This window comes from Caretta caretta, chromosome 1, assembly GCF_965140235.1.
Source record: "Caretta caretta isolate rCarCar2 chromosome 1, rCarCar1.hap1, whole genome shotgun sequence".
In the NCBI taxonomy this organism is placed as follows: domain Eukaryota; kingdom Metazoa; phylum Chordata; order Testudines; family Cheloniidae; genus Caretta; species Caretta caretta.
Window position 1 is genome coordinate 318,312,694 of NC_134206.1, and position 122,242 is coordinate 318,434,935.

Sequence of the window (122,242 nt, forward strand, 5' to 3'; positions counted from 1 at the left end):
GCAGCTGCACACAGTGGACCACTGTTCTGGGCCCAAGAAACAAGCACTGCCTGGTAGGATCGTATCATTATGCAGATATGGGATGACAAACAGCGGCTCCAGAACTTTCAGATGCGGAAGGCAACGTTCCCCCAACCCTCTGGTGCAGTGACACCACATTGAGAGCTGCACTCACAGTGGAGAAGCAAATGGCAATCGTTGTGGGGAATCCTGCAACACCAAATTGCTACTGATCAGTTAGGAATCAATTTGGAGTTGGAAAATCCTCCGCAGGGATTGCTGTGATGCAAGTGTGCAGGGCTATTAATCACGTCCTTCTATGAAGGACTGTGACTCTGGGCAATGAGTGGGAAATAATGGATGGTTTTGCAGCAAGGGGGTTCCCTAACTGTAGCGGGATGGTAGATGGCATGCATATCCCTATTTTGGCACTAGACCACCTTGCTACGGAGTACAACAACAGAAAGGGCTACTTTTCTACGGTATTTCAATCGCTGGGGGATCACTGGGGTTGTTTCACCAACATCAACGCAGGCTGGTCAGGGAAGATACATGACGCGTGCATCTTTAAGAACACAGGCCTGTTCATAAAGCTGCAAGCAGGAACCTTTTTTCCAGACAAAAGGATTACCATTGGGGATACTGAAATGCCAATAGTGACCTTGGGAGACCTAGCCTACCCCTTACTCCCAGGGCTCATGAAGCCGTACACTGGCCACCTCCACAGCAGCAAATAGAGCTTTAATAACAGGCTCAGCAGGTGCAGAATGACAGTTGAATGTGCCTTGGGCCATTAGCAAGGCCATTGGCACTGTCTAGTCATGAGATCAGACCTCAGTGAAAAAAAATCCCCATGATCATTGTTGCCTGCTGTGCACTTCAGAATATCTGTGAAGCAAAGAAAGGGGCGAGGTTTCCTTAGGGATGGAGCATGGAGGTGGAACAGCTGTCTGCTGAGTTTGAGCAGCCAGATACCAGGCTATAAGAAGAGCTCAATGGAGGCGGTAGGGGGCTATATGGTTCAGGGAGAGTTTAAAGGACCATTTTAACCATGAGCCACAGTAATGTGTGTTGCTGTAGTGTGCTGTGCCTGGATTTTTTTTTTTTTTTTTTGTGGCACAGTGGTATGAACCTGTTAATGAGTGCTGTGTGCATGGTAATGTAACATTGCAAATGCACCTGTTGCTATTATCTGTGAATGATGTCAACTCCAGATACCATCGCTTGTGAACTAATAAAGATGAATTAAGTTTCCATAAATAGACTTTTTTTTCCTAACCTATGCAGACAGACACGTTTAAAACTGAACAAAACTCTATAAATACAAGGGAAAGAACTCTTGAAGGGGAACAAACAGTCATTTCCATTTCACAAACACATATACCAACTGTCTCTCTCACAGGTCAATGTATGTGCACCTGTGATTGTCCGTACTCTCCCCCGGTGTGGAGTGATAGAGGTATTGCACTGGCCACAGACACCACATGGTATGGCGTGGGGGGAAGGCACCAGAATGCAGTTCTCTATGGGCTGCAGAGGGAGGTGAGCACGGATCTGTTGATCCAGAAGGTCAGAAACCACAGCATGTCTGTTTGCTCCCTCAGAAGCACTACTATCTCTTGCTGCCCATTTCCCCGTCCTCACTATCCCTGTCAATTCTGTCCTCAGGCGTCATCCTCCAAGCCTTCTTCTCAGTATCCAGAGCACCAGAGGCTTACCGGATCTCCTGGAACATGTTTTCCCTTTTCCTCTTCTTTCTCTTTCGTATCTGGCTGATCTGCTCTGCCCATGTGGATGGAGAGACACTCAAGGCCACATTTGAAGCTGCAAAAAAAAAAAAAAACAATGGACAGAGGTACTATTGTGAGCGCATTCACTCCCCTTCTGTAAGATAGAGATAATAGAACTTGCCTAGCTCACAGGGGCATAGTGAGGCCAAATATGCTAATGATTGTGATATGCTCAGATACTACAGTAATGGAGGACATATATGTACCATAGATGGTTGTAAAGAGCATAACACACTCTTAGGCTGTCAGAAAATGGTAAATAATAATACCTGATAGTTGTAAGCAGTGTTTTAGTAGCCAAGTTAGTCCCAGAATATTAGAGAGACAAGGTGGGTGAGGTTGGCCCAATAAAAGATATTACTTCATCACCTTTCCTTTCTCTAATACCTAATAGTGACTGTTATGGTGAAGACTACAAACCAGTTTCAGTTATAGCTCCCTGATTTTGCATATTCGTAACAAACTGAAAATAAAGATCACCTCTTAGACTGACATTTTTAAGCTCAGCTTCTGTACATTGGTGAGGTTTTGTGGGGAAATATTAAATAAAAGTGCTCCATCTATTTTTGAGCTCTGTGAAGGGCTGGGAGGAGAATATACTTTTCCCATTTTAAAGAATGATCACAATTTATCCACACAGATCAATCAGAATCATCTGTGAAGAAGAGGGTAAATGTCTCATAGAAACACTCAAAGCAAAATAAAAACACACACACACATACACACACACTGCTTTATTCATACATTTTACCTTGCACCCAAGAAAGCTATTCTTCAAATAAAGGGCTTTATTCTATAAAAATGATGACATCTGATGTTATAAACTAAACAATAAAGGCAAAATCATGACATCAAATGTGCCTAAGAAAGTGTTAAAACAAGCGTGAAGTATTCTTTCAGCAATATGTTTGGTACAACCTGCTGTATTCTTTCAGCAATGTTTGGTATGACCTGATGATAGCATGAAGCATTGCTATGATCTGGCTATTCCCAGATGGCAGATCTCTTGATCCACGGAGTCTTGATGAGTGTTTATGTGTGAAAGGGGAGTATGTCAGTGGAAAAAATAGGCATGCTTCCAAAAAAGGTTCTCATCAGACCTAAGGACTTGAACCACCATCCTTCAAACAATGCAATAGAAATGGAAATCACAAGTTAATAAACATTTCAAAGTGTCTCCCATACACAATGTGCTTAAGTATTTCCATTAGAATTTTTTAAGAGATTCAAAATAAGTGCAATGGACATTCAATAGCAACAGAGGACAGAAATAGTCTTAATTCGCAGACAGATAAACCTAGTCACGGTATGTCGGCATCTAGGCACCGCCAAGGAAATTGAAAATCATCAAGGTCATCATATACAGCTGGTACCCACAGGCTTGCATCTGTATGGCTTTGGGATATAAAGGGTCTCATAGCACTCCCTTCTTACTTGAGACATCATGGCATTTATGTGGAATCATATGCTTCCAGAGCACATGTCCATCTGTCACTTAGGCCTATTCCAGGACCACATGCTGGCCTAGACCATTAGAGTTTTGAAGGGGAGCATGGATAGGCAGCACATAAAAATCCACAGCAGCCTCTTTAAGAACTATTGCTTATATTTGACCATATGACCAGATCATGCAGATAGAGATCACAGTCAGGACTGGGGTCCCTTAATGGTAGGTGCTGTACAAACTATAGGAATAGACAGTGCCTTCCCTGAAAATCTGACAATGTAAATTAAGGTAAAATGAAACAGTGTGTAGCAAAATGGAACAAACTGCTCAAAGAAGCCAGGTAATCTATGCACCAAATTTCAAGCTGCACAGCAATAGCCCCTGCACCTGGCAACCCACCTTTGCCTCCTCTGCTCCCTGGTGTAGACCTACTGTTCAGTGTAATTTCCTGCCTCACAAAAACCCATCATGGCTGCCTATCTCTGGGCCATACAGGCTTTATTATTCAAGCTATCCAGACTTTATGAAGCATGTCAAATGCCATTAGTAGCTACATCTATTCCTCCTGTGCTCACACCCACCAAACCTAAGAAGCAGTCCCACTTTGCATCAAGACTAGAAGACCATTCCAATTTTGAATTTCTAAGGCAAACTTTGCTTATTTTGGTTATGCAAAATATCGGTGGGCTGATCCATGAGGCTGTGGAGTAGGCATTCTGCTGGAAAGATCAGGATCACAGTTAATTCACCCTGCAAGTCTCTTACTCATATTAATCTTGCTTGGTAGAGGGCATTCCCCTTAACCATCTCCAAGACAAGAATAGCTGTTCTCATTCCCAGGAGGGAATTTCAAACTTCATCTTTCCGACACAAACTGACATTTACTGACCAAACTCGCAGCTCAAGGAGACTTTGCATTATGGCTGGATGAACTGTTCCATTAAATCAATAAAACAGCCTCCGGGACAGACCATGTCAACATTTCCAGCTCTCAGTTTAGAACCAGAGAAGCTTACAGTGAGTGATGATAGCTTATTATGTGTGATAATGTTGAGCACCATTCTGGCGACCATTTCCAAAGCAATATTTTTTAATTTCCAAATAGTCATAGGACTCTTTTTCCCCTCAAGCTTTCTAGAAAACAACTTTCATTCCTTCATTCTTTTAAAGTGTATGAATCAAAGATGCCCCCCAAAAGCACTTGAAACCACCCTCCTTCCCAAAGCACTTGGAAATGAGTGGCATATCTTTATTACTGTCTTCAATGAACCATTGGTACATTATTTGGTTATCAGTACAGATATACTGGCTGAGATTTTCAAAGCTGTCTAAGGGATTTAGATACATGTTTTCCATTAAAATTTATGAAAGATCTGTATCTAAATGCCCTGGACAGCTTTGAAAATCTCAACCATTATGCCTTAGAAAATACATTCCAATGTAATATTAACTACTGACCCTTTACTGCAAGAGTCTCCTCTCTTGCTTCACACCAATTTACTTAGGCTACATCTACACTACAACTGGGATCTGTGCTCTGAGATCAATCTACTGGTGGTCGATTTAGCGGGTCTAGTGAAGACCCGCCAAATCGACAGCAGATCGCTCTCCAGTCAACCCCTGTACTCTGCCCCCAACAGGAGGGCAAGTTGAGTTTCTCCCGTCAACCCCTCATGGTGTAGACCCCACGATAACTCGACCTAAGATACATCAGCTCCAGCTATGTTATTCACATAGCTGGAGTTGAGTAGTGTAGGTCAACTTACTATGGTAGTGTAGACATAGCCTCAGTTTCTTACAATGAGGAATCAGTCACAACGAACCAAATCCTACTCTCCTTATTGACGGACATAGTCCCTCTGAAATCAGTGCTTTGTAAGTAAATAAGGGAAACAGGATTTTGTCCAATATTTAATTTATTTGGATTGGATAGCATCAAATCCCATATCCCTGCTGCTTTAGAAAATTAAAACAACAGCATCCAATGCACAAATGCTAACCATGCTATTCAGTTAATACAATCATTAGTTCTCCTGATCATGGAGCATAGCGTGCATTCTTCAAATCACCTTCTTCCAGAGCCTGGTCTCCTGCCAGCGTTGCAGCCTGTTCTATATAAAGGCTGAGGCAGGTGAGGTTGGAAGCCACGATATCCTTCCAACATGTGCAAGGGCATCCATGAAGTCTCCTCCATCCAGATTTTGTTGGATCAAACATAAAACTGGCAGGCTGGCATGGCCTCCAGCATATGGAGCAGATGAACAAGCCACCTGAGATGGTGTTGAGTCACTTGGGAAGACATTGGAGTCTGGTTGTCCAATGCCTGAGACCCTTGTTCATAACATGATGAAGGTGGTGCAGGTCTGGCTAACTGGCACACCCAAATCACCTGCTGCTGATGGGGGACAAGCAAAGGCTTTTTTGTTGCTATGACCTGCACACAAAACATTAATTGAACTGAAACCTGGGACAGACCCCCTCATCGAACAATGGATTAATGATTTTTGGACCTTCATACACAACGTAGATTTGCTGTTTGGAACATATTGACCCTGAAAATCATTGCCACTCCTACCCTCTTGTCATGTGAATTGAGCCAATCCTATTCATCACACAAAATTTATTAATAGGACTGCCACACAAAACTCTCACATTGAGCCCTGCATATAGCTTTTCTACCCATTAATCCAGTCCCTTCTCAACTGCCCATGACAAAAATTGTGGGGGAGGTTGTATTGTTCCTGGAAGCTTAGTAAATCTGGACTCTGTTTCCTGTAGAAATTTTACACACCTCACTCCGAAAGTTTTGGTCTTTGGTCCCTCCCAGGGCTTGAGCTTTTAAATCATCCTGAGTCCTCCTCACCTCTTCGTTTTTCCACAGAAGCCTTTCTGCCTGCAGGCTGGCCTTTTCTCACATCAACTGTCTTGTTCTCCCCTGCTAACCTCTCTCATCAGGCCAGGGTCTGAACTCCCTCCTGAAGAGCCTCTGTTCTCTACTATCCAGAGAGGGACTACAAGGTTCTTCCCTTCTCTCCCTGCAGCCCACTTCTACTCTGGTCTTCTTCCCTTTATAGAAACCACTCAGTTCCTCCCCTAGCTGAGACTAATTTTTAACTAGGCCTGGCCAACCCTCCAAACTCAATCCAGGTGCGTTAATTGGCCTCTCACACCCACATTAACCATTTAATCACTTGTGTGAGGTAGACGAGTCATCAAAGGAATGCTTATGGAGAATGTTTGAATGATAAAGTAGATTCAGGGAAGAGTATAAAAATATTGCTCGGGCATGTAGGAATGTTATCAGGAGGGCCAAATCGCACCTGGAGCTGCAGCTAGCCAGAGATGTCAAGAGTAACAAGAAGGGTTTCTTCAGGTATGTTGGCAACAAGAAGAAAGCCAAGGAATGTGTGGGCCCCTTACTGAATGAGGGAGGCAAACTAGTGACAGAGGATGTGGAAAAAGCTAATGTACTCAATGCTTTTTTTGCCTCTGTTTTCACTAACAAGGTCAGCTCCCAGACTGCTACGCTGGGCATCACAAAATGGGGAAGAGATGGCCAGCCCTCTGTGGAGATAGAGGTGGTTAGGGACTATTTAGAAAAGCTGGACGTGCACAAGTCCATGGGGCTGGACGAGTTGCATCCGAGAGTGCTGAAGGAATTGGCGGCTGTGATTGCAGAGCCATTGGCCATTATCTTTGAAAACTCGTGGCGAACCGGGGAAGTCCCGGATGACTGGAAAAAGGCTAATGTAGTGCCAATCTTTAAAAAAGGGAAGAAGGAGGATCCTGGGAACTACAAGCCAGTCAGCCTCACTTCAGTCCCTGGAAAAATCATGGAGCAGGTCCTCAAAGAATCAATTCTGAAGCACTTGCATGAGAGGAAAGTGATCAGGAACAGCCAGCATGGATTCACCAAGGGAAGGTCATGCCTGACTAATCTAATCGCCTTTTATGATGAGATTACTGGTTCTGTGGATGAAGGGAAAGCAGTGGATGTATTGTTTCTTGACTTTAGCAAAGCTTTTGACACGGTCTCCCACAGTATTCTTGTCAGCAAGTTAAGGAAGTATGGGCTGGATGAATGCACTATAAGGTGGGTAGAAAGCTGGCTAGATTGTCGGGCTCAACGGGTAGTGATCAATGACTCCATGTCTAGTTGGCAGCCGGTATCAAGTGGAGTGCCCCAGGGGTCGGTCCTGGGGCCGGTTTTGTTCAATATCTTCATAAATGATCTGGAGGATGGTGTGGATTGCACTCTCAGCAAATTTGCGGATGATACTAAACTGGGAGGAGTGGTAGATACGCTGGAGGGCAGGGATAGGATACAGAGGGACCTAGACAAATTGGAGGATTGGGCCAAAAGAAATCTGATGAGGTTCAATAAGGATAAGTGCAGGGTCCTGCACTTAGGACGGAAGAACCCAATGCACAGCTACAGACTAGGGACCGAATGGCTAGGCAGCAGTTCTGCGGAAAAGGACCTAGGGGTGACAGTGGACGAGAAGCTGGATATGAGTCAGCAATGTGCCCTTGTTGCCAAGAAGGCCAATGGCATTTTGGGATGTATAAGTAGGGGCATAGCGAGCAGATCGAGGGACGTGATCGTTCCCCTCTATTCGACATTGGTGAGGCCTCATCTGGCGTACTGTGTCCAGTTTTGGGCCCCACACTTCAAGAAGGATGTGGATAAATTGGAGAGAGTCCAGCGAAGGGCAACAAAAATGATTAGGGGACTAGAACACATGAGTTATGAGGAGAGGCTGAGGGAGCTGGGATTGTTTAGCCTGCAGAAGAGAAGAATGAGGGGGGATTTGATAGCTGCTTTCAACTACCTGAAAGGGGGTTCCAAAGAGGATGGCTCTAGACTGTTCTCAATGGTAGCAGATGACAGAACGAGGAGTAATGGTCTCAAGTTGCAGTGGGGGAGGTTTAGATTGGATATTAGGAAAAACTTTTTCACTAAGAGGGTGGTGAAACACTGGAATGCGTTACCTAGGGAGGTGGTAGAATCTCCTTCCTTAGAGGTTTTTAAGGTCAGGCTTGACAAAGCCCTGGCTGGGATGATTTAACTGGGAATTGGTCCTGCTTCGAGCAGGGGGTTGGACTAGATGACCTTCAGGGGTCCCTTCCAACCCTGATATTCTATGATTCTATGATTCCTCATTGTAGCTGTCTTCCCTCCCCTCCCTGCTTCTTCCCCAGCCTCCCTAGTTCTCAGTCCCAATCTCTCTGCCTAGACAGTGCAGGTCTCCCTCTGTTCCTCAACCAATCTTAATCTCCTCCTCATCTACTAGTTCCGAATCCCCCCCCGGCTCCTTTTCCCTTCCCAGCATCCAATCCAAGGCTTCTTGCCCAACCAGTCCTAGTCTCCCCCCAAGTCCCAGTTTCCCTTTCGCCCCTCTAGCTTCCAATCCCACACTCCCTATCCCCTAGGCTCCTTTCCCAACCTACTCCCCCACCCCTTGTCCCCTCTGCATTTGAATCAGGCAGCTTCCTCCTCCCTGCTGCCTGGGCAGAGCGGTGTCATTGAGAGCACAGGGACGACAGACTCCTTGCTCTTATTTCAGATGCCCAGACCTGGGCTCAACACAGCCCTCTGCGGCCCAGAGCTGAAACTGCAGGGAAAATCCTGCTCAGCCCTGGGCTGCAGCATTCTCAGTGAAGACAGGTTTCAGAGTAACAGCCGTGTTAGTCTGTATTCGCAAAAAGAAAAGGAGTACTTGTAGCACCTTAGAGACTAACCAATTTATTTGAGCATGAGCTTTCGTGAGCTACAGCTAGCTGTAGCTCACGAAAGCTCATGCTCAAATAAATTGGTTAGTCTCTAAGGTGCTACAAGTACTCCTTTTCTTTCAGTGAAGACAGAATCTTCAGGGAATGTAGCTGCCCAAATCTAAGAAGGTTCTACTAAGCATGTGCAAACTGTAATTTCTCAAAAGCTTATAATTTGGCTAAAGTTCACCCACTTTTTGGGAACAGCAAAAGGCACATCTCTGACACAAAGGTCAACCCCTGCCCCCACCCTGACCTCCCACCCCCCCCAAACACACACCTCAAGCCTCTGCTCCAAAGCATGGGGGTGCCAGAGTTTTTTAAAGAATAGGTATCCTGAATTTTGCAACATCAGCAAAACAACACGTTTTTCCCAAGTCTGTTTTCTGAAACAGCTGAACCATTTTCATTGAAATTAATTAGAAGCCCGAGGCAGACATCTGGCATGGAAAATTTTAGCTCAAACTGTTACAATTTGGCGAAGTTATAAGCCACTGAAAACAGGTTCATATAATGGAAAGGGTCAGGCAACCTTAAGAAGGCCTGGTCTACACTAGAAAATTAGGTTGGTTTAACTACTTTGGTCAGGGTTGTGAAAAATCCACACCCCTGAACAATATTGTTAAACTGACCCAAATCCCCACATAGACAGCACGGGGTCAATGGCAGAATTATTCCATTGACCTAGCTACCACCTGTCTCAGGAAGATGGATTACGCACGCCGACAGGAGGGGTTCTCCCATCGGCGTAGTTAGCGTCTACACTGAAGCACTGCAGCAGCGTATCTGTGCAGTTGTAGCATTTTAAGAATAGACAAGCCCTAATACATCTCACTCACACAATCACTTGTGTAGGAAAGAAATAGCCTTTGAAATGTGTAATGACACTTCAGTGGCCATCGTTGTGAGGTCTTCTCACTGCTGGAAAAGCTGCTGACAGCCCATGCTCAAATAGATTGGTTAGTCTCTAAGGTGCCACAAGTCCTCCTTTTCTTTTTGCGAATACAGACTAACACGGCTGCTACTCTGAAATAGGCACTAGTACATTTGAGCACCAATCTCCTTTAGTGCTATTAGCATCTGAATTTGAAGAAATATGTAACATAAAATACCTTTCTGCCAAGCACAGCAAACAATGCTGGGGCAGGCACAAGGAAGAAAATGGTCACTTGCATTTCATTGAAAATGGAAGAATTTGTAACAAGTTACTCTACATTTTTGTCTATGCTGTAAATGCGGCTGAGGTGTTCTCATACTCTCTTCTGTATAGAACAGGTGATATTGGGGTGATTCCCCATTTTATGTTGGTTACTTTGGAAGGAGAATTAATTCTATTAACTCCTTTTTCCTATATTGCCACACCAGCTATTCTGTTTGGCTCTTAATTGAGCTGATTGTTTGCAGTACTTTCAAAAGAGAGCTCCTTCCTGAGGAATTTGCAATATTTCAGTCAAACTTCCTATACAGACCCCAAGCAAAGCCTTCTCCTATAAGGAGGGAGAAGAAGCCACCATGAGGTCCAGTAGTGCCCTTGCTATCCCCATCTCATTTACTCAGGAAGCACGTGGGTACTACAAGGATGAGTTCAACCTACTGTGGAATTGTGGAAGAATGAGTCACTTTTTGCGGATCAAAAGGTCTGGGAACTGTCTATGTTTACAAGAGATGTGTATTCAAGATCTAAGCTGAAAACACATGAGATCAAAGCAAGAACATCAAATATATCTGACCCAGCTGTAATATGACCTCAAGTGCTTTACACTTTTCTCATGTCATGCCAAGCCAAATTTCCATTTAAAAACAAATAACACCTTACTTGAATGGGATGTGACTTCATAAACAAGTTTAAGTTTCACCATTTTGCTTTGTTAAAGTTACAGATGTAGTGTTTAGTGTTTCATTTCTTTATCCAGGTGCCTGAATAAATTACATCTGTTGCTTGTATCCCTAATTCCCACATGATATACTGCCAAGCTTTTGAAGATAGAAGTTTTGCAGATGCCATGTCCTCCTTGTTCAAACATATCATGTCACTATTGTTCCTAAACTGCATTGTCCCCTCAGGAAAAAAGTTGGATAGATCCTGAAAGAACTACCAAATGGATACACTCGGCATAGGTGCATTGGCTAACAACATTCATGATTCACTTTTCTAATACTAGAAGATTAAAGGGAAATCATTGGGAAATTAAATCAAACAAAATTATTTCATCATCTAACACAACAAGGTCCTGAATCTTTTACTTCAAGGCCAGTGCTGCATTAATGAAGCAGGGTGGGTAACATGGCTTTCGAACAGACAGCAAAACCAAGTTTACTGCTTAGCCTTGCATGCTGTGGAGTAAGTGTTGAGAACAGAACTGTCCTCCTACCTGAACTAGGACAGGATTCTACAATTGCATCTGAAGGGAAGATCAAAAAGTGAAAGTGTGTAATAGACACAATGTTTCCTTAATGATTAACCACTGCTTTGTTTAATGATCAATTAGCAGCAATTTCATGGCAAATCATTACATGCAAACTGCTGTCCATCTGGAGCCTCTGAGACAGAATTTATCTCGATTAGAGTCTGAAGAATTCATATTAGGCCAAATCCTCAGCTGGGTAACTCAGTGTAACTCCACAGAAGTCAATGGAGATGAGCCACTTTACAACAGCCGAGGATCTGAACCATGATGATTATAGTTGCGGGGGAGAAGAGGGTATTTTCATTAGGTTTAACCAACTAACTAAAAAAAAAAAAAGAACCAGAAAAGTTAGATTTCAATTAAATCATGATTTTTCCAAAACGATATTTAACATTGAAAATACAATCTAACAGTTCAGATAACAAATTAGAAGTTAACTGTAGAGTATAAAGCAAATTAAAATACAATTCAACTAATGCTATTCACAAAGTAAAACAAAGCAACACCCAGGCATTTCCAAAGAATGAACATTTGGATTGTCTCAGTAAGGGAATTGATGACAATGAGTGCTAGCTATTCAATACCTGTAATAGTTTGCTATTGCATTTTTGGGGGGTGGGGGAGAGGAGAAAAGGAACATTTAAAACCATTCTGCCAACTCTCCAGCGATCCAGGTCAGTAAGGTAAAAGTTACAGCATAATGTGGTATTAAGAGGCCAATATTACAATTTACTCCATGAGTGGTGCAACTGAAGTCAATATGAATCAATGGACCACTAATGTAATTAAGTGCTATTCAGTGTGAAACATCAAGAAACATCAAGATTCTGATATCCTAGGTTATTAGCAAAGGATACAGTGCTATGGCAGTTATTGCAATTTTAGCTTTCACTATTTCCTTCCCAGGAACAATGACTGGAGCTATTTCATGTTCTTCAATAGGGATATGTAAAACTTCTGTCATTAGACTCAAAACCAGACAAAGTTCACTTAATTTACTGTTTGGGACAAACCTGAGTGTCAGGCCAAGTTCAAAGCTGACAATCCTGGGCCAAGTTGCTAGTCAAGCTGGCAAATTCTGTGTTCTTGGGGACTGAAACTATGCAAAACTCAGTGGATGCAAACACCCGAACGAACCTTAGAAAAAGTCGGGATACACAACCCTCCTGTGAAGTAAGTTTTCAACAACTCTATTCTGCAGTGAATTACTTACATGAATAATAGATTGTAAAACACTGAGCACCATTTTTAAATGCATTGTCTCCGCTAAGATGCCTATTATACAGGAAGCAGTAGCAGGTGGTTTCAGTTATCTTTGTGAGTTTATTTAACAAGTTGGTAAACTCACTACACAAGATTGTCTTCTGGAAGCTGTTTTTTCTTATGAACTCTCAGCAAGCACTGGATTAGATTAACACTGAGAGCAATCTTCCAGTGTAGGTTAATTACTCTGAAGTCTAAAAATGCCGTGAGTCTGCTTCTCTCTTTGCATATTTTCACCAAATTCTTTTCTCATGAACGGGATTATTTCATATAGTTTCACTTAGTAGTAAGTGCAGGAGAAAGAGGAGCATAACCACGGCAGAAAGTAATTTCCTGTTCTGATTAGTCATAACTTGTGTGTCACTAATGCATCACACGTGTTTCTCATTTACTTGAGCTATTCCTAAACTGTAAAAACAAATAAATCCAACCTAGAATACATAGGCCTATTTCTGACCTCAGATGCATCCACATGGCTCATATTGGCTTCTATGTGTAATGGCCTCTTAAGAAGTTTGACTGACATGTACGGAATGAGAAGACTTGTGATGAAAGCTCCAACAAATCATAGAGTCCTAGAAATGTAGGACTGGAAGGGACCTCAAGAGGTCATCTAATCCAACCCGCTGTACAGAGGCAGGACCAAGTATACCTAATCCATCCCTGACAGTGTTTATCTTACTTGTGCTTAAAATCCTCCAAGGAAGGGACACAGCAGCCCCCATTGGCCTGGAATGGCGAACCGTGGCCAGTGGGAGCTGCAATCAGCAGAACCTATGGACACTGCAGGTAAACAAACCATCCAGACCCTCCAGCGGATTTCCCTGATGGGCCCCATGCCAAAGGTTGCCAATCTCTGCTTTAGATCAAGTTGATTACTTGTTGTCCTGCCTTCAGTGGACATGGACATGAGCAAAGGACTACAAATCCTATTCCAGTGCATCCGATGAAGTGAGCTGTAGCTCACAAAAGCTTATGCTCAAATAAATTGGTTAGTCTCTAAGGTGCCACAAGTCCTCCTTTTCTTTTTGCGAATACAGACTAACACGGCTGCTACTCTGAAACCTATTCCAACATAGTGAGTTTGAGACAAGGGGACACTTCACAGCTCCCCTGACCTTCAACCCAATGGCTGTAATTTAGAGCAGCGTAAGAGCTGCTCTGAGCTACCCAAGCTAATGCTACTACCTAGGGATTGCACTACTGGACCAAGAGAATCCCTGGCTACCCTGCTGGGGTAACTCTAGATCCTTTTTGCATCACTGGAGCAGTACAAAGGGGATGGAGTTGGGAACCATGATCTTACCCTGGTTGTTGAGTAAGGAAGTTTTCTAACTCTAATTTGTGGGTCTTAAATCATATTTGTTCTTGAATGCAATTCTAACCATTTGGATAAGAATTTCCCTAACTGAGACTGTGTGCACATCCTTACAAATGGAACCCCACATGTGTATCTGAGGACAGTATGTGGCACTATATACTTCAGAATTAATTTTGTAGCATTTCAATGACTGAAACCCTTTGGGGGTGGCTCAACAGTGAGCCTTATGCAGGGTCCTAAAAGCTGCAAGCCTCTCACATCACCATTTATACTTCCACAACAAGGTTTGTGCGTACCAAAGCTGACCACCTACAAAATGCATATTGACTTTTGAAGATTTGGCCTATAGTTTATTGAGGAACATATGCTGTCAGTTACATGACAATATAATGGCAACAATGCAGCTCTGGCACTGGTTTGATAGCTAAAAGGTTTTGATGACCTAGTAAAGTGTATTATGCCTATAGTTCTCCTATAATATGTACTGAATAACTTAATTTCATAAAGAGACACAAATAATTATTACCAACTATTAGTTATTACCAACTATTTCACTTAAAGATAACGGAGAGTCACACTGAATAAGTAGAATTTGGTCTCTTAACAGATATTTACCAAAGTCAAATATAGTATAAAATAGGATCTTACAGTCTGTAATATAATCGTTGCATCAAAGGTCAGACCGTCTGAGAAATAGCATACCATGTATTACTGGTTTAAAGCAGCACTGACACTACTGTACTTATTTGCTTTTGGATTCATTAAATTTCCCCTATCATGTGACGCTTGTGGACATACCAAGTTTTTCTAAACAGATTTGTCTCTGTCAAACTAAGAATGTGAATAAATAGAATTAATAGCATTAAACCTTTGACAAGTGATTAATTGAAGAAGGTTACTAAGCCATTGACTGATTTGACTGAGATTTTATTTTGTAATGTTTGTAATTCATTGTTTTTAACTAAATGTATGAATTGTGGGCTAGATTCTCAGATGGATTAAATCAGGGTATTTCCACTGAAGTCAATGGAGTTTAATCAATTTACATTAGCTGAGAATCTGGACTTATATTTCTGATTGTAATCACAATAAATTAATGTAAACCTCATCACATTGGTCCAGATCACCAAAGGTACTTAAGCATCTAAGTGTAGACACACGCACATCTATATGAGGAGTCTGAATCCTTTCAGAGGTATTCTGAATAGACCAGTGGTTCTCAACCCGTGGGTCACTTGCAGCCCAATCAGCACACAGCTGCTGTCCATGTGACACACTCGGGGCCATCCTGGTAGTATATATATTGTGTGTATGTGGCCCACATAACGCATAGAGAACGGCATATGCAGCCCACAATGGTAAATAGGTTAAGAACAACTGGATTAGACAGACCTCTATGTACTGTATGCTGCTTTTGAAGGACTGCAAATCCCATGATGCAATGGTGGGCACCCTCTGGGACTGAATTGAGCTTTCTGGGTCAGAGATGCTCCACGGGGGGGAGCGGCCTCCAGTTTGTGGAGATGGAGCTGGATAGGGTTGCCACCTTTCTAATTGCTAGTAACTGAACCCCTGAGGCCCTGCCCCCTACTCTGCCTTTTCCCCAAGACTCTGCCCCTGTTGCTCACTGGATCTTCTCCACCTCCCCTGCCCCCACCCAGCTGGGCTCCCTCTGTTCTGCTGCTGGGACAGAAGCCAAAAACACAGTTCCCTTAAAGCAACCCAGCCTTAGGCCTCCACCCAGACACCCGAGTCCAATACAATGATGAGTATGTCCAATACTGAAAATCTTATTCATCATATAAGAAAGTTCTACCAATGCCAAAGGATCAGACACATTACCTACCAGGTTAATGAATATTTCAGATCTTACCCAAACATACGCTTACAGCCAATTCTTATTAACTAAACTAAAATGTATTTTAAAAAAAAAAGAGAGAGCATTGGTTAAAAGATCAGTATACATACAGACATGAGTATAGTTCTAAGATCAGATTCATAGTAAAGATGTACTTGTGGCACCTTAGTCTCTAAGGTGCCACAAGTACTCCTTTTCTTTTTGTGAATACAGACTAACACGGCTGTTACTCTGAAACATAGTAAAGATGGTGAGCTTTGTAGCTGCAAAGAGTTCTTTCAGAATTAGTCCATAGGTTATAGTCCAATGTTCATATTCAGGGCGATCCAGATGGGACTGGAGATCTCAGTCTTATGACTCAATCCTCCCCTGCATAAAACATCAAGCAGATCTGAGATAAAAAGGAAGAGGATCCACGACATCTTTATACAGTTCCAGGCCTTTTCTTGACAGCTCAGAGTCCTTAGGCAAACAATAGGCAATCTTGGCAACTTTGAAGTATATCTGTTTCCTAAGCATCACCAGTAATTAGCTACAGGGATTAACATAAATCAATTGCCTGTTTTCCACCATTTTCAGGTGATTTGCTATACATTTCAGAGAGATGAATGCAGTGATATCACTATATTTACAGTTCATTTAAATGTTAAGATCTCCTTTTGATCCCTGAATTAACACAATACAGCATAGACAGGAACCGTTTGGTTACATTGTTAACCTCTAACAAGACATAAGTACACACATACAATTAGTATCACTTCTAATTTATAACAATACAAGTTTGCATTCCAAAGTTCTAGCCTATCTAACATGGAATGGCCCTAATTACCATTTACATACTTTTCTAACATGTTTCTAAAGGTTGAATATGGGCCATTTATCCTGCAGGATGCTTAACCCTTTCTAGCCATGTGTCACAACCAGTATTAGGTGTCACTACAATCTAGGTTTCAGAGTAACAGCCGTGTTAGTCTGTATTCGCAAAAAGAAAAGGAGTACTTGTGGCACCTTAGAGACTAACCAATTTATTTGAGCATTAGCTTTCGTGAGCTACAGCTCACTTCATCGGATGCATACAATCTAGATAGCCCCCCTTCCAATGCCACCTAACCCAATAGATACCTAAACTTTCAAGGTAAAAGTTCTCTAGGCACCTATATTCCTGCATGTGGACACCTATCTTTCACCTATGCCCCAAGTGATCCACATATCAGGGTAAGTTAGGCACTCACCTGCCTATCTCATCCATGGGGCCTGATCTACTAGGTGTGCGCAGAGGCCATCTACCAAATCAGGTCTCATTCAGAGTGTAGGATCTGGCAGTGATGCCCACCTTATGACTTTTAGCTAAGTGGTTAGAGCACTCTCCAGGAGGTGAGACACCCCAGTTTAAATCCACCTTCAGCTATAGGAGGAGAAAGTATTTGCACCACCCAGGAGAGTTCTCCAACCACTACACTATGGGATATTCTAATATGGGGCTCCCTCAATCTCTTCTGATCCACTGTGGATTACTATTTAAGGAGTCATTGGACCAGGTAGAAAGAGAATGACTCTGTAGCCCTATAGTTAGAGCCTCAACCTGGGAGACTCAAGACTCAGGGTCCACTCCCCCTGTTCCAGGGACTCTTTATTTATAAAAAATGGAACGGCTTCAACAGGAGAGACTGAGGGAGCCCCATATCAGACTATCCCATAGTCTGCAGCTGGAGCACTTGTACAGGAGCAGGAGACTCCATTTGAACCCTAGCAACATCCCAGGTGAGAGTTCTAGGCACTGGGTTAAATTATAAGGTGGGCTCAGTTACCTCCTCCAGCCATTTGTGTGGAGTGAGGCAAGCACTTCACTGATTCTCAACAGAAACAACTTAGGTGCCTAGGCTATCTGACTCCAGAAGAGAGGTTCCCCATTGTGGATCACAACCAGAGATAGGCATCTATGTCTCTGAGAGAGGCAGGGCTTAGGAAACACTCCTCTCATTGGCATCTCCCATTGGTTCAGCAACTAATTCAGGCTTTGTGGATCACATTGTTGTTCCAGTGATTTTTTAGGCACCTAAAAGTTGTGACACTGAGTGTCATAATGCCTAAATCCCTTTGTGGCTCTGGGACTTTGGGCTCAGGGCTGGGGCAGGGATTTGGGGTGCAGGAGTGAGTGAGGGCTCTGGGCAGAGCTTACCTCGGGGGGGGCTCCCTGGAAGCATGACATGTCCCTCGGTTCCTAGGCGGAGGCATGGCCAGGTGGCTCTGTGCACTGTCTCTGCCCACAGGCACCACTCTGCAGCTCCCATTGGCTGTGGTTTCCAGCCAATGGGAGCTGCGGAGCTGGCGCTTGGGGCGGGGGCAGCATGTGGAGCCCCCCCATCCACACCTCTGCCTAGGAGCCCAGGCATATGTTGCCACTTCCGCGGAGCCAGGAAGGGAGTCTGCCGGCCAACACCCCCACCCCCATTCCCAGAGGCAGCAAGGGTCCTGGGCCGCTGCCCACTCCCTACTCCCAGCACCAGTGGGGGTTCTGGGCCACCCACACAGAGCACCAGCACTGCCCCTCCCCCCTCCCCCCACAGTGCACCTGTGGCACCCCTGGGTGGCCTCCTGCTCCAGAGCACCCAAGATTTAATTGGGGTATATAGTACAAGTCATGGACAGGTGTCGGGCAGTGAATTTTTGTTTACTGCCCATGACCTGTCCATGACTTTCACCAAAAATATCTGTGACTAAAGCATAGCCTTACTTATAATCACTTAAAATCGATCTTTCTGTAGTTAATAAATTTGTTTTGTTTTTTTTTACCTAAAACAGTGTGCTGCTTGAAGGGCATGGGAGATCTACTCAGTGAACAAAAACTGGTACATGTCCTCTCCACATTGAGGGATGGGCGGACTAGGAATTAATCTTACACTGGTCAGGTTTTTGACCAGGACAGGACAGTACAGCTCTGGGGTCCTAGGCTATGGAGCTGGTGGGGAGCTGGCTGAAGCCTCTCTATTGTTAGTTCATGAGTGGCTTAGGAGAAGCATTCATGTAACTGCAGCTAGGTGTGTCACTGTCTGTGTAAATGTTTGTGTGAGTGCAGGACCGGGAGCGATCTGCAGCTCGTCACAGCACCACAGTGTGAAAGGGGGCCCAGACTGGTATGCCAGAGGGCTCAGCAGTACCCCAGTTCCAGGTTGCAACCCGGGGAAGTCTGTCACACCCGCCACTGTATCTGCCTGACTTCTCCCTTTCCCAGTGCATCCTGCTTGGCATTGTGTGTTGTCTTTTACTCCTTTACAAAGTGGGTATAAAATGCTATTATAATCAGAATAGCAGCATTTTACACTCACTTGGTACAGCTGTAATGGCTACACATATTGCAAACTGGTGGAGAATCAGCTGAGAGCTGCAAAGCCAGCCTCTGAGATTCAGATGGAAGCGTGTACAATTTGCACACAATACATTATTTTGAAAATTTCTCCCTTGGTCAACTAATATTCTGGAAGTCCTGTATATTTTTAATTACTGATACTGTCTGTTGGAAACTATGGAAATTTCTATAGGAGATTTTGTAAAAATTACAAAATCTATTTATATGAGACCTTACTCCAGTCTTTATCTATTAAAACTCTGCTGACAAAGTGAGAGATAGTACTAGGTTTATATGCAAATTAGGATGGAGTTGTGGAGATGGGAGCAGCTTACCGTATTGCAAAGGAAATTGCCAAAAAATTATCCCCTTTTTTTATGCAGCAATTAAAAAATTGACTGATTTGAAAGCAAAACAAAATAAAATAATAATAATAATAATGTACTCATTTTGATAGTTCCACTTAAAATCTGAGTGAGGTCAAGGGAATCCCATCTATACATTTATCCACTGAAGGCTGTTTTAAGACCCCAGTCACCTTGGTATCTAAACAGTCATGGTAGAATCCAGTTTGTAACATACAACTCAAGAGGTCCTGACCACTTCTAAGTGCATAAAAAATTCCTCTGGGTAGAAGGTGAAAGAAAGATAGGGGCTTAATGAGTGGTTGCCATGCCATGGATCAGTCAGCCAATCCCACTTTCAATTTATTCTGTTCTGTTTAATTTCTGGTTGTCATCGAGCACTTGATGCCAAATGTGGATATGTAGCCCTTTACCGCTGCCAGAGTTGCCAAGTTAGCCTCTGATTTGCCACATTGAAATAATTCATCAAAAATTAAGTGGACAAACAATGCTTAATCATATACAGTAGCAGAGTGTAGTACCATATACTAATCATCACAAGCTGGAATTTACACCTTTATTTTACATGGTCACAAAAATAGGAGAAACTTCTCCCCACTCCATGATCGTCACTGGAAATCTTAGACTTGTGTACAAACACCAAACTCCTTCCCCTACGCTATCCAAAATATTGCTAGTATTTGCAGCGTCCAAAGGACAGAACAGACATTTACTGAGCCACACAAAATATCTGCAGGCTAAGAGAGGATAAACATACAGTAAAAAATTCAGAGTAAGTCACTAATCCTTATCATTCCTTTTTGTAGCAGTATCTCTTTTTCATGCTCAGCTTCTTTGGCTTCTAAGCGGGTTACAAAAGAGGGTTTGGTGTATTTAAAAAGAAGAAAATAAGTCAATAATTAAAACCTTTCCCTCCAGTTCACATGGACATATGAACAGGAATATAAAATGAGGGTGTTATCCACTGCCATACAATGGTTCAGTCTGGCAAAAGAATTATTGCCAAGAGGAAGAAGAGAGACCTGATTTGCTCTTCTTTCAGGGGTGAAACTGCAAAACAGATCTGCTTGGAAAATGTATATTCATGCTTAGATTTCACCTGGTCTGTATCCAGCCCATTTGTACTTTTCCCCTGTCACGGCCTCTATTCAAAAGTGGTGCAGCACACAACTGGCAAGCCTGATTTATGCCATTGCACATCCATTGTGGCATTATTTCTGTTAAGAGTGGAGGCCAATTCAGGCTTTAATATGTATGAGACAAAGGCTTTAAATTATTAAGTTTGGAGCAACTACCATTTTACTTGCTAGGGTCTATTTAGCATGCTCTCTCAGCTTCATCAGTATAGAATATTTGGGCTCCTTTAAGCCATGGTTATACAAAGCTTAAGCAAATCATCATTAAAGTTAAGGATAGCAAAATCAGTATTTTATCCACCAACAGAAAGTAGCCTTCCCATTCAAGAATATTAGCGATGCTTTATATGGCAGACAGTTTAATAGATATTGTTCTCTACTGTTACTTTTTATATAGCTCAGCAGAAAGTACCACTTCTTGGCTAAAATGTTGAAGCCTTTTGTCCATTCAGTTCAATATTACTGAGCACTTCCTTCATCCAAGGATCTCAGCGTGCTTAACATACACTAATGAATTAAGCCTCGCCATACCCTTGTGAAGTAGGCAGTATTGTCCACATACAGCTGAGTGCTCTCAACCCCCATTGCACACAGGGAGCTCAGTACTGTGCAGGCATGTTCAACACCGAGCAGGATCAAGCCCAGAGACCTGGTAGAATGATGTAAAAAACTGTGTCCAGAACATTCATTTGAATTCTAAAATGCTGTTCAGTTTGACCATGTTGGTACCTAGGAAAGGCCAGAAAATAATTCTGGTCACCACAAATGCTGAGATTTTATTTTATTTTTTTATTCTGCAGCAGAATGAAACCAAGCCCTTAAGGGTCTGTCTACACTGCAGCTGGCAACAACCCTCCCTGCCTGGGTAGACAGACTTGAGTTAGGGGGGCTCAAACCAGCACGTTACAAATAGCAGTATGAATGCTGCAGCTGCAGTGTAGACATACCCTGTGGACACTGACCTGCTATGTGGGAGACCCAAGTGCAAAACACTGCTCTGCCTGATTCAGATTTAGGGAAGGGAACTGGAAGTAGGCAGGAGGGGACATTGGGACGGAGCATGGGCAGGGCCATGCAAGGCTGTTTGGGGAGGCACAGCCTTCCCCTGCCTATGCTACCCACTGCCCATGCCTCTCTTTCACATTCCATTCTTATCTTATTCTCTCACACTCATACCACCCAAAACAAAAAAAGAAAAAACCCAAAAGAAGAAAGAGAATTAAATCTCTAGGGGGAAGACAAGGACAGCCAGACCTAGTGGTCAGAGCAGGAGTCAGGCCAAGTCAGGTACCAGGAAGTCAGAGCCCGAAACAGGCCAGAGGGTGAACTGAGACAGGCATCAGGCAGGATCAGGTTACCAGGAGATCAGGGTACAGCACCAGGTTACAGATAGCAATCAAACAGCAAAGTTCAAGACAAACCAGGGTCTATCACCAGTAGAGTCTGTAGCAGAGACAAACAGGAGGTCTGTATTTTTGCTCAGAATGCTCCCCTTTATGGTTTCCTGGTTTATATACTGGTATTGGCCAATCGGGGGCTGTGAGGAGCTGCCACTCTGGAACTGCTGGGCGGTACTTCCTGCCAACCGCAGCCTCACAGGATCCTCCCATGATGCAGTGGCGTCAGCAGCACCTAACCTTCTGCTTCCAGCCCCTGCAGGTTCTAATGCTTGTCATCACAACATTCATCAACGCATGAGATTAAATAAACTTTGTGAAGGTTGGTATTTCTTTACACATCTTCTTAAGATAAAAAATAGACTTTTGCTAAGAAGAAAGGACATTTTGTTCTGCTGCTAATGCCTTTTTCTAACATGCTTTGTTTTTGGGAAAAAGGAAACATGAAGACGTTTCCATTGGGGAGGGGAGAGAAGAGGGGAGTGGACTGTGCATGTTTCTCATGTTGTAGTTTGTCATCTCCGCTGTGGAGCTATTTTATTACTGTTGTGGGAATGCAGCAAATTGTAAATTCCCTTCATATGCTCCAGCTATGAAAATATGATCAGTCCTTGTATAATCAAAAGGAACTATTTCTCCATACCTGCATTTGCTCAAGTTCTTGCCAAAACCCCCAATCACATGTTCTTACAAAATCCACATTACTCCTCAGTTCGGGTTGAACTCATATCAGATCTAGACCCTCATTATATGCATACAATCTGCCAAATTCAGTGCTTATTTCACTCGTCATAGGCATTTCTATGGCATTGCCACTGTTGCATTTGAGCATTCCTCACAAATATTAGTGAATTAAACTTCACTATGACTTAGAAAAAAACTGTTGTCCATGCTTTCACACAAGGGATCCATGGTTCTGGCACAGGGGTACACAGCCCAACCCAGGAGGGGGGTGCCAAGGTGGCTTTAAGGCACCTTTGTGTTCCGCCAGTCCTGGGGCTACAATATTGCTGGTGGGTTCCCCAGTGCAATTAAGAGATACGTGAGGGATGCTCTAAGTTACAGTTGTCAGTTGCCCCACTGGTCATTATGGCAGCTGAGGATTGTCAGAGCAGAAGGCTCCCATTTCCCAGACCATGCCCTCACACCGAGTGGGTAGTATAGGAACCATTTCACTAGCTATCACTGGAACACCCCCTCTATCCTGAGCTGATCCTATCATGGCCAGCTACACCACTGGCCCTTTCCTAATTGGAGAGTTTGGACCAGGGAATCTGAAGCACAGAGAGGTGAAGTGACTAACCCAAAGTCACACAGGAGTTTATGGCAGAGCTAGTAGAATCCAGATCTCTGACTCCCACCCTTGTGGCTCTGCTGCAAGATGATCCTCTTCCCCATGCAGTCCCACTGACTTCAAGGGTCTATGTGTAAATCAGCATGGAGGCTGCACCAGTGTATTGAGTAAACTCTCATAATTCTTGCCTATTCAGAAAGCAACTCCCGTTGAAGAAGAAATACCAGCAAGTGGGAGATGCTGAGAAGACGGGTTTCTTCGAAGCCCCTCCCCACTCATGGAGTTATGCGCCTATCTCTGCTTGTGATCCACAACTGGGAACCCCTCTCCTGGAGTCAGGAGGCTTAGGCACCTAAACTGTGTCTTGTGAGATGGGAGTTAGATGCCTGCCTCACTGCACACAAAATGATGGTGATGGCAGTGGGAGTCAGCACCCATCTTATAACTTTTAGGCCAGTGGTTAGTGCACTTAGCTGGGGTGCAGAAGACCACAGTTCAATTCTCCTCTCTCTGTCTGATGTGTTTGAGTTTAAGTATCAGTAAACACATCTTGATCGACCTTGATTCTGACATGTATAGTATTAAGTCCTAATAGCCAGCCGATAGCTTGACAGAATAAAGCCGGGGTGAGAATGTATCCCTGCCACACACTAAGACCCTTTCCTGCCACTGACCAAGACAATGTTGACAACATGGCCTTGCTTGTGGAGAAGTCAGAGAATATCAGCGCCAGCTCTCCAAGATGCCATCTGCACTATGGAGTTGAATGTCTCATGGCAGAAAACCAAAGTCCAGAATCTTGGATCTGGGCCATCAAAACCCTTGGTGCAGGTGGGGTTGAGTATCATGGAGAACACTGATGAGTTCACCTATCTAGGCTGCATGCAGAGTTCAAACGGTCACAGCAAACTCAATGTTCTTTAACTAATAGGTCTCGCCACCTCCTGCATGTAGTCCATATCTCACTTATGGACAGGAAAATGTCTTTGCACTGGGACCAAGTTCAGGATCTATCAAACCTGTGTACTACCTGCATTGTTATATGAGTCAGAAACCTGGACCTTCTTACAGCAAAATTTGCAGTGGCTGGAGGCATTCCATATGCAATTTCATCACCAAAGCCCTGAGCATAAAGTGGTTTGACCATGTGCAAAATGTCACAATCTTTCAGAGATGTGGCCTCCCTTCAATCGCTCATTATATTCAAAAGTGGCATTACATGTCCAAAAAACACTTCAGCACACCCTGCTCTCAAGTTCTCCATGGATGCACAAAGGGGCACATTCCCTACCCCTAACTGTTGCTGCCCACAGGGCTGCCCCCAAGACTCATGGATTCAGCCAGATGAGGGAACTTCATTACACAACACCTGCTGCAACACTGTCAACTACAGTCACTCTGGCTGGCTGGTGCAACAGTCCTCAGTAGACCATATGTGTTTGATGTTGATGGGAAGAAACTATTTGAACAGAGATCTTCAACCTCTTAGGAGAGTGACTTAACGGTTGAGCTATAGAACAGTCTGATGTAGGTCTCCCTCAGTCTCTCCTGTTGAAGTTCCAGTTTGGATAAATAATTAAAAAGTCACCAGAGTAGGGGGACTGGACCCTGGATCTGCCACATCCCAGGTGGGCACCATAACCCCCAGGCTATAAAATTATTCTCACTCTCTGGTGCAGTGACTATCAAGTATTTATCCAAAGTGTAACAGCTTCAACTGGCGAGATTCGGGGATCTCTTATTAGAATATCTCATTGCCCAGACATTAGGACACTCACTGGGGTGTTGGAATGTTTAAATCTTTTTTCCCCCTCAGGCAGAGAGGGGAATTTAAACCCAGGTCTCCCACATCCCTGGTGAATGCTCTAATCACTGGGCTAAATGTTATAATGGTGGCAAAGCCACCACTCCCTCAACTTCTGCTACCAGATCTTAGATCGGGCCTGATCTGATAAGCATCCTATGAGTATGTGTACCAGATTGGGCCCTGTAGGTAAAATAGGTGGGTGAACACTTATCTTTCCATGGATTATGGTGGGGTTTAGGCAGGAGATAGGCCTCCAGCCACCTACACTGAAGCAGCAATGCGCATGCCCAGATCTAGAAATGTAGGTGCCAATGGAGGTTTTACAATAGACATGTAGGTGCCAAGTGAGTTGAGAAGCCTAGCGGGTGTTTTGGTGGGTCACAGTGGTGCCTCAATCCCTTTGTGAAGCTGGGTCTTTGTGATTACACAGACTCAATGCTGGCCCCTTCTTACTATTGTATTAATGCTGTTTCTCTGCATCACTCAATTTGCTGCTAAGAACTGGAAGACTTTTGAGGTTTTCCCAGGACCTTGGAAACAGCAGCCGAATTGAGTTTCCAACATTGTGCATTCTCTTTCTTTCTACTTGTAAACACAGAGACTAAGAATAAAGTATGGCATTTCCATTTCACCACTGGCCAAGACAGAATATCCCAATCCTCTGATAAATACCTCTCCTTCCCGAGGGAATAGGCAGAGTTTTTCATAGCGTGAGTATTTCCTGGAACCATTTAACTATGTTCAGAAATAAACAAATTTCCCATGGAAGTTTATTCAAGTGCTATTCAAGGAACATTAACTCATGTAATTGAATCTTTCCAATACTGTACTCCTTACTCATCTAAACACTGTGTTCTTATTTTACATTATGTAAAGTCCAAATATTATCACTATAGAGCTGAAGCCAATAGCCAGATTGCCATATGATTGATGATGACTTCCCTGGTAAATATCTATGCTATTTTCAGAGTAAGAGAAGATAACTCTTCAAAAGTAGTCCATTTTTTTGTTTATAGACTGACTACTATGAAACAGGCAGCCTTTTTCATTGCTATTAACAATCACATAAGTTCACGCCTTGTTCTGGATTTGGAGCATGTGCTCTGAGATAGTTGGATTCAATAACAGGGGAACTTTCCCATGGATATGTGTTGTCCTAGATTGAACCACTTCAACCAGCATGCAATGGAGTGTCCCTTTAACATCACTGTGAGAAACCCAACACTGCTGATTGTGACACTGCAGACCATATTCTTCACGGTGATATTATAATATGATTATAGCATAATTATGACGCATTTTATGCAAGATGGGTCATGTGAAGTGTCATTGAAAAGGTTATGATTTGCTGAATATGGTTATCCTATTTGTATGCATATATCATTTTTGTATCTGAAGTTATGGCTATTGACTATGTATCTGTATTTCAAAGGTAATTACACCTGGGTAATGCCCACTAGACAAGATGCTTTCAGTCTAGACAGCTGAGTGGGGAAGGGCCTATTCAGGGCAATGAGTCTGCCAGGGTTCCTTCCCCACTCTGAACTCTAGGGTACAGATGTGGGGACCCTCATGAAAGACCCCCTAAGCTTATTTCTACCAGCTTAGGGTAAAACTTCCCCAAGGCACAAACTCTTTGCCCTTGGAGGGTACGCTGCCACCACCAAGTGATTTAACAAGGAATCAGGGAAAGGACCACTTGGAGTTCCTGTTCCCCCAAAAGATCCCCCAAACCCTTTCATCCCCTTTTGTGGGGAGGCTTGAGCATAATATCCTAACCAATTGGTTACAAAGTGATCACAGATCCAAACCCCTGGGTCTTAGAACCATAGAGAAATCAGTCAGGCTCTTAAAAGAAACTTTATTAGAAAGAAAAAAGGTAAAAGAAGCACCTCTGTAAAATTAGAAGGGAAGCTAATCTCACAGGGCAATCAGATTTAAAACACAGAGGATTTCCCTCTGGGCAAAAACTTTAAAGTTACAAAAATAAAACCAGGAATACACCTCCCTCTCAGCACAGAGAAAGTCACAAACCAAAACAAAAGTAAACTAACGCATTTCCTTGCTAGTATTTACTAATTCTAATGGAGTTGGATTGCTTGCTTTCTTGATCTCTCACTGGCAGGCACACAGAACAGACAGACAAAAGCCTTTCTCCCCCACACCCCTGCAGATTTGAAAGTATCTTGTCCCCTTATCGGTCCTTTTCGTCAGGTGCCAGCCAGGTTACTTGAGCTTCTTAACCCTTTACAGGTAAAAGGATATTGTGCTTCTGGCCAGGAGGGATTTTATAGTACTGTATACAGGAAGGTTGTTACCTTTCCCTTTATATTTATGACTGAGCCATTAGGAAAAACTATAGGCTATAGGAGAAGCTTATCTCCCACCTTAGGATGGTGACTCCATCTTGGGATGTCAGTGTTTTTCCATAGATCGGTCTGAGAACCAAGCTTTGAAACAAAGGGTTCCCACCATATGCAAAAGCTATATAAGGCAGGGAGTGATATCAACTGGTGTTCTTCGCTCCCCACACAAGAAGACTCCTGGAAACACCTGAGGAACAAAGACTGACTGGGGGAAGTGCTAGACCCAGGCTAAAGGGATTTCTAGTCTGTGAACGGAACACCTGGGGATTCCAAGCTGTAAGCAAGTGGAGCTTGCCCCTTAAGAATCTGCAGCCGGCTTGTATCATCTTTTAGGGTGAGAATCTGCTATTTATATTCAACCTATTTAGTATATTAAGTTTAGTTTGGGTTTTTTTGTTTATTTTCTAGCTAACCTGCTTTGATCTGTTTGTTATCACTTAAAATCTATCTCTTGTAGTTAATAAACTTCTTTTTGCTTTATCCAAACCAGTGTGCGGGAATCATAAGTCAGGGACAAAAGGCTGTTGCATATTCCTCTCCACATTGAGGGGGAGAATTTTATGAGCTTACGCTGTACAGTTCCCTGTGCAGTACAAGACGATATAATTTTGGGTTTATACTCCGGAAGGGGTGCATGCCTGCGGAGCCGGGAGCAGCTTTCCCAAACAGGGGCTGGTCAGAGAGCCTGCTTGTAACTGCAGCTTGGTGTGTTCCTACCTGTATGTATGCTGGTGAAAGTGCAGGCTGGAAGGCCTTGTAGTTTGTCACAGCAGTACAGTGTTAGCGGGAGCCCAGGCTGGTGGGTCAGGGGGCTCACTGGTTCCCCAATTCCAGGTGTCATCCTGGAGGGAACCTGTCACACTGGTAATTTAGGTCCTCATATTACAAGCATTTTGACATGTGCTTAACTTTGTTAGTCCCATTGAAGCCACTGAAACTATTCACAGTCTTAAAGTTAAGCATCTGTGTTACTGTTTGCAGAAGGCCATAGCTTGGTACATATGAATACGCAAGCTATTGGCTACTGCAGCTCTGCTATCTGATGCAGCAAAGCACTTAAGCCCATGCTTAAATCACATTAGCTTCTGGGGAATTAGATTGAAGCACGTGCCTAAAATTAATCATGAACATAAGTGCTTTGCTGAACAGGGATAGATGTAAGCATGTTTTTACCTTCTGACAGATAACACACAGGACAGGTGAAGTCAATATAAAAAGAAAGCATAGAGATTTCAAATTTTAAACAATATTTCTCCCCTACGCTGAACTGCATTTGAATGGAGTTTGTCATAATAAATAATAATGATGATACTTTGCATTTCTATAGTATGGTTCAGGGCATCCAGAGAAATGGCACAGGCAAGATTAAGAAATCCTATTATACAGATATGTTTAAAATGAACATGTTTGGAAAATAAAATACCTGCTAAGTAACAAGAGAGTTATCTCACCTTTCCCGTGCAACAAGAATGTTCGCAAAAAGAAAAGGAGTACTTGTGGCACCTTAGAGACTAACCAATTTATTTGAGCATGAGCTTTCGTGAGCTACAGCTCACTGTAGCTCACGAAAGCTCATGCTCAAATAAATTGGTTAGTCTCTAAGGTGCCACAAGTACTCCTTTTCTTTTTGCGAATACAGACTAACACGGCTGTTCCTCTGAAACAAGAACGTTGACAGCCTTGTCTGAATTCCAGCCCCTAATTCCCTGATCTTTTTTAACCATCAGATCCTTATAAACAGGGCACTGAAACGAAATCTGCCACTCACAATGTAACAATAACACTTTTTGTCCCTCCACAGTCTCATCTGTAGAAAGTTTTGAAGGGAGAAAATGGAGAACTAATGAGCTGCAATGTCAAGGCAAGAGCTACAGTAGAAAACAATGTTATTCTGTTCGTAATGAGCCATCAGCGTTCATTATACTACAGCTGGCAGAGGTAGTGTTGGACTGCAAATTGACCATAAAAGTGGCTCCATTAGCCTTAGCACTTTAATCATTCTGGGAGCTCCAGATGTGCCAATAAGAATCATGAATTGGTCCCAGGTGTTGCTTGTTACCTCACCCTTTGCTTCTCTGCCAATTTGTAGAGACGAAACATCTGTGAGCAATAAGAATGGACTTGACGTTGGGTACAATTGGCTGACAGAGGCTGAGACTTGGAAAGGTAGAGGAGCATGGAGGGCAAATAGTTCGTATGTTTAATACAATAACATGTAGTTATACAGACAAGAAGCAGTGTAAAAGTACGAGTGGCATGGAAAAGCATGTGATATATTAAGAACCCATGTTTTATTTACACTTGTGTTGACAAAATGTTACTAAGATAAGTGAACTGTATGTTTTTGGTACTGACTTGAGCTTGTATGAGAATGGAGAGTAAGAGGTATGTAGATTAGGTATACTTAGTCCTGTCTCAGCATAGTGGAGATGGACTTTATGATTTCTTTAGGTCCCTTCTAGCCCTACATTTCTATGAGGTCATGTGGTTTTATCATCTACTGAATTCCATAGACTTAAATCAGTTCGTGTTAAGAACTATATTAGTTAATTGGCAGGAATATAAATGTATAGTAATCTATAGCACCAATCCTGCAAACACTTACGCTCATGCTTCACTTTATACAGATGAATAGTGCTGTATTGACTTTAATGAGACTTCTCACATATGTAAAGTGAAGCATAAGCGTTTGCTGTCCCAGAATCTGCCACCATGGTATCTTATTTGATGACTGAGGTAGACTGTTAGTATTCTGAGTTTAGGAATTTTTTTATATACTAAATGTTAGTTTTACCTTACTGTGAGGGATCTCTCCCATAGATTGGCATTAGAAGTTCAAAATAATCCTTCTCACCCTTCCTCCAGTAATATTGTTTGCATTTCAAACACTGGCTTGTCAGCAGGAATACAACCCCTAATTGTGGTTGTAGCAGTTTAAGAGTACCCTCTACTGGTTTAAAACGAAAGCAGAGAAAGTCTGTTACAGTACAGTCTCCTGCAACAACAAATGCATTATAAGCTTCCCCCCCTACAGTTGGAGCATAGTTGTACATTTCTAGATAGGGAGAAATTCTTATGTAGTCACAGTTATCATCTACAAAGAGCAAGGGAATGCCTACAGCAACATCAGACTATTCCTGCTTCTGCTAGAAGAACAGGATTACCTGTTTCAGAGGAACAGCCGTGTTAGTCTGTATTCGCAAAAAGAAAAGGAGTACTTGTGGCACCTTAGAGACTAACCAATTTATTTGAGCATGAGCTTTCGTGAGCTACAGCTCACCTGTGGCACCTTAGAGACTAACAAATTTATTTGAGCATAAGCTTTCGTGAGCTAGAGCTCGCTTCATCGGATGCATGCAGTGGAAAATACAGGAGGGAGATTTTATATACACAGAGAATATGAAACAATGGGTGTTACCATACACACTGTAACGAGAGTGATCGGGTAAGGTGAGCTATTACCAGCAGGAGAGAAAAAAAACCTTTTGTAGTGATAGTCAAGGTGGGCCATTTCCAGCAGTTGACAAGAATGTGTGAGGAACAGTGGGAAAATAGTTTTACTTTGTGTAATGACACATCCATGCCCAGTCTTTATTCAAGCCTAATTTAATGGTGTCCAGTTTGCAAATTAATTCCAATTCAGCAGTGTCTTGTTGGAGTCTGTTTCTGAAGTTTTTTTGTTGTAATATTGCGACTTTTAGGTCTGTAATCGAGTGACAAGAGAGATTGACATGTTCTCCGACTGGTTTATGAATGTTATAATTCTTTACGTCTGATTTGTGTCTGTTTATTCTTTTACGTAGAAACTGTCTGGTTTTGCCAATGTGCATGGCAGAGGGGCATTGCTGGCACATGATGGCATATATCACATTGGTAGATGTGCAGTGAACGAGCCTCTGATAGTGTGGCTGATGTGATTAGGCCCTGTGATGGTGTCCCCTGAATAGATATGTGGACACAGTTGGCAACGGGCTTTGTTGCAAGAATAGGTTCCTGGGTTAGTGTTTTTTCAACAATTTTCAATCCCACCATCAACCTCAGCCTGGACCAGTCCACATAAGAAATCCATTTCCTGGACACTACAGTGCTAATAAGCGATGGTCACATAAACACCACCCTATACCAGAAACCTACTGACCGCTATTCTTACCTACATGCCTCCAGCTTGATCCAGAGCACACCACATGATCCATTGTCTACAGCCAAGCTCTGCGATACAACCACATTTGCTCCAACCCCTCAGACAGAGACAAACACCTACAAGATCTCTATCAAGCATTCTTTCAACTACAATACCCACCTGATGAAGTGAAGAAACAGATTGACAGAGCCAGAAGAGTACCCAGAAATCACCTACTACAGGACAGGCCCAACAAAGAAAATAACAGAACGCCACTAGCCATCACCTTCAGCCCCAACTAAAACCTTTTGTACTTTTACAAAACCCCTTTGTAAAAAACTAGCAACTGACTTATTGACCTGAATATTTTTTCTTTATGCTGGAGCAGTACAGACAAAGCAGCATTCATTTCTTTTAAATCAAGGTACTTCCCATTAACTAGTATTTTAGAAGCCAGTGTTCGCTTCCTCGTGTGAGATTGAAACCTTCTGTTTAGCCACATCACAGGCAGCAGCAGTTAATTCTTTGACATTCTTCCTACCATAAGTATCAAGTTAGTCTTGAAGGGCCCATCTGGAAGGGGATGGAGTTGTCTGTCATTCCATCAGTGTCTGTATGGAGACTTGGTAAGGCTATGCGAAGGTGGTTTTTGGACACCTTAGTTAGCATCTCCTTAGAATGCCATCTTGCTTTCAAGAGACAAGATGGGTGAGGTGCTGAGGGTGCCGAGAATGGTGCCAGAGCAGAGAAGCCATTGCCAACATCACCAGGGTTGGTTTCCCTCTGGTTGGTATTGGAGGACCTGGTGCTGTATAGGAGTTGGGGGCAACATGCTCCCTTCTGCTTGACATCCTCATCGGTGCTGGATCTTGCCCCGCCAGAGTAAGTGGTACCAGAAATGCCATGAGGTCCCTCCAGGGTGGGCAGCACCATGATCCCACAATGTCCCCCCCCCCGGGGGTATGTGGTTGGTTCTGCACTGGACTCAAGGACATGGAATCGACGGTGCCACTTGTGGGGCGAGGGCAGAGGAGTGGCCCAACTTTCCATGCTTGTCCTTCCTTGGATCCAGGGAATGTCCCCTCTTGGATCATTGCTTTTCTGTGCTTCTTCCTCTGCACCCGTGAAGAGGAATGGTGCCAAGAGACACGTGCCACTAGAGGAGCACTCGGCACCGACATCGGTCTGAGTGCAGCTTCCATCAGGATGGACCTTAGCCTAGCCTCCCTGCATGCCTATCATTATGGGTGGTAAGAAGGAACTGAGAAGGATGGCCGGCCCCCTTTATACCAGTGCCTGAGCACCTGGCCCCAGAGGGCGCTAGAGCTAGCCCAAAGGATACCACTGAGGGAAAACTCTCCGGTGACTGCGCACATGGTGCATGCTCACCTGACGTGGAATGGCCATGAGCAACTCATCTTGAAGAACAATTACGGAAGAACAGTTTTTTTGAGACCCAAAGGAGAGAACAGGAAAAGGAGAAACGGGAAAGGAGGAAAGAACATCCTGCAGCCCGACTTAACAACCCAGATCCGCCCCGTCCATTGGGAAATATCTGCCCCAACTGTGACAAGGTCTGTGGATCCCAGGTAGATCTCATTAGTCACCTGTGGATCCATCAGCGATAATCAGCTATCTTTTTATTGGGAGACAATCATCCTCGAACTCCGAGGGATCGCTGACGATGACTAATGGGTGCTGTGAGACTAATTTCATTTGTTTGTCATACCCTTTGAGATCCTTGGATGGAAGGCTCCAGTGCGAACTGGCTTAAGTGGAGTTTTGTACTAGTCTACTTCTGAGATGAAAGATTAAATTGGGTTTACTAGCTGCCACTGGGTTCAAGGTGCAAGTCTGACCAGTGAGGAGTCATCACTACGTGCCCTGCTGGTGCCCTACAATGCTTTGCTATTTTAGATCCCAGTCTGGAATGCTCACAGCAAGCCTAGAAGCATTCAGGTCACACCCTGAGTGTCTGTGTGGCAGACAGTGCTGGTTCAGCAGCTCTGACCCCAGCAGTCTGACTACAGCTCCACTCTGCCTTCTGCCAGCCTTGGGTACAAGCTGCAAAGTGTCCCCAGCACACTCCCTGTTCCAGGTTTCTCCCAAACTATGTGCTCTGCAATGTTCAGCCCTCTCCTGGACCTCACAGAGAAATAATAAGGTTTGTTTGTTTCTTTAAAGAGACAAAAGCATATTCCAGAATCCTAACTTAACTGGGGTAAATATACCCTTTTCCGCAAACACCTCACTGCATTGGTTTATAGAAAAAATAAAACAAAACATTTATTAAAAACCTATTTGAAGTGAGGCCAAGTAAAAGGCATAAATAAAATAGAAATGGTTACAAGGAAATAAAAGTGAAAATGCATCTAAAAATCTAAAACTTGATCTAGCAGGGTACAGGCTTTGTTCAAGATGCTTTCTCCCACTGATCATTCTTCTTTCCACAGAAGTACAAGATATTGACTTCCCTTATCTTCCTAGGTGAAAGATCTTTTCCTAAGTAGGTTTTTCACCTATATTCAGTTTCCAAAAACTTCAACTCCTGGGTTGAAGGATCCACCTTTCTCAGCTTGCAAGAGCTCTGTTCCCTTGTCACTCTCTAGTAATGGATGCCAAAGATGGCTTCTGTCTTTGCTTATGTCTTCCAAAGTTCAGTGACCTTGTTGCAAAAGGCAGGATGACCTCATGCTGTTTTTTCTTTCCTGTGGGCTTCCCATTCCCCTGCTGATTTGAATGTAACTGGGGCTTCCAATGTTTTGGGTCACACCTTGCTTAATTTATTGGAGACAGGTAGAAAGCTGTGACATTCCCTTCTGACAGGGAGAGACCTGTTTCTTCCATTGTTTGGACACAGATTGTGAAGCTTAATATTAATAAAAATGAGGAGTCCTTCTGGCACCTTAGAGACTAACAAATTTATTTGGGCAAATTTGTTAGTCTCTAAGGTGCCACAAGGACGCCTCATTGTTTTTGCTGATACAGACTAACACGGCTACCACTCTGAAACCTTAATATTAATGTAGGGGCAGGATTTTAGAATTACACTGTAAGAATGAATGTATAATTTGATTTCATCCTGCTAGCCACCCCATTTGAATAGCAGAAAGGAATGACCCTCTGGTACTATGAGATTCTGTTTTCCCATATGCATTACAAATTGGGCCCTCTTCAGTTCTTTGTTTTAAGGTCTAGTTAGTAAGAGACAGGATTCTGTATTGTGTCTATGTTAAGTAGATTAGAGGAACATTGAAGGCCTGGGTCTCAATGTAAATTGTCTTGCTTATTGATTGTGAAACTTAGCAAGGTTTAATTTGCAATGCCTGTTTGCTCAATATAAAATACTACTGTTTGTATTCTCAAAGTCTCTGTAAAAGGCTGTTTGGTATCTGTAAGAGACTGCTTGTGTGAATGAGGAATGCATGCATCAGGAAAAGATAAGGTGTGAAGGCCATTGTTAACCAGATGGTCAAGAAAGGAGGAGCGAAGACACTTATCGAGATTTGTTGATGCCAAAGAACCATCAGTGCGTATCCATGATTGAGGAAGGGCAAACTGACAACTCTGAGGAGAAGGCTGGCTCCCCTAAAGACAATTGATTACATCAAAACTAGGACAGGATGACCCTCTCAGAGGTGTTTTGGAATGTTAACACCAATCAAGGAGTAATCAGTCAGAAACTGACATAGCAAAATCTATAGACTTCAACAGAGAAAAAGGACTATAAGAACAGGGTACTTTGCCATGGAACTTTGGGTTCATCTTGCCACACTCCAGGAGCATCGGATCACAACCGACAGAGCCCTGCTCCCCTCTGCAACCAATCTGGCTGGCCACTAGATTGATCCAGACTCTGAACTGGAAACTATAAACATCAACTGGCAGGACTGTGTGTGTGAGAGAGAGAGATTGAAAAGCATATGCTAACTGTTGTATTCTCAATAAATGTGGCGTGCTGCCTTCTTCCCTATAAAGATCCTGTGTGCTTCTTACACGTATAACACTGAGTATCAATAATTCCTTATATGTGTTAATACGTACATTTGACTACTATTAATCACCAGTGTGTCATAGGCTTTCCTAAAACACTTCACGCACTAAACTTGTATAATACAGTAATATTCTATACAATCAGTTGATTCAATTGCTTATCAGGTTCAGCTCCCCTGTCTTTAAAGTCCAGTTAAACTTTGCAATGCATTCTTTGAAAAGAAAAACCCAGACCAAGATTCTCTGTCCTGCTGGGTGTAGACTGTGATGCTGGTAGACAAAGTGCCAGCTCTTCCCAAGTTTGCAGGTATCAGCTGAGCACTGATAAATTTTTAGCAGGGAGCCAGCCAAGCTCACCTATATATTTGGTATTGTTCAAGATAAGTGTTAGACTTGTAAGAAAGTGTTTAGTCTCTATAAAATGCTTGTAACTTTTTGCATGCATTAATCTTATTTGTAATATCTATATCCCATGCTATAAGGTAATATGAAAATTTTGCTTTACAATTGTAAAAATGCCTGCTCTGAACTTGTGAACTCAGACAGGAGGAGTGGTTCCTCCACCCATCAAGAAGGTCTTTCAAAACTAAATGGACCATTCTAGGACAAAAACTTTGTTGATTACTCCATCCACCTTTGAAGAAGTTCGGTGCAGGAGCTCTGCCTCATTCCATCAGTTTGAACTCTGGGGGAAAGGCATATAAAGATGCTCAGAAGAAGAAATAGTTCTCTCTTTGATGTTTGAACTCTCCCAGGGCTACATCTAAGAAACAAAGCAGAGATCCCAAGGGTCAACCTGGGTTAGCCCTAAAGGACATTCAGCACTGACAGGTTTCAGAGTAACAGCCGTGTTAGTCTGTATTCGCAAAAAGAAAAGGAGTACTTGTGGCACCTTAGAGACTAACCAATTTATCTGAGCATAAGCTTTTGTGAGCTACAGCTCACTTCATCGGATGAAGTAAGCTGTAGCTCATGAAAGCTTATGCTCAAATAAATTGGTTAGTCTCTAAGGTGCCACAAGTAATCCTTTTCTTTCAGCACTGACAGATTACTACAGCTCTGTCACTTTTTGGAACCATAGACCTGTAACTCATTTGTGTGTATATGTTGCCTGCTTTAACCAGTAAATAACTCTCTCATTTCTTTTTCCTAGTTAATAAATCTTTAGTTAAATTACTAGAGGACTGGCTACAGTTGTTGTCTTTGGTGTGAGATCTAAGGTTCAAATTGATCTGGGGTAAGTGACTGGTCTCTTGGGGCTTGAGAGTAATCTGACTACTTTGTGACTTTGTCCTCACCCATAACTATTTCACATTTGGGGACAATGTATACCTTCAAATCAGCAGCACTGCCATGGGTACCCGCATGGCCCCACAGTATGCCAACATTTTTATGGCTGACTTAGAACAACGCTTCCTCAGCTCTCATCCCCTAATGCCCCTACTCTACTTGCGCTATATTGATGACATCTTCATCATCTGGACCCATGGAAAAGAAGCCCTTGAGGAATTCCACCATGATTTCAACAATTTCCATCCCACCATCAACCTCAGCCTGGACCAGTCCACACAAGAGATCCACTTCCTGGACACTACAGTGCTAATAAGCGATGGTCACATAAACACCACCCTATACCGGAAATCTATTCCTACCTACATGCCTCCAGCTTTCATCCAGACCACGCCACACGATCCATCGTCTACAGCCAAGCTCTACGATACAACCGTGTTTGCTCCAACCCCTCAGACAGAGACAAACACCTACAAGATCTCTATCAAGCATTCTTACAACTACAGTACCCACCTGCTGAAGTGAAGAAACAGATTGACGGCGCCAGAAGAGTACCCAGAAGTCACCTACTACAGGACAGGCCCAACAAAGAAAATAACAGAACGCCACTAGCAGTCACCTTCAGCCCCCAACTAAAACCTCTCCAACGCATTATCAAGGATCTACAACCTATCCTGAAGGACAACCCATCACTCTCACAAATCTTGGGAGACAGGCCAGTCCTTGCCTACAGACAGCCCCCAACCTGAAGCAAATATTCACCAGCAACCACACACCACACAACAGAACCATTAACCCAGGAACCTATCCTTGCAACAAAGCTCGTTGCCAACTGTGCCCACAAATCTATTCAGGGGACACCATCATAGGGCCTAATCACATCAGCCACACTGTCAGAGGCTCGTTCACCTGCACATCTACCAATGTGATATATGCCATCATGTGCCAGCAATGCCCCTCTGCCATGTACATTGGCCAAACCGGACAGTCTCTACGTAAAAGAATAAATGGACACAAATCAGATGTCAAGAATTATAACATTCATAAACCAGTCGGAGAACACTTCAGTCTCTCTGGTCATTCGATTTCTGATCTAAAAGTGACTATTCTTCAACAAAAAAACTTCGAAAACAGACTCCAACGAGAGACTGCTGAATTGGAATTAATTTGCAAATTGGATACAATTAACTTAGGCTTGAATAGAGACTGGGAGTGGTTGAGCTTGAGCCAGAGGCAAGATGAACTGGAGTGCCCAAGGGGCCAGTTTGTGACTCTGTGGTAAGACTGTTATAGTACTTCAGAAGTTCACATTTGATAGTGGATTGGTGAAATCTAATTATAGTATATACCACCAGTTTGAGGTGCCTGCCCTGCTTTTTGACAGTCTGTCCTGAGGTTGAACTCACAGTCATGAGCTGCTCCAGACAGCATGACATAGACACCATGGTGGCTCCTCCCCCACTTGTCAGTATGAGTACTATCTTTACCTAACATGTAAATGGACCTTCATTGTGTCTGCATGATGACCTGGCTGGTCAAAGAAGCAAACACATTCCTTTGTCTAGGGCAGACCGGTTTACCAATTCCCCCTGACATGCCAGGCTTAAACACATTTTAGTTATCATTCTGCATATATCCATAACTCTTAATGCACACTGTGTACAGACATCACACAAAAAATTAATGATCAGTGAATTATTAGTTTGAGTGTCATGTTATACAAACCTTCCTGCTGTAATATATAGGGCTCTTTTCTGCTATTACTACACAGTTTGTGCAATATCAGTTTATCCTTTGGTACCCTCTGTTATCTATATTCAGAGACAGGATGCCCCAACCAAGCACATTTATCTTGCGGCAGCAGCAAAAATGGTATCTTTTGTTTATTTTATTACATTATTTGTGTTACAGGAGTATCTAGGAACTCAATCAAGAATCAAACCTCATTGTACTTAACTATGGTATGGATAAGTAAAGAAGACATTTCCCGCTCCTGCTTCTAGCAGTAGTGAAGATACGTAAGAATAAGAAATATCTTATTTTGAGGGTTTTTGGTTAATAGTAAATTGGAAAAAAACAAAAAGAAAAACCCCTACAAACAACCCACCCACGACCACACAACAACAAAAAAAGACTCTGAGCAGCTTAAAAGTATTTTTGGAAGGTGGGGAAGTAGGCTCTACCCCTCAAAGGGACTTAGACACTTAAGTCCAGCCAGAAGCAGGGTTGTCTGTCTTCATTTGGGATTCTCAGCCATAAGCCCTCTCCTAGACATAGGTATATAAGCAGGTTCCTGTGAGGTACATTGACAGTAGCCTCACTTATAACCTTTAACCCCGCATCTAGCACACTCACCAGAATATGGGACACCTAGGTTCAATTCCCCACTCTGCCTGCTATGGAGAAGGGATTTGAACAGAGAGCTGAAATTCTCACCTATTACATGACTGCAGCAGTTGAGGCTTTAAGGAAAACACCCCTTATTGCAACACTGAAATGCTAAGCTGAAGTTTTAAAATGGTTTTAGCGATAAACTCACATTGTTCACTCATTCATTTGCTTTCAAAAAGTTCTCCTGCTGGGCTGAAGTTTTCTGAGTTTGATCTCCCCCAGAGGATTTTTTTAAGCATTTGAAGAAAACTGTCTATTTTAAATTTAGTGTTCCTGTGGGGGGCCTTAGCAGGGCCTGTGTGCTTTGGCATTTGTACACATACCACTACCCCAGGAGAAGGAGCCCAGGTAGCAAATGAGCATGCACAGTAGTTGTCATAGGTAGGAAAGCATGGAAGCCATTATCCAAAAACAATCTATCCAAGCCCTGAATGTTCCACAGGACATCAGGCCAGGCAATTGCAATACCAGATAGCCAGCCAGGTGCATCCAATTTAGGGAATATAAAGGATAGTAGCCATCTTGGTGCATCCAGTGTAAGGAATATGAAGCGTAGCAACTATCTTGGAAGTTTCAGCTCCATCCTTATTGTCAGTCTAGAGCAGAAGTGGGCAACCTGTGGCCCCTGGGCCACATGCGGCCCATCAGGGCAAGCTGATTGCAGGCTGTGAGACGTTTTGTGGACATTGATCGTCCGCAGGCATGGCCCCTCGCAGCTCCCCACTGGCCACAGTTCACCGTTCCCGGCCAATGGGAGCTGCGGGAAGCAGTGGGTTGCAGAGACGTGCTGGCCACTGCTTCCCGCAGCTCCCAGTGGCCAGTGACTGTGAATCGCCGCCACTGGGAGCTGAAGGGGGCTGTGCCTGCAGATGGTCAACGTCCGCAAAATGTCTCACAGCCCGCAATCAGCTTACCCTGATGGGCTGCATGCGGCCCACAGGTCACAGGTTGCCCTCCACTGGTCTAGAGGGAGTTCTTAAGAACAACTTACAGGCGTATTTGCAGGCTTAGGGCATAATATAGTAACAAAGATGGTTCTCCACAGCTATATATACACTGTCATAGTATGATTTGCCTAATGTTGAAACAATCTCCTGTACTTTCTCCAGCATGCCCACATGTTACCATGAAGCTGAAACTAAAGATTTGGTTTTGGTATGTGATATAGAGAGGGGAGAAAGGTGATCAATCAACTCATAAAGTGCAGAGATACACTAAAAAGAGGCAATTAAAAAAGAAAATGTTCCAGCTTTCAGCACAAAAACAATTAATTTAACAATTTACTGCATATTGTTCAAACCCAAGGTGACTACAGACAGCATTCCATCTAAAACAAATACTACTTTGTCAGAGCTACTCAGCCAGGTGGTATTTGAAAAAGAAGTTTACAGGACAAGTGTTATAATGGAATGATAACTATGAAATTCTTTTTGTGGAAGGAAAGAGAACTCTAGCAGAAACAGGTTTCAGAGTAGCAGCCGTGTTAGTCTGTATCTGCAAAAAGAAAAGGAGTACTTGTGGCACCTTAGAGACTAACCAATTTATTTGAGCATAAACTTTCGTGAGCTACAGCTCACTTCATCGGATGCATGCAGTGGAAAATACGGGAGGGAGATTTTATATACACAGAAAACATGAAACAATGGGTGTTACCATACACATTGTAAGGAGAGTGATCAGGTAAGGTGAGCTATTACCAGCAGGAGAGAAAAAAAACCTTTTGTAGTGATAATCAAGGTCGGCCATTTCCAGCAGTTGACAAGAATGTGTGAGGAACAGTGGGAAAATAGTTTCACTTTGTGTAATGACACATCCACTCCTGGTCTTTATTCAAGCCTAATTTAATGGTGTCCAGTTTGCAAATTAATTCCAATTCAGCAGTCTCTCGTTGGAGTCTGTTTTTGAAGTTTTTTCTTGTAATATTGTGACTTTTAGGTCTGGGATATGCTTTTGTCTCTTTAAAGAAACAAACAAACCTTATTATTCCTCTGTGAGGTCCAGGAGAGGGCTGAATATTGCAGAGCACATAGTTTGGGGGAAACCTGGAACAGGGAGTGTGCTGGGGATACTTTGCAGCTTGTACCCAAGGCTGGCAGAAGGCAGAGTGGAGCTGTAGTCAGACTGCTGGGGTCAGAGCTGCTGAACCAGCACTGTCTGCCACACAGACACTCAGGGTGTGACCTGAATGCTTCTAGGCTTGCTGTGAGCATTCCAGACTGGGAACTAAAATAGCAAAGCATTGTAGGGCACCAGCAGGGCACGTAGTGACGACTCCTCTCTGGTCTGACTTGCACCTTGAACCCAGTGACAGCTAGTAAACCCAATTTAATTTTTCATCTCAGAAGTAGACTAGTACAAAACTCCACTTAAGCCAGTTCGCACTGGAGCCTTCCATCCAAGGATCTCAAAGGGTATGACAAACAAATGAAATTAGTCTCACAGCACCCATTAGTCATCGTCAGCGATCCCTCGGAGTTCGAGGATGATTGTCTCCCAATAAAAAGATAGCTGATTATCGCTGATGGATCCACAGGTGACTAATGAGATCTACCTGGGATCCACAGACCTTGTCACAGTTGGGGCAGATATTTCCCAATGGACGGGGCGGATCTGGGTTGTTAAGTCGGGCTGCAGGATGTTCTTTCCTCCTTTCCCGTTTCTCCTTTTCCTGTTCTCTCCTTTGGGTCTCAAAAAAACTGTTCTTCCGTAATTGTTCTTCAAGATGAGTTGCTCATGGCCATTCCACGTCAGGTGAGCATGCACCATGTGCGCAGTCACCGGAGAGTTTTCCCTCAGTGGTATCCTTTGGGCTAGCTCTAGCGCCCTCTGGGGCCAGGTGCTCAGGCACTGGTATAAAGGGGGCCGGCCATCCTTCTCAGTTCCTTCTTACCACCCATAATGATAGGCATGCAGGGAGGCTAGGCTAAGGTCCATCCTGATGGAAGCTGCACTCAGACCGATGTCGGTGCCGAGTGCTCCTCTAGTGGCACGTGTCTCTTGGCACCATTCCTCTTCACGGGTGCAGAGGAAGAAGCACAGAAAAGCAATGATCCAAGAGGGGACATTCCCTGGATCCAAGGAAGGACAAGCATGGAAAGTTGGGCCACTCCTCTGCCCTCGCCCCACAAGTGGCACCGTCGATTCCATGCTAGCAGGTGTCCTTGAGTCCAGTGCAGAACCAACCACATACCCCCGGGGGGGGGGACATTGTGGGATCATGGTGCTGCCCACCCTGGAGGGACCTCATGGCATTTCTGGTACCACTTACTCTGGCGGGGCAAGATCCAGCACCGATGAGGATGTCAAGCAGAAGGGAGCATGTTGCCCCCAACTCCTATACAGCACCAGGTCCTCCAATACCAACCAGAGGGAAACCAACCCTGGTGATGTTGGCAATGGCTTCTCTGCTCTGGCACCATTCTCGGCACCCTCAGCACCTCACCCATCTTGTCTCTTAAAAGCAAGATGGCATTCTAAGGAGATGCTAACTAAGGTGTCCAAAAACCACCTTCGCATAGCCTTACCAAGTCTCCATACAGACACTGATGGAATGACAGACAACTCCATCCCCTTCCAGATGGGCCCTTCAAGACTAACTTGATACTTATGGTAGGAAGAATGTCAAGGAATTAACTGCTGCTGCCTGTGATGTGGCTAAACAGAAGGTTTCAGTCTCACATGAGGAAGCGAACACTGGCTTCTAAAATACTAGTTAATGGGAAGTACCTTGATTTAAAAGAAATGAGTGCTGCTTTGTCTGTACTGCTCCAGCATAAAGAAAAAATATTTAGGTCAATAAGTCAGTTGCTAGTTTTTTACAAAGAACAAAGACAGCAAGAGCACATACAATGTAAGTAACTGATGAACAGCCATTTATTGACAGAGCTGTGCGGTGAGGAGTAGCTCACCACAAGAGGGCAATCACTTCACAGATTGAGAGCAAGTTCACTGTTAAGTTTGAACAAAGACAGGTTTTTGAAACAGTGCATTTGATAGCTGCAGTAACATGGTTAGATGTTTTAGAGCAGGGGTTCTCAAACTGCAGCTTGTGACCCCCTTGGGGAGTCATGAGGTTATTACTTAGGAGGGGGGGTCACGAGCTATCAGTCTCCACCCCCAAACCTGCTTCACCTCCAGCATTTATAATAGTGTTAAATTTATTGGGGGGGTTCACGCTCAAAGGCTTGCCGTGGAAAAGGGGTCACCAATACAAAAGTTTGAGAACCGCTGTTTTAGAGGATGCTAATCACTCAAAGTAGTTTATTCATTCCACCACCTGATCTTTTGCAATGCCACTCTCATAATTTTCGCCTCCACCAACCTTTCAGGCTGTCTGTGACCTCTCTCTGCCACACTCAAACCCCTCCTTTCAGCTTTCCCTTCCACCATCTTTTAGTGGGTTTTACCCCCTTTGTCCAGGGAGGTCCTACAAGGCTCTGATCTTCACCCCCTCTCCTTCCTTTATACTGTTTCTGGGTGCCCTGGCTTCAGCTTCTGTCTCTGCACAGACAGCTTCTGTCTCTGCACTGACTTGTCTCCCTCCATTCAATCCCACCTCAGTTTATCTGACATAACCTTGAACTTAACATAGAATTTGACTGTGGCATTTTCCCTCCCAAACCCTCTAACCTTCTTTATCACTGTTGACAATCCTCTATCCTGCCTGAAATAAAGCCCAGAGGTTGGGTCATCTTTAGTTCTCTCCCACCCTACTTCCCCCAAAGGCAGGCAATGTCCACTACTATCACTTTTCCTTCATGTTTCAGTGGCTATGTCTACACGGCAGAGTTTTGTCGCCAAAAGTTAAGCTGCTTTAATAAAACCACTGTTGCATATTCACACACTATTCTTCTTGTGTCGGCAGAGCGCATCCACACTAGCAGCTCTTGCAGTGCACAGAGGGCCATGCACTGTGGGTAGCTATCCCACTGTGCAATTGATCACAGGGTGCTTTGGGAAGGGTTTGCAATGCCTCATGGGGCAAGTAAAGTCACATGATGCAGGTTTCTCAATCCCATCATTCCACGGGCATCCTACTGTCAACTGCTTTTCAATTGAAGTGTGTAGGGCGAGAGAGGGTGTGACAGGGACCGTGTGTGTGTGTTGGGGGACGAGTGAGTGTGTCAGCATGCTGTCATCCAGCCCGTTGTCCATTTTTATAAGAACATAAGCACAGCGATATTGGGTCGGACCAATGGTCCATCCAGCCCAATATCCTGTTTTCCAACAGTGGCCAACACCAGGTGCTTCAGAGGGAATGAACAGAACAGGTAATCATCAAGTTCAGACAGCAGCCAGAAGCAACTAGTCCTGAGGTGGGGGAGAGGGACACCCCCAACATCAGCCCCTGGCTCCCTCACTTTGCACAGTACAGCAGTCTCTCTCCCTCACACACACACCTGCCCCAGTGTTCATAGTGCAGGAATTCCACATTCATGATTTGCTCAGCTATTAGAACTTCATTGAGCTTTGAAAGAGGAGGGGTGCATGACTACAGGGCAGCTGAGTTCAAAACAGGGAGCAGAGTGGTCACGGTAGGCATTGTGAGATACTAGGGGAGGCCAGCTATGGTGATATAAAGAACAGTCATGTCTACATTGACGCTTTGTTACTTTAAGTTTGTTGGAAAAAACTTTATGCCTCTCCCTGTTAGTTTTATTTTGTTGCCAAAAGTGGCACTGTCGTGTGTACTCGTTTGGTTGCCAAAAGCTGATTTTAGCAATAAAACTCTGCAGTATAGACGAGGCCTAAGATCCTTTTCCCTTCTGTTGCTGCAGGTAGTGCTCCTATTGAAGCTCTAATTCTCTTCCAGTTTGCTTACTGTAAACATAGAATATCATGGTTGGAAAAGACCTCAGGAGGTCATCTAGTCCAACTCCCTCCTCAAAGCAGGACCCATCCCCAATTTTTGCCCCAGATCCCTAAATGGCCCTTTTGAGGATTGAACTCTCAACCCTGGGTTTAGTAGGCCAACGCTCAAACCACTGAGCTATCCCTCCCCCTTGCTTCTAGACTGACCTAAACATGACCTTGCTTCTCAGATTGCGTGAGAGTAGAGCACCTAAGGTTATCTTCCTTGGTCATTGCTCTAATCTTTCTTCTTGCTTTTGTCCAATTTATCAAGTTTTGCAAGGTGGCAGTTTCTGGGGCACATTGCAAACATAAGGTGAGCTCAAAATCCAAGTCTAGTTTATAGTCCAGTTCTACCTTTACTTTTTCCAATCAATCTTTCCCCACTGTTCCCTCCTAAGAACGCAACTTATTTTGTCAATAGGAAGAGACAGTCATTGATGCTTTTCTAGGACTCGGGGAAGAGGGGTTCTGATACTCTAGAAATCCAGTAGTTGAACTGTTTTTCCCCCCCAAGAGCAGTCAAGGGTATGCACTACCTCATTTAAAAAACTTCACTTAAGTGTAACCTCCCCCCTCCCCCACCAAAATGTAAAGTAACGAGTTTAATTTTCAACACTTAAGCTACCAAGTGCTGAGTGTTGGCATATAAACTCATACCACTATTTTTGAAGATGCTAGCACTGTCAAGCTCATTGTTAAAGATAGTTTTTACATCAATGGGCACATGAAAAAGGTCAGATACTTACATACTAAAACTGTACCTGGTACAATTCACTAAAGACAAGAGTGCCACAGGAAGAATTAATACAAATAGTAATATTAGTTTCAATATGACCCATTGCTTTGTCATTGGCAATATACTAATATACTGTGCACTGTATACACACCAGCAAAGTAGTTACTGGTGTGCCTATGTAGTATCTAGTGAAAACATACATTTCTAGCAACTGCAAAGAGGCAGCTGCTTACAACTATGAGCTCTTTAGTGCAGGGACCATGCCTTGGGTAGATACACCACCTACTACAATGCAAACATTTAAATGTAACCGCTTTATTTAGGAGAAATTTGAACTCATCTAGTTTTGTAGATAACTTTCTGAAGAAACATGCCACTAAGTTTACTCAGATAGTGAGAGCACTTTTCTCCCATTACTGAAACTGCAAAGGAATCTTTCTGCTTTCATCTACTTTCCCCAGTAACTTACATTTAAGGCAAAGCGTGGAGATTGTCTCAAGTTGCAGACTCACACCAGTCAAAATAAATCTTTATTGAATGCAATATTAGGCATTCAGCTTTCATTTAAGACAAGAGTTTTCCAAAAAGACTCCCTTTTACAGTTTCTAAAAGCCAAATTCTACTATAGAAAAAATATTCACGTCAGAAGTCCCCAGATGGTCAGTCCATTTTGTTTGAATTATGAAGTTCAGGATAAACTTAAGCCCCTCAAAAAGGATTATCAGTCCTAACAGATGCTAGAATGAGAAATAGGCAGTTTGCTTAAGAATAAACTGTTTTTAAATCAAATATACCAATTCAAACAAATTCTATACTTCATCCATCTAGAGTGAGGTTCGTAGTTTGAGGGTTTTATTAAACCTGTATAAAAGTGGCATTTATTTAAGTGAATGAAGAAATGCAGCTGGGAGGGCAATTAATCACTATCAGTTTCCAAAATAATCATACTGGCAACCTGCATATTTAACACCATTTCCACAGTACATCAGGTAAACAGCACTTCAGTCCAATAATTTAAAGTGTAGATATTAATGTCTTCCTTTGGAATGCAGATCATAAATCCTCATGTCCAGCAGATGGAGGTGCAGTTGCCAATGTCTCTACTTCTTCTCCTGTAAAAAGTGTCTCAGTTAGAATAAAGCCTCTAATTATATTTTAGAATAAGTACGACCATATTTGTCACCTTTTGACTCTGGGAACTTACTGTGTTAAGAGAAACTACCCAAGAGTATCCATCAAGAAAGAACCAGCAACATGCGTCTAGTCATGCTGGGGAGATGCCTGCTTGCATTAGTCTCCTGTCTTAGCTTTATAAATTGGTTCCAGTCTACAGAGCCTGTGCTTACTTGAGCCAGTGTTTCTATATCATATAAGTTCCAGAGGACTTAATTAGAATACACTTATAGCAGAAGCAATCACAATACCAGCAACAAAAAGAACAGGAGTATTTGTGGCACTTTACAGACTAACAAATTTATTTGAGCATAAGCTTTCGTGAGCTACAGCTCACGCTGTATGCATCTGATGAAGTGAGCTGTCGCTCCGGAAAGCCTATGCTCAAATAAATTTGTTAGTCTCTAAGGTGCCACAAGTCCTCCTGTTTTTTGCAGATACAGACTAACCCGGCTGCTACTCTAATATGAGCAGCATAGCTTTTTCCATTTTAGGCCTTTGTTTTCACTGTATTATAATTTTGACTTAAGTTTAAGAACAAACAATTTAGGTATTTTGATAACAAGGAGAGAGACCCTCTTCCAATTAAAATAAAAAACTCTTAATGTACCTATATCCCAAACAGCTGTGTAGGAGACTAACACTTAACAGGGAAATAAGGAGAAGTGCCTTTTGAACATTCTGGTGACATTCAGAGTTATAACCCCATTAATTCACATTGTGAACATGCAATACATCTCTATTCTGTGTTAGACTCAAAATGCCTAATCCAAAGCCCACTAAAGTAAATGGGAATATTTATACTGATTTTAGTGGGCTGTGGGTTGGACCCATAGAACACAGCTAAGGAAGACTGCACATGTGTGGCTAACTTAGCTATTTAGTGAAAATTGTACTGAAGGCAAGCATAGCTCAATCCTTCATGACCTTAGGAAGGGTGAAGGAGTTAAGGAGGGCTTCAGCACAGTATGGCTCACCTGGACTAACAGATTAAAAATCAAAAGGGACCATCACCACCTACTGTGACTGTCAGCTCCCCCATATCACTGGTCATAGATTTCCACCCAGTAATGCAGGCATCAAGCTCAATAACTTGGTCAGATTAAAGCATCTTTTCAATGGCTCTCAACCCTTCCAGACTACTGTACCCCTTTCAGGAGTCTGATTTCTTGCGTACCCCAAGTTTCACCTCAATTAAAAACTACTTGCTTACAAAAATCAGACAAAAAATACAAAAAAGTGCCACAGCACACTATTACTGAAAAATTGCACACTGACTCATTTTTACCATATTATAAATAAATCAATTGGAAGAAAATATTGTACTTATAGTTCAGTGTATCACATATACAGCAGTATAAATGACTCATTGTATGAGATTTCAATTTGTACCGATTTCACTAGTGCTTTTTATGTAGCCTGTGGTAAAACTAGACAAAAAAATATTGAGATGAGTCCATGTACCCACTAGAAGACCTCTGTGTACCCCCAGGGGTACAGGTAACCCTTGTTGAGAACCACTATTTCAAGTGACAGAAAATCTGTCACATCCATTAGTGATCTGTTACAATGGTTAATTTCCCTGATCTAAAAATGCGCATCCTATTTCAAATTTGCATTTTCTAGTTTCAACTTCCAACCACTGGATCTATTTATGCCTTTGTCTGCCAAAATAAAGAGCTCTCAGATATCAGGGATCTTCTCCTTGTGTAGGTATTTCCAGACTCTGATTAAGTTCCCCCAGAGCCTTCTCTTTAAACTTCATGGCTTGATCTCCTTAAGTCTCTCATTATAAGGTGTTTTCTCCAGACCACAAATTCTTGTAGCTCTTTTCTGAATCCCCTCCAGTTTAACAATAAGATAGACCCTGGTTTGGATTTTTTTGACCCCTTACACAAGAGGGGCTCTCTCCCAAGGGGAAGACAAAAATAAAAAGTAGTAGAAGGAAAGGTACTAGCAAATAGAAAGCGGACCAGTAGGACAATAAGATTAAATACTGACACTTCCTATCTGGGAATGCCTTCTCTACCAACAAACAATTTAATATTAAAGACAGTAAAACAGGAGGCCCAGATTAAGGGCTGATCGATGTGTATAACATGCACCCACAGATGAGAAAATGGAAGTGACTGGATACTCTCAGAACAAATACAGTGTCAAAGCTGTAGAGTATTCACACCTTGTAAGCCTGATATGTTAGGCATGCTGTACTAAAGTACATTTAGTTTCAGGGCCTTTTTTAAGTCACTCACCTGCTTTTACAGTCTGAACACAAATACCATCTTTTTCTTCAAAGCTTTCTGAACAGACACACGTGTAACTGCCTGGGGTATTAATACAGTCTTCATTTTCTCTTACACACACTTTTTCTCCAAGGTTACACTCATCAATATCTAAAAAAAAAAAGTTAACTGCTTTAAAACAAACAACTGTTTAATTTATAGTGAAAACTGCTAGCACCCAGTTCTACGAAAGTGTCCAACAATCAGATACATAGGGGGTTTGCAAAGAACTTTCAAGACACATTTAATTTCAACAAGGGAAGACAAACATTGCTCTCTTCCTTTGTGGATGTCAAGGCACTTCTAGTATATTCATTTACTGCTCTCCTCAGTACTGAAGAAGGCAGAAATCCTGCCCATAGTTTTCAGTTCTGTCTCAAGAATGAGCTTGATTCTGACCTGTCTTGATTCTGCTGACTTCAGACAGATGTCAAACTCATTGGGAGGCGTGTGCTGATTCCATGTTTGATTGTAGATCATGGGGTGGGATAAGTTCAGGACTTTGTACTCATCTCAATATACAGCAAATCTCACAGATGTCAGCAGAAGATTTGCACAGACATCAAGGGGAGATCAGAGGCTTTGTGTAGTAAACTATTTTTTCAGTACCATATGGTCACATTCAATAAGAAAATGCTCCTCTTTAGGCCATCGATACGTCTGCCTGTTTTAATCTTCCCTCCCCATCTTCCCTTCACTGTTTTGCTCCCTCTTTGTATGTCCTCTGTTCTTCTCTCCAAATTTCCTTCTCCACAGCAACTCCCATTTCCACCCCTTGAGGGGTTCACTCCACCTCTTTTCCCAATGCTAAAGTAACAACCAATGAAAAAATTAACGTAGACACCGAAGTATCATCCTGGGGCTTCAGAGTTGCCACTCTGATGAGATTAACAGGAGAGAGAGTACACGTCTGCTGCATTGTTTCAGGCTGCCTGCTAACTCTGGCAGATATGACAAACTACACTGTTCACATTTGCAAGTTTGCTTTTAATAAAAATTAAAGCTTAGAGTCTGCATAACATGAGCATGTATAGTAATTCAGGTCAGAAATCATGAGGCCATATGTTTGACTCTCCTGAATGAGTTATTTTGTCACTATAATGGATATACCAGGAAAAAACTAAGTGTTAAACACAATACCTTTTTCCCCTGTGTAGCAGTGTCTAGTCTTTTTAGGCCTTGCTGTAGATCAGTTTAGCCATATGAGAGTGCCTGAATATTAGAAGGGATCTTTATTTTTACATAAAACCAATGGACTGCTGAGCTTTTTATTTTATGAAACATTTTGAGCATTTACAAGAGCTGAAGCTCTAACAGACTAACATTTAAAGAGAGACACTCAGCAATAAACCATCTTGTATTCCAGCTTTTGGAACATATGTTGATTCAGCAAGTGCACTACAGTACATTAAGAGTAACTCAAAAATCCAGCTAACCTGTACACTTTTCATCTTCTATTGTGTATCCAGACAAGCAGTTTTTACATTTGCCAGAACCTTCTCCTGTGCAGCCTACACAGCTAGCATCGCATGCTAAAACAAAAACACTATTAATCAATACCGGAATGCAGATGAGATGTAAACAGAAAAGATTGTATCTTGAATCACAAATTTACATAAGAAAGAGGGGGAAAAATGTGAAAGAAATTATAGTTCCCAAAACAATACTAACTTGTTCACATGTTCAACATGGAACCACCTATAGGCCCCTCCCCATCTCCCCCTAATTAGGACTGGGCACTGTTATAAGGATGTTTAACTGAACAATAGGACAGCCCCTGATGAGCTCCAAATTAGTTCCTTCACTGTTGTGCATTTAATTTTGTAATCTTTAATTTGGATTTTGGGGAGGAGGGTAATTCAGCTTCCTTGATTCGAAAATGAAACAAAACATGAATAGAAACTGCCTGTGCTGGTTAATATTAACATTTAAACATTCCTTGTGGGCAGTGGAGGGTACCCATTATTAAGCTGAATAGTTTCTACTATTTAGCCAGACAGTTTTCTGCAGTGAGGGTTTAACATGGCAACAATACATTAGTTTACATTGTGAGGACTTTGTGAAATGGAAAAATATATATATATTTAGTTTTCTTCAAGCATTCCAGAAAAGTCCACTTTAAGTTGAAACCAAGCACAGAAAGTTTGGTCAATAAAGAAAGTTTCAGAAAGCTAAGAGCAAGGAAAAGCTGAAAATAATTAATGGTATTCTAGGTAACTATATCATCATTTAGTGCTGCAAATAGTATAAGAGGCTTTAAGTGTTTTATAAACAAAGTTGATTTATAATGGTGACGTACACAAGGCTGTAAAAAAATTGCAGTATGTGTCATTACCAATACATTCAGATTCTGAACACCAGCAACAAACTTCAAGACACTCTACAGATGATGTCAACTATACAAACATCCCTCAAATGAAATATGAAAAAAGGAAGAGGGCACAAAACAGCAAATTCTCTTATTCTAACTTGTGGTTAGGACAGAAAAAAATTATAGTTAAATTAAAAAAGGGTATTTTTGAAGCAACTGTATTAGTCACGCTTGTCTAGCGGAAGAAAGTAACAGAATTTGTTCCATTCTATATAGATCAAATATTATTCTAAATGTTAAGGTAATTGAAAGGAAACCTTTGCATATAAAAGATCCATTTGTGTTTAGACAGTACTGATCATCTTTGCAAGGAGAAGCTTCTACAGCACATTCATCCACATCTGAAACATAAGAAATGACACAGGTTATCTACAAGTGTGGAATGTGGTTAAGTTAGCATAATGTTTAAGTGTTAATCTTCAACATTCTGTAAGAACTACTTTATACAGGTCATGATCCAAGTCCTCTGAAGTCAACAGAAAGACTACCATCCAATAGGTTTGCATCAGGCCCACAATGTCCTGAAAGCAAAAAGTAGTCAGTGCCCAGTATTAATTTGCCCAACTTGAAAAGGTATATTTGACACTCAAATACTAATGAAGTTTCATTCCTTTTAGAGCAGCAGTAAGACAGACACTTTGGACTGGAATGATTTCAAGTTAAATAAAAAGCAACTGAGACTGAGAAAACCTCACATCCTGATGTGTTTCCAAGTCTAACACTTGGAGGTATGCATTCTCCTACACTAATCACATAAATACTACAGTAGAACCTCAGAGTTACGAACCCCTGAGTTATGAACTGATCGGTCAATCACACATCTCATTTGGAACCAGAAGTATGCAATCAGGCAGCAGCAGAGACTTAAAAAAAACAACAAAAAACCCCCCCCGCAAATACAGTATTAAATGTAAATTACTAAAAAATAGGGAAAATTCAAAAAAAGATTTGACAAGGTAAGGAAATTGTTTGTGCTTGTTTCATTTAAATTAAGATGGCTAAAAGCAGCGTTTTCCTTCTACATAGTAAAATTTCAAAGCTGTATTAAGTCAATATGTTCAGTAGTAAACTTTTGAAAGGAGAACCATAATATTTTGTTCAGAGTTACAAACATTAAGTTTTGAACAACTTCCATTCCTGAGGTTCTACTGTATGTAACTTGCAATATTCAGTCAGTCACTTCTACCTCACTAGAACACTTCTGCTTTTGCTGCTCCCATGTTACTAAGCCAGCAAAGTGCTCTAGGTGTTGTTAAAGATACAAGATTGAAGAGGAAAGTACAACACAGGATTGGAAAAGAAATTAAGTTTGATTAACAAGCCATGTTGAACATTAATGCCACTTTAGGAAGCCAAGTACATGCTCATTTTGGTTGTAAATTCAAGGAAAGGGTACAAATCCACTCAACTAAAAATCAGACAGAGTAAGGCTACTTGGGTCATCCTTGCTGCCCACTTCTTCCTGCTGCTGCTTACATCATAACTATTATTTCCTTGATGTAACTTGTACAGGTGCTTTTCCTACGGTGTTCTACACTTACCTACACAAGTATAGACAATAGCTGTAATTCTGTTGATTGTATTCTAGCTTTCATGCCAGTCACTTCTAAAGGGGCCATATCCACACAAGTTTTCTTTGTTTTTTTGTCCAAAGGCTTGTGGTAATTATATCTGATCCACTTACTACTGCTAAACCTTGATACTGATAAAGTGTAAATTTGTAGATTTAATTCTGTAGTACTGAGAATTAAGAGACCATCCAGAATGTCCTGATACCACCTACTTCGGGCAGCTACAAGTAGTACTGAAAGACTTGCTCTATACCAGTGGATTGCAAAAAAACTTTTGTGGACCACTTGAAAATTTCTGAGGGTCTTGGTGGACCACTTAATGATCTTTCCAAATGTCATTTGTGCTGTTAGCTAACTATTGTAAAGCAATTTGGATAAAAGCGCTATTAAAAATAAAAAAACAATTTTTTTGTTCTATAAATAAAAGCACACTCATATTTTTAATATCAGTAGTCTTACCTTTTTAATGCAGCAGATGTGCCCTCTCTCCCCTGCCATGGCAGCCCCTGAGCTGTGGCTGGGAAGGAGAGGGTCTTTCCCCAGCAGCCACAGCCCTGGAGCTGGGGAAAGTCACCTCTTTCTCTGGCTGCCACAGCCTTCGCGTCCCAAATCCCCCCCCCCCTCCCCCACACACACACACACCTCTTCTCACCCCACTTCCCCCTCCCACCTACCCTCTATTCCCCCCCAAGGCGACCACCTCACCTTACATGTGCGTCTTTTCCAGGGTCCAGGCACCTAAGTAGCGAAGCCACGCCTGCGTGGTTCCACTAATTAGGTGGGTGGCCCTTCATTCTCTCATGTCCGGCCACCCAGGTGCACACCTTAGAGGGAACTATCTGCGGACCTGCATAACTTTTCTAAAAGTTCTTAGGCAATCCCACAATACATAGTATGATGCCATTCAAGGTATTTCTAAAGCACTAATTAAAAATATTTAGTATTCAAATGTACCCATGTTTATCAGCAACGCGATATTTGATGTATCTACATTTGTGGTTCAGTGGATTACAGATGCAAGCTTTCAGTTCAGATTACTTGGTATATCTCAGACTGAACATTTGTTATGCTGTTGAAAGGCATTTTATTGAGAAAAAGGAAGATATCCTTCTGGTATTGCCATGCATGATGTTACAAGTCAGGAATCAAGAGACCACCATAAATCACAGAAAAACATCTGAGCTAGTTTTCAGAAGGATACCATAAATGCTCTTATAGTGGAATGGTTTCAGATTGATGTGGTCTAAGCTTATTGATGTTCACTTCAACTATTTTTTAAAATGTGTTTAACTTTGTGTTAGCATGGACAAGACCTTGCTTACCCACACAGGTTTCTTCCTCATTTTTGATCCAGCCCTCTTTACAATCTTTGCAGTCTTCGTCAGTTGAGCCAGTGCAAGTTTTACAAGCATCATGGCAAGCTAGAAAAAGATTTTGAGCTGTTAGAGCTACATTAACTTATGCTTTAAACAAATTAGACTTTCTTTCAAAACTGTAAGTCTTCAGGCAACCAAATACTAGGATTGACCAGAAATTACCTGATCACATTAACGTATAAATATGATTCTTTATAAAAAACTCAGATTTATTCTGATCATATATATTATTTTAGTTTTAACCACACACACTACCAAAATCTGACCATCTACAGAGTGGAAGAGAGCACGCATTTTAACTAGCAACACTATACAACTAGCTGGGTTTTTTGTTTTTGTATTTTGCATAAGCGTAATGAAGAGGTGGGACAGAATGTAGTTACCCACATTAGAATTTAGTAAGTACAGAGAGGTTGGCACCCTTGTGTTGAGAGGAGAGCCATGAGATTATTTGATCACTGGAAGTGGTTAGAACCAAATTTCACCTCTTATCAGAAATATAGCAATTCCTGCAACCCTTTGTTCACTAGCACAGTGTTGGGGCACTAGTTTAGTACTAACCCAGAGCAGTGCTACCTACTGAATCAGCAAACTTCACTTTTTTTAGCACATAATTTTGCTTTAGGATCCAACAACCTGAGATGGTACTGGCCTCAAAAGGCTTGGTGAAACATGCTATGCATCCAGCATTAGGATTTGATACTACTGGATAACATTTCTTTAGATCATAATCGTAATCTAACTATTCTAACTATTCTGATTTACCCCCCCCTCATTTCTTGTTACCTATATCCTCTACTTGCACAATTTTCTAAGATATTTTATTTATTAGAATTCTTAACTACTAACAAAGGGTTATACAAAGATGAAAGCAAATGCTAGTTACCTGCACAAACTGAATGTGTATCATTTTTCAGGATGCTGTAATAACCATCAGCGCAGTCTAGACAAAACTCTCCTGTGTACTCCCTGTTACAACTGCATGATCCATCCCCACCTCTAGTGCCATCTCCATCACAGTGACCATTTCCATGACAAGGCCTTTCTGATCCACCACGACATGCTACAAAGAGAGTTAAAACATTATAACTTAGAACTTTTCATTACTATGGGGTAAAAAAACCTTGACATTCTAAACAGAAGTATTTTCTATCTTCTTCCAGACCTACCCATCTCCTTCCACCCATTCCCAAATTAGCCAATAAAAAGTGAGGGGGGAATTTATTTTTCACACTAGAAGATCACATCATGTGCAGAACCTCCTCATAAGTTGTGTTCTACTCTTGAAACCCAAAAAAAGTCCCATGACAGGGTCTTACTTTTGTACGTCAGTATACAGGTCAATGCCAATAATCAGTGTCTCAGGGACATCTGACATTAAAATAATGTGTTTCAGATAAAGACTGGTTTTCATAAGAATTTTAGAGTTATCTGGAGTTTACCTGTTGTGCTGAATTTCTTTTTAGATCATTTCTTGAAAAATAGATGTAAGAAAATAGATTTGCTGAAAAAAGGTAGCAAAGAGGCTTAGATTGAGGAATGACCCTACCCTTTGCTCACTTGCACATACACATTCAAAAATTCTAACTCCAACCAGCGCCGGTATGAAATAGCTATGTCTGTGCTATCTGCTTACTGGAGTTTTGACTAAGTTAATTCCACGTCTTAAATGAATGTGTGTTTCAGGAAGACAAATTTCATGTACTTTGGAATTCATTTAATTAGGCTTCGTCTATTTAGCAATTAACAAAAAGATAGTCGGATTCTGAAGAGTGATCAGATTGAAACTGCAGACAGGTATTAATGGCACTACTTATAGGAGAGGTCAATTTTTGATCTAACCCACTCCTCTTCCCACCCTACTCTTTTCCCAGAATCACCTAGCGACTGTGCTTCCTCTGCTGCTGCTCCTAAACCTCTCCAGCTGCCTCCCTCCCATTTCTCCTCCTCTCCATTCCACCCGATCCTCAACTGTGGATTTGCCTGTGTCTTCCCCAGCAGCCTCCAGGATGCTTCGCTGTCTCTGGCCTCTCAACTGGGAAGAATTTTCTGTAGTATCTGGCTGATGAATCTTGCCCATATGCTCAGGGTTTAGCTGATCGCCATATTTGGGGTGGGGAAGGAATTTTCCTCCAGGGCAGATTGGAAGAGGCCCTGGAGGCTTTTCGCCTTCCTCTGTAGCATGGGGCACAGGTCACTTGGAGGATTCTCTGCTCCTTGAAGTCTTTAAACTACAATTTGAGGACTTCAATAGCATAGATATAGGTGTGAGGTTTTTTTTGTAGGAGTGGTGGGCGAAATTCTGTGGCCTGCATTGTGCAGGAGGTCAGACTAGATGATCATAATGGTCCCTTCTGACCTAAATATCTATGAATCTATGAATAACTGCTGTTCCACCTTCAGCTACACTAGCTACTGCCATATGTGCACACGCTTCCTGCTATTTACTATACTACTATTGTATATAGATCACCCTGGTATCTGGACACGAACCCTCATTGTTATGATTCTGCCTGCTCAGCTCCACTTCAAGATACCATTTCCCTCTCACCTCTTTTGATCTGGACCCCCATTAAGTCAGATGGAGTCTCCAGCAAAGTTCTATTTTTACAAAGCGGTTCACGATAGACAAGCATTAGATGACTGGATAAAACAGAGCCAACATACTCATGGGTTTAAAATGACGGTAATATTTTCTAAATTTAAAGGAATACCAAGGCAGTCTGGTCCATATGTTCCAGCAGGGCAGCAAACTTCAGTAGTTTCTATACAAAACCATTTAAACAAGTCAGGATACTTCTTCTTTCTGTAGAATAGACATTAAATTTCTTAAAAGGAGGAGTAAAGATTCCTGTATCTAGCACATCACACAACTCAACAAAACTCTGTTTGAAATATACATGTTTAAACACAATTCTTAAGAGTAGTGCATGGGCAAACGTCTCACCTTGGCTGACAATATTATAAAAAAAGTGAAGGGTAGTTTTGGAGGACAGAACAAAAATAAAACATATGGATTAAATAATTTTAAAATGTATCACAATTTTTTTCTGTCAACAATGGAAAGAGCTATCTTAGCTCTTTTTGGAAGGCGTCACTGAATTATCTTAATTGGATTCCCAAATGGAAAGATTTCAGAGTAGCAGCCGTGTTGGACTGTATTCGCAAAAAGAAAAGGAGTACTTGTGGCACCTTAGACTAACCAATTTATTAGAGCATAAGCATAAGCTTTCGTGAGCTACAGCTCACTTCATCGGCTGTTATACAGCCGATGAAGTGAGCTGTAGCTCACGAAAGCTTATGCTCTAATAAATTGGTTAGTCTCTAAGGTGCCACAAGTACTCCTTTTCTAAATGGAAAGAGCTATCTTAATTCAGTGACGCCTTAATTCTGGAAGCCTTCCAGAATCTGATGGTATTCCAAAACCAAATTACTTTAAACCTTTTCTGTTTATTACACACCTTTCATTATTTAAAGAGTTTTTGTAGCTCTCATTTCATATCCCCTGACTTTAAAAAATACGGGGAAAGGTAAACAGTGAGGCAACAGTCCAACCAGCTAATTTTTTTCGTAAGGTATGGAATATAGCATAAACCTGGGCAACCTGCGGCACATCAGGGTAAGCTGATTGCGGGCCACGAGACATTTTGCAGACATTGACCTTCTGCAGGCACAGCCCCCTGCAGCTCCCAGTGGCCGCGGTTCACCATTCCCAGCCAATGGGAGCTGCGGGAAGTGGCGGGCTGTAGGGATGTGCTGGAGTACATGATGAAATAATACAAGCATAATTAGCCTACTAATCCCAGGTTAATTTGGCAAAACTGGCAGTTAGAGGGGCTACTTTTTTACCTGTAAACTGAGAAAATATCTGGAATTATGGAAGAGATATGGAATCCTACAAAGCCATCCTCACTGAGTATGATTTTTATTTATTTATATTACAGTAGTACGTAGAAGTCTTAACCATTGATCAGGATGGGAACAGTAACAAACCATGGGATTGCACCAAAGACTATTAGAAAAATGCTACAAATTCACAAGGGATCAAATCCCTGGACTCACATTAGCATCAACCTTCTATACAGTGAGTTAGTAAGCCAGGAAAACAACCAAAAAGAGGCAGTATGTACACACTGCCTGTGTCTTTAAGGTAATGTTCATATAGGACAAACAACAAGAAACTCCACAGGCTCATAGATCTAGTAACTGATCCATACAAAGGTAAATAGAACAATATGCTATTTATTGTGAATAGTCTTTCAAAATTTAAGAAGAGCTAGGTCTTTTTGCACAAGGTACTTGAACAGAGAACTCAAGATACTTTTAATAAGAAAAAAGGTTTGCCAGGGTGTCTTAGCTAAATGTCTACCTTTCCTCATTGCTGTACCGCATGCCAACTGGGTACTACCATTCAGTCCAGAGACTGCTGCATTTCATAATACTTTGTGTATAGAGTAATAAAGTGCTTTTAGAGCCTTTGGAATGAGAGGTGCAGTATAAATATAAAATAACCTCAGAATAATTTCATAGCTACACTATGCACTTTCTCCACAGTTTACCCTGATTCCATAATCCTAATTGATCAGTGACCACACAGAGAAAAAAGAAAAAGGAGTACTTGTGGCACCTTAGAGACTAACCAATTTATTTGAGCATAAGCTTTCGTGAGCTACAGCTCACTTCATTGGATGCATACCGTGGAAACTGCAGAAGACACTATATACACAGGGACCATGAAACAATACCTCCCCCCACCCCACTCTCCTGCTGGTAATAGCCCATCCAAAGTGACCACTCTCTTTACAATGTGTATAAAAATCAAGGTGGGCCATTTCCAGCATAAATCCAAGTTTAACCAGAATGTCGGGGGGTGGGGGGGTGGGAAGGGTAGAAAAAAACAAGAGGAAACAGGCTACCTTGCATAATGACTTAGCCACTCCCAGTCTCTATTTAAGCCTAAATTAATAGTATCCAATTTGCAAATGAATTCCAATTCAGCAGTTTCTCGCTGGAGTCTGGATTTGAAGTTTTTTTGTTTTAAGATAGCGACCTTCATGTCTGCAATTGCGTGACCAGAGAGATTGAAGTGTTCTCCAACTGGTTTATGAATGTTATAATTCTTGACATCTGATTTGTGTCCATTTATTCTTTTACGTAGAGACTGCCCAGTTTGACCAATGTACATGGCAGAGGGGCATTGCTGGCACATATCACATTGGTGGATCTGCAGGTGAACGAGCCTCTGATAGTGTGGCTGATGTTATTAAATCCTTTGATGGTGTCCCCTGAATAGATATGGGTAAGGACAAAGAACACTATGCCCGATAATGTCACGGCTAACCTGGTGGCTGAACTTTGTGACTTTGTCCTTACCCATAACTATTTTACATTTGGGGACAATGTATACCTTCAAATCAGCGGCACTGCTATGGGTACCCGCATGGCCCCACAGTATGCCAACATTTTTATGGCTGATTTAGAACAACGCTTCCTCAGCTCTCGTCCCATAACGCCCCTACTCTACTTGCACTATATTGATGACATCTTCATCATCTGGACCCATGAAAAAGAAGCCTTTGAGGAATTCCACCATGATTTCAACAATTTCCATCCCACCATCAACCTCAGCCTGGTCCAGTCCACACAAGAGATCCACTTCCTGGACACTACAGTGCTAGGAAACATTGGTCACAAACACCACCCTATACCGGAAACCTACTGACCGCTATTCCTACCTACATGCCTCCAGATTGCACCCTGACCACACCACACGATCCATCGTCTACAGCCAGGCTCTGCAATACAACCGCATTTGCTCCAACCCCTCAGACAGAGACAAACACCTACAAGATCTCTATCAAGCATTCTTACCACTACAATACCCACCTGCGGAAGTGAAGAAACAGATTGATAGAGCCAGAAGAGTTCCCAGAAGTCACCTACTACAGGACAGGCCTAACAAAGAAAATAACAGAATGCCACTAGCCGTCACCTTCAGCCCCCAACTAAAACCCCTCCAATGCATTATTAAGGATCTACAACCTATCCTGAAGGACGACCCAACACTCTCACAAATCTTGGGAGACAGGCCAGTCCTTGCCTACAGACAGCCTCCCAACCTGAAGCAAATACTCACCAACAACCACATACCACACAACAGAACCACTAACCCAGGAACCTATCCTTGCAACAAAGCCCGTTGCCAACTGTGCCCGCATATCTATTCAGGGGACACCACCACAGGGCCCAATAACATCAGCCACACTATCAGAGGCTCGTTCACCTGCAGATCCACCAATGTGATATATGCCATCATGTGCCAGCAATGCCCCTCTGCCATGTACATTGGTCAAACTGGACAGTCTCTATGTAAAAGAATAAATGGACACAAATCAGATGTCAAGAATTATAACATTCATAAACCAGTCGGAGAACACTTCAATCTCTCTGGTCACGCAATTACAGACATGAAGGTCGCGATATTACAACAAAAAAACTTCAAATCCAGACTCCAGCGAGAAACTGCTGAATTGGAATTCATTTGCAAATTGGATACTATTAATTTAGGCTTAAATAGAGACTGGGAGTGGCTAAGTCATTATGCAAGGTAGCGTATTTCCCCTTGTTTTTTCCTATCCCCCCCCCCCGCAAGACGTTCTTGTTAAACCCTGGATTTGTGCTGGAAATGGCCCACCTTGATTATCATACACATTGTAAGGAGAGTGATCACTTTAGATAAGCTATTACCAGCAGGAGAGTGGGGTGGGAGGAGGTATTGTTTCATGGTCTCTGTGTATATAATGTCACATTATGCATCCGATGAAGTGAGCTATAGCTCACGAAAGCTTATGCTCAAATAAATTGGTTAGTTTCTAAGGTGCCACAAGTACTCCTTTTCTTTTTGCGAATACAGACTAACACGGCTGTTACTCTGAAACCACACAGAGAAAGAAATAGTAGCTTCTTACTGAGTTATTGTAGCGAGGAAGGGGAAAAAAAGTGAGGCTGAGCTGTTCTTATTGATCAGACACAGGATTTAGTAAAGATGGACTGTCCTCTTAGATATTTATCCACAAATAAAGACCTCATTAGAGATTTTGTTACCTACAGTTTGAACCACCAGTTCTCTATATGTTCTTCATGCTCTTCTACCATGTTGTTGCATTCAAAGTTACTGCTGTCACACAGGTTCTCTATGATCTCTACAAGACGGATTTCGCTAGAAGGGAAAAAAGTTACAAGTTTAAAATTAATTTAAGAATGGTATGCGATCACTGAGTATCTAGACTCCAACCTCTTAACTTTTATTACATGATCACTTTGTGGTGTGATTTGGGCCACTTCCCAAACATAGCAACAAAACAAAACAACTTTTGCAGAAGCATTAAGAGTTAGCTAATATTGCATCATCAACTAAGCAGCCAGCACCAGTGAAGAACAAAATCACAAGAACCACTTTAATTTTACCAGTTATATTTATAGATGATAGTGGGTTGCAAAGGCAAAAAAGAAATAATTTTCAACCACAATATTTTTAAATAATTATCAGATACTTATATTTATCAGTAAAATCAGATGCAGGCAAGCAATATAAATCCACAGCTTTGGTAGTTACTCAAATCTAGAAGTTTCACGCTAGCATCTTATTACTCAGAGACCAAAATTCAATACTGAATTTGCAGATTGGGAGAAGAATGCAATTCAAACTGGCAGGTTTTTTTTAATCCTGCATATGCAAGAAATGGGAAGGTGAAGCATAAACTGTTCTAGCACTGAAACAGGGAGAAAGTCTGGACCTTTGGATTACTGTCTGTCAAAGTTGGTCCAATAAAGGGTATTACCTCACCCTCTTTATCTCTCCAATATCCGGGGACCAACACTGCTAAAACACCACCACATTCTACAATAGTGCAGGCATTTAGGGACTGATTATTTAACAAACTCTAATGCAACAAATATGACCGCATCTTGGGATTAAAATCAAGCCTATGACAGCTCTGACAGAGAAAAACAAACAAACAAACTACTCAATAAATGGCTAAATAACCTCACAAGATTTTCAACAGCGTGAGATAATGGAGCCTAGTTTTTGGTGTTGTTGGTAAAAATCAGATAGAGGGTTAAAACACTGGACTGTAGTCTTCACCAAAAACTGCTAATATCCCTGGAAATATCAAATTGGTTGTATTTGATCAGAAATCATTAAAAACACATAGCTTTATTTTATTATTCTACAAAAAATATGTTCAATATTTATGCTTTTGTACAGACTGCTATAACATTATGGCAAATGAGAAACATGGCTTGGTCACGAAGTAAAAGTTCATAGATATACTGTACCTGGATTCATACTTGGATAGTGTTTTCTCTTCCCAAGCAGTGTTCCCACCACCAAAATTCTTTTTTGCTGTATCCGCCAATCCCTACAGAAAACAAAATACTTTTTAAAAATAAGTTTTATTGAAATAATTATCCGTGTAGACCTTTACTATTGAAAAGGTAATCACATTTTAAGTGTAATAGGGGAAAAAAGTAATATTTATAACTTTCACAACATGCAAAGTTGTGATAGGTGCCTAACAAACAAGATTTTGAAGCTTACCATCAAATGTTACATGAAACAATGGGACGAAAGGCAATGGGGGAAGAGAGGGGGGTTAGAAGAGAGATGAAAAAAAAAAAAAAGTAAGTTACAATAGTACCTGGTGCCTAGATTGTCATTTGCATAATAAGGTTCTGGAATAGTCTTTATTAAGATATACATCTGATGAAGTGAGCTGTAGCTCACGAAAGCTCATGCTCAAATAAATTGGTTAGTCTCTAAGGTGCCACAAGTACTCCTTTTCTTTTTGCGAATACAGACTAACACGGCTGTTCCTCTGAAACCTTTATTAAGATTGGTTTCCTGGCTGCCCTATGGGAACGTGAGTGAAGTCCCAGCCTCACTGAAGTCACTGGAAGTTTTGCCATGGAGTTCAATGGGGCCGGAATTTTACCCCAACACTCGGATGAACGTTCCCACATGTAGCGTCTCACACACACACACACACACACACGCGCATCCATAGAACAGAAGAGCCAAGGTGACAACAAAGAGCCGGAGCAGAGTCGCTCCCGCAGCCGGCGCATCACACCGGGCGGAGAATGAACCACTCACTGCCCGATGTGCTGAAGTCTCAAACCCCATTAGCTCAGCAGCCCCAAGAAGAGATGCGAAGGGAGCCTCTCGCCGCAGCACAGCGTGAGGCACGGACCGCCCCTGCCTCGCCAGCAGCCCCGGACCCCTGGAGCGAGGCTCCGCTCTAGGAGGGCACACCAGGCTGGGCGCCTGCCCCGCTCTCGGGGCCCCGGACGCCTGGGTTCCATCTCCGTGGGCCCCCGTGTCCCTGTGACGCGCGGCTCCCCCGGCCGCGCCCACCTGGTTGAAGCGGTCCGCGATGCCCCGGCAGGTGGCGCAGGCCTGGCGGGGCCGCGGCCCGGCGCCCCGGGCGGGGGGCGGCAGCAGGGCGGCGCACAGCACCAGCGCCGCGGCCACCGGCGCACAGCCGCGACGCGGGCCGGGTTTCATGGCGCGGGGGCAGGGGGAAGCAGGCCACAGCCGCCCCTCGCTCAGGAGCCGGCCACCAGCGGCGCCCCACGAGCCACCCTCACAAGCCGCGAACCGAGCCGAGCCACGCCGGCCGGCCGGGCCCAGCCGCTGCCCCCATTCGGATTTCCGCGTCAGCCCCACGCATACTCCAACTGCCGGCGCCCATTGGAGCAGACAGCGAGCCCGTGGGAACGTGGCCCAATCAGAGCTCGCCACGCTCGGGGCCAATGAGAACGGACGTGTAGGCCCGGGGCGGAGATGGGCAGGAAGCCGCAGGAGAAAGAGCAAGGGGCGGGGCCGGCTGCACGCTCAGCGGCCATTTTGAGTCCGGGCAGCCGGGAGCCAGGCAGCGACCTCGTACCTGGCGCCCATTTCTGTTAGAAGCTGCGCGTCCAGGGGCTCGTATGCCTGCTGTGGGTGCTTTGCCCGAATCCACCATGGCCGCCTGGAGCCTCTTGTACGGTCAGGTGATCTGAGGCGGTCACCTGCGCCCTGTGGGAGGCGGCCACGTGGCTGACGGGCTGTCGCTGGTGAGTTCAGGCGGCTGCGGAGGCAGGTTGGCCCCTGGCTGCTAGGGGTGGAGTGTAAGGGGCGGCTGGCCAGCCTGCAACCCCTTCCACACCTCAGTCTTCTCCCCCGGGGGTCCCCCCTCACGCGGGGCGCCGGCGCCTCCAGGGGAGGCGGGAGGGGACTCAGGGAGGATGAGGGGGATTCGTTTGACTTGTCCTATCCACGCGTGACCGGCCTTCGCGTGACCGTGTGGCAGGCACGTCGCTGTGGGACACTGCGCGAGCCCCGCCGACTCCCCTCCCCACAGCGCTGTGCAGTGGACTGAGCGGAGCTGCCCGGCTCGCGAGGCGCCCACGGGGAGAGCTGGGGCTGCCCAGTGGAAGCAGGGTGAGGTTTTCACTAATGCGTGGAAGAGGCCAGGGCTCCCCTACGACAGCACTGGCTGCTGGAGGAATGCACGCACCGGAATAATAATGTGCAGGGAGGGGGGCCCATCTGGACATGTCTCACCCCTGCCAGCTGGGAGAGCGACTGAACTGGGTCATTGAGGAAGCTGGGAGGAGAGTGTAGGGAATCTAAGCTAAAGGCAGGGCCGGTGCAAGGATATTTTGCGCCCTAGGCGAAACTTCCACCTTCGTGCCCCCCCCTCCCACCACCGCACATTGGTTCATTTTGGGGCAAATCCCAACAAGCCTTTACAGACCCTAGGGGCCAGCCATGCCCAGGGGCTGCTCCCCATACCAGGTTTCTCCCTCCCCACCCGCTGAACCCCCCTGCACAGCCCCCCCTGCACAGCCCCCCCTGCACAGCCCCCCCACGAGCCCTCCCCTCCCCACCCCGGCGGCCCCAGCCCCGAGTCCACTCACTGGCTTTGCCGGGCTTGGGCCGCTGCAGCAGCTCGGCAGGGAGGAGCCGCCTTCCAGAGGCACTGGAGAGCCAGAGCATCCCGCTTGTGGTGGTGGCGAGCCCTAGCCATGGAGGAGCCGGCGCAGCCAGTGGTGAGCTGGAGCCGGTTGGCTGCAACCAGTTGTTAAATTTAGAAGCCCTTTTAGAACTGCTTGTTCTGTGAGGGAGGGCTTCTAAATTTAACAACCGGCGAAAAGTGGCGCCTTAGGCGCCAACTCCATGGGTGCTCCAGGGCTGGAGCACCCAAGGGGAAAATTTGGTGGGTGCAGAGCACCCACTGGCAGCCCCCCCCCAGCCTCATCTTACCTCCGCTCCACCTCCTCCCCTGAATGCACCGCCCTGTTCTGCTTCTCCGCCCCTCCCTAGGCTTTCTGCGAATTAGCTGTTCGCATGGGAAGCTGGGGCGGGCTGAGAAGCAAGTGGCGGTTTCGCACTCAGGCCCAGGGAGGCAGAGGTGAGCTGGGGCGGGGGGGAACGGACATGAGGAGGGCCGCCCACGCCGCAGCGGGTAACCTGGGGGGGCGCTCAGGGAACTGCTCCCGGCCCAGCTCACCTCCGCCACCCTGGCTCTGAGCGTGAAGCCGCCACTTGCTTCTCAGCCCTCCCAGGCTTGCTGCCGAACAGCCGATTCACAGGAAGCCGGGGGCGGGCGGGGGAGAAACGGAGTGGGGCGGCGCGTTCAGGGGAGGCGGTGGAGCGGAGGTGAGGTGAGGTTAGCTGGGGCCGGGTGTGGGGTGGGGAGCTGCCGGTGGGTGCTCTGCACCCACCAAAGTTTCCCCAAGGGTGCTCCAGCCCCAGAGCACCCACGGAGTCGGCGCCTAAGGCGCCACTTTTGATGTGATCAGTGGGGGGAGTGGCCGCTCCCCCTGCTTCCCCCCAGCTAGGCTACCCTGCCCCTAGGAGCCAGAGGGACCTGCCGGATGCTTCCTGGGAGCTGCCCCAGGTAAGCACCGCCAGAACTCCCTACCTCGCCCACCGGCAGGTCCCTCTGGCTCTTAGGGGTGGGGTGGGCATCCGCTTTGGTGGCCCACAAGACCCTCCTGCCCGGTTCTGGGGGCAGTCAGGGGGGTGGATGGGGTAGGGGTTCCGGGAGGCAGGGGTGGGCAACGACCCCGTCGTGGGGTGAGGAGGGAACCGATTGTTAAGATTTTGGCAGTTCATCACTGGGCGTGGCACGGGGGTGCAGCAGCCCTGCAAAGGCGGTGGCGCAGCTGCCCCCCCGCTCCTCCTGCCAGGCTGCGGCCCGGCACCCCACTCCTCTGGGGGGGCTCCTGCAGGCTGCAGCAGGTGCACGGGGGCACCAGCCCCCATGCGCCCCCGGTTCCCCTCTCACCTAGGGTTACCATATTTCAACAACCAAAAAAGAGGACGGGGTGAAGAGCCTTGCCCTAGCCCCACCCCCATCCACTCCCTCCCACTTCCTACCCCCTGACTACCCCCTCAGAACCCCCAACACCCCTCCACTGCTCCTTGTCCCCTGACTGCCCCCTCCTGATACCCCCGCCCACCCTAACTGCCCCCCTAGGACTCTACCCCCTACCTGTCCCCTGACTGCCCCAACCCTTATCCACAGCCCCGTACCCAGACAGACCCCTGGAACTCCCATGCCACATCCAACCACTTCCCTCCCCCTGACATGCCCCCAGAACTCCCGACCCATCTAACCCCCCCTACTCCCTGTCCCCTGTCTGCTCCGAGTCTCCCTTCCCCCATCCCCCGAACTCCCGACTCATCCAACCTTCCCCCTGCTCCCTGACTGCCCCCCGGCTGGGACTCCCCTTACCATGCCGGTCAGACACTGGTTCCACGTGGAGGCAGAACACGCTGCCGCGCGCACAGCCCCTCCCCCACAGAGTGCTGAGGCAGTGGGAGGGAGAGTGGCTCACACTCCCGGGAGCCGCAGAGCTCAAGTATGGTGACGGGGGATGCCCGGGGGCCGCCGCCCGTAAGCATCTGCTGTAGCCTGCAGGTGCGCCCGAGGAAGAGGGGGTGCTGGGCCGCAGCCTGGGCAGGAGGGGTGGGGGACGCGGCTACTACCCGCTAGTGGCGCCACCGCGTTTGCAGGGCTGCTGCCCCCCTGCGCCGGCTCCTCCATGGCTGGGGCTCGCAGCCCCCACAAGCCGACGCTCTGGCTCTCCAGTGCTTCCGGAAGGCAGCTCCTCCCTGCCGAGCCAGGGCACCGCTTTTTGGCACCCCTAACCATTTGGCACCCTAGGCAATCGTCTAGTTCGCCTAGTGGTTGCACCAGCCCTGGCTACAGGCCATGCGTTTAAAATTAAACCAGGGTAAAAATTTGACAAAAGTTTGTCTTTTGACAACATAGGTATAAATATTCACATCATGCATCTCATAGCATTAAACTATAAACAGTGTATTTGTAATCATATTTCTGAAGCCATTCATTCTGTCAAACACCCTTCCTTTAAAGGAAAACTGCACTGATTGGCTCTAACACCTTCTGGAAAGCATTCCCAAAAAGTTATGAAATGACATAATAATCGTGGATTGTGTTAACGTTTATTAGAAATAACAAAATATTTCAGGATATTTTTTAGGGCTGTCAAGCGATTAAAAAAATTAGTCATGCAATTAATCGTGCTGTTAAACAATAACATGATACAGTTTATTTAAATTTTTTGATGTTTCCTACATTTTCAAATAAATTGATTTCTATTACAACACAGAATGCAAAATGTACAGTCTCACTTTATATTTATTTTGGTTGCAAATATTTGCAGTGTAAAAAACAAAAGAAATAGTATTTTTCAGTTCACCTAATACAAGTACTGTAGTGCAGTCTCTTTATCAGGAAAGTTGAACTTACAAATGTCGAATTATGTACAAAATATAAACTGCATTAAAAAACAAAACAATGTAAAACTTTAGAGCCTACAAGTCCACTCAGTCCTAATTCTTTTTCAGCCAATTGCTCAGACAAACAAGTCTGGTTACAATTTGCAGGAGATAATGCTGCCCGCTTCTTGTTTACAATGTCACCTGACAGAGAGAACAGGTGTTCTCATGGCACTATTGTAGCTGCGTCACAAGATATTTACGTGGCAGCTGCAAATGAAGATTCATATGTCCCTTCATGCTTCAACCACCGTTGCAGAGGACATGCGTCCATGCTGATGTCGGGTTCTGCTCGATAACTATCCAAAGCAGAGTGGACCAATGCATGTTAATTTTCATCATCTGAGTCAGATGCTGAAGGACATAAATCCACACCGTGTAGAAGTCAAGCACAGGAGTTTATTACTTAACAGCACTGACGGAGTGTCACCTTGCTTATTAGGCTCAGAGACACTGTCAATCAATTGATTACAATGGAATAAATGGATTTTCCATGGGCAGGGGAAAGTGACAGGGTAGGCAGTCCCACACCCCCAGATAGGTCTAGCAACAAGACATAATAGCACAGTAACCAATGGTCAAAGGTTACATAATGGTCTGCCCATGGTCTTAAATTGACAAATTAACATTTAACATTTAATTAGTACTTTAATAAATGTATTAATATAAAATATATATATTGAATTCTGATTTGGAGTCCGTAGGAATGAAGTAGCTTCTTTGATTGTCCAATGGATACATATCCAAGGGTAAAAGCAAAGAAACAGTGAAAGTATATGGCAATAAAGTTTGTCTTTCAAGTTATTCATTTGTGTTTTAAGGCAGGCATTGGTCCCTGGGAAAGGGAGATGGGAGGAGGCCATATCTTATACTGAAATGCTTGAACCTTTCATAAACTCAAGGTTGGATGTGTGGGAAGAACATCTTCCTACAGAAGAAACTAACACAACAGAAACAGGGCTTTGTTCTATTTGCAACTTTGAATAAGGCACAATTATTGCCCCCAACATCTGGCGTTTTGCTGACCAGGCATATCTTAGCAAAAGCAAAGTTATCTTTGGTTATTCTACTTTCTCTTAACTAATCGCTATTTGCTAGGCCTCTGACCTCTTGACCAAACTCTGGACTTTGGGCCTGTACACAAATCCATATGCCAGGTTATTACATCAGCAATGGATTTTAACCCTTCAGTCCCTCCTCTTGACCTTAGGGGTTCCCTAACCCGCCAGGTCAAATATACCAATTTTAATTTACCCAGTCTATTTTGGAGTCGCTGGTAAAGCACCAATACCATCAGGAATGTCAGGTTAGACACTCCCCACATAACTTGACAAAATAGCACCCAGATCCATCCCCAGGGGACCTTATTACCTGAAAGCATGCTCCACAACTCGTCCCTCTCAGACTTTCATATTCTTAAACCTTGGGTTGAGTCCTGTAGCTATTTTTAGAAATCTCACATTGATACCTCTTTGCATTTTGTCAAATCTGCTGATAAAGTGTTCTAAAAAAGAACATGCTGAGTCATCATCTGAGACTGCTATAACATGAAATATATGGCAGAATGCGGGTAAAACAGAACAGGAGTCATACAATTCTCCCCCAAGGAGTTCAGTCACACATTTAATTGACACATCATTTTTTTAATGAGCATCATCGGCATGGAAGCATGTCCTCTGGAATGGTGGCAGAAGCATGAAGGGGCATATGAACGTTTAGCATAGCTGGCACATAAATATCTTGCAACGCTGACTACAAAAGTGCCATGCGAATGGCTGTTCTCACTTTCATGTGAGATTGTTAATAAAAAGCCGGCAACAGTATCTCCTGTAAATGTAAACAAGCTTGTTTGTCTTAGCAACTGGCTGAACAAGAAGTAGGACTGAGTGGACTTGTAGGCTCTAAAGTTTTACATTGTTTTGTTTTTGAGTGAAGTTATGTAACAAAAAAACCTGCGTTTGTAAGTTACACTTTCATGATAAGGAGATTGCACTACAGTACTTGTATGAGGTGAATTGAAAAATACTATTTCTTTTATTACAAATATTTGCACTGTAAAAAAATGATAAAAGATAATATAAAGTGAGAACTATACACCTTGTATTCTGTGTTGTAATACAAATCAATATATTTAAAAATATTTAATAAATTTCAATTGGTATTCTGTTGTTTAACAGTGCAGTTAATCGTGATTAAATTTTTGAGTTAATCGTGTGAGTTAACTGCGATTAATCAACAGCCCTAATATTTTGATAACCTGGTTACCACCATTTTCTATAGAAATCTTAACAAGTTTTCTCCTCAGATTTGCAGTCCAGAATTACAGCCTTCTTCCTTTGATTGCCCCGAACTCAAGAGATGTTAAAACCTAGAAAGACTACTGTGATGTGCACTACATCACCTCACTTTGTAATGAAGCCATCCCCTCCCTGAAGGAAAAAAAAAGCCTGGTATAGGCCTTCTAAGTTTAAAAATACTTTTAAGGCCACCTTCAAAACACATTGTCAAAGCAGCTGACACAGCTCAAGGAATTAAGGATTTGCCTTATTGTGGCAAATCCCAAAGGGATGTACCTTCCTTGCAGCCTCCTAATTCTGAACGCACTTAGAGTCAAATAAAAAAGAAAAGAAAATCTTTTTGTTAAAATTTTAATGTTGCAAAACCAAGCACTCAAAAGTTAAGATTGTATAGGCAGTCCTAACTCAGGTCACTGATGGGTATGCAATCTTTAATTACATGATCACTGTCTATTTTTTTCTGCAGGACCTCTGCTCCCATCCAGTGCATTGTGGACAGTGCTTTGAGTAGAAATCAAGGTTACGTAGTGAATGAAGGTCTGTAGGACCACTGACTCATTTGTTTTAGAAGTTGGAAGGCTTGTAGTGAATAAGGCAGGGGACTGCAGGAAGAGAAAGGATGGTCTCATGGTTAAGGCAGTTGAACGGAACCCTGGATAATTTGATTCTCTCCCTGCCTCCGCCACAGAGCTCCTATGTGATGCCAGGCAGGTCACTTAAAGCAAACTTTTCAAAGGTAGTCACTAATTGTGTGTTCCTCATTGTTTTTGGTGTCCTGTGGGAAAAAAAAGTAGTGTATGATCAGTAATTAAAGGCTGTATTATAATGCACATGCATCCGTAAGCAATTCATAAGCAATCTTAATACTGGCATTTCCTAACTTTTAAGTGCTTAAGTTTGCAACTTTTGACACAACTATGGTAAAAGAATGTTAATTTCTTAAGTTTTAAACAAACCTTACCTTAGTTCCTCCTGGGCCTATGACACATCGGGCTGTTCAGTTCCTCCATTCATTACAGTCACTCACTAGCTGTGGTTCTTCTCCTCAAGTGATGCCAGCGCATTCAGTATCCTCTGTCACTGTCTTCTGCCAGTTCTTCCTTGGTCTTCCTTGCTTTCTCTTTCCTCCCTTGGGTACTCTTGGTTAGCTTGTCTCCTATCTTTCAGAGCTGTGTCTGTCTGGCTCTTCCTGAGATGTCTTTCACTATTCTATAGAGCTACTTGAAATCTCCCCTCTGTGCTGTTATTGCTGCCTTATAGTCTTCTCCTGAACCCAGGCAATTCTATCTTATCTGCATCTGTTCTTTAATTTTTTAATTTTTTTTTTATCCTTTTCTCTGTATCTTGCATCCACCTCTAAGAGTTCTGCCTGTGTCTTGCACTGTTCCTTTTTGGCCTTCAGAGCTTTTAGCTCATCAGTTGCTTCCCATGTTCCAGATGTAATCCAGGCATCTTTCTTCTGCCCCCTTCGCTGGCCTGCTACTTTCTCTGTTGTCTCAACTACCATCTTCTTCCAGTTTGGCCATGTGTCTTCCAGACTTTCATCAGTCTGGTCCTGTAAAACAGTAGAACAGTTAAGTGCAATCTGGAAATTGATCTTTGTTTTTTTGTCCTGGAACTTCTTTATTGCTATAACATTCTTGTTTCCATTTTTGTGGGGTTTTTGAGTCTAAGTTGTAATGTGGCCATTCAAAGATAATGATCTGAGCCAACATCTGCTTCTCTGCTGACTTTGACATCCTTCCAGGAAGTTGCCCATCTCTTAGATATACACACATGGTCTGTCTGTTTGATAGTTGCATTCTCTGATGATCTGAGTGTGAGCTTTTGAATCCTCTTCTGCTGGAAGAGATTTTTATGGTTTTTGTGCCACAGAGATTCAAGAGCCATTCACCATTATCAGTTTGGATGCCTGCCACTGCTGTGCCCATTACTTCTTTCCATCCAGAACAGGTGTTGCTGATTTGTGCACTGAAGTTGCCTATCATTAGCTTGATGTCATGAATAGGCATGTCATCCGATACTTGGTGCAGCTTGCAGATGGTGGGAGACCCTGGTGATGCCCAGTTATCTATGCTACGTGGCTTATACACAGGTTCCAGTTTCCTAATCCTTGCAAAGGGGGACCCTACCCTTTGTGGGCTTTCTTAAATTTCTTCTGATGGGGGATCAAAATGAAAATTAAATGTCTCAGCAGTACACCCGAGAATATCTTCTTCACTGACCCAACTCACAGGGAAAAAGGCAGACAATACCATCTTATTGCAGGACAGTCTGCTTAGCAGTTTTTGACAAGTCCGTCTGGCTGGGCTACTGAAATCAGGATCACTCTGTCAGGCTTACCCTGAGAGTTCACTGTACTCCCCCTAGAACTGGGGATGGATATCTCCTGGATGGGAGTTCCCCTTGTGTCTTCAGGAGTTGCTCCAGCAGTTTTCTGTTCAGGATGATCTTACCCCCACAGCTGCTTGCAGTTTCCTCCTTTTTATTGGCCTCCTCCTTATCATTCAGGATTGACAGGGGTGGCGAGGGGGGGGGGGGTTAATCCTGCACATAGGGTGTGCCTTCCTTATCAGTGTGGGGCAGAGGTGGGCAAACTATGGCCCGCAGGCCACATCCGGCCTACGGGACCGTCCTGCCTGGCCCCTGAGCTCCTGGCATGGGAGGCTCGTCCCCGGCCCCTCCCCCACTGTTCCCCTCCCCCGCAGCCACCGGTGCAATGCTCTGGGCGACGGGGCTGCGAGCTCCTGGGGCAGCGCAGCTGCAGAGCCCGGCCTGACCCAGTGCTTTGTGCTGCATGGTGTGGCTGCCTGTCCTGGTGCAGCTGCGCCACCAGCCAGCGGTGCTCCGGGCAACGCGGTAAGGGGGCAGGGAGCAGGGGGGTTGGATAGAGGGCAGGAGAGTTCGGGGGGTGGTCAGAGAGGTGGTCAGAGATGTGGATAGGGGTCGGTGCAGTCAGAGAGCAGGGAACAGGGGGGTTGAATGAGGGCAGGGGTTCCAGGGGGCAGTCAGGAAGGAGAGGAGGGGTTGGATGGGGTGGCAGGGGGCAGTCAGGGGCTGGGCTTCCGGGGGTGGTCAGGGGACAGGGAGCAGGGGTGGGGGATGGAGCAGGAGTCCGGGGGGGGGGGGAGTCAGGAAGGAGAGTGGGGGTTGGATGGAGTGGTAGAGGGCAATTAGGGGCGGGGGGGGTCTAGGGGCGATCAGGGAGAAGGGGTGGTTGGATGGGGCAGGGGTCCCTGGGGGGCAGTCAGGAAGGAGGGGGGATTGGATGGGGCGGTGGGGGGCAGTTAGGGGTTGGAGGTCTGGGGGCGTTAAGGGGATAGAGAGCAGGGGGGCCGTCAGGGAGCAGGGGTCCCTGGGGGGCCATCAAGGAACTGGGTGAGTTGGATGGGGCAGGAGTCCTGGGAGGGCCGTCAGGGGGCAAGAAGCATAGGATAGGGGGCGGGGGCCGGGCCATACCTGGCTGTTTGGGGAGGCACAGCCTCCCTTAACTGGCCCTCTGTACAATTTCAGAAACCCAATGAGGCCCTCAGGCCAAAAAGTTTGCCCGTCCCTGGTGTGGGGTCTATACAGCCCACCACACACCTGCTCATAGAATGGGTACTTTTCGCTGCCACCTGCTGTGTTTGTTGGTGCATACTTCGATTATTGTACATTTGCTATGTTTTATTTATAGTCTAGCTTTTATTAATCTGTTGTTCACTGGCTCACAAACCAGAGGGTCTTCACTGTGATGTTATCCAGCATAATTTATACACCTCTTTTGTGCATTCATCTTCCTGAATATAACATTGTAGCTCCAGACACTATCTTGCCACTCCCTGGCCATCTTGTCTCACTGACACTGTGTTCACATGGTACTTTTTCATTTCTTGTGTGACCTGTGCCAACTTTCCTGTACTATATAAAGTATATACATGCCTATTCGGGTTACAGATTTGGTTATCAGGATTCAATATCTTGAGATCTCAGCTTTCTTTTGGCTTTCACTGATAACTCTCATACGTGGGTTTTGACCTCCATCTCTACTTACTCAAATTTCTGTTGGACTGAATTGTTTCAGTTGCATTAAGGTTTTACCTGAATGGGTAGCAAACCTAACTGCAGAACCCTCCTTTTTTACCCAGGCTTCGGACTGGCATTGTTGCTTATATTTGGCAGTGCCAAAAGTTACAAACCAAGAAAAATGGAAAAAAATTCCTTTTTGTAAAACCAAACTGACATCTGGATGTATTATCAACGGTGTTGGAACCTTTAGTTTTCCAGTACAGAACTCTGGGGGTAACACAGTAATTGGTAGTAGGTTGTCATTCTCTCCATGGGCCAAACAGTAGAGGTAGATGAGACACATACTTTGCCAGTGGGTTTCACAGGTATTTGCTGACAGCAGGGGAATGGTGAGCCTCAAGAATCCTGGGATCAACTTTAGGTTCTCAAGGTGTACATATTCTAGTAGTTACAGACCATTATACCTCTGATCCCTTCTATTTCTGCCCTTCGTTCTGTCTGGTCCCTGTCCCAGTCTTCCTTTTGGCTCGTGTGTTGGTCTCCCCTCTGCTCTTCACCCTTCTACATTCCAGTTAAGTTACCTCCTTCTCTATACTGCCTGGGTGCTGTCGGGGTGGGGGGGGAGGGCATTGAGAGCACATAATAGAGAGACTCCTTGCTCACAGTTCCAGTGTATGGTACCACAGTGGCCCATGGCAACCAGGGGGAGCAATTACAAAGAAAGTTGTGCTCAGCACTCACATTCCGAGTGTCATCACCAACAGTGTAGTCCTAAACTGCCGTGTCTCCGCACCAGCCTAATCCTTTAACCCCGCCTCATGCTGCTCTAACTCTGCCCCCACTCTGTAAGGGGTGGTGCACTGAGCCAGAACACCATGCTGGTGCATTCCAGTTCCACTACGCCACTGTTCCTCAGTTGCGCTGTGGGGATGGAACATATGCAGCCTAGCCAGCACGTAGGATGTGTTTGGGGGGAGGAACATGATGTCTGCCGACAGAATTTGCAGAGAATTTAACTATCACCCTCTAACATCTCCCTACTGAGCATGGGTGAATTATGATTTTTAGAGCTGCATAACTTGGTAAATTTGGGTGGATTTTCATGGGAACAGCAAAAGGCACATTCCTGGCACCAGGATGAGCTTCAGTTGTAAGAATTTTTTAAACATGGGGAAAATATATTGTTTTGCCCAAAGTTTGTTCTTGTAAACATCTAGACTGTTTTTACGGAAACTGCCTCAGAAATCAGCTGGTCTCTGTTACCAACAGAAGTTGGTCCAATAAAAGATATGACCTCACCCACCTTGTCTCTCTAATATCCTAGGACCGACATGGCTACAACAACACTGCATACAATTATTAAAGTCAGGCTATTTCACACCACAGGGAGGGGCAAGTTACAAAGATATGGGACCCGCACAGAAAACACTGTGCCACCAGCTCCTTCTCTTTTATGTTTGTGGTGGCAGTATGCTATGTGGAGAGAGGTTGTCTTTTATGGTAAAGCATAAGACATTAAGGCTTTATAGAGTAAAGCCAAAACCTTAAACTTCAGGCAGTCAGTGCAAATCATGGAACACTGGCTGAGTATGCTCTTGGCAAGATACTTCACTTTGTTAGTATATATGAAAACCTGATTGATTACTTGATCTGATAGTCATGCAGTAGGCTACATGTACAGTAGCATTGTCTTTCCCTTCATATTTTATTAAAATGCATTAGTCTCTCCTTTTCCCTTTGTAGGCACGTTGTCATGATGTTAATATAATTTCATTTTTTCCCCTCTGTCAGTTTTGATCTCTGATAATAGACGATATGTGGATTTCATGTCCAGCATGGCTGAGAAGAGGAGCTCAAGTGGACAATCACTCCTGCTGTTGCTGATCATTGCTGTGGCCTTTGCATATTTAACTGTCTGTCCATTTACAAAAGTGGAGGAGAGCTTCAACCTCCAAGCCATCCATGACATTGTGTACCACAGACTGGACTTGGAGAAGGTGAATAGGAAAGAGGACATTATTATTTATGGTCTGTCCAAGATAACCCATCTCTCTCTTGACCAGCACAAATGCAACATGAAGCATAAGAGCATTATTTGTCTAGTTCTGCTACATTCATCTGTTCTTAGACATTATTTCTAGCTTGCCTGTCATACTGAGCCTTTCTTTTCTTTGCAGTACGACCATCATGAGTTTCCTGGAGTTGTCCCAAGAACGTTTCTTGGACCAGTCTTTATTGCTGCGCTTTCCAGCCCAGCTATATTCGTGCTGTCTAGCTTGCAAATGTCCAAGTTTTACTCACAACTGATAGGTATGAACTTTAAATCAGGTCTGAAAGGAGATCTTGAATAGTGATGTATTCTGCAGTACTGGTCTGTAACACTGTTCTAAGGTATAGTGTTTTGGATCAATGCTGGAGAATATGGTAGTATGTTTATTTTACAAGTGAACTTGCAAGACTTGAGTTATTTAACTTAATGCTAACTTAAAAGTTCCACCATCCTTTTTTTACCAGGTAACCAACACAAAGAAAGTTATACTAAAGTAACAGAGTTCTAACAGAAAACTGAGGGGATGGTGGAAGGGAATTCAGAATTCACATCCAAGTTTTTATGGACACAATGTGTTTTATTTAGACATACTATTATCTACCGGTAGTCTGGTGGGTCTGTCTAACTGCTTGGGGACAAAACAGTCAGCCACGCCTACACACATACACACACACACCCTGGGGGCTGGGGACCAGGAAAGTGTTTGTCTCTCCTGGCTCTCCTTCTCTGACAGAGCTGGCTATTCACTTATATCTTCCTGCTGGGAATCAGCGCCAATCATTGGCTGCTTCTTAGCTGGATTTGGTCATTCTCAGCACCTGTCTTCTGGGCTTCTCCTTTGGCCAGGGCTTGCTGCTCCTTGGCTCCGCAGGCCCTTAAAGGGGCAGACCACCCTGCTACACCACCCCACGTAACATCATTCAGAGAACTCAGCCCCTGCGATACTGAGTCACAACCAAACAAGGATGGATTGCACTGAAAACACTACCTTGGATACTTTATTCTTTTAAGTCTGATCTAAAATATTGTATTGTAACATAATTTGCCTGTTTCTTTATACACTCCTTACCCCATCTTTTAAATATTGCACTACTTAATATTTTCTTTGTATTTGTGCAATAGTAATTTAATATTTCTTAACGTTCCTCTTTGTTGTTGCCTACATCAATAAGCAACCTGACATTGCTTTCTTATCTTAATTTTTTTTCTTCACAAAAGTCCGAGGAAGTCTGGGGCTTAGTGTGATTTATGCACTATGGAAGTTAAAGAAAGAAGTCAGAAAGCAGTTTGGATCAACTGTATCGACGATCTTCTGTCTAATAACTGTTACTCAGTTTCATCTAATGTTTTATTGCACTCGAACACTTCCCAATATGTTTGCAGTTCCTGTTGGTAAGCATTTATTTTGAGGATGTCATATACATTTTGAAATTATTTCTAACGTTATTGATAGTGAGTGCACATGGACAAATAAATGTAGTCAGACCAAGTTAATGTATATATGCTTGATGGCTGGACTGTGTGGCAAGGAGTCTGGAGAACTGTGGTTGTATGTTTTATAGCATATGTGTTAAAATAATTCGCTAAACTGAAGTTGTATTAAAGCTGAATATATAGGGAGTTTACCTAGTAGTGTGACTTTGATTAAGTAGAGATTTGACTACATTTATTTTATTTATAAAACACGTGGCCATTGCACAGCCTCTGGACATTCTTGCGATTTAAAAATCTGTAGTAAAGGTAAAGCTAGTCTGTGCAGGAGACAGAGCTACCTCAGAGGACAGTCTGAGACTATGCAATGAACTCCCTTCCGAAATAAGGACCATCAGAAACCTCACCACCTCCCTCTCTAAGTGCAATATGCTCTTCTTTGACCTGATCTAAACGCATCTGAAAAATAAAAAATCCCCCAAACCAGAAGATTCCACTGCACACACAGTTCTCCCCCTGGAGAGAGGATGGGAGAAACAACAGTCACATGTGGCAGATATTAGTTGTGTCCCTTAATGCACTACTGGAAGGTACTCAGATGAGGGCAGTATAAGAACCTATATAGAACAGAATAAAAACACATTGAATCATCAAGTGACTGTTGCACAGCGATAACCTTTTCAAAGCACTGTACAAGGTATTGAGACTACTCAAATACTTTTCTACTATTACTCTTTCATATAAGCAATTGCTGTAATTTCCACATGGATGCTTTGTGATCGCGACTGGTGCTCAATATGATCTTTGTTAGGATGTGGCCAACACTATGAAAAAAAGTAGAGAACCCATAGTATATAGAGATGTGACACATGTGCAACTAGCCACCCAAATGTGTTCATATTTCTTTGTTCTTAGGAGACGCAGGGTACATTTTCTTCTTGATGCTTGGATCTGAGTGCCATTAGCATTAATGCAAGGTACACACAGGTCATGAGAATAACAAGCACACTGGCTGTCACAGAATAAATTATAATAGTAATAACTATACCACTTAGATTCAGAAAAGCTTTCAGTACCCTGTCACAAGTAGAGTTGTTCATGTCACTCATTAAATATACTCCCGGGGGAGGGATTCCAGACTCTTTCCTTTGTGATACACCTGTTCCTAGTTAGCTAGGGCATCAAACTAGAGTACTTTACAAAGGGCCCTATTCTGCATACCTTTCTCTGGCAAAGCTTTGCTGCAGTAGGAATACTGAATAGGGCCCAAAATAGAGGAGATACTTGAATTAAAAAAAACCTTAAAGATGTCCGGTGGTTAATACAGTGTTTTTATATCTTTTTACAGTTCTCTTGGCACTTACATCTTGGATTCAGCAAAAGCACGGACCATTTATTTGGTTCTCAGCACTGGCAATTATTGTCTTCAGATCAGAGCTCTGTATCTTCTTGGGCCTCATGCTTCTGGTGACATTATTAAGTAAAAGAATCCCCATTTTAAAGATGCTTTCCCATGCTGTTGCTGCTGGCATTGTTTGGTTGGGTAAGTGCTCCTTTTTTTCATTGAATTTAATATCTACTATTTCCTCTTTTTTCTAAGGTCTTCTTTTATTTAAAAATATGCCTGCAGTAAAACTTACTCAATAAAAAGTGAAAATTAAGAATAAATTTCCTCTGTTTTCACCACAAGAAAGCTAATGTATTCATTAAACTGGTGAAATTTTACTCTGGGAGAAATGCAGGATATTTAGCAAAAACCTTAGGACCATATTGTCTTCTACACAGAAAGAACTTGTATAGGGGCCGGAAAATGCTGCATGTTTCAACTTGCAACGTTTCCTAGAGTGCACTATTATGGTAAGATGAGATGGAGTTTCCCACTCCCAACGTTCAGGGGGGTTGGCCATTATTACCATCAAATGGCCTGAGATCTGCACCCTGAGTAGCAAACTCAGACCGGGAATGAGATGTAATGTGATGTGACACAAGATGATATTGAGGAAGATGGAAGGAGGGAGGTTTACACAAATCAGGTTCTAGGGATACTTGAGTTGCCTGGTACATGCTATGTTCCCATCTTTTATTATTTCATTTCTTTAACTTTAATAGATTAGGTGTTGGTCACTGCAGAAAAACTGTGAAATCGCCTGGGTCTCAAGCCATCTGTGGAGGCCTGGTGCATATGTAGACCCACTGAGCCTCCTCATGGACAACACGACTCTCTTAAAAAGCATGCTCTCAGAGTCTGCCTGATGGTGGTTGCATCAATACATTTGCTATTTATGGGCAGGGGGGAGGGTGTTACAACATTGAGAAGAGAAGCAGTGGAAGATAATTCTGAGCACATCAGCATTCACTTACTCCGGCACTGTGAGGTGGAGGATGCTAACAGAGAGAAGCCACTCCCTGCTTCACATCCTTCCTGATCGACAGTCCAGACTATTGTTCACACTGGACATAGAGCAAGACCACAGTATGAGTCTCTCTCTAATAGTGCCTGTGATTTCTACAATGAAATGCAAACTGTGCAATTACCTGTCACATTCCTATGTCAGCACAAGACCCAGAGCATGATCTGGCTCCCATTGGTTTAACTGGCATTAGATCAGGCTCATAGGGTGTCCCAGTCTATGTTCATCTCTTAGGCAAATGTTCAGCTTGGATAAGCTCCTCAGTCTTAGATATTTTTTTTTTCTTCTAGGACTAACAGTTGCTGTGGACTCCGTATTTTGGAGGCAGCTTCTATGGCCGGAGGGGAAAGTGCTTTGGTATAATACAGTTTTAAATAAAAGTTCAAACTGGGGAGTATCCTTTAAATATATATAGGAAAATAAGGACATGGCCTTATGTCAGCTAAGCCAAATATTTGTACTGATTTATTCATGGGACTCAGCTGTGACATGATTGAAATGTTTGGCATCAATGACAGAATTCAGTTGAAATTTACCTTGTGGGGTCCAGTTCCAAGACATACCTCTCTCCTGTCCTCCTCTTGGTGCCTGCTCCTGCCCCATTAAAGTCAAAGGAAACTTTTCCATTGACTTCCAGGGGCACAGGATCAAGCTCCTTGTGCAGTCCTGCATTGTCCTTCAGTCTCTTCACTGCCTTATCGTTCACTCTTCTCTCCCTCTTGGTTGTGAATTCCACTGTCCTCCCTATCACCAGGGCCTTGGTGCTGCATCTACACTGGCAAAAACAGAATTCATCGTTCCCCATTAGTGCAGTGGTGGCAACAGCGGTTGCAGCTGTAATACAGGCAGTGGCTAAGAGTAGGGTTAGATGATCCAGTTGCAAAAATGTCTGAATCCCATCTACGCTGTAGCTTCTGCTGCTGGTGGCACCAGTGGAACAACCTGGATGTATATATATTTTAAGGGTTCAACTTTTCCTATGTAGTCACAGCCTTGGTGCTATATTCAACTCACCACCACCCCTGGCAGTTATTCCTTTACAAAACCTCTACAATTTGCCCTTTCCTTTTTGTATTTACTGCTAAGGGCCCGATTTCAAAATCACCCCTTGACTCCTCCTCTCTTACCTCATTGCCTGTAACCTTGAAAAGAGAAGAGGGCTTTTCATGAGAGTGCATTTTATCTCTCTGTCCCCTTGAATCCAGCTCCCTTTTTCGGCAACAGTTTGACTTGCTACCCACTTCTTAATTCTCTTTGTCTAACTGTTTAACATTCCCAGCATAGTGTTTGCAATAGGAAGAGAGTGGGAAAAGACCAGTGGATCACTGACTGCAATTGCAAGGGCAGCTGAGCACAAAGGGTGAGGGAGAAGGGAAGCTGTAAAGTCCAGGAAACTTTAAAAAAAAGAAAAAAGATGTTTTCAAATTACCAAATTAATGTTTTTCCCAGTACCCTTCCTTTCTTCTCTTATTTTTCTTATAATCCTTAAAAAAAGACTTTAAATTCAGGATCCCCGTTGTAATTGCATTTAGCTGTGTATTTGTGCATAGTGGTTCATTAATATATGCCTATATGCTGCTTTATAGGTTTTTGTACCATGTTCATTGTCTTGATACCTGAATGCTTGAGGGGAGTGAAGGCCCATAGCATTTCCAAGGATATATTAATGGACCACTGAAACATGCCTTCATTTACTTATTTCTTTACATGGAAGCTGGTAAAAAAAAAATCAAGTTCCTCAACATTTTGGGAAAAAAACGTTTCTACAACATTTTTCATTACCCTTTTTTTTCCTATTTTTCAACCAGCTCTGTAGATGACTGCAAAACTTAAGTGAAGAAAACAAAATCTTCAGAAATGACTAAACTGTCTTATTTAGAAGTTCAATATATGAGTAATTTGGAACAATGTGATAGCTGTAAACTAAATAAATTTATTGCATACTTAAAAAAGTTTTGCAGAACATCTGAAAGGATAAAGTTACTTTAACCCAAACATTTGCTGATAATAATAACATCCTTAACTCCCTTTTCATCTTAAAGACTTCTCCTTTCTTGTGGTATTTCTATTCAGCCCTGCCTCGTGCTTTGGGATGCAGCATTATATTTGTGCCTCTAGGTGCAGCAGACAAAAGGACTCGGGTATTAATTCTACCAACGCTGGGTTTTATTTTTTTGTATTCTTTTCTCCCACATAAAGAGCTGCGGTTTATCATATACACTTTCCCCGTCTTCAACATAGTGGCTGCCAAAGGTTGCACACGAATGTAAGTTCAGAGTAATGCGTCTTGAAAAGATTATTCTCAGTTCAAACTTGTTAGTAGCTTACAAGATGCTGGTCAGTTCTTTTATCGCTCAGAGGAGAAAGAGAGATTAAATGTAATGTGCTAGCCAAAGGAGTGCACGTACGCAGGGTGGTGATTGAGCCAGATTCTGTACCTGAACTGCTGTGGCCAGCAGTGGCAGCACAGGTTGGAAGTTGGCTGCCCTATACTAGCTCAGCACAAAGCTCTGAAGGTTCTCCATAGCAAGAGTCACAGTGGGGTGCACGAGGATTGGACTATGGGGCATGGGCCACTCTTTTATGAGCATGCTTCTTCTAACCTAGCAATGCCCCAGGAACATGTTATTTGGGCACCCAGCAGGAGTAAGGTGGGGGGCAGGGCTGTGCTTTGGGTTGCCTGCTGCCAGTGGAAGTAGTTTAGCACAATGGTTCTCAACCTGCTGTCCGTGGACCCCTGGGGGTCTGCGGACTATGTTTAAGGGGTCCGCAAAAGACTTGGACTGAAAACTGATGGAACAGAATTCAACTATATATACAGGCAATAGATCTCTATACGTGTCCGCACCTCCATTCAAAATTTCCAAAGGGTTCTGCACCTCCATTCGAAAATTTGTAGGGGTCCGCAAATGAAAAAAGTTTGAGAGCCACTGGTTTAGCACTCTCTTTGCAATACATATGTGCACCTGTTTGGGAAAGGTTTGTTACAGTTCCAGAATTTGGCCCATAGTCCTAGCCTTATAACCAGATAGTTAAAAGTTTATTTATTAAATAAGTCATCAGTTAAGGCGAGAACTGTTACAACACTATAAATAAAGTGGGATCGCTATTGTCTGACTATCATTAAAATGATTTATTAGAAATCTTATTGTATATGCTGTATAAATACAGGTTTTTGTTCTCCTTGATGAATGTGTGACTCCAATTAATGAAAGTTATAAGTAGACATCTGCAGCAAGTTGTACCCCAGCGTAGTGGTATAATTCAGTTAATTTCACCCACAAGAGAAAGGGGCACATTCCAGTGAATAGCTGTACTGTTTATTACTTTACTCAGGAAACTCCTTAGTGCTAATTAATTAGGTACATTTAACTATAATGTTTATCGTAAAGAACTGAAATTAGTTGTTTAAATAAACAAATTAAAGTGAAATTCCAAAGTGCTTTTGAGAATTGTATGTTTATTTCTATAGCTAAAGGTTAAAAACACGGAAGTGTTAAAGTGTTATATTATGAATATTTTATTATTTGTTGTAATTGTAACTATTAATTTGTCATTCAAAATAATTCCTTTAGAATTAAGGGAAAGAAATACAGTGTTATAATTTTTTAGTTAATATAATAGAACTTGCAGTCATCCTCACTCTTGCTTTTGTCCAACAGTGAAACCTTTTATTTTTAAAATGTTCTGCCCCAATAACTACTTACAGAATGTAAAGGCAAGATTAACAGCGAATTTTCATTCTGGTTTTTTTACCCCTTAACAGTTTGCATAACTACAAAAAATCCTGGCTATATAAACTCGGATCGCTGTTGGTTATGACACATCTCCTAATTAATGCTGCTTATTCAGGAACATCGTTATATGTTTCACATTTCAACTACCCTGGAGGAGTTGCAATACAGAAATTACATGAGTTGGTGCCTTCAACAGCAGGTATGTAAAGTTGGTTTGAATGTTAAGTAGTGTTCATCTAACTTCAGTTTTGAGGATTCTTTGCTGTACATTTCTCATAAATACATTAGATATTGTTTATTTTGGAATATTTACACGTATCTTTATGGTTACATAGCTTATTCTTCACTTACAGGTGTACTGTAGTTACAAGCATTTTGAAATAGTATTGTTTTTGTTGTAGATGTCTCTGTCCATATTGATGTGGCTGCTGCACAGACTGGAGTTTCTCGATTTTTGGAAGTCAACTCGAATTGGAGGTATGCCATGAGCAAGTGGTTTTTGTCAAAACAGTAAACATTGTTTTTCCCTCTTGTGTGCATGCATGCTGGCAAACCGGATGGACACTGATTCTTACACAGTGTGTGTGTTAAGTCATGATCAGGGGCAATCAAATCTTCAGGGAATTTTGGTGAAGTCTGTAAGAATTCTCTACCAAACATGGAACGTCCATGAAGCTTTTTGTTTTCTGTTTTTCTTGGCCCATTTATTGTTTAAGTACCAGAGATAATTTAAAGACACAAGAGGGAAAATCAAAAAATCTCTTAGCTTATTAAACTCAACTACCTTTGTTGTGACTGGATAAAAATGTGTCCTGGATAACCCTCAAAATCCATTTTTACTTCACTGGATCTTTCAAAACACATTGTAGTAGTCCATCACTTTTCAACTGATGACAGTAGAGTGTATCCTAATTTTTAAGAACAGTGGCAAATATCTTAAATTGAAAAAATGTGACAAAATGTTCTGGTATTTGCATGTTCAAATATAGCCTTAGTTATGTGGAATATCCCTTCCACCATATAGAGTAGGGATCGGCAACCTTTGGCACGCAGCCCATAGGGAAATCCGCTGGCAGGTCGGGATGCTTTGTTTACCTGCAGCGTCCGCAGGTTCAGCTGATCGCAGCTCCCACTGGCCGCGGTTCACCGTTCCAGGCTAATGGGGGCTGCGGGAGTTGTAATTTAGTTCTTGAGGTGATCTGAGAACTCATGGAGTTCTTTTGGAGTCAGGGAGGAGGGAAAATGAGAAGGAAGAACCAATTAGCTTTTGTCAGGAGTGCAGAAGTTAGCCAGTTTGGCACCACTTATTGTTGCTACTTTTTCTCAATCTAATTACAATACTGAATGTGTTAGTGGGGACATTTCCTCACAACTGTTCAACTTTCATGTCAGACTACTCTTCACATGTTGGAATCTGGAGGAAGCTCTAAATCATGAACTGTCAGAAATAATTGTACAATGTCGTCGTCCCCCATGTGGTAAGACAGATATGGTAGCTAGAGTGCCCCAATTCTTGTTTATTCAGCAAGCTACTTTACTGAACGTACTTTGGACTATTTTACATTTTCTGTATATGATGCCTAATTTTGATGGCTTTTAACCAGTTTTTGCTTCCCATTGGTGGTGCAGCATAGAATGTGAGGCCGTAATGTGATGGAAAAAAGAAAGTAATAGCATTTTGTCACTCTGACAGATGTTCCGTGGTCTTGCAGCCTGATATGGAGGGGCAGTTTGTCACTCACTGTTATCTTTGCTCATCAGAAAGGTGCATCAAGGAAAGGCTGATTCATCATAAGGATCAACATAAGAGAGGTCAGGGATAAACAGCAGCTGACGATCATACACACAGGCACCAGGTTCTCATCACACAGCACAATAATGCAAAGAATCAGGGTAGTACCAGACCTTCCCTCTGGAATGAGGAAGCAAGAGCCCTGCAGATGGGTAGAAAATAATTTGCTGTCTTCACAGACTGTACACATAAAGGGATAATCAGATTTATGGATGGAGTGGCTAAGCAGACTGATGATTCATCAGGATAACTGCAGTGTATAACTAGAAGTGTTTTGAAGTGGCATGCCCAGATATTCTATTTGCCCCAAGACAAATGCAGGAATTCCATTATCTGCCTTCAAAGAGCGACTGAAAGAAACTTTATGTAGATTCTAAAACTGGATGGGTCTATAATCTTGTTTGCCTTTCCTCCATTAGCATGAACTCTTTGAAACAGGATGAAAGGTGCTGTATGAGCATAAGGTATTATTTTAAAATACTGTAATAATATTCAGGAAAGCTTGCATCCTAATGATAGCTCCTTTACTAGCCCAGAGAGAGACTATGGGATTGGAACTGGCAAGGCTGTTGGCCAGATGTCATGTTCTCTCCACCAGCCTGACCAGATGTGCCATCTCAAATGGTAGCTGGATCTGATAGTCCTTAAACTGCTTAGTCCCGAAAAGGTGGTTTCTTAGGAGAGACGATAAATATGTAGTTTGCATACATTAGTGTACCATTACACAGTATATTTACAGGCTTCTTGGGATTCTGCGGAATGTGCTTCATGCTGTGGCACCATCTTTGAAATTAGTGTTCTTAATGGGATTTTGCTGGAATGAAGGTTCTGTTTCTATTAACTTTTGTTATCCTTGCCCCTCTTGACTTCTCCATCACTGTGAGTTGCATCTCAGAGGTGAATACTGAGGGACAAGCAGTTGCTGGAGGACAAATGTATTTCCTGTCAGTTTTTATCAGCTCAATGTTCATTAATTTGATTCAGCCTCAGCAAAGATGAGGCTGGTTATTTCATGTCAAAACTAACTTAGATTGATCAGAGCTGAGTTTTAGTGTTAAAGAGTTTTGGAAGCTTTTGTTCTGGAATTAAGGCCCTTCCTCTTGCTGGCAACTTTAGAGTAACCTTCGGATCCCACCAGGGAAGAAATTGCTTAGATGTGAAGGATTGGTGGACGTACAAGTTGACACGTAAGGAAGTTTCTTCATTCCGTCTTCCTTGCCCCATTGTTGCAAGGTATAGAAGTGGGAACTCTAATTACAGAAGGGAAGCAAATTGATAACTTAAACATAACTTTAGAAATTAGCTAAAAGGATTTATCTTTATGAATCATTTATGTACAATGGAAAATATACACATATAATGTGAAAATATAAATATTTCTTATCTTCCCACTACGTGAAACCTAATGCAACATGGTACACAGTCTCATGAAGGCTATGATTTAACCTGACTCATTTACTTAAGAAAATAGCATTCCCTTAGAGCTATTATATTTTCATGGGCATGCTATGTTTCTATCTATCCCCCTTTAATGTATTTATCTTCCCAATAGCCCTGTGCAGTTGGGCTGTCATCTCTGTTTTACAGATGGGGAACTGAGGGACGAAGCAACAAGTGGCCAGATGGCCAAAGGTATTTAGGTGTCTAAAGATGCAGATAGGTGCCTACATACTGCCTAACTCCTGTTGATTTCACTGAGAGTTAGGTATCTAAATGTCTTTGAAGATCTGGGCCCTAGTGTAATTTACAGAAGTATCTTGGCAGGTTAGGCATTTTGCATGCATAGGCATTTCTATAAACCATGCCAAGTACTGATCTGCATCTTCAGGCACCTAAGTACCTTTGTAACTCCGGTCCCACGGTCACACAGGAAGCCTGTGGCAGAGCAGGGAATGGAACCCAGGGACTCCCAAGTTCTACACTAGAGCCCTAACCAGTAGGAAATCCTACTTGTTTTATCGGTGGGGGGAGAAGAGATGATGACTCAGCACCATCATGATGTTGGACCCCCACTGCAACTGCCTGCCAGCAATGGGGGACTGCCCCTTCTGCAGCCTAATAAGTCAAACCCACATAATCAGATCCTAATGAAAGCCAGTCCACTCCCCCTCCCCTGCAAATCACAGGCCTCACAGTAAATCTTTTCTCCACAGCTTTCAAATAGAGGGGCAGAGAGGAAATATGCTATGAGCAGCTCACAGATCTCTATGGACTACCAAAGTAGCAGCAGGAAGAGTTGCTAATGCAATGTTTGACTTCCTTTGAACAGCACTTGTTTCTGTGGCTCACATAATGAAGTATGATGAGAATTAGACTGAGAATCTTTTTATTCCTTTTATGTTGTTTTTGATAGTACATGTCTGTGCAGATAACTAGCAGAAGTTTAGTATGTTCTGAAAAGAATGCAAATAAATCCACTGCATACTCCTTACAGGTATGACAAAAGGGAAGATGTTAAACCTGGGGACCAGATGATGTTGTCTTATACACACATTCTAATGGAAATGGATCCCATTCAAGTATCTCGTTACAAGATGACCCATCGGCCACTTGCACATATATCAGGCATCGACAGAATTGGGTTGAACCTTACCACACTACCTCCTTTTACTTTAAGCTTAAAAACAAAATTAATACTGTTGGAAAAGCTTACTCGCTCTTCTTGACCATAAGGAAGTTTTCTGACATAACTTCACTGATGACTTGATAATCTCCAAAATAATTGCAATTTGCCTAACAATGCAATTCAGCAGCTATGGAAAAAATACAATCTTTGTACTGATTAACTTATTTACCTATACAGCTGTTTCTTACATAAATTACAGAAAGCTTTCTAATGTTATGTAAATCCAATCCACATCATGATTGAACTGTATATTGTATGTATCTTCTTTGAAACATTTTCAAGGTCAGCATTATTAAATAATTTGATTTTTTTTGGCCTGTTTACCAATGCAATATATACATGTCTTTAAATGCCTGGTATGAAAAATATAATGGAGCAGGCGTATGCTATTCTGTGGTATTTAATCCTTGGGCATTACAGATGTACTGCTTGCTGGTTCTACTGTATAAATTGTGATTTTTTTTCCCCACTAAATTGCTATGTGAAACTTTAATAATCTCATTTTGTATCATAGCAAAGCCACATTCATTGTAGCTTTGTCACTATATATAATTGTGCTTTGTAAGCTGTTAAATAATTAAAGTTACAAGAACCCATTTGAAGCACAATTGTACTTTTTGGCAAGCACCACCTTGAGACAGAGTTGGGAATTAGAAGAGGGTTCATCACATTTTTATATTGAACATGGAGAAAGGACAATTTAGATTTCAGAGAAAAATATTTAGGCTTTTGTTCAATAATCCTTCCTCCACAACCAAATTATCTTGACATGTAACAAAGACATGTACCTATAAAAACATTCATTTCTATAAATTTCAGGGAGTTAAGTTGTCCTGGAAGACTTTGCAAAGGGATAGGGCTAGAACATATTTAGGAGACAAATGTACTGTATCATATAGGTTTGGTGATATGCCCTTGTGTTTAGAGATCATACTTTGAGACTGATTCACTCAGCTTTCACGCAGTTTAGACTATAAGCTTTCACACAGATACATGATCAAAATCAGCACTGCGAATCCACCCTTGGGAATCCATCACCTCTCACCAGTAATTCCTGCTAAGTAAACCTGCACAGTCTACTCAAATAAACAAGGGATGTAGTGTATCAATTTAAATCTTGTGACATCTTGTTTTCTTAACCATACTAGATCTGGTGTGGTGAGAGGTCCAGCAGCATATGAAAATTCAATGCCAGTGACAAGTATAAATGTGATGGAGTTTAGCAATCGAATATGTAAGTCTTCCTTATTGTCTGAAAATTCAAGACGTAAAATATTTTACTGAGCAAAAAGTTTCCCCACTGAAAAAGCAGCAGGTGCTCACCTTCCTATTCATGGAAGTGCATGTTTACAACTCTAGGATTTTGTTTTCTTTTGAAGCCCCCCCCCCGTAAGATTCAGTGCTCATGCATGGGAGGAACTGATAATATTGGGTGGAGCCTGCTCCATTGTGGCAGTTGAGGCTTTCTCCCGCAGTACTCTTGCAAGGCTGATTCTGCAAAACCTGTTAAACCAGTCTTTGGCCTCCCCTGAAATTGCCATTGGTGAAGTGCCATCTATTTGATTTTCCCTGTGGGAAAAAAAACTTATCTAATTCCCTCCAGAGCAATCCTAAACATCAAATATCATAAGAGGTATTGAAAAGAGTAAGTATGCAAGCATGTACATTTACAAAACACAAAGGAAAGTTTTGAGTGAGTTCATCTTTCCAGATCTCAAAGTTCAGATTTTTTTGGTCTTAAAAGTTTTGCAACACAGCTTCAAAGGCACCAGCATTTAGAAGAGAATCACCTGTTTTCTGGTGTATTGTTAAACAAAATAATCTAATTCCTAGTTTGCAAAAAACTCTCTTGACTTCAGTATATTCTCCCCCTCCCCCAAAAATAAAAAGTTTTAATGAAGTAAAGATTAAGGGTGCAGTACCACAACATGCCACTGAAACAAATAATTACCCTAACTACCACTGTAGAGAAGCAACTATATATTTTCAGATTGAAGTAGGAAGTATTGCACTATTTATTTAGTTGGGCTTAAGTCTTTGGTCCTTTGGATAGCTTTAAGTGAGAAGTCAGTAAATAGGTGGTGCACTCAGCCATTGCTGTCTTGATTTATGAACTATTTTCCAACTTTTGTGAATGGCTACGTATCAGGTTTGGTTTATTTGTTTTTTGGTTGGCTGGTTTTGATAAAAACTTTTAAGAAGCCCTCTGACATAGGCTTAAGTTTAGAAATATACTCAGAGGAGAAATAGCACCATTGTGTTGCTTTCTTGATGTATGAATCAGCCATACATTTATAGGCACAAACCTTGTGGGTTTTTTGCAAATTTTTTTTACACTGAAAGTTCTTTCAAAAGTTAACTGTGATGGTTAGTTTCTGTAAAATCTGAACTTTTAGGTATCATTGTTAATTAATACATAATGCTTCCAGAACATTTTAACTTCTAAAGAACACCAGACCATGTCTTCTTTCAAAATATTCTCTCTGTTTACGAGAGAACATAAATCCCATGCAGTGAAATCTTGCCAGAGATGATCGTTTGGAAAAATATACACCCAGCTTACCCATCAATGCTGCAACCTTATCTTCATTGTCTTCTTTTGTGAATGAAATTTCCATTTTTTTAAACTATCAGATTGGCTTCAGGAGAGGATGCCTCTGCTGCAGAGCCAGGAGGCCTGTACAAGAGAATCCTCACTGTTAGCTACCTTTACCCTACTTTCCCCCCAAATTTAGGAGTGCTCTTCACACCACACACTTATAAACACTAGAAGACGACCACCCCCACATGCTTTTTTACTTGTAGTTCTGAATGCTTAGATTCCCTCTACATAAATGAGTTTAATTCTTCAAACTGCAATAAGAAAACAAAACCACAAACCAGCATGATATCAATATAAGCAAGACTGTTTGACCGCAGCTTTCACTGTTAGTGGATTACACAACTGGTCGCAGCTTTGTCTTCAATGCAGTTTGCCACTGTGACTGGTTGAAAGGGCGGGGGAGGCAGGAATAAAAGCATCATTAATGAGAATCCTAACCTTAGAAGTTACACTAAATTGTTTTTTCTAAGGAATATAGTAGTTTCACCCTGAGATTTGTTTCCCCCCCTCTACAGTGGTAGGTGTTGATCCTTTTAATGTACAAGAGAATCTTTTATTATAAGTGGAGCTACCAGCTCCAATCCTTTTAATGTGGCACCAGTGTGTAATAGTTGAATTGCATTACATTTGTTAATATAAAATTACAATGAAGTGATCAAATCTGAGTACCCTAAATTTTAATTTCAAATCTTTTATTATAAGTGGAGCTGGTAGCACTGCTTGACATGTTCCATTATACAGTGGTTTTCTGTTGCTTATTACTTTGCCAAACTTTAACCAGTTGGGCTGAAATTTTCATGCTGGGTTTCTGCCTCTGACTGAAAAAACTTTCCAAAATAAAGTTCAGCCTTTTCCAAGAAAGAGACTAAGGAAAAATACGTTTTACCTATGCTAAAAAATTCTGGCAGTCTTTTTTGCTTCACAGTAAGGACTTGAAATTTGGTAGGAGCTGGATTTCACAGCAGGGATTTTTGCCATCCCTTTGAAAATCCACCCAAATTTGGTCAAGTTATGTCTTTGAAAAGTTACTGGTCAGATAGGCTCAGACTTGTAAGTGTTTAGCAGCTAAAAATCTTTGAAGATTCTGTCCACTCCGAGCATACTCAAGTCTTTCACAGCTTCTAGTGCTGACCAGACTGCGCATGCATCATTCTCAGAGTGACTGAGCATGCTTCAGCCCAGGGGTATAACAGTTCAGCAGGACTTGTTCCCAGCCTGAGTGAAGTTGCAGACTAGAACTGAGCAGAGACCCAGTCTTTTGCATGTTCTCACTGACCCACTGTGCTGATGCCCAGGCAATGTAGAGGAGGAAGCCACCTAGACTTAAATGCAGAAGGCACAAGAAACAGACCCAGATGGGAAAGCACTGGGTTAGAACAAATTCTGGTCTCAGGCCAAGTACAATTCCCATATATTTCAGTGGTGTTATTGTGCATATAGTTGAGAACAGAATTTAGTTTTAATTGTTCCATTAACAGCCTATTTTCAAAATGTTTTGGGAAGTGTCATGTAGTAACTATTAAGCCACTGGGAGAACATCTCAGCAACCTTTACTTAGGTCAAGTAGGCATACTGAAATCAATGGAAGTACTTGCAGTAAGACGCTACTCAACGTAAGGGCTACAGAAGATAGCTCTCTGGATTTCAAAGGCTAAATATACCAATTAATCTCCCTTCCATATAATGGTCTGTGCTAAAATATATGTTTCTGTATGTATTTTAATCAATCAGTTTCATTCTCACATTAAAGTTTTTCTACTTCCATCTGAAACGAAAAAGGCAGTGTTCAATAGCACTAGAAATTGCAAATAAAATGTTTAATTTCAGAAACTGAGTTCACCATTTATAAATACACTAAAACATAGTAAATGCAAAATTAGATTAGCATAGGTACAGTATTTTAACAAAACTACAATTTTTCTAAAAGGTCATAGGCAAATGCATGACTTGCTTCCCAAAAGTATTTAATCAAACTGAAATGGGAAGATGACTCTTTAGTAGTTGAGAGAAAAACATGGAAAACATTGTTTACAATTTAAATGCTGGCTATTTTTACTCTATTTTTGAAGTTTAGAGGGTTCTACAATAACTCATTTGTAGGGTCCTGCGAAATTCACAGCTATTAAAAATGCGTCATGGACCGTGAAATCTGGTCTTGTGTGCTTTTACCCTATACTATATAGATTTCACAGGGGAGACCAGTGTTTCTCAAATTGGGGGTCCTGACCGAAAAGGGAGTTACAAGGGGATCACAAGGTTATTTTAGGTGGGTCATGGTATTGCCACCCTTACTTCTGCACTGCCTTTAGAGCATGGTACCTGGAGAGCAGCAGCTGCCAACTGAGGGCTCAGCTCTGCAGGCAGCAGTGTAGAAGGGTGACAATAGATACCATATCATGGCATCCTTAGTTCGACAGTGCTCCTGGTCTTCAGAGATGGGCTCCCAGTCAACAGCCACCGGTCTACAGCTGCCCAGCTCTGAAGGCGGAGCAACCAGCAGCAGCGCAGAAGGGTAGCAGTACTGGAACCTCCCCACCCCCACTCCACAATAAACTTGCAACCCCTGCACAACTCCTTTTTGGGTCAGGCCCCCTACAATTACAACACTGTGAAATTTCAGATTTAAATAGCTGAAATCATGAAATTTATGATTTTTAAAATCTTGTAACAGACCATGAATTTGGTAGGGACCCACTCATTTGCATGATGGACACCAAACAATTATGAATCAACCCTACTACATAAAATTCTAAGCAGTGCACCGTATCCATAAGGCTATTCTTCAGAATCAGAGTTTGTTATTTTTGTACTAGGAACTTTAAGACAAATTGTTATAGCCAGCTGTAATCATGTCAGGAACCAGGGTTCAATTTTTACACCAGGTAACCCTTATAACTGTGATGCACTAAAGATTAAAAAAAGGCTTTAGAACATCAGATCTTTCACTGTAAATGTCTTGCCTTTTCATGCACTGCATTAAACAACAAGCATTCATTCACAAACTTTGATAAAAACTTCCAAAAAGAGCTTATATAAATACTCAGAATATTTCTGTAATTCAGTAACAATGTAAAACCTGAATAGGAGAACAGCACATGGCAAGTTTTATTACAGATTACTGTATAACTGATGTTCCATAATAACTCTAAATTTAGTTACGTTTTCAAAGAGTAATTCAATAGTTTCCTGTCATAGTAAACATCTTCCATAATAATTCTTCATAACCCTTTAAGTACTTTAGGGCTTGCAATTAAAAACTACTAGGTAAAAAGATGGCTTGAACTCCACCTTTTATGTACAGCTTTCTTTTGACAGCTACAAAAGCTATTTTGCTGCAATTAAAGCAATGTTTAACTAAAATACAGTACCTGGTTTATGGGTTTTACATAATTGAATAAAAAACTACAGAATAGAACTGTTTACATCTTTTTTGCCATTCTATTAAAACAAATGACCGCGCTTTAAGTTCATTTACAATTATGGATTAAAACCTACATAATTATGTATAATTTGACAAGACAGGCTATTTCTAGTGTGAACTTTTAAAAAACATATATACAATATCTGGCCTGAAGAACTATGAATAAGGCACATGTAGACATTTTAATGAAAGCTGACAAAACTAAAATTTTGAATTACAGTCACTGATTAGATGTCATACATGGCCCCTACTGGAGCAATTTAACAATCCAAATATTTAATATCCAGTGAGCAACAATAGTTTTAGTCTAATTTGTTCATTAGTTTCAATACTGGAAGTATATTAAGGGAAGATTCACTTTCAAAAAGATAAGTTTTTCAAAGTGTTCAATCATTAGCCTTGACTGACTAAAGCTGCTGTTTTCATTGGATGTATTGAACAATCTCTCTGAAGGAACAATACTTGGTGGACAACCCAAGAATCTGACAGCCAATTTTGACAATACTGGCCAAGATGACTTCTTAAAGTCCCAGTAAGTTAGTGGGTCACAGTTATGCTCAAGCACTTCTTCCTCCAAGTATGAGAGCACCATATCCTCTGGTAACTTTGCCTTCTCTTTTAGATCTTTTGATTTTTTCATGTCAGCCATAAGTGACCAAAGATTATCCTCCCCACAGGAGTTTGTAGATGGTGAACCTATATCGCACCCATTAGAAACAGGTTTATCATCTGAGGTAGAACTCAATATTTCCAGCTCCCTGATTAAGTCCAGTTTATACTGTTCAGCCTCCTCCTCTGTAAATAAGGATGTTTTGTAGCGGGGGTCTAAAAGTGTAGCAAAAATGTACCTTGGATCATGAAGTGTGCTAGACAATCTACTCGCCATAGCTTCTTTCAAGGATTTTAACATGGTGTCAATCCCCATTGTTTCCTCAAACAACATCTCTATTTTTCTGTTAAGTATGTGAATCATTGGAATCACCTGGCTTAAAGTGGACATGTGTGTACTCATCTCTCTACTCGCAACTTCAAATGGTTTCAGAGCATGACACACAGATTGCATAACTACCCACTGATCACAACTTATCAGCTCCCTAAAGCTGCACTCTATTGACATTTCATCAATTGCTCTTTTCTGTTCAATTAAGCGTTCAAGCATATGGAATGATGTATTCCATTTGGATGGAACATCTTGAATAAGTTGATGCTGGGGCAACTCATATTCTTTTTGTAACTCAGCTAATTTCTCCTTTGCTTTTGCTGACCGATGAACACGTTCACAAATCTTTCTTGCAATACTAAGCAAATTTTGAACCATTCTCTGACTTTTAATAGCCTCATTTACTATGAGATTAACAGTGTGACCAAAACACTGCACACTCGAATGATCACTTTCATTTAAAGTTTTTCCAATACTCTGATTATCAGTAACAGTAATCCCAATCTGAAGGCCAATGGAAGTTATCCAGGCTTCCCACCAATATTCTAACTGCTTTTGAATACTGATGCCATTGTAGTCACAATCAATCTGTGACACATTTAAAAGTGCTGTACAATGGTAATCTTCACACTGGGGTCTAAATGAGGACTCAAATGTTACCCAGTGAGCAGTAAGAGTTAGATATTCTCGTGTTTGATTGCTCATCCATATTCCTGATGTAAAATGTATTACTCCGCTTTCAGCTTTTTTCAGATGTGAAATAATTATTTGTTTCACGTTATCATACATTTCTGGAATTGCTGTCCTAGAAAAATACGATGGTGAAGGTAAGGAATACTGAGGTTGCAAGTATTCAAGCAGCCTGTTAAAGCCAATGTTGTCTACAAAAGAATATGGCTGAAGGTCAAGTGCAATCATTTCAGCTACAAGACTTGTAATTTTTTTGGCAACTGGGTGAGAATCACAAAACTTGTCATTGGTTTCATCAAAGGTTGAAGATCCTAATAATTCTGTGCTCAGGGGCTTGTGATTATCCGTAGAAGAGGACAACACTGTCTCTGAAACATCAGTTTTCAGCACATTGTTATGAAACCGCTGCAAATGTCTTAGAAGGCAACTTGTACCTAAATTTATTGGCTTTTTCCCCCTGCTTATTGTACGTCCACAGTGCATACATATTACTTTAGTTGAATCTGCAGAACAAATTGAAAAGTGATTCCACAGTTTTGAGGTCTTCTTGCTATTGACAGGAAATATAATCGGATTACCATTTGTAACCATTGTGGGTAAGTCAATCAATTTTGAAGAGGAACATTCTGCGGAAGCCAAAGTAGCATAAGGAGAATTTGCCAAACTTGCATCTATAAAACTCTTCTGGTTCCCAATCACCTCAGGGTGGCGTCTATATAGATGTCTCATCAAGCAGTTTGTGCCTACATCTCCTTTTTTCCCACAACTTATCATACAACTACAGTATCTACATATAGCTTTTAGACTGTCCACTGGAGACAGTGAAAAATGGTGCCAAACTTCCGATTTAAGCCTTTTCATAATCCTTTTATTCTGCTGAAACACAGAGCTATGTTCAAATATCAATGGACTTAATCCCTCACACTGCTTCTCAGGAGAAGACACTAAGGAGGCTTCACCTATATCATCAGATGACAACATCGATGAGTCTTCCACCAGAGCATCTCCAGAAGGGAGAGTAGAATGGATCTCCTCTGCCATTCTATCTGGAGAGGAAGAAGCAGACACTGATTCTTTAAGCAGTTTTCCTGGAGAGGACGACACAGAATTCAGATCACCGTCAGAAGGCAGTAAAGAAGGCAATAAAGTTGGAGGAGCAGAGTACAAGGGTGGTATGCTTGTACCACCGCCATTCTCCTGCAAAACGATGGAACGATGGGCTCTCCACATGTGCCTTATTAAGCAACTAGTTCCAAGATCTTTTCCATTCTTTCCTCTACTGAATTCATTCATGCAGTGGATGCAAACTGCTTTAGAATTATCTAAAGGAGACAAATAAAAGTGTTTCCAGACAGCAGATCTTCTTCTGGAACCTGATGTACTCTTTGGAATTGGAACAGTTTTCTCAGCTACATTCTCCACAGTTTCATCATATTGATTGTTGGGTAGGGGTGGAGATGACCCGGCCATGATTTCTTCTTTGATGCACTTTTCAGAAACTGAAAGGTCTGATATTTCTTCAGAAGAGACTATAGAAACAGATTCCTCAATTACTCGATCTGGAGATGGTATCTTAGAAGCAATTTTCTTGACCAGTTTTATAGGCGATAACACAGCACTTAAATCTCCAACATCTGCAGACTGAGCAGGCAGTAACAATGAAGGCGAAGAAAGAGAAGCTAGACCCGGCATACTTCCATTTTCTTGAATAAGTACAGTAGGATGAGCTCTCCTCACATGCCTCATGAGACAACTTGTACTTAGGTCCTTTTCATTTTTACCCCTGCTAAATTCTTTCATACAGTACATACATATTGCTTTAGTGCTGTCTCGAGGGGATATAAAAAAATGATTCCAAGCAGGGGATTTTTTCCGGGAGCTTATGTTTCTGCTAGAAAGGAGGCTTTGTGTCACAGCTTCCATTGCTACATCATAAAGAGTACTACTGTACTGAGAAAACAGAGATCCATAATCATCTTCATTTTCTGTAGATAAATATTTGCCAGGATTGTTATTAATGAAATGTTTTTCTTTGTCTTCTTGTTCATCGCTACTGTCTGTATGTTTGAAATCTTCATGTTCATTTTTTATATCCATTCTTTCCAAAGTACAATTATTCATGCCATCATCTTCTTGCTCTACTTTTAAATTGTTGATTTTATCTAACACAAAATTACTGTCCATTTCTGGGGAATATGCCTTATTTTTTTCCATGGGTGACAAATTATTCTTGCCGAGTCTTCATGTATTAAGAAATAAATAAAAGTAAAGATGATTTAAAAATTTAATTTAAAATGATATATCCTGCGTAATGCACAAACAAAAAGGTATCAGTATGACCCTTGGGTTTTCTATTCTATATTTTTGTTGTGCAGATTTAAATATCATTAGTCACAAAAAACGTGCTGAAAAATTATAGCTCTAATTTGTAAAATCTCAATTTCTTTCCGGGACCAGGAGATCTCAGGTCACAAATTAATTTCTCAAAGACAGCTACTGTTAAATACTTCATGTTGTAGACATAAGCCTATGAACTGAATGTTTGTTTTCTTCATCCAGGAAGCCATTCTGTTCATGTTGATTAGGTAATTATGATCCTTTCACGCCATCTAGAAATAAAAAGAAAACCATGTTAAACAGTTCAGATTATAATACATGAAAAATTAAGATATACTTCTAGAAACAGTGGGCTTATTTAATGTGATTTCCACCCCTTAAAAAAAACCTAACAGTTTAGTATTTGTCAAAAAGGACTATTTCACACTCACTCTCACGAGCACACAGGTGGAAACTAGTTATTTTAGCTTTGAGTTTTGCACTTAGGGATTTTAGTTTTGCTTTGTTTCATATTTCAGTGATTGAATTCAATCTCCAAATTTGTTATATTTCTTCAGAGAACAACTGAATGTTCCATATAATATGTTTAGAAACATTAGGTTTTGATGAGGAAATACTTATCCTTTGAAATGCATCCAGCTTTCTTGAACCTTTCTTTGGGTTCCTCTAGCTGAACAACCACAGTCCTCACAAACTCAAAAATTCACTCCATCACTCCCCATATCTTGTATGCAAGTCACTTTTGATTTTTTTTTTTTTTAATTAAATGCAGTAACTGTTTAGTCAAGATAATTGAACTACACCACAAAAACCAATGAAGCTGCTTGGCTCTGTCAGCAACTTCCTTCTCTGATACAACAGGAGGCAGCTGCTTTTCTAGCAGAACTGCAGGTTTCCATATTGACACCTTGGATTTCAATTCTGTCACCCTGCCCCTTCTTACTAATAAGGGCTAAGACAAAGTAACAAGAGGGTCACAGAAGGGGAAGCTGAAGTTGTAGTGGGCCACAGCTTGAAATTCTGCTACGAAGGCAGCTGTTGCCTCGGACTTAACTGCCTGTGGTTCATCAGAGCACTTCTGGTCTGACATCTGAGAGAGTTTGTCAGTCTGGGACTTAGGTGCTGGGTTTACCAAACATGGTTAAGGTGAGGGAAGAATAGAGATTGGCAGCAAGGCTGGAGAGCAGAGCTCCTGGCTGACTCCTAGTAAACCTCACTGATCAAACTGATCAACATTTCAATGCTAGAGAACGACCAATGACAAAACCTGACACTTAACACTACAAAATGCACTCTCCTCTATGTAAGTGACATTTTTAGGGGCTAAAATTCACCCAGTGTGGGGGAGAAATGCAACAGAATGCACAGATTTTAGGCAGGCTTGGACATATGTTTGTAAAAGTTTCCTTGCTAATTCTCCCTGCCTAGGTTTCACATATACAGGTGGCTTCTCTGTAGACTCTGCAATGCAGTGAATACAAAGATTATCCGGACACAAGGCAGGGTAACAAATCTACATGGCACATGTAGTGACACAGGAAAAGGTTTGTGGTACCAAGCAGCTTTGACAGAGCTGTCAACTCTCCCAGTTAATCTGATTTTTGGCCTCTGTTGTAGGCAATCTTGGGAGGACACCAAAAGCTGCAGCCTTCATAGGACTTTCAGACCTGCAGGGAAAAGGCCCTTTGTTTAGTTAGCTTCAGCATTTTCCTACCTTCTCGGGAAGGACAGCCTACCATAGCTGCTGCAAGAGGTAGAGCTCCCTCCTGGGAGAAGCAGGAAGAGTCTATAATCATTTTCACATGTAGAAAGGGGGCAGCAGAAAGAGCACAGCAGCTCTGCTCCCTCCCCTCCTGTGCAAAGTGACAGTTGCCTCTTCTCCTTCCACCCAAGAAAGGAAAGAAGAGGACCTCTGCTCATCACCAGGCTTGGAAGGTGGAGCCCTGTTGATGCTGCAGAAGGGGGCAGATGTGGGCTCTGTGTGGGGCAGAAGAGAATCAAGAAAATTAACTGGTATTTTTGGTTTTGGAGAGAAGACCGAAGCCCTACACAACAATATCAGGCAGCATTTAATACAGATTTGTGTAATGTGACCTTATTTGGATCTTTTTGGCTCCTGCTGCAGAAGCTCTCGCTCAGTCACCTCACTCACTACAAACTTGTGAAAGTTGGTAACACATGATCTCACACAGAGAGAGTGGGCAAGGAGTCCTCAAAGAGGAAATCAAAGAAAATGGGGGAGGGAGGAGAAGAAAAGATAATATCTTTGTCAGATGGTGAGTGCATGCGAATTAGCTAATACATATCCCTTAAATATGCACATGTGCATAAACACAGGAATTCTGGGGCTAGAGACTAGTTCCCAATTTGAGAAACCTTTAACAGCCTTTTTTCAGGAATTCTTCAACCCTCATCTTCTAATAATCAGATCCCTTTAAGGTGACAAGATGAGCATCTAAAAATTGGAGCACTCAAAACCATTAGTCAATCACTTTTGAAGTTCTGTCATTAGTATTTAAGTGATTTATCATCCATATATATATGATCCTTCCCCCTATTCAATTCTACATAGGATTTCAATCAGTTCAATTTTTCAAAAAAACGTACAGTGGTACACAATGAAATCTAAACCTGCTTACAACCACTCTGCAGGATTTATACACACTTGCACACTGGGCGCAGAAACCCTACTCCAGCTTAAGAGCTACTTCTAGAAGTACAGGATATTCAAGGAAAAGGTTTTTGCTTCATATAAGAGACACACAAAGAGATACCTCACAGCACATATTTAATGCAAACTGTATAAATACTATGGCTTTTCCGAAGACAAATATGTCTGCTAATCCTTATGAAAACTAATTTCAAGTTTTAGAAACCATTTACTTATGGCCACCTCTCACAAAGCATGAAGTGTATGCTGAGTGAAATATGGAGATTGATAATATATGGGGAGGGGGTAAAGATGGATAGTTAAATGTATTTTTGTACAGTTGAATGCTTCTGGGTTTTGAAGAAAACTGCTATGTTCTCTTAAGGATTTTTCCTCCTGAAGTGAGCAAATTCTTCTTTCTAATGAAACTCCACATTAATTTTCTCCTGGAAATAGCACGGTTACTATGGTGTGTAACTGGAAACAACTTTAAAAGAGTTTGAAATGTTTGTCATTGATTCGGAATTAAATGATTCGGAAAATTCAGCCTCAGTCACAATGAGCACATCATCATTTGGTATCTTAAGAAAAAACACTTGATGTAATTTTAAATGTAAATATCTTGCCTACTTCAGTACACACTGTTTTGTCATATTTGTTAAAATGCAAGTTTACAAATAGCTACTGTAAAATACTGCAAGCAAAATTCTGAAGTGCATAACATTTTCAAACTCCAACTGAAAGTCATTTGTGCCTTTGAAAATCTCCTCTAGTTTATATACACAAACAATGAAATACAGATAATTAAGGAAGGTAATAATGGCAATGAAAGTCCAAATATTTTGATAGGAGAAAACAGAAATAAAGAAAAACCACCTGTTCAAATCTACTACTATGATCAAGGCCAAAAAGAAGCATTTCTGTAAAACAAACAAATATCTATATGTATTGAGTAACATATAGCAAAATAGGGTCAAAGAATACTTTCACATATGTAGATAACTTGTTTCTGAAAACAGATAAGGTATCCAGAGGTTGAGAAAAATTTGGATTTCATACTAGTAGGTTACTGTTAATTGTGGACCTAAATATTCTTGGGAATCCTTCAGCAAGTGATCATTTATAACAAGTGTTTTAAAAGGTGCTTGAGTTATAAAAAAAGTTTATATAAAACTAGCAACATATATGGTTGCTTTAAGGCAGTGGTTCTCAATCAAGGATACGCGGAGGTCTTCCTGGGGGAGAGGTACATCAACTCATCTAGATATTTGCCTAGTTTTACAACAAGCAAGCAGTAAAATTCAGATAGAAATAAGAAAGAAAATATTGTTCAATACTTGGGGAAAAGTTAAACAAAATTTGTAAATATGATTGAGAGAATAACGACAATTAAAGAAAAGAGAGCAGACATAGGGTTTTCCATAGAAAACCCTAAACAGGAAAACTGGAATTGCTGTCAAATTTACTAGCTTGTCCACAGATTTAGAAAACATGGAAAAACCCAGCAGTGGCTAGTGGAGATACTAGACCTCATTGGTGTTCTCCAACTCTAACAAAGAAACTCAGGGCTCTGAGTGGCTTACATTCTCAACTGATGTCATATTTCAGACTTTAAAATAAATTATGGACTATTACTTAGCGCACACTTCTCTAGCTCTTTATATTTTCCAAGTGTTGTACAAACATTAAGTAAAATTTAGGAAATTAAATATGATTAGAGATCTGTAGGACTGGGATTAGGACTACAGTGCTAGGTTTTGGTAGTGAGGAAAGAGATGAAAGACTATCTGGTAAATTAGTAATCAATAAGAAACAACAGACATCAAGCTTAACTGATATCAGTCTTAAAAGAACTAACAGCTGTTTATTTTTTAAATTAATGAACTTGTTTGAAGAAAAGAAAATACAGAACAAGACTCAAAGTTTATGAAAGGAGATGACGACCTAGGAAATTATTATTCTGATGTTTATCTGGTACTGAAGTGAAAAAGGTCAATATTAAAATAATAAAAAAATATTAATATGCAACCACTAAGAATAACATGGTGAATGATAAGCAACACAAGTTAATAAAAAAACAATTATTCCAGATAAACCTGTTAGCCGCCCTTTGACTAAGTTACACGTTCATTGAACAAAGAGATTGGGAATGCAGTGGAATTAATTTATCTACACAGACTTTATACCAAAAGCTTTCAATCCAGCCCTGCCTGGAAAGGAAAATACAGAAGTTGGAAAGTTACTATAAGATTATATTAAAAGATAGCGACTAGGGCTCCATTCCTGAAATCAGACCTATGTGGGCAGAGATTTACACTCTCAGAGTCCTACTGAAGTTAACAGGAATTCTGCATAGGCAGAGATATCTGCCAGAGAGGATCAAATTGCGGGGGGGGGAGGGCGGCGGTTTGGGAAGCGGCTAAAGAGGGTCTATGTATCAGAGGGGTAGCCGTGTTTGTCTGTACCCACAAAAACAACGAGGAGTCCGGTGGCACCTTAAAGGCTAACAGAGCCCTTAAAGAGGGTCTGTGACTAAGTCACTTTTGTACCATCTGAATTTTCGGTCAGCTGAGGGAAGAATAAGAAATGTATGGTTTACTGGGGCTCCCCATAGGCTGTCTCCTAGCCTGCAGCAGCCAAGAATTTCTGTAGCACCATGGAGACAGCCCCTGTTCCTAGCCCCAATAACTATACCAGGAGTTGCAAGTGGAGATGTACAGGGCTACACAAAGTGATCATGTGATTCTTGAGCTGGGGGAGTTCTCCCTGTAGCTGACTGCATCATGTTTACACCCCCTATATACCACTGGAACAGTTTACAATGGTTGGGGGCCAGACATATATGCTATCTTTGTTAATCCTCCAGGAGATGAGTAAAGTACATACTGATACAGTCTGTAAATTATATCAACATAGAAGTGGCACCTGAGAATAATTACAAAAAGATCTGAATATTTTAGAGAAATTTTAATAGGATAAGAATTTAGAGAAGTGTAAATTAATAAGTGGGATAAATTACCACCACCACTCACCACAAAAACAAAATAAGAGTAATATCTAGAACAGTCATCAGAAGAGTAATGAAGAAAAGGATTCGGTAGAAAAAAAAAAAGGGACAAATTCACTTTTAAGAGACTCCTGATTACTAATACTGAAAAATACCTAACTGTAAACATTGAAAGATTTATAAAAATTGTTTTACTTGTGTTTATGCTCTTAAAATTTCCTTTTCAAACCTGATTCACTTTTAACAGTGACAAATTGGAACAACAAGAACAATCTTGTCACTAAGCACTGGGCTAGGACTCTGGATATCTGGATTAAATTCCCAGTGCTGCCACAGAATCTTGTGGAAATCTTAAAACAGAGATATATTTCTCCCACACTTTGTCTATTTAGATTATGTAATCTCTTTAGGGCAAGGACTGTCTTATAATAAGTTTCTACAGTGCATAACACATCGAGGTCCTGTTTTTGGAGTGGGTCTCTAGGCACTACTGAAATACTTATTGGAATAAAAAATTATGTTTGGTAATTTAAAAATATTCTAGATTTGGCACTTGAAAAGAAACAATTTATTTTAGGAAGGACTATGATAGTGAAATATTCTACTCTCTACATTGGAATACACACAAAATCATTGCTAGCTGTTTGAATTACAACAGAGAAGAAAAAGAGCATCCATTTCTGCCCTCAAACTGCTGAGAATCAATATCAATGAAGTTACACAGGTTTTATACCAGTGTAAGTGAGCAGAAACATGCCCAGAATCTTGTGTGATGTCTCTACCACGATAGGGGACAGAATGTTGGAATCAGCTGATTCATGGAGATTCTGTGACAGTTGGACACAGGCTGTTGGGAAAAGGCCGGGCATCATCTGAAGTACAGGGAAAGCAGCTGATTCGCCCCACCCCAGCCACTTCCCTGGGAAGGCAGGAAACCAGAACAGTCAGGAACGAGAGTACAATACAGACCAGGGTAAAGCACGAGGAGAAAAGTGAAAATGAACGGTGGAAAATGATGAAAAATAATAAGAAATCCACAGACAGAACAGAGTGGGAGGACTGAGGAACCCAGCTACAAAGGTATGTGAGCTCTTACTTGTTCTCTCACTTTCCGTGGAGGGCTCCGATTTATCAGAGACAATTCACCTCTCCCCACATAACTAAAATATCTAGATGCCTGGTCCGAGACTGAGACCAAAGTCAATTAATTTTGGTCAGGGATAACAGGTGTGACGATGTGAGTATGCAGCCACAAGTATCACTATCTGGGTTATTTAGTCCTAGTAACAAATGCAGGGCGTTGACTTTTCCAGCTGTATCTCTAGTGATAGAAACTATGCTACAATGTGAAAATCAGCAATACAATTACCTACAGTATAAAATCACAAAATAATTTTACTGTGTGTAAACAGGAGCCATTTTGTTTATATTAAAAATTAGAGTAGGACTGTTGATTTCAAGTTACACTTTTGTTCTTTAACAGTCCCTTGGGTACCCAGCCTCCTTCCCCCATCACAAAAAATAATGTAGTAAGATGACACGATAAGAAAGCTCAGAAGTGAATGTTTCAATTAAAAGGACACAGTCAAGCTGAAATATAGCCAGCCTTAAAAAATACATCAAAAGTGGATTCAAGTCAATGTGATCCAACCCCAATTTCCCCTGGCTAATTTGTGATTTTACAATTGCTTTCTCCCTTCTTAAACTTGCGGCTTCAGTCTTCTTCATCAGGTCCATAGAGGCCACTGCCGGGTGCTCTTTATATCACTGGAAAGGGTGCAGGGCATGAACCAACCCCTCCACGCCCCAGGATCCCAGCACTTCTCGCTTGCATAGGTATTAGGCTCCTCACAGAGGCACACCCCAACTCCTGATTCTTCCTAGTTCTGGCCAAGCATTCTGGGTTCAAATTTGGAATCAGCAGCAACTCTGCTACCGTATTACTTGTAATACATTTCCTGAAACATGTGAAAAAGAGCCCCCTTTAGAACATAGAGAAGATGTGCTAGTGTACAAGACAAGAAGTGAAACAGACCAGCAATTAAATAATGAAAAGAATATACAAATCACTGTCAAGAACCGAAGGAAAAAAAATTCCTGACCAAAAGAAATTTCAGATACAAGTATGATTCCTACATTGATAAAGTCCCTTTAAAAACTTTACTCAAAGACATTTTGTAATTTAAACATGTAATTTAAAATAAAAGCACTTCTAAGGAATGTGGTCTTATTTTAAATTTAAAGAATTGATCAAGTCCTCATCTGCATAATAGAGCCTGTTTACTCTCACTAGCCCTCCACTCACTATGTAGCATCTTCATAACATGGAGATTTTGTTCCTCAAATATTACACATGTTCTACCTATGTGTATGACACTAGGAAGAGAAACAATAGAAAGATTATATTGTGCCCACATGGGTAGTATGTTTGGTGAAAGTTTAGCTCTAAAGCCCATATTCAGGCGTCCGACTCTCAAAACTGCAAAGCATCCAAAGTTCCCAATTATCTCCATAATGGATGTTGGTTGTTCAGCATTTTTGAAAATCAAGAGGGTGCCTAAATAATGAACAAGAAGCCAAACTTCAGGCTATTTTTGAAAATGTTGGCATTCATTCTCTGTTTTTCATAAGTCACTCGAAAATTACTGAACATTTACATTCCTGTAGCACCTACATGCCTCAACCAAGCTGGAGCTCCATTGTGCTAGGCACTAAACAAATGTAAACAAGCCCTACCCCAAGGATTGCAATCTAAACGTAGTTCTTGCTTTGCATGTTTTGAGGGTAAGCACTATTCATTTTCCAAGTTCTAACCCAGCAATACAGTTAATTTTAGTCTGACAGTTAACACCCTAATACAAAAATCATAAAATATATATTAACTTTAAGTTACAGTTGCTCTGCTAAATTTAAAAAACAAACAAAAAAAAAAAACAACAACAACTTTCCAATTCCAAAAATCTAATGGACCCCAAAAAGAAAATTATTACAAGCGAACACAATATCAAGTGTTAACTCTGACTTAAATTTCTTTGCCATTTGTCAAAGTAATATTGTAATAACTTCTTGGAATTTTGTGTAGTAACTATGGGTAAGATTTGCAGAAATTCTCAAGGCTGGCCTAACTCTGCTTCCACTGAAGTCAATGGGAGATTGTCTCAGAGACATTTTGATGGTTTGATTATTTAGACACACACATTTTCCATGTCAGGTTATACAACTTTATTAACATTATTAGAAGACCTAGGACAATGTTACTATGAAAAGTCATTTGTTGAATATTAGGGTTTCTTTTTCAACAGAAAAACTGCTATTTAGGTTTCATTTGTTCATAGGATTTTTTAGCACTGGACATCAAAGCTGCTGTTAAATTCTAGTGCTAATAAGCTCTTGGGGGATCAGCAACAAAAGGACTGGAATAGGAGAACAATATAGTGGAGAATGAAAAGGTGAGAGTGATAGCAAGGTGAAAAGGGATCAGAGATATCAGGGAAAGAGAAAAACAGATGAGAAAAAAAGAATTTAAGACAAAAGAAACATGTATCCCACTACAAACTGCATTTTGTTGGTTGAGAATGCCAGGTCAACTTTTAAAAAGCCACCCGAAACTCAGAGCACACCTCCTTTCTGATCTTGTTTCTCCCCCAAACCATCCCTTCACACAGCATGAACACTGCACCTCAGACAACCCTCCCCCCAAACAGAGCCACTCATTAGCCACACTACAAAGCCCTGCTCTTTCCCTACCTCATGACACCCAGTCTGCTCTGTTCCCCTACTGTACGTGCGCTACGGAAAGACCTAAATGTGTCAATGATCTGGTATGCACAGTGGACATAGAAAGTGCAGCTGAGAAATGAAGAGGCATTCGCGGCAGGGCGGAGGGGGAGGGAGTGGGGGTGTGTGCGCGTGCGTGTGGGGGACATGTCTCCCTTAATCCTGCTCCAATCTATATCTAGGAAAAAGAACATTCATAAGTTTTCAATGTAAGAATAATCATTTTGCTGAAACAAGGAATAAAATGACAAGTCATTCAAGAGGATGCCAAATTGTCAGTACTGGTGGAGGCATAAGGTGAGAGAGACTTGCTGGGCAGCTGGTGTGTTGTGTCTAGTCAGTTTCACTGTTTCTCTTCCTGAAAATATCCTTATAAATATTAACAGAGTAGTAGAAACACACAGATTTTAAAGGATTTTTAAAAATTTAGAATACATCATTTAAAGGGTGCTCTAACCAAAACTGGATTTTATTTATTTTAAGTTAGTAATTTTTTAAAATTCAGGTTGAAAGATCAACTATGAAACTGCTAGGACACTTTTACTATGTGTCAGTTTTCTTTCATACTAATGAGAATCAGCACCCAGGAAGGTCTGTTTTAATCCCCAAGTGCTGCCCAGAACAGTTGATCTCTACACATACTTCCCACGGACATCAATATGAGCTGAACTTCGATGGACTGCATACAAATAAGTGTTTTAAGACAGATTTATTTACAGCCAGTGGAGATTTTTCATTATTTTATTGCAGTAGTACCTCAGAGTTACGAACACCAGAGTTACAAACTGACCAGTCAACCACACACCTCATTTGGAACCTGTAATACACAATCAGGGAGCAGCAGAGACCCCCCCCCACTCCCACTCCCACTCCCCCCCCCCCCCCAAAAGCAAATACAGTACAGTACTGTGTTAAATGTAAACTACTAAAACTAAAGGAACAGTTTAAAAAAAAAGATTTGACAAGGTAAAGAAACTGCTTATTTCATTTAAATTAAGATGGCTAAAAGCAGCACTTTTCTTCAGCATAGTAAAATTTCAAAGCTGTATTAAGTCAATGTTCAGTTGTAAACTTTTGAGAGAACCACCATAGCATCTTGTTCAGAGTTACAAACAATCTCCATTCCTGAGGTGTTCCTAACTCTGAGGTTCTGCTGTATGTTACATTTATATAGAGACAAGGTACTATATTTACACTAAGCCTGTGTTTGCTGGAACTGGAAGCCTGATTATGCATATGGAGATGAATTAATAAAAATAGATACATGTGTTGAGGCAGAGGGTCCCTGAAAAAGCAATATGTATATTCTGTGAAGCAATGAGTACTAAATCAAAATCTTCCATATTAATTTTGCTGCTAAGTTTGACTATTCTTTTACAGTTCATTCTGTTAAGAGCTCTGAATAGTTTTATATAGCTACCAAAAGTTACCATAAATTACAAATGATTCTTCAAACAAACCTCTAGTTCATCTCTATTCTAGGTTTTCCTCCTAATTCCAATATTTCCAAACCCCTGGGTTTTCTCTGTTAACAGGGTTTAACAGAGGTTGTTTTTTCCTGGGTTCATCTTAACATGTTTCTCCGATTCTCTTCTGCTGCAACTAACAATGGGCCAGGACAAAAGTGCTAGCTTGGAAACTTTATATAAGTCATATATATATATATATATAAAAAACAACAAACAACAAAAAAAAACAAAACACCTTTAGAAATGCTTTACCTTGCCTATCATGGGAACAACTGTGACCAGATCACCCAATGAAGTTTAAACTTGAGGACCCAAAAAAAGTATTATGTGCTTATAAGCCTAAGTAAACTGTACATTCACCACAAGCATCCGAGCCTTCCACAGCGTCGTAAGGCCCATACCCCATTTTAGAACAGTAAGTTCCATCTCTAACTTCAATAATGAGCCCACTCCTAGACCCCACTATGATAGTTTTACAGAGGCTTTTTCTGCCCACTTGTCAGCAGTCAGCCAGCTCTTCAGCTTACAACTACTCTAGGCTCCATGCCAGGAGTCGATGATCCTAGTCTCTGTTGCATGCACATTTTGCTTGCCTTCTGCTGCTTAGGCAAGACTGCAGCAGAAAGAGGCAGTTGTTACCAGCAAGGGAAAAGGTGGTAGTTCCCACCATGGCAGCATTTGGTACAAGGAGGAATTCTGACACAGACACTTGTCTCCTCCCTGGCACAGCAAAAGCCCAGTCTCCTCCTCCCCAAGGAGCTGGTCATAAAAGAGAACTGTCCTATTGATGCAGGCATGGGTAAATACAATTTTGCTCAAAAAGGTGAAATTTAATTTAGGACAGGAATTTAATTTATATGAAAAAATGAATTTTAATAATATTTTGCATACTCAAAGTGCTTCACAAACTAATCCATGCAACACTCCCTGTAACACAGAGAAGTATTATCAAAGTATCACCTGTGGCTCAATGGTTAAGGTTGCATCGAGGGTGGTTTGTGTTTTTTTTTTTTTTTTTTTTAATTTAAAAGTAGTTTAAATCGCTTCACAGAGCATGAAAATTAGTGTTTTCCCTAAGCAAAATGATACCATTTATTCTTTATATCACTTACAGGTCTAATTTCATAGAAAACTGGAAGTAAATCCTTTTAACAAACCTAATGTTTTTGGGGTGTGAGGAAGAGGAACTGAACAAAATAAATGGAACAAAGGAGAGGAGCAGAGATGAGAGGAAAGGCACTTTGTTCCCTCCCTCTGCCCTCCACACCCCCAACAGCAAAGAGACTCCTAAAGCTGTGGCTAACATAGCATGTGGCTCCTTGAAAGCTGCCTTTTTATCCCTACTTCCTCAGTGCACGTACAAGGTATTAGCCCACCTGCCGAACTTTTTCCTTCTACTTTATACTGAACTGTGAGAACACATGCAACAGCCCCTAGCATATTCTCATTCCCCCTCCTTGGGCTGTCTGTAGCCTTCTAAAAGAGTGAAGGAGTGCAGGGGGAGAGAGAACAAAAGTAATCAAGATAGAAAGCAAAGAAAAAAGAAAAAGTGGTCAGAAAAAATGTAGATGACTATATCTATACCAGTGCATGATGGGAGAGACCAGAGGGTGTGCTAATCCCCTAATTAATCACCAAGAGGACTCCAACAAGATTAGGAGAGCTACTAGTTTAGGAGATGTTCTAAAAATTAGAAGTGACATTTTCAAAATTTCAGGGCACGTGTCTGACATTGCTAGATCCCTCTAATCTGCAACTAGACTTGCTTTAGCAATTCATACTAAGCAGATACACAAACAAAATCTAGTGAATAAGCTAGATGTTTTAATTTTGTTTAGTTGTTTCTATTTAGACTAAAGGCTAATGAATAAAACGTATCTAAAATTTTACACTATGAGATTTCAAACTTTAGACATCAGCCCTTTTGAGAGACAGAAAAGAATGTACCTGCCAGCAGAACTAAAAGGTCTGCAGAAGCAGGATCTCTGCTCCTATGAATCTTGCAGTTCCATACTGCAGGCAACCTGCCAAATAGCACATCTTCTCAGTTGCACAGGAGGTAAGCCTCACTGACACACACCCAACCGAAGGTCTGCAGAAACTCTAAAGGGTATATTTACACAGCAGTTTAACACTCATGGCTGGCCCAAGTCAGCTGACTTGGGCTCATGGGGCTTGGGCTGCTGGGCTGTAAAACTGCTGTGTAGATATTTGGGCTCTGGGTCCCACAGCAATTTTATTGCCCCACAGGCTAAGCCCAGATAGCCCAAGTAGCTGACCCAGGCCAGCCGCAGTCATGCCTATGGGTCTTTGATTCCTCACTAGACATACCCTAAGGGTATGTATACATTGCAACATAAGCACAGGGTTAGTAGAACTTTAGTTAGCAGACCCTGGGTGTATTAACCTAGGACTTGAGGGTCTACACTCATTTGTAACCCCAGGCTAGGAACTATTGAACCCTGTGTCCCAACCTGGTGGTCCAGCATCTACACTGTATTATGCGTGCCCAAGTCCAACCATGCATATCCCAGACTTCCTAGCTCCCCTCCATAATGCGGTTGCTCTAGCCCTTTGAGTATAGTGCAGTATGGAAAAACCTGACTGTTCACCAAACTTGACTGTCCAGAGGACAAAACACATTGGCCCATTGGATTCTTTTGATGGTCTCCCAGAACACAAATCCAGTGGGGTTCCATCTACACTGCAAACCAATATTGAATCCCGAGTCCCAGCTTGACTCAGGTTAGAACTCCTAAACCCCGTGGGGTCCTGGTGCCTTGGATCTGGACCCTGGGTTAGCATAATGTATGTATAGATGTAAGGAGGGTTAGGGCTTGAGTCTAAATTCAAACCCTGGGCTTACACTGCAGTGTAGACATATCCTAAGCTACACTCATGCTGCTCTTGTGCACAATGGGATCAGAGCCACTCTATGCAATCCCAAGCACCAGCACACAATGACCTGTGCACAATATGCTTTGTGCTGAGATCTATTTTGGTAGTTACACATTATATGTACGAAAATTTAGCAACTTCATATTTACTCTTAGTATACTATACAATATTTCTTAATACCTAGACAAATGACTTTTATTGCGAGTTGATACAGTAAATTTAACCCCATATGAAAACAATTATGGGCAAACAAAGACGTAAGAAACTGATTGTTTAAACATTTACATAGAGATTCTATTTTTTTTTTTTTTTATATTTCATACTCCCAAAAACATGTTAAATTTCACCTTACACACTCCAATAAAAACCTTAATTCTAACTAACAGGACACATTCCGCTCTAATATAGGCATATATTCTATTTTATAGTGCCTCAAAGCATGCTCCATGTTACACATAAGCCCTATCCCAAAGTGCTTATAATCTAAAGTTAAGACAACACAATGAATGAGCAGGACAAAGAATGGGGAGTGAAATGTATGAATTTTAAAGGAAATGAAATATTTATATAAATGTTCATACTACTTAATGTCTAGAGTTAACTGCTTATAAGATTACATTATCTACTGCAGCAACCTTAGCTTGCAGTCAATAGTTATTTTGACTAGGATTATCCTCAAGAATTATTTCCTGAATTACAGCTGAGACATGATGCCCATTTACAATAGAGTTAAAGTGGATACTTCCGTATTTCCAATTAATGCTTTTAACCTTGAGAGCTGCATTAGAAAATTGCTTTAGGTACATCTATAAAAAGCTGCAGTATTTGACATCATATAATGAAATGTGAAGTAGGTACTAAAACTCACTCTGATGTGCACATTACATTTCAGTTTTAATACCTGCAACAAATATATATTTTAATAATATTTAAAATTACATATTACCATATTCTGGAGAAAGCAATATTGTCTATTTTCATAGAATTGAATAGAAAGGCCACTACAGAGAAACTGCTCTTTTTTATCCCTATTCCTGTAATTCTGTCTTAGACTGCCTTAATTGGCTATGTCTACACTACCATGGTAAGTTGACCTATGCTACTCAACTCCAGCTACATGAACAGCATAGCTGTAGTCAACATATCTTCGGTTGAGTTACCGCAGGGTCTATACTGCAGGGGGTCAACAGGAAACACTCTCCTGTTGACTTACCTTACTCTTCTCATCAGGGGTAGAGTACAGGGGTCGACTGGAGAGCGATCTGCTGTTGATTTGGCGGGTCTTCACTAGATCCGCTAAATCAACTGCCGGTGGATTGATCTCAGAGTGTCGATCCCGGCTGTAGCATAGACACAGCTTAAGCTCTAAATAAGGAAAAGATCCCAACGCAGAACTAGTACACAACAGGACCTCTCAGGCTTACTACAGACATATGACCTAGAAGAATTGTCATCTTACATTCTCTTCAAACTTTTGGTAAATTTTGAGAAAATATCTGAAGCTATAGTGTTTAAGTGAGCCTATCAAGGTTTCCAGACTCAACATTTTACCTACCGTAAATATTTCATCCATCTGTTGTCATTGTCCATATGATCCAATGAATGCATCCATTTTAAAAATTAAGTTAAATTGGATTTATGAAAGAAAAAACACATTCTGAAACCCTACACAAGAACAAATAATGTTTATTGTCAAGCTACATTAATATATTATGAACAGCTCTTCCCCACTTTAAAAATTTTTTTTAAAAACCCATAGAGCATGAATAAACGGGCAATAAAGCGTACCCTGCTCTTCTGATGACCTGTGCTTGCTGATCAGAGGGAAACCATAGGCCTAGCACTTGTCTTTTCACAGGATAAGGATCTAAAAACCCTTAGCTATTTTGGCAAGTAAGGGTATTGATTTCAAAAGTAACTAAGGGATTTAGGAGCACAAATGAGACACTTGCTTCTAAATTCTATAAGCACTTATGCAATTCCCCCCCACATACTCACACTAAATTATGAAATGCTGTACAAATTAAGTCACTTTCATGATCACTGATTCAAGTCCCTTCTTCAACAGCTGGCGTTGCTCTAAATTAAGGGGGAAAAAGGTACAAACTGGAAAAAGAAGAGAGCTGTCCAACAGTTTATTGACAGAGACTTACATATCTGCTCCACTGTGTTCCATTGGCTTCATTTCAGGTTCAGTATACGCTATGCAAATTGATGCTGAGGAGTCTACCTGAGAGAGGGAAAAAAGCATTTGTTATTTTAAACATAAGAAATTTTCAGTGTTGTCAACTATCAAGATTTTGTCCCAAGTCTTGCAGTATTTTGAGTTTGGATTCTTTTGCTTTAAGTCCCAGGTCCTGGGGTCATAACCACATGAGACTCAGCTTTCAATTGATAAATTTCCAGCCTCAGATGTGGACAAAAGCTGGAAAATCTGAATTCTATGAATCTTGTAAGACAAACAACATGCCTAACATTATAATTTTTAGAAAATTAATGGTTTTAACCCAAACTCATTTTTGGAACCTGACACTATTATTGGGTGCTTGGTGTTGGCAATACTGATTTCTCCCTGAAAATGAAGTCAATGCATGCCACACACTTCTCCCCACACACGGGACTTGCATCACATTGGAAACAGTTCACTCAAAAGAGCCTACCAATTTATTACATTGCAAACAGAAGATCTGACAGCAAGTTATTCCTTCCCTCCATAAATTGAATATGCTGCTTCACCAGTGCTCCTAGCCCAACAAAATCTTGTATTAATCAACATGTAATACAGCACATGATCACCATACACTGAATCTCTCATATATAACATGTTCTATACACTCTATTTGTTCCACCAAAACCAGGTATTTTGAATTAACAAGTAGGTATCAGAGAATAAGCACAGGGGGCCAGAAATCACTCCCTCCAAACAGAAAATACACAGGAGGGACTGAGAGTCTGGAGGAGGAAAATGCAAACATTCACTTTATATATCTTTTAAAGAACTGACTCTCCTGGTGAGAGGAGCTGGGCTGGAAGCCTGCAGATTTTAAAGGCTGTGCCCCTCTAGTCCCACATATCTTGAGCCAGCAACAGGAGCTATCCTGTAGGGTCATCTACTGCTCCACAGCCTCCCCTACATCTGAAAGTACAAACTCAAGCAGAAGGTATGATACCACTGACAGATATCCCCTAAGGCTGCTCAGAAACTCCAAACTGTATCATCTCTTGCATTCATATTTTCATGTAGAAATCCTTGGATTCTGCAGTGGAGGGAAAACAGTTTGGCACCTTCCTTCCCCTCCTCCACTTCATGGTTCTCCAGAATCCACATGGGGTAAGGAGCAGTCAGTACAGTGTGTGTGCAGGTGCAGAGGGGAAGAGATGGGGGCCATGTGGGCTAATTCAGCCCCACAGAATTACAATAATCAGAACTACTCTGCAAAAATAGAGAGTTATGTCTTTAATTTATAATAAACTCCAACACCAACATATTGAGAAACTGAGCAGGGGAGGGACTAGGTGACTTGCCCAAGGTAATAGAGAGAATCAGTATGAAATATTGAAATTGAAAGTTGAGAGAGTTAAGCCCCCTATGGGCACATTCCCATTCTCTATCCCATGGTATCTCACCATCTACAGGGCAGTTACTAGTATATGAAATATTCACAATAAAAAACAAAGCTATTTGAAATTGAGTTACATTGTGTTACAAATTCAAAAAAGAGAATACTTGAGAATTATCACTGAGACACAAACCTTAAAATGTAAAACTATGTCCATTTTCCAGTGAAAAGAAGCCAATAATCAAGCACAGACTTGATCTGTTGCCTATGAAAAGACATTATTTATGCAAACATGGCTTTTGTATTAATAAGTCAAAATCTGTGCTTTCACTGCAATTCAACCCAGCAAATAAAATGAAATTTTAGGGGGCTGAAATTATACACAAAGGAATTTTGCACAGCTCTCGTAAAAGCAGACATATTTCACTGTCTGGAAAAGCTATAGTTTCTTTTGACAAAATGCAATGAGCTTCTAGTCAGCTATAAAAATGAGTAACTCTACAAGTTTGAACAGAATAATCAATCCTTGTTCAGCCCTGCAACACTACCTAAAATTATTACTGGGGAAAAAAAAATTTTATAATACAATTTTACAGAATGCATTGTTTCCTAGTTTAATAAAAACTGTAGTAATATTGTAACATTTATTGTGCCAACTTCCACTAGAAACTATTACATTATGAATCCCAGAAAGATCAACACGTTTTAAAAACACCATGGTTTTAAGTTTTCAAGAGTTCAGGACAAATTATTATTATTTTTTTAATTAAATATGGTACAAATAAAAAAGAAGAATGCCAAGATTATGTTATCCCATTCTGCTTATGTCACTTTAATGTGGCATGGCAAAAAACATAACAAATTGTCCAATACTGTAGTAGTGCGTTACAAGGATACTATCATATAGTTTAAGTCAAAAGTTTATCTAACTTTTAATTAGTTGTAACCTGGTGGCACCTTTATGTTCTAATTTATTTTGAAACCTCCAACTTTAAAACCCACATAAATAGCTTTTTGAGTCATCAAAATCAGCATGCACGCCACCTGTTAGTTAGTTCAGCAGCTGAAATTAACACATTCTCACAATTGTGCACATTTCTACTGAGAATAATGATGCTGGTGCAAATGCAGGAACAAAGAGCCACAGTGGCACAGAAAGCAGGGCAATTTTGCCAAACAGAAAAGGACACATTTGTTAGGGAAAATGTATTTCCAAATGTCTACAAAAGTAAACAGTTAAGACAGATGAGTTTTAAACATATAAAGCAGTTTTCACTAGTCTATGTCAGTACTAACAATATTCTTGAAATCTCTCTACTTAAAGAAATATTGATACTACAAAGTTATTTGGCTCAGTGCCTGAATTCCGGTTTTTATCTCTTACCCATCACCAAGGTATCTGACCTACTGGGTGAAGTTCTATAGTTTGTGATATGCAGATCAGACTTAAGGATCATAATCATCCCCTTTGTCTAAAAAGATCTAATATTTATAGTTCTTTGGTTGCCTTAATCATCATGTGAATACAATTAATTAAGTAAAGAAAGTCTACTTTATTTCCCTTCAATGTACTCTGCAGTGGCAACCCAAAAACAAAGTATGTTTCTTTTGGGATATTGAAAATTTCTAATTATGAGAGAAAACTTCAAAACCAAATTTTCCCCTACATGGAAATTATCTGGTCTGGGGATAGAAACGATGAGTTTTTCCCCCAACCTTTGTAGACTTACCCTGGCATTTTTGGGTTGACTGTGATGAGGGGCATGAAGCAGTATGGTGTTCAGGGAGAGACAACAGAACATTTACAGAGAGCTCATGTCCCTCAGTCCCAACCCCTCCTTACACAGAAACAGATTCCCAAAGGTAGTCTTCAGTTAGGTCATGGAAAAATGAGAGAGATTAACACATGCCTGCTGAGGGACTGTGGCAAGAGGATCAGCTATTTCCCAACAATCTAAGCATTTTTATGGGTTTTTCTGTAGTATCTAGTTAAGAAAATCTGGTTGGAGGATCCCATGCATTACAACATCAAACCACCCTTAGAGACTTTTTTTTTTTAAATAAAGTGGGCTTCTCAGATTCTCTCACTCTCTATAGGCGACCCTGACATTTTATTTTTTGTTTTAATTTTATAAATATCAGCAGTGTGAACTCTGGTCTTTTCTGGTTTTCCTAGAGGACTGTATGCTTCAGATATACATTAATATTTATATTTCAGTATTGCCTACAGAGCCTAATCATGGTCCAGGACCTCATTCTGCTAGGTACCGTACAGACAAGTAACAAGAATACAGTTCCTACCCCATATAGCTTGCAATCTTGATTTATGACAAGATTGAACAGGTGGATGTGGAAAAAAATAACAGGTCTGGAGAAGGTGGGAAAACAAGGTAACGGTAAAACAAGTGGGTTTTTCAAAGTAGACAGTCGTTTCAGTTCACAATATAAAAATTTTTATATATTTAGCTCTCACACTAATTGAAGATGTTGAGTCTAACAAAATCTTCCTTTATCCAAAGTGTCAGCAATTGAAGTTAAACAGGTGTTTTTAATAACAGTAAATTTTAAACAAATTTTCCCCTCTGAACAACTCAGCTTACAGTCTTTTGTGAGGCCAAAATGTCATATATTCTCCATTCAATTTAGGTTTTGCTTACATTATTGAAATTACACAGAAAAACTCCCACTGTTCCCAACATCTATTTGGCTACAGGGGTGTTAGCAATATTGGAAACCCTAATGTAGATGGTTCTCAGACTCTAATACTATGTCAATTAGACTTGCTCCCTCCGAGGTAGCCATGAACAGTCTTCCAATCCAGACAGGACTCCTATCTCTAACTTAAAAATCAATTGGGAGGGGGAGGGGTAGTGGTGAGGAGAAGAATGTCTTTCAGGACTTCTTTATCCATCATAATGAAGCAACAAATAAAAAGATATATAGGCTCTATTCTTCCTCTGCATCCACCTTTAAAGTTCTACATTTCCGTTATAACATCCCTCCCCTCCTCCAACCCTTGCAATATTTGAAAGAAATTGTGATTTTCATGGCTATAGGTATGACTTTTTGGGTGGGAAAGAGGGAGCTGACAGAGATTCTCCAAGTATCAGAGGTGTTGCTGTGTTAATCTGTATCCATAAAAACAACGAGGAGTCCAGTGACACCTTAAAGACTAACATTTATTTGGGCATAAGCTTTTGTGGGTAAAAAACCCACTTCTTCAGATGCAGATTTCCCCCCCACACACACACCCTTCAAATTATAGGTCACTGTTAAAGAAAAAGTAAGGGACTGTGTCCCCTTTTCCTTTTTTTAAAACAATGCATAAGGGAAGCCTAAAAAGTTTGTTTTAATGGGGGCAGAAATGATATCTTCATTAAAGATTCGGTAAACATCCCTTCAGTTAAGGCATGATGGGTAAAGACCTTTGAGGTCCCCAGGAAGTCCTCTAGCAAAACCAGGAAAGACCAGATTCGACATTCCTGTTATTTCTAATGTATAAATAAGATTGGGGGGGGGGGGGGGGGGGGGAGAAGGAGAAAAAAAAATCAGGCCTTTTTATGCATCATAATCCAGCAAGAAAGGCGCACTCTTAACTTTTAAAAAAACACTTACAGGTTATCATTAGTGTCAACAGGACCCTTTCATAATTTAACTTGCATACCTTTAATATTTTCACAATTTTAGGTCATCTAGTGCACATGCATGCTATATTTTTCAAAATATCTCACATATATTATAATGGAACTGGTGTGCAATAAGGAAGTTTGCTACTCTATTACAATGTGCTATTTTAAAAAAGTAATAAATATCCAAAACATGTAAATATTGAAGTATTTTAAAGATGTTGTTAAAAAACGTAAAGTTAATATTAAAAACTGCATTGGAATAGATGACAGTCAAATTCTGCAGACTTTACTGACACGTCTCTTTAAACCAAGGGCAGTTCTGTCTGAATACCAACTGAGGACTGGGGTCCCTCAAAGGAGGGAGGAGTAGAGATGGTGTCCATATTATCGCTGATGCTAGCCATGGAGGTTCTTTCCTCTAAAATCCAGTGTCCACATCAAAAACAATTATTTAGACCTGGTGTCTAAAGTCTCGTTTATAAATTGTATGTTTGTGTATGAGAGTCCAGACGTACTTTCCATCTCAGCTTGTGCGCACACAAATGGGGGCGGGGTGTGTCTTGTTGAGCACACACTTTCCATCTCAGCAAGCACGTTACACACATTTACACCTAGATGCAGTACGCCGGGCAGGGAGTTCCCCATTACTCGTTAAGCCCACACCCCAGCATGCAATCACAGCTCTGCAGACCGCAATGCCTGCCTAGCGGGGTCCTGGGCTATTCTTATTCACTCTTAGCCATCTTAGATCGGGTTCACACCGGCCACATGGTCACTTCTTCCTCCCGCCCCCAAGTGAAGGGCCCGGTTCCTCCCGCGGCCTCTGGGCGGGCAGGGCGCAGAGTGGTTCGGGCTGGCCTGGCGCTGTACGGGGCGGACAGCGACGGACGGAGACAATGCAAGTCGCGCGCTGCCATGCATGCGAAGCGGGCCCCGGGCCTCCAGAGAGGGCTCGTCGGGAGCCCTCCACCCAGCCTGCCGGATACCGCGGAGGGAGCACAGCAGCTCCCCAGGCAGGTCAGACCCGCGCCCCCCACCACCGGGGTTGGGGAGAGCCCCGCCCAAGGGAGCGGTACTGGGCACCCCCCACCTCAACAGAGCCCCCTCCCAGGGCCTCGGAGACAATGGAGCGAGCGAGCACCAGGGGCCTAGTCCCCCGCTTCCTGTGCCTCGCCACCGCACGCCCCTTGCCCGGCCTGGCGGCGCTGCCCTGTGGGCGCTCCTGACCGGAACAGGGCGGCGGGGAGCCCCGGGAGCCAACGGCTCGGGCACCCGGGAACTGGCGCGGCTGAGGCAGAGCCAGCCAGTGGTGGGGGCAGTAGCAGCCCCGGGAGCGGGAGAACCGGATCGCCCCGCTCTAGCCCCCGCCCTACGCCACAGCGCGACCACTCACCTCGCCGGTCAGCCGCCGCGGAAGCGGGAGGCCACCAGTTACCGCCCCCTGGCCGGGCCCGAAGGAGTTAAAGGGAAGGGTCAGGCAGGACCGTCCCATTCATTAGTCGGGCGCTTTGTCTCCAGCTGCCGCCGCCGCCGCGACGCTGATCGGCTCCCCCGGCTCGGCCGCCACAGCGCACACCGCGCATGCGCCACGGGCGGGGGCGGGGCCGAGGCACGCAGCGGAACGAAACTCAACGGCACCACGTACGGCGCGTAACGTGTCGTCGTACAGGCAAAGCGATGCAAAATGGCCGTTTCAGGAGGCTCTGGGTCTGGCTCCAGCGTGAGCGCGCATGGGACGTGTGGGGCGCTGAACGGTTACTAGGCTCTGCGCAGAGCCGCACCCTCTTCCTTAGCAGAGGAGGGCGGTGAGTGAGACTAGGTCCCTGGCTGGCAGCGGCTGGCACCGACCGCACGGCGGCCCCGTCTCTACGGGGTTTCCTGGGCTTCGGTGGGCGCCTGACGGAGCTGGCCTGGGTGGGGCTCCCGTTGACTGCGCTGAAAGGGGAGGACTCTCCCCGCCTCATGCAAGTGTGGAGGTTGCTAAAGGGCGACACCCGCCCGGAGCACCGCTGTAGCGTCGGGGATGGGGAACTTCGCTGGGCCCGGGGTCTCATCCGCAGATGGCATCTGGCATAGGAGCGCTCACAGGTGTCTTCTCACGAGAGCTTTATATCCGGCCCCGAGCACGGCTCCCGCTCTGCACAGCTCTATCCATAGGCTAGGGTCTAATCTGCAGTATGTTCATCACTTACTCGCCAAAGCCCTGTGTTCATGGTCAGATCCCAAGTAGCGCGCTTTCCCACCACAAACAGAGCTTCACCATATATATTCATCCCCCAAATATGCATATTATCCAACGTAGTTATGGTTTCACTATTCATTTACA

At 42.2% G+C, this 122,242-nt stretch overlaps 3 protein-coding genes across 12 annotated transcripts; 1 reads left to right on the forward strand and 2 right to left on the reverse strand.

Annotated features, from left to right (window-relative positions):
* Positions 1 to 46,466: 46,466 nt before the first annotated feature.
* On the reverse strand, positions 46,467 to 64,465 carry CRELD2 (CRELD disulfide isomerase 2). 3 transcript variants are annotated; one of them, XM_048836223.2, is made up of 10 exons: positions 64,145 to 64,445; positions 63,067 to 63,149; positions 61,835 to 61,945; positions 57,441 to 57,532; positions 55,613 to 55,789; positions 54,673 to 54,771; positions 52,037 to 52,120; positions 50,845 to 50,940; positions 49,379 to 49,519; positions 46,467 to 47,065 (listed from the first exon to the last, which is right to left on the reverse strand). In XM_048836223.2, the coding sequence occupies exons 1-10, from the start codon at positions 64,292 to 64,294 to the stop codon at positions 47,007 to 47,009; spliced, it is 1,092 nt and encodes a 363-aa protein (XP_048692180.1). In that variant the 5' UTR covers positions 64,295 to 64,445; the 3' UTR covers positions 46,467 to 47,006. The 3 variants fall into 3 exon arrangements, with proteins under 3 accessions (XP_048692180.1, XP_048692181.1, XP_048692182.1); XM_048836224.2 differs by lacking the exon at positions 64,145 to 64,445 and adding an exon at positions 63,884 to 64,024; XM_048836225.2 differs by lacking the exons at positions 50,845 to 50,940; positions 52,037 to 52,120 and having other exon boundaries at positions 64,145 to 64,465.
* A 161-nt stretch (positions 64,466 to 64,626) lies between these two features.
* Positions 64,627 to 89,532, forward strand: ALG12 (ALG12 alpha-1,6-mannosyltransferase). Of its 7 annotated transcripts, none has more exons than XM_048836222.2 (12): positions 64,627 to 64,845; positions 76,681 to 76,886; positions 77,067 to 77,199; positions 78,158 to 78,331; positions 79,719 to 79,913; positions 80,156 to 80,227; positions 81,072 to 81,175; positions 82,824 to 83,047; positions 84,548 to 84,717; positions 84,920 to 84,995; positions 87,427 to 87,497; positions 88,745 to 88,930. In XM_048836222.2, the coding sequence occupies exons 2-12, from the start codon at positions 76,716 to 76,718 to the stop codon at positions 88,783 to 88,785; spliced, it is 1,431 nt and encodes a 476-aa protein (XP_048692179.2). In that variant the 5' UTR covers positions 64,627 to 64,845; positions 76,681 to 76,715; the 3' UTR covers positions 88,786 to 88,930. The 7 variants fall into 7 exon arrangements, with proteins under 7 accessions (XP_048692179.2, XP_048692174.2, XP_048692171.2 ...); XM_048836217.2 differs by lacking the exon at positions 87,427 to 87,497 and adding an exon at positions 71,348 to 71,418 and having other exon boundaries at positions 64,628 to 64,845; positions 88,745 to 89,532; XM_048836216.2 differs by lacking the exons at positions 64,627 to 64,845; positions 87,427 to 87,497 and adding exons at positions 64,889 to 65,212; positions 71,348 to 71,418 and having other exon boundaries at positions 88,745 to 89,532.
* A 3,802-nt stretch (positions 89,533 to 93,334) lies between these two features.
* On the reverse strand, positions 93,335 to 121,486 carry ZBED4 (zinc finger BED-type containing 4). 2 transcript variants are annotated; one of them, XM_048836212.2, is made up of 3 exons: positions 121,310 to 121,486; positions 114,881 to 114,957; positions 93,335 to 99,198 (listed from the first exon to the last, which is right to left on the reverse strand). In XM_048836212.2, exon 3 carries the CDS (start codon positions 98,801 to 98,803, stop codon positions 95,285 to 95,287), a length of 3,519 nt encoding a protein of 1,172 aa, XP_048692169.1. In that variant the 5' UTR covers positions 98,804 to 99,198; positions 114,881 to 114,957; positions 121,310 to 121,486; the 3' UTR covers positions 93,335 to 95,284. The 2 variants fall into 2 exon arrangements, with proteins under 2 accessions (XP_048692169.1, XP_074980574.1); XM_075124473.1 differs by lacking the exons at positions 114,881 to 114,957; positions 121,310 to 121,486 and adding an exon at positions 100,641 to 100,914.
* Between the last annotated feature and the right edge of the window lie 756 nt (positions 121,487 to 122,242).

What these genes read in the sequence shown, in the direction of transcription:
- CRELD2 (XM_048836223.2), bottom strand. Translation starts at nt 64,294, where the DNA reads ATGAAACCCGGCCCGCGTCGCGGCTGTGCGCCGGTGGCCGCGGCGCTG. An exon ending in TCGCGGACCGCTTCAACCAG is followed by an intron (nt 63,150 to 64,144) that starts GTGGGCGCGGCC and finishes TGTTTTCTGTAG; the next exon opens with GGATTGGCGGATACAGCAAA. An exon ending in TGTTCAGACTGTAAAAGCAG is followed by an intron (nt 47,066 to 49,378) that starts GTGAGTGACTTA and finishes CACTTTTTACAG; the next exon opens with GAGAAGAAGTAGAGACATTG.
- ALG12 (XM_048836217.2), top strand. Translation starts at nt 76,716, where the DNA reads ATGTCCAGCATGGCTGAGAAGAGGAGCTCAAGTGGACAATCACTCCTG. An exon ending in TCCTAGAGTGCACTATTATG is followed by an intron (nt 80,228 to 81,071) that starts GTAAGATGAGAT and finishes TTTTTCTTCTAG; the next exon opens with GACTAACAGTTGCTGTGGAC. An exon ending in GTTGGTGCCTTCAACAGCAG is followed by an intron (nt 84,718 to 84,919) that starts GTATGTAAAGTT and finishes TTTTTGTTGTAG; the next exon opens with ATGTCTCTGTCCATATTGAT.
- ZBED4 (XM_048836212.2), bottom strand. Translation starts at nt 98,803, where the DNA reads ATGGAAAAAAATAAGGCATATTCCCCAGAAATGGACAGTAATTTTGTG.